This window comes from Somniosus microcephalus, chromosome 17 (assembly GCF_052327205.1).
Source record: "Somniosus microcephalus isolate GS21.2 chromosome 17, FLI_Smic_1.0, whole genome shotgun sequence".
Taxonomy (NCBI): Eukaryota; Metazoa; Chordata; class Chondrichthyes; order Squaliformes; family Somniosidae; genus Somniosus; species Somniosus microcephalus.
The window spans coordinates 36774477-36909670 of record NC_141003.1 but is presented as its reverse complement, the minus strand read 5'-3'; the positions used below and the strand labels follow the sequence as shown (position 1 = coordinate 36909670).

The window sequence follows — 135194 nt, the reverse complement described above, 5'->3', positions numbered from 1 at the left end:
ATATTATGGTCACTCATTCCAAGGGGATCCTTTACTAGGACATTTTTTATTAATCCTGTCTCATTACACAGGACCAGATCTAAGATTGCCTGCCCTCTGGTTGGTTCAGTTACATACTGCTCAAGGAACCCATCCCTAATACACTCTATGAACTCTTCCTCAAGGCTGCCATGCCCAATTTGATTAGTCCAGTCAATATGAAAGTTAAAATCCCCCATGATTATAGCTGTTCCCTTATTACAAGCCCCAACTATTTCCTGATTTATACACCGACCAACAGAGTTTCAACTGTTAGGAGGCCTATAGACTACACCCACTAGTGACTTTTTCCCCTTATTATTCCTTATCTCCACCCAAACTGTTTCACTATCCTGATCCTTTGACCCAATATCATTTCTGACTATTGCAGTGATTCCATCCTTGATTAACATAGCAACCCCACCTCCTTTCCTTCCTGTCTGTCCTTCCTAATTGTCAAATACCCTTGTATGTTTAGTTCCCAGTCATGATCATCTTGCAGCCATGTTTCCGTAATGGCCACCAGATCATACCCATGTGTAGTTATTTGTAGCGTCAACTCGTCTATTTTGTTACGAATGCTGCGTGCATTCAGATAAAGAACTTTCAAATATGTTTTCTGACAATTTATTCCTGCTTTTACCCCCTTTACTACTTTACCATTATACATTCTGTCCCTTCCTGACACGCTCTGGTTTTTAATTCCCCCACTGCTACCTTCCTCTATTGCCTTCTCCGCTGTCATTTTTATTTTTCGCTCTCTTAAAACCTCCCCCCCACTAATTAGTTTAAAGCCCTCTCTACAGCCCAATTATTCAATTCGCCAGGACTCTAGTCCCAGCACTGGCCAAGTGAAGTCTGTCCCAATGGAACAGCTCTCTCCTGTCCCAGTACTGATGCCAGTGTCCCAAGAAGCAAAACCCATTTCTCCCACACCAGTCTTTGAGCCACGCATTTAACTCTCTAATTTTATTTACCCTAGCCAAATTTGCACGTGGCTCAGGTAGTAATCCAGAGATTATTACCCTTGTGGTTCTGCTTTTTAATTTGGCCCCTAGCTGCTCAAACTCCCTCAGCAGAACCTCTTTCCTTGTCCTATCTATGTCGTTGGTACCAACATGGACCACGACAACTGGATCCTCCCCCTCCCACTCCAAGTTTCTCTCCAGCCCAGAGGAGATGTCCTTAACCCTGGCACCGGGCAGGCAACACAGCCTTCGGGACTCTCGCTCTCGGCTGCAAAGTACCCTATCTATCCCCCTAACGATACTATCCCCTACCACTACAACATTTCTTTTAACTCCCCCCACTTGAATGGCCCCCCACTCCACGGTGCTGTGGCCAGGTTGCTCATCCTCCCCGCAGTCCCCGTTCCCATCCTCACAGGGAGTAAGAGCCTCGAACCTGTTGGACAAGAGCAAGGGCTGCGGCTCCTCCAACACTACCTCCTGGATCCCCGTACCTGCCTCACTTCTAGTCACACCATCCTGACCCTGGCCACGGACTACATCTGAATTAATTAATCTAATTGGTGTGACTACTTCCTGGAACACAGAGTCCAGGTAACTCTCCCCCTCCCTGATGTGTCTCAGTGTTTGAAGCTCGGACTGCAGCTCTTCAACACGGAGCCGGAATTCCTCGAGCAGCCAACACTTACTGGCCTCACCATGGCCAGATTTACTTCACTTGATGCTGTGCACCCTGGCTGCCACATGATGCGTCAGTTTAGCTCCACTCCACACCAACACCATAAAGCATCCCTGCAATGCCCAAGCCATTCCTTTCACACTCATCACCATCGCAGGGGTAATGTTATGTCTCACCATTCACTGCAACTCACTAAGCCACTTCCAAAGGTGCACACAAATCTGTCCAAGAACAGAAAGTGTGGAAAATAAAGATTTCAATGTTTGGCAACACATCAACAGAAACTTTACATGAACATTGGTGAAAACACCCAAGTGCCTACCCTTGTGTGTTGTTAGCTGGTATGATTGGGCAAGGATGAGGGTGAGTGTGAGGGGTGGCTAATGGGGGTGATGATGTAGATAGAGAGGGATGGACGGAGGTGCAAGGTAAGTTGGTGTGAGTAAGGATGTGCAGGAGTAGGGTAGGGAAGGCAGAGTGATGAGAGGCACAGCAGGATGAGCTTCAGTGTGGCTTTGCAGAAACATTTCATGATCTACTGAGATCATTGAAAGGTTTGCACCACTGCTATCTACAGCGTCACATCCCCATCTCACTAGCCACCCCTCACACTCACCCTATGTCTTGTCCAATCATACCAACTAACAACACACAAGGCTGCACATACTCTGCATAGTTATTGAAGACTTCTCCGAGATCTATAGATCTCCTCCGCCTTCTCCCAGGTCTACACACTGGCGACGGCTGCTTTGGAGAGGGCGTTAAAAGGAGCAGCAACATCAAAAATCGCTCAATGTGCGTCAATTCGCACGCTCTTCATCATTAAAATATTTGAGGTGAGCGCAGGCAACAACAGCACTGCCAACTCGTCCAATATGTTGGCCCCGCGTTCTGCGCTGGAAGTGGGTGGAAGCAAGAGCGCCTCCATTTTTTCTTCGAAACTGGCCTTAATGGCCGGTGCTGAAGGTTCCAATTTCTATGTTGATGTGCCTCAATAAATCCGAGACTCGATGTTAGCGAAACAAAACAAGGCTTTTATTGACTTAGAAGGTAACACACAGAGGAGAATGTATCTTCCATCCAGAGGTCTGCCGTACTGGATGTGCTGCAGGCTGAGCCAGCTTACATAGGAGCCAGGTATGGGCGGAGCCCTACACACAGTACAATACAATGGAAATGAAACTGAAACCAACCACAGTCACAGGCAGAGAAATACTGATGAGTGATGAATGGAATATTTCATCACATTCACCCCTTCTATAGGTTTAGTCTGTTCGGGGGTTTGATAGTCCTCTGCGACCGACGTGGCTGTTGTGGTGCCGCGGGTGTCGGCTGGGTGTCCCCGGTGGCCTCCTGGGTCTCTGCCAGGGGTGCCGCCAGGGTTGTTGAAGGGGTAGTTGGTGGGGGTACCGTTGGTCGATGTTCTTCCGGGGGTGTTGAAAGAGTAGTGGGTGGGTAAGAGTTGCTGTGGTCGTTGTTGCTGCTGTTGTCGTGGTTGTTGTCGTTACCGGCTGGGGCGACGTCTTTTATGGACACGGTGTCCTCCCTTCCGTCGGCGTGCCGGACATACGCGTATTGGGGGTTGGCGTGGAGTAGGTGCACTGACTCCACGAGAGGGTCCGTCTTGTGGCCCCTCACATGCCTTCGCACGAATACCGGACCTGGGGTGGAGAGCCATGACGGCATGGATACACCTGAGGTGGATTTCCGGGGAAAGACAAACATTCGCTCATGAGGCGTGGCATTAGTGGCAGTACACAATAGCGACCGTATCGAATGGAGCGCATCTGGGAGGACTTCCTGCCAGCGGGAGATAGGGAGGCCTTTGGTCCTTAGAGCTAGAGTGACTGCTTTCCATGCTGTCCCGTTCTCTCGCTCCACTTGACCGTTACCCCGGGGGGTTGTAGCTGGTGGTACGGCTCGTGGCGATCCCCCTGGACAGCATGTACTGGCGTAGCTCTTCACTCATGAAGGACGCCCCCCTATCCGTATGGATGTAGCTCGGCATACCGAACAGGCAGAACAGGCTGTTGAGGCATTTAATGACCGTGGCGCTGGTCATGTCTGGGCAGGGGAAGGCGAATGGGAACCGGGAGTATTCGTCCACAATGTTCAGGAAGTAAACATTGCGGTCGACGGACGGGAGGGGGCCCTTGAAATCTAAGCTGAGCCGCTCAAAGGGCCATGTAGCTTTGATTAAGTGGGCTCTATCTGGGCGGTAGAACTGAGGCTTGCACTCAGCGCAAGTGCGACAGTTCCTGGTCAGGGACCGAACTTCCTCAATCGAGTAGGGTAAGTTGCGGGACTTTATGAAGTGGAACAGCCGCGTGACCCCTGGGTGGCAGAGGTCATTGTGGAGGGTCTGTAGCCGATCCCCGGTGGCGCTGGCACACATCCCTCCTGAGAGGGCGTCGGGGGATTCGTTAAGGGCCCCTGGCCGGTAAATGATGTCATAATCGAAGGTGGAGAGCTCGATCCGCCACCTAAGAATCTTATCATTTTTAATCTTCCCCCTCTGTTTATTATTGAACATAAACGCTACCGACCGCTGGTCGGTAAGTAGGGTGAAGCGTTTGCCGGCTAGGTAGTGGCGCCAGTGGCGCACTGCCTCCACGATGGCTTGGGCCTCCTTTTCTACGGAGGAGTATCTGATCTCGGGCCCTTGGAGGGTCCTCGAGAAGAAAGCTACGGGCCGCCCCGCCTGGTTGAGGGTGGCCGCCAAGGCAAAGTCAGACGCATCACTTTCCACTTGAAAGGGAGTGTTCTCGTCCACTGCCTGTAGCGTGGCCCGCTCAATATCCTGCTTAATGCTTTTGAAGGCGGCATGGGCCTCAGCAGAGAGCGGAAAAGAGGATGCTTTCAAGAGGGGGCGGGCTTTGTCGGAGTAGTTGGGGACCCATTGGAAATAATAAGAAAATAACCCCAGGCACCTTTTCAGGGCTTTGGGAGTGTTGGGCAGGGGCAGCTCCCGTAGGGGGCGCAATCGGTCGGGGTCTGGTCCGATTTCCCCATTCTCCACCACGCTGCCTAGTATGCAGAGGCGCGTGGTGTTGTAAACGCACTTGTCCTCGTTGTAGGTGAGGTTGAGTTTTTGTGCGGTTTTCAGGAACCTCTCGAGGTTCGAGTCGTGATCCTGCTGGTTGTGACCGCAGATGGTGACGTTGTCGAGGTAGGGGAAGGTTGCCTGCAAGTGGTGGTCATCGACCATGCGGTCCATCTCCCTCTGGAAGACCGAGACCCCATTCGTCACCCCAAAGGGGACTCTGAGGAATTGGTAGAGGCGTCCGTTCGCCTCGAAGGCGGTGTACGGGCGGTCCTCTGGTCTGATAGGGAGCTGGTGGTACGCTGACTTGAGGTCGATGGTGGAGAACACCCGGTATTGGGCGATTTGGTTCACCATTTCTGATATGCGGGGTAGCGGGTAGGCGTCTAGTTGGGTGTACCTGTTGATCGTTTGGCTATAGTCGATCACCATCCGTTTCTTCTCGCTACCCCTTACCACCACCACTTGGGCGCGCCACGGGCTATTGCTGCGTTCAATAATGCGCTCTTTCAGGAGCCTGTCTACCTCGGTCGCGATAAACCGCCTGTCCTCCCAGCTGTACCTCCTGCTCTTGGTCGCTATTAGCCGGCAGTTAGGGGTAAGGTTCGCGAATAGCGAAGGCAGCTTTACCTTCAGGGTAGCCAGACTGCACACTGTGAGGGGCGGCTGGGACCCACCGTAATTGAGCGTGATGCTTTGGTGGTAGCACTGGAAATCCAGGCCCAAGATCACGCTCGCACATAGATTCTTCATGATTAATACTTTAAAATTATCGTATACAGTTCCGTTAACGGACAATTGTACCGTGCAGTAACCCATAATGGTCGATGTCTGGGTTTTATCAGCCATGGAGATGGTACCCCGAGTAGGGACCACCTTTAGGGAGAGTTGTTGTACCAGTTCAGGGTGGATAAAACTCTCCGTGCTTCCACTGTCAATTAAACATTTAACCCTGCACCCGTTTACCTCGATGTCCACCATTGATTTGGATAGCGGGTGCGGCCTGGTCTGGTCCACTGTGACCGATGCCACTGTAGGGCCCTGATCGAGACAAGATGGCGTCCACGCTGTCTGCTCACAAGATGGCGGACCCCACGAGGTCGGGCAAGATGGCGTCCAAGATGGCCGCTCCCACGGTGCACACGCGGCGGTGGCGGGTTTTCCGGCGGGGTTCCCTCTGCATACCTTCCCGAAGTGCCCCTTCTTACCGCACTTAAAGCAGGTGGTGCCTTTCGCCGGGCACAGGTTTCTGGTGTGCTTCGGCTGCCCGCAGAAGTAGCAGTTGGGTCCCCGACGCATCGCGGCTGTCGTAGGGCTTCTGGGGGGAGAGCGGGGCCCCGACGGTGTCGGGCTGCCGGGCGGGGAAGATGCCTTCCAAGATGGCGGCGCCCTTGGTGCACACGTGGCGGCGTGGACGGCGCGGGCTGAAGAGTAGGCGTCCGAGTTTCTCTGGGCCACATCCAGGGATCGTGCTGTGTCCGCAGCCTGTTTCAGGTCCAATCCCGTTTTTTCCAGCAGTCTCTGCCGGATGTAAGTGGAGCTGAGGCCTGTGATAAAGGCATCGCGAACAAGCTCGTCAGTGTACACTGCGGCTTTTACATCTTGGCACTTGCAGTCTTTGCCAAGCGTTTTCAGGGTGCCTAGGAACTCCTCCACCGATTCCCCAGGTCGCTGTGCGCGAGTAGCGAGCAGGTGCCTAGCATACACCTCATTCGTAGGCTGCTGGTAATGCGCCTTTAAGATGTCACAGACGGCCGGGTACGTGTCGGCGTCTTGGATGAGGGGGTAAACCCGGTGGCTTACCCAATTCCGCAGAATTCCGAGTTTCATACTCGCAGCGTCCGTAGCGTCTTTGACGGCTGCGGAATTGTCCAGGAAGAATTCCATACACATAAACCAGTGTCCGAAGCGTGCCGATGCGTCCGAAGCATGCTGGTCCAAATCCAAACGTTCGGGTTTCAAGAGTTGATCCATTGTGTTGAAAATTAAGTCAATAAAATTGATGTGCCTCAATAAATCCGAGACTCGATGTTAGCGAAACAAAACAAGGCTTTTATTGACTTAGAAGGTAACACACAGAGGAGAATGTATCTTCCATCCAGAGGTCTGCCGTACTGGATGTGCTGCAGGCTGGGCCAGCTTACATAGGAGCCAGGTATGGGCAGAGCCCTACACACAGTACAATACAATGGAAATGAAACTGAAACCAACCACAGTCACAGGCAGAGAAATACTGATGAGCGATGAATGGAATATTTCATCACATATGTAAATGTAAGTTGTTTTTGGAAGGGACAGTGTGAGATGTGATCTTACAGGAATATATAAGATTGTAAATAGTATGGAAAAGATTAATCTGGAATACTTTGAACAGTGAGAGTAGGGCAAGGGGATACAGCTTCAAACTGGTAAAAGATAACTGATATCAGGAAGTTCTACTTCATGCAGAGTGACCACAATTTGGAATAGACTTCAGAGCAGAGTGATGGAGGCAAAAACCCTGTAATTATTTAAGAAAGAAATGGATGCCGCAATGGGAGGAGTGTAGGTTTGATCTGGGTGAATTACATAGCATTTACAGCATAGAAGCAAGCCCTTCGACCCAACAGGTCTACGCCGGTGTTTACGCTCCACAGGAGCCTCCTCCCACCTTCCCAATGTATTAGAATGGGCCCATTGGCCCTCCTCATCCACAAGTAAAAGAAAGACTTGCAGTTATATAGTGCCTTTCATGACCTCATGACGTCCCAAAGCACTTTACAGTTAATGAAGTACTTTTGAAGTGTAGTCATTGTTGTAATGTAGGAAATGCAGCAGCCAATTTGCACACAGCAAGCTCCCACAAACAACAATGTGATAATGACCAGATAATCTGTTTTATTTATGTTGATTGAGGATTAAATATTGGCCAGGACGTCAGGGATAACTCCTTTGAAATAGTCCCATGGGATCTTTTACGTCCACCTGAGGCGGCAGACGGGGCCTCGGTTTAACATCTCATCCAAAAGACGGCACCTCCGACAGTGCAGCACTCCCTCAGTACTGCACTGGTGTGTCAACCTAGACTTGAACCCACAACCTTATGAATCAGAGGCGAGAGTGCTACCCACTGAGCCACGGCTGACAGCGCCCTATGAGCATGGTGCAGGTTTATTGGCACAAATCCGTGCACGGTGCTTGACCATCGTGAGCCAGTGGGAGCCAAGACCATCAAAGCGCTACCTCATTGGCAGTGCGGCCGTGGGGGCGGGCGAACATGACATCACAATGCGGCGAGCGAGGGGCTTGGTCGGTGGCAGTCCTTTGTGAGAGAGTGCGAAGCGGGGCGGAATCCTGTTTTGGTGCGATCAACTAAAACTGTAACTTAACAAAAAACACAACAAATGAAACGTAACAAATTAAATTAAAATTTGTTTCCGGGGATGATGGTGCACTCCAGTCCCTGAGGTGCCCACCGGTCGCGGAAGGCCTCGAGCATGCCGGCGGACACCGCGTGCTCCATCTCCAGGGCCACCCGGGCGCGAACGTGGCCGTGGAAGAGGGGCAGGCAGTCAGGCCGAACGACCCCCTCGACCGCCCGCTGCCTGGACCAGTTGATGGTCACTTTGGCCAGGCCCAGGAGCAGTCCTATGAGGAGGTTCCTCCACCCTGCCTGCTCCCCGCTGCACCGGGTGACCAAAGATCAGGAGCGTGGGACTGAAGTACAACCGAAAATTGAGGAGCAGCCCCTTCAAATAGTGGAAGAGGGGCTGCAACCTTTCACATTCTACATAGATGTGGAATATGGACTCTTCCAGGCCGCAGAAAAGGCAGGCGGCCTGGGAGTCCATGAACCGACTTAATAATTTATTGGACGGGACTGCTCCATGCAACAGCCTCCAGGCCAAGTCCCCAATAGATAAAGAGAGGATTCCCACATAGAGAGCCCTCCATTGGGGACCCCCGCCTCCGCCGGACGGCAAGATTGTGCGCCAAGGCATGACCGGATGGCAGACGAGGATGACAAAATGAAAGGTGTGCAAGAGCAGCCTGTACAGGAAACCCCTCCATGCAGAGTGAAAAGGCATGGAGGGGAATTCCCAGAGACGGCTCAAGTTGTGAGGCGCCGGCTCCCGTGAGGGGTCTCGGGGCTGGATGCCAATGAGGAATTCCGTCCGGACGGGGATCAGTTTGGACGGGATCGCCCCACGTGCTTGAGCCTCATCGATACACCAAGTGGAGTAAGGGCCCAGTGCCACTATCAGCGAATCGATGACTTTGGCCGCAGGTGCAGGACAGGCACCGCACCAGCTCCATCGGCGCCATCCAGCCCGCTCCTCCGCCATCGAGTGGGTCCCTGACTCTGGTCATCTTGCCAGACACAGCACTGCCCTCCACCAGCCACCTGACCCCGCGTTCATGGAGGTGCAGATTCTTGAGCAGCGGCTCCCAAAGGACAGCCACCAATCCTGACGGGGGAGAACTCCGTCTGCAGGCGACCTTGTTCCAGACCCATAGCATTTCCTGGTAGAAGACAGGCAGCTCCCACAAGCAGGCACGGGTAACCACCAGTTTTACAAACAGGAGCTGCGTGTCGTAGTTGAGGCCATGCAGCTGGCGGAAGAAATGCGTTGCCAGCGCACAACATCGGGGAGGATCATCAACGTACAGGTATCTCTGCAGCATCCGAAGACGTAAAGTCGCAGCCTGGGTGCGAAGGCACACCAGCGCCTGACCGCCCTCCCTAAGTGGGAGACTCAGAACCGCGGCAGAGACCCAGTGATTCCTTTTGTCCCAGAAGAAGTCGATGAGCTTCTTCTGTATCTTGGTGACAAACACAGGAGGAGGGATCAAAGTGACCAACCGGTACCACAGCATAGTGGCCACCAGTTGATTTATGACCAGCGCTCAACCCCTGTAGGACAGCACTTGGAGCAGTTCTGTCCAACGCCCTAGGCGAGCGGTGACTTTGGCCTCCAGCTCTTGCCAGGTCACCTCAGCAAGACTAAGGTAGACTCCTAAGTAGAGGAGATGAGTGGTGCTCCAAGCAAAAGGCCAGAGCTCCTCCGATAGGGAGTCCACCCGCCACTGACCCACCAGGAGTCTGGAACATTTCTCCCAGTTGATCTTGGTGGAGGACGCAGCCGAGTACACCTGCTGGCACTTGTGCATCCTCCGCAAGTCAACGGGATCCATGACCATGAGGAGCACGTCATCGGCGTAAGCCAAGAAGACGACCCCCATGTCCAGCCCTTGCAGAGCCAGTCCCGTCAACCTCTTCCTTCCGCAGGAGGTGCAGGAAAGGCTCTACACAGATGGCATATAACTGACCGGACATGGGGCATCCCTGACACCCCCCCCTCCTGAAGCGAAGCGGCGCTGTCAAAGACCCGCTAACTTTGATCAGACACTCCACGGCGACAAAATGCATCCCGAACCCGAATGCGCGCAGAGTCCCGAAGAGGTACTCGTGATCCACCCTGTCGAACATTTTCTCCTGGTCGAGGGAAAGGAAGGCGACTGACAGACCAGCCTCTGGGAATGGTGGACCAAATGGATGTTGTCGTGGATGGTCCGGCCCGGGACCATGTAGGACTGGTCGGGGTGGATCATGTGGGCCAGCATGGTGCCAAGGCGGGCAGACATAGCCCAGGCAAAGATTTTATAGTCTGTGCTGAGGAGGGAGACCGGGCGCCATTTCTTAAGATGGCGGAGATCGCCCTTCTTGGACAGCAGGATGATGACCGCCCTGCGCCAAAAAAGGAGCATCTCCCCGGTCGCCAGACTTTCCCCCAAGACCCACGCGTAGTCTAAGAACACCCTGTGGAACTCCACGGTCAGCCTGTCCAGCCCCAGGGACTTGCCCCTTGAGAGCTGGCTGAGGGCGACGGTCAGTTCCGCCAGGTTCAGCGGAACATCCAGTTGTTCGGCGCCCTCCGGACCGACCTTCGGCAGGTCCTCCCACAAAACTCTGCGGGTTTCCTCGCTGGACGGATCCGGAGAGAACAGAGCCGCGTAGTAGGCCCAGGCCTCCGCGCTGATGCCCTCCAGATCCCAGACCAGAGATCCGTCGTCGGCCAGCAGCCCCAAGAGCTGCTTACGGAACACCAGTCTTTTTTCCAGCCCCAATGAGCTGCAAGTCCTTCAGCATGCCGTTCTTCTCTTTGTACACCTTCCGCAGGGCTGGGTCTTCAACAACTTGACCAAGACGGGACTCCAAGTCGAGCACCTCCCTCTCCAACCACCCAACCCGAGCCTTCTGCCTCTTGGTCGACCCCCTCGCGTACTCCTGATAGAAGAGATGGATGTGAGCCTTGCCCACGTCCCACCATAGCCTCAAGGAGGGGAAACCCCCCCTGCTTCCTTCTCCAGTCGGCCCAGAACCGACGGAACGAATCCCGGAGCAGCTCGTCCTCCAGCAGCAGGTTGTTAAAATGCCAGTATGCAGACCCCCCGCGCACGCGGAGCGGAACGAGCTCCGCCCTCACCAGGTGGTGGTCCGTGCACGTCACCGGCCACATGCAAGCCGCCGGAACGCAGGAGACGTATGCCCGGGAAATGTAAAGGCAGTCGATTCTGGACCCTCCTCTTCCAGACCTCACCCAAGTGAAGGCGCTGGAGTTGGGATGGAGATTTTGCCAGACATCCACCAAGTCGAGGGACCCGACCAGGTCCCTTAACTTCTCCATCTTCGCCGAGCTGCGCAGGGGACCGGTCCAGTCCCTCGCCTCGAGGGTGCAGTTAAAATCCCCCCCGAGGATGACGCACTCGCCGATGTCGATGGAGCCTAAAAGAGCGGACACTTCTTCAAAGAAGTGCACTTGCTGCGCACCGGTCCGGGGGGTGTACACGTTCACGAGATGGAGCGGCACGTCCCCCAGGCGAACAGTGATCTGGAGCAAGCGGCCCGGCACATGCTCCTTGACCCCCATGATCTCCGGCTGAAAATGTGAAATGTGAGACCAGCAAGATAGCCACCGCACAGTAATTGTTGGCGAGGTGGCTCCTTGCCATCCCAGGAGCCACGTGGCCTCGTCTCCCAGAACGGTGTGGGTTTCCTGCAGGAAGCACACTGCATCCTTCCCTTCCCTAAGGACCGAGAAGTTATTAAATCTGCGGCGTGTCTCTCTGCTGCCATTGATGTTGAGGCTGGCTATGCTTATCTTCATGACAAGACCATAGTGCAACCTCTACCTAACCTAACGGGGGGAGGGAGAGGAGTCAGCTCCAACCACCTGTTGAGGGCCAGCTGGATCCATTTGCGATGACCCAGGCACATTGCCATAAAGTCCTGGAGTTCCTCAACGGGGATAAGGGGAGACTTGTGGGGGGCAGGAGAGCATCCACTACCTCACTGGCGAAGGAGTCCAAATCATTCCCAGTGCCCTCCACCGAGTCCCCGTCCTCCTCCAGGTCGTCACCAGCGGCTGACCCGTCCGTCACACAAGGTGCAGTGAATGGCTCGGCCACACCATGTAGTACCATTATTCAAGAAGGGTAGTAGGGAAAAACCGGGGAACTACAGGCCAGTGAGCCTAACATCAGTGGTAGGAAAATTACTGGAAAAAATCCTGAGGGACAAAATTTGTCTCCACTTGGAGAGGCAAGGATTAATCAGGGATAGTCAACATGGCTTTGTCAAGGGAAGATCATGTCTGACTAATTTGATTGAATTTTTTGAGGGGGTGACTAGGTGTGTGGATGAGGGTAACGCAGTGGATGTGGTATACATGGATTTCAGTAAGGCCTTCGATAAAGTCCCGCACAGGAGACTGGTCAAGAAGGTAAGAGCCCATGGAATCCAGGGTGCCTTGGCACATTGGATACAAAACTGGCTTAGTGGCAGAAGGCAGAGGGTGATGGTCGAAGGTTGTTTTTGTGACTGGAAACCTGTGGCCAGTGGGGTACCACAGGGATCGGTGCTGGGTCCCTTGCTGTTTGTGGTCTACATTAATGACTTGGATATGAATGTAAAGGGTATGATCAGTAAATTCGCGGATGATACTAAAATTGGTAGGGTGGTAAATAGCGAGGAGGGTAGCCTCAGTCTGCAGAACGATATAGATGGGTTGGTCAGATGGGCGGAACAGTGGCAAATGGAATTTAACCCGGAAAAGTGCGAGGTGATGCACTTTGGGGGGTCTAACAAGGCAAGGGAATACACAATGAAGGGAAAGACCCTAGGCAAGACGGAGGGTCAGAGGGATCTGGGTGTGCAGGTACACAGATCCCTGAAGGCGGCGGAACAGGTGGATAAGGTGGTAAAAAAGGCATATGGGATACTTGCCTTCATTAGCCGAGGCATAGAATATAAGAGCAAGGAGGTTATGATGGAGCTGTATAAAACACTGGTTAGGCCACAGCTGGAATACTGTGTGCAGTTCTGGTCGCCACACTACAGGAAAGATGTGATCGCGTTAGAGAGGGTGCAGAGGAGGTTCACCAGGATGTTACCAGGGCTGGAGCGCTTCAGCTATGAAGAGAGACTGGGCAGATTGGGTTTGTTTTCCTTGGAGCAGAGGAGGCTGAGGGGGGACATGATTGAGGTGTACAAAATTGTGAGGGGCATAGATAGGATGGATGCTGAGGAGCTTTTCCCCTTAGTAGAGGGGTCAATAACTAGGGGGCATAGATTCAAGGTAAAGGGCGGGAGGTTTAGAGGGGATTTGAGAAAGAACTTTTTCACCCAGAGGGTGGTTGGAGTCTGGAACTCACTGCCTGAAAGGGTTGTGGAGGCAGAAACCCTCACAACATTTAAGAAGCATTTGGATGAGCATTTGAAATGCCATAGCATACAAGGCTACGGGCCAAATGCTGGAATATGGGATTAGATTAGACAGGGCTTGATGGCCGGCATGGACACGATGGGCCGAAGGGCCTCTATCCGTGCTGTATTACTCTATGACTCTATGACTCTATGACCAGCCGGCCCTACCTCTGTCCCGATCCCACCCCCAGGATTGACGGCAGCGGAGTCCTCCCTGGGCTCCTCCGGGGGAGCTGGGCCAGGAGGCGGCGGCAGTTCGGGGTCCCCCTCCGCCTCAGACGCCGGGCTGCATGGAGAAACCGGGGAGTAAACCATTCCCAGTTCCTCCAAAACACTCGGCACCAGCGACAGTGACAGAGTTAGCGGGTCCTCCCCCTCCCCGCCAGCAGCTACCTACCCAGCGGGCAGGGTGTTTTTATTAAAACCCTCGACCAGGTCGAGCAGTTTCTGGGAGATATCTGGGTGTGCTCAGCCTCATCGGCCTCGGCCACCCCAGTCCCCAGGGTGCTTGACCCGGCGAGGAGTGATGGTTGAAATTCCAAAGTGGGGACAGGTGGTTCCTTGGCCCCCCACATGGGCAGGGCCTCTTCCCCATCCTCGGGAGGCACGGGCTGGACAGACATATCTGTCTCACCCTACCGAGGGACAGGCGACTCCTGCCGACGGCGCGTGTCGGTGACGGATCCACGACGGGTGCTGACTCCTCTTGCACGGAGGGACCTCCCTCCTCCAGGCCCTCCTCCGCTTCTAGGGATTGCACCTCCTTTTTAATCCTGTGGGACACAGAGGCGGCGAGACTTCCATGTCTGCCGAGGCCCCCGCCTCCGCTCCCTCCTTCTGTTTTTCTTTCCCGGGCCCGAGCCCGACCGTGGGTGGTGGAATCTCTGTGGGAGTAGGTGTGGTCATGGGCTCGGGATCCTTTGTGCTCGCCAAAACGGCTCCTGGGTTGAGTGCGGTTATGGGATCGTTGCAGTTTCCAAGGGGTCTTGCTCTCTAGATGCTTCTTTTTCCTCCGCGCCTTCCATCAGCTCGGACGCTCTCCCTCCCCGCCGGAGGCCGTGATGACATTGGCCTCCGACATCGACCGCGCATCCGCGAGTGGCGGTGGCGCAGCCTCGGCCGCTTTAGATGTCGTAGCGGCTTTGGAGGCGGGGCAGTTTTTCCGAATGTGCCTCACCTCCTTACAGGTGTGGCACCGCACACCGTCCGACATCCAGAAGACGCGGTAGGCTGTCCCCTCATGGTGCATGTAAGACGCACCTTCTGTGTCCTCCTCCCGCGCCAGCTGTACGAAAAGCTGGTGCCGGAAGGGGAAGACATGACGGAGACTGACCTCCCTGAATCAGAGCGGGATCCCCGACCTCATCTCCCCCAGTTGTCGTAGGTTGGGGAGGAGGAGCTCACCGGGGACAAAGGGCGGGACGTTGGAAATAACAATTCTCTGTGCGGTGGCCTCAAGAGGGTCCTCTGGCAAGAAGGTCCCACCCACCGTGAGCCCCTTAGTAAAGGCCAGGGACACCACCCGCTCCGATCTCAGGAAGAACACAGCCTTCCCGTACATTTTCAAGGCTGCTACAACGGCCGAGGGGGTGACAACCTCAGTCATTGCTTTGACGCACACATTGATGTGAGTGTAGCTTGTAACCCCATGTTTCTTGTTGATTAGACGAAAGGGTGACGAGGCAGCAGGAGCAGCGGAAGCAGCCATGCCAACATATGACCTCGCTGACCCCGTCACCGGTGAAGATGGAGTCGCCATCGTGGGGTTATTCTTATAAGGGCTATACTCACCCCCAAGTCTCAGGCCTGATGATGTTCATTATGGCCTCGGTTTTATGCTAGTCCCTGGGATGGGAATATGAACCCACAACCTTCTGAATCAGAGGCGAGAGTGCTACCCACTGAGCCGCGGCTGACAGCGCACTATGAGCATGGTGCAGGTTTATTGACTTGGTGAACATAACCTGGCGATCGAAAAAGGTAGACACAGACAGACCCGGCTACCAAGAGAGGACAGGATATGCTCTCACTGCAGTCAGGGAGTGGTGGAGACAGAGATGCACTTCCTCACAGCTTGTAGAAAATATCAGGGCATAAGGGAGAATTTCTACCCAAAATTCACAAAAATATGCCAGGAATTCAGAAATTTGAATGACGACCAAAAACTCCCATACCTACTAGGGGAAGAGAGAAATTGCGTAACACTAGCGGGACACTATGTTACAGCTTGCCATAAACAGAGGGACAACCACTAAATATAAGAAAAGAGTATATATAAATTATATGAAAGTATGTTTATACACTGTATGGATAGATCTGTATTTTTGTGAACAAACATGAATGTTTTCCGATGCTTTGGCAACATAAGATGTAACTTGTCATCATGCCAATAAAGCGATTTGAATTGAATTGAATATTGGCACAGAGACGTGCACGGTGCTTGACCATCGTGAGCCAAGACCATCAAAGCGCTACCTCATTGGCAGTGCGGCCGCCGGGGCGGGGCGAACATGACGTCACAATGCGTGGGGATTGGTCGGTGGCCGTCCTTTGTGACGGAGTGTGAGGTGGCGCGGGGAGCGTGAGGCCTGGTTCGTTCTGTCTCTGTGAGCGGGAGCGAAGCTCGAGCAGTCGGTGAGCAGCGCGCGCGGATTATTTAGCGTGCACGAGCTGTGTCCCGCCAGGGCCCCCAGCGAGCGAATGTGCATCGGGAGCAGTCGGTAAGCCGGGTTCGGGCATCTCTCGGTTGTAGTGGCGCCAGTGCGAGTCATAATAGAGCTTGTAAGGTGTCGGCATAACCCCTGTGGCGATACAGCTTTTGTGTCGAAACTGCCTCAGTCCACCAAATCGATGTCCCTAAGGCGGCTATGACTTAGTCTGAACGTATTCTCCGTCTCCTGCTTTTGGTATTTCCCAGAATTGAGAGAGTTCTGTGTGCACAATCCTGATTCTATCCCCAAAAGAATCTACTAGAAAATGTGGCTTTTTAGTCACCCAAGTGTAAGACAGAGATAGCAAGCCACCAGTCAGCATGCCTGAAACTGGACAACTGGGAAATCCAGACATTGCATTTCCCTGATGCCAATTGCACGCTGCTCCATAGGTCCACATCCCACTTAGCAAAGTCAGAGAACTGAGGTGCAGGTTGGTATGTTCCTTATACAGTACCATGGAAGACTTATTTTATTCCTTATACATATGGAGGGCTTATTCTTGGTTATAATTATCTGGTGTACCCTGGCAATGAGTTTCTTTGCTCTCTAGAAAATTACTCTTTGGATAAATCCCTATCCAGATAAACTTGTACCTGAATTTATAGTAACTATCTAATCTAGCGGAGTTGGTATCCTTGAACATAGCGTAGCATTTGGTCAAAGGATACAGGATTAGAGTAATGTTAAAAATGAATAGCTAAATGCGTAGAGTTAATGCCTGGGGTCTATACCCTTCCGCACCATGTTTCAAGGATTGCATTTAACTGAAAAGTGTGTACAACACTTATACAAAATCATTGTTTAGTATTGCAATTTCAGCATTATTCATAGATAAATTGACTAACCAGTTCATATTTATAGACATTTGTAGAGTCATCTGAAGAACTGAATCATCGAATCAACCTCGAATTACACAAACATGGTGGAAAGTGCGTGTAGTGTCTGGGTGACTTTGATCAAAGCGATTATTGCAGGACAGAGACCAAATTCCAAAATAGTCAAATTATACTTGTTTGGAACATTCTTCACAATTCTTACAGTCTTCCTGGCGCTAATAGAGATGGTGCATTCGACAGTGCAACCTGCAGATGAGGACGATGACTTGGAAACAATGAACAGTATGTTCGTCAAACCGTCAAGATCCACAAGAAGCTATCTTTTAATTAAAAGGAATAACCCGTGCAGATTGCATGCCTCTTAAAGAGACTGAATTTCAGTTAGAGAACGAAGAATGTGAATGATTATTGTATGCATGGTCCATTTGCATTTCTGAGCTAGAGAAAGGATAGCACAGTTTGGTGATTGGAATTTTAAGAAAGCCACAAATTTGTAGAGCGATGATCTAGTCTAGAGAAACCAATGAGGTACTGGTAACCAGTTAGACAATATTTGTTAAATATTGCTATGTTGCAAATTTACTTTATGAGCCACTCACTGGTTATTCAAAGTACTGAAATAAAACTGGTGCTTTGCACTAATTTACAAAGAACTTTTTAAAGAGAAAAATCTACTAGACTTGATATTTGCTACTGCACTTTATGGCTAGTTTAACAAACTGGCTAAATTTACAGAAATTTTCATAAAATTGCTGTTTAAATCTTCACAATGGTAGTTAAAGCTGTACACTACTTTGAATATTCATGGCTGTATTTTGTGTGTGTATATATAACATACATACAGTTTCAAGTGTTGATGCTGACCATAGGTGTCTTGCCATGGATCTAAAAACACACAAGCACCAACGGTCTTTGGTGCAGTGTATGGTCAAGAATAAACACATCTGAATAATGAGCTTTTTTGATGGTGGTTTTATTTCTGGAGTTGCCTACACATTTCAATATCTTTGAACATATTCACACAAAAGGTCAATGCACTTTGCTGTATGCTTAGATTTATTAGTTAATATGCATAAGCTCCTTGTTGAAGAATCAAGTTCTTCTTCTTTCAATTTCCTTTTCTCCTATTGTTGGATAGGGTCAAGTTCAGTGCTGTTGATGAAGTATTGATATTGGATCACAGTTCCTGGATTCAATAAATGATGCATGTGAAAGTTAGATTTTTTTCTTTTTGTTGCTCAGGATTGCAGCTATCAGACTTGTAGGTGTGCATGTAAATTATGGATGTGGGGTTCATTGAAGGTTGTCTATTTATAGAATGGCTGGAGGGAGTAGTACGATATCAGTGTTATATCATGAACAGCGCTACTTTTGACCATCATGAGGTACGGCACATTACCAAAGCATGCACTGCCGGTACCTGCCTTTTCCATTTTGTGACAAAGGCAAAAAGAATTACTCAAAATCAAGCTTTTGACTCACTATTTTTGACTTATCAAAAGCGATCCTTTCCAATCGCACCTACTACTGAGAACCTAAAACCACAAATCTGTGTCAATGGTCTGTCAGTATTCCCTGAAATGTTTGTACCAAGCTCTATGTAGAATATCTTTTATCTATTGTAACAGCTGTGTCCTAAACATCAGGATGGTCAATTTTGGTTGTGTTTAAGTGTATTTTTCTCAATTTTAATTGGTTATTTTCTTTTTTAGCTTTTCTGTAATAAGATGTGACTTTCTCCCCAGTCAAATTCCAGCAAAAAAAAAAGTCCCACGATACAACTGCCATGTGGTTCCTCAATCACCTCCCCACCATAAACTCTCAAAGATAAATGTTATCACGTAACAAACTTAGTTGTTTAATAAAAAATCAGCTTACTAATCAACTTGGCTCCAATAACCTCTTTGCAGGTCATGGCTGTCTTTCACAAACAGCACCGAGAAAAGGGAAAGTGAAAAGTAATGTTGTGGGGTGAGAAGTAAAGGAGTATCAAGGGACAAGGAAAATGATGTACGGGAGTCTATATTTTTTGAATGAACTCTGGACTATTTCAGCTGTGCTGTAGAGAAGGCAAATCGGGACAGACACTGTTTTGAGGAAGGGAGCGAATGAATGACCTTGGAGAAAGCCTTTCTTGGTGACCCAGTTGCCAAGGGCGCAGAGAGAGAGGAGCACTCTGTTGGGGTGGAGGGAGAGAAATAAGGCCCTTATTCAGGATGAGGAGGATGGAGAGGAAAACGTGTTGATTGGATCACACGGGATTTATCTCGGTCATCTTTTTTCTAGTTTTTTTTAAAATTGGTTTAGTCTCTGTCAAAAGTGCCATTGAAACATAGAAACATAGAAGATAGGAGCAGGAGTAGGCCATTCGGCCCTTCGAGCCTGCTCCGCCATTCAACGCGATCATGGCTGATCATCCAAACCCTAGCACCCAGTCCCTACACCGACAGCCATCCCACCCAAGCCGTAACCCCACGTATTTAATCCCCCCTAACACTAAGGGTCAATTTTTATCATGGTCAATCAACCTAACCCGCACATCTTTGGACTGTGGGAGGAAACCGGAGCACCCGGAGAAAACCCACGCAAACACGAGGAGAATGTGCAAACTCCACGCAGACAGTCACCCGAGGCCGGATTTGAACCCGGGTCCCTGGCGCTGTGAGATCATCTGTCTTTTGTAAAATAATGTATTTGCAATATTGTGTTTATAATAATGCAAAAAACATGTCTAGTGCACTTTTAATGTCTCACATTTCACTCTTGTGCTTCAAATGCTGCACTCCAAATTTTTGTTAAGCTTCACAGAAAAAGGTATGAAGAACCAACGTACTGGAACAGAATGTCTGCAGTCTTTTGATTAAGCTCTGATTGAACACTGCTCAATATTTACTCAACATCATTTAGATTTCATATCCTTAAAGGGGGCGAAGCGTTCACAATTAGCATTAGAAGAATTCTTTGATTTTTACATGATGCAATGTTGCTGCCCTTATAAAACATCACGTCATCTGACTTGCTGTGAGGAGTGCCATGGCAGATTTTCTTTTCTAAAAATTTGTTTTTGGAATGTGGGTGACACTGGCAAGGCTGAATTTATTGCCTATTGCTTGTAGCCTTGCGAAGGTGGTGCTGGGTCTCCTTAAACTGCAAGTCCTTGTTCTGATGGTGTCCTCATGATTGTGTTCAGTAGGGAATTCCAGGTTTTTCCCAGCAGCAAGGAAGAAATGTTGATGCATGTCCTAGTCAGGATGGTGTATGACTGGGATGGGAACTTGGAGGTGATGGTGTTCTTATGATATTGTGGCTGTTCTTCTTGGTAGAGCTTGAGAGGCTAGGAGGTGCTACCCAAGTAAGTTTGTTGAGTTGCTTCACTATATGGTGTAAATAGTACATACTGCAGCCACAGTGCTCCAGTGTTGGAGGGGTAGATACTGAGTCCAATGGCAGAGGCGCTGTTCAAGTGGTGTGTTCTGACCTGGATGATGAGCTTTTTGAGTGTTGATCCAGGCGAGTGTTGAGTATTCCATCATACTCCTGACTTGAACTTTGTAGAGGAGTGGCTTTGAAGGGTCATGAGATGAGCCACTCATTGCAGAATACCCAGCTTCCGCCCTGCTCATAGCTATGCTTCCAGTCATAACCCCCAGAATATTGATGGTGGAGGAGTCAGCAACGATGGTTCCATTGGAGGTTGGGGGAGGTGATTTGACCTTTTCCTACTGGAGATTGTCATTGCCTGGCACTTGTGCCATAGATGTTACTTGTCCTGTTATAAAAATGTTATATATACACACTTCCTATCGCACTTCAGTTGCCCATTGCAGTTCAGGTATCACCCACTGGCTAATAAGAATGACTATTACACATAAAGTATAAAGACGCCAAAGTAGTAATTTGGAATGTACCGATAAACTGTCCAGCAACAAAAGTACTGAGGTTACTGTGTCTGCAACTTCTTAATTGACTTGTGTATGGACTCGCCCAGTATTTACTTAATGCAAATCGACTTTTATCTTTAAAGAGGCACACAACTACACTTCAGTAGCAGAATAATACATTGTGTAATTTTCCTGTCCTTATTAAGTCAGAGAATGCACTGTTTTACATGAGCAGTGCCACAGGTGATTTACTAAATATATGTGCATACCTGGACTAGAAACAACCCATAGAAAAACAAACACCCTTTTTGAAAGAAACCTATGTAACTTGCCTTGGAGGCTATGACATAGTTACTATGGGATGGTACAATATCAATAAAAACTGGGCACAGCTGAATCTATCCCCAGTGTCCTGGACAATATTTAAAACTCAACCAACAATGCTAAAACAGATTATCTGGTCATTCATTTCATTGCTGTTTGTGGGAGCTTGCTGTGCATAACTGGCTTCTGTGTTTCCAACATTACAACAGAGACTGCACTTCAAAAATACTTAATTGCAGCGCTTTGGGACATGCTGGAGTTATGAAAGGTGCTATATAAATGTAAGTTCTTTCTTAGTAAACAGCTGTTTCGCTGACCTCTGAGACAGTCTTTTCAATTACCAGGTTGTAATTTAAGCCATTTTTTCCTCCATGGGCTGTGATTTTACGACTTGGATTAATGTGTTTCTTGGTAATTTAAGTAAAAGATGACAAAACACTGCTAAATCACAGGCATTAAGTTACTAGGTAGTAATTCAAATGAGCAGGCTTGAAGCCATCATTAGTACAAAAGAGCAGGTAAAGAGTTTGTGCACATCAGAACGATATGATTGAATTTATATCTGCTAGTTAGATGCCGCTCTTCAGTTTATTTTTATGCTGTTTATTAATTTCATCGTTTTTCTTTTACTGTAATTTGATGAACATGACTAATGTGAAAAAATGGGATGATGCCATTGAATAGACAATCTTGATAGTGATGTAACTTGATGCACTTGTTTCATGCTTAATTATCTATTAACTAAATAAGGTGGAAATACATTTCACAGATTAAGAAAACAATAACAAGGAAGGGGGAGGGTGAACAGGCAGAGGTCGTGGTTCACATTGGGACCAACGCCATGTGTAGGAAGAGGGATGAGGTCCTGCAGCAAGAATTTAGGGAGCTAGGTAGCAGATTAAAGAGTAGGACCTCAAAGGTTGTAATCTCTGGATTACTCCCGGTGCCACGTGCTAGTGAGTATAGGAATAGGAGGATAGAGCAGATGAATGCGTGGCTAAAGAGTTGGTGCAGGAGGGAGGGCTTTAGTTTCCTGGATCACTGGGCCTGCTTCTAGGGAAGGTGGGACTTGTACAAGTCGGATGGGTTGCACCTGAACCAGAGCGGGACAAATATCCTTGCGGGGAGGCTTGCTAGCACTGTTCGGGGGGGGGGGTTTAAACTAAAATGGCAGGGGGTTGGGAACCTGAGCAGGGAGACAGAGGAAAGGAAAATGGGGATAAAAGCAAAAGATAGGAAGGAGAAAAACAAAAGTGGCAGTCAGAGAAATCAACGGTTTAAATCAAACATGGCCATAATAAATAATAATTCTAATAGGTCTAAGAGTGTTTAAAAAAAAAACAAGCCTGAAGGCTTTGTGTCTTAATGCGAGGAGCATTTGTAATAAGGTGGATGAATTGGCTGCGCAAATAGAGGTAAACGAATATGATTTGGTTGGGATTACGGAAACGTGGCTCAAGGATGGCCAAGACTGGGAACTCAACATCCAGGGGTATTTGATATTCAGGAAAGATAGGCAAAAAGGAAAGGGAGGTGGGGTAGCATTACTGGTTAAAGAAGGGATTAATACAATTGTAATGAAGGATATTAGCTCTGATGATGTGGAATCTGTATGGGTAGAATTGAGAAATACCAAGGGGAAAAAAACATTAGTGGGAGTGGTATATAGACCTCCAAACAGTAAGGCGGAGGTTGGGGATGGCATTAAAAGGGAAATTAAAGAAGCGTGCAATAAGGGCACAGCAGTCATCATGGGTGATAATCTACATATAGATTGGGCCAACCAAATTAGTAACAATACTGTGGAGGAGGAATTCCTGGAGTGTTTATGGGATGGCTTCCTGGACCAATATGTCGAGGAACCAACCAGAGATCAGGCCATCTTAGACTGGGTATTATGTAACGAGAAAGGATTAATTAGCATTCTTGTTGTACGAGGCTCCTTGGGTCGGAGAGATCATAACATGATCGAATTCTTCATTAAGATGGAGAATGAAGTATTTGACTCGGAGACTAGGGTCCTGAATTTAAATAAAGGAAACTACGATGGTCTGAGGAGTGAGTTGGGTAGGATTGATTGGGGAATGGCACTCAAAGGTTGACGGTGGATAGGCAATGGCAAACATTCAAAGACCGAATGGATGAGCTACACAATTTGTTCATCCCAGTTTGGCATAAAAATAAAACAAAAAAGGTGACTCAACCGTGGCTAACAAGGGAAATTAGGGATAGCATAAGATCCAAGGAGATGACATATAAATTGGCCAGAAAAAGCAATAATCCTGAGGATTGGGAGCAGTTTAGGAATCAACAAAGGAGGACAAAGGGATTAATTAAGAAGGGGAACATAGAATATGAGAATAAGCTAGCAGGGAACATAAAAACTGACTGTAAAAGCTTTTATAGATATGTGAAGAGAAAAAGATTGGTGAAGTCAAGCGTAGGTCCCTTACAGTCAGAATCAGGGGAATTTATAATGGGAAACAAGGAAATGGCAGACCAACTAAATACATACTTTGGTTCTGTCTTCACAAAGGAGGACACAAATAACCTCCCAGAGATGTCAGGGAACATAGGGTCTAATGAGAGGGAGGAACTGAAAGAAATCAGTATCTGTAGGGAAATGGTGTTAGGAAAATTGATGGGACTGAAGGCCGATAAATCCCCAAGGCCTGATGGTCTACATCCCAGGGTACTTAAGGAAGTGGCCCTAGAGATAGTAGATGCATTGCTGGTCATCTTCCAGAACTCGATGGAATCTGGAACAGTACCCATGGATTGGAGGGTAGCTAATGTTACCCCACTATTCAAAAAAGGTGGTAGAGAAAAAGCAGGGAATTATAGACCGGTAAGCCTGACATCGGTAGTGGGGAAAATGCTAGAGTCTATTATAAAAGATGTAATAGCAGAGCACTTGGAAAGCAGTGACAGGATCGGACAAAGTCAACATGGATTTACAAAAGGTAAATCATGCTTGACTAATCTACTGGAATTTTTTGAGGATGTAACTGGTAAAATAGATAAGGGAGAACGAGTGAATGTGGTGTATTTGGACTTTCAGAAGGCTTTCGATAAGGTCCCACATAAGAGATTAGCGTGCAAAATTAAGGCACAAGGGATTAGGGGCAAGGTATTGACTTGGATAGAGAACTGGTTGGCGGACAGAAAGCAAAGAGTTGGAATAAACGGGTCATTTTCCGAGGGGCAGGCAGTGACTAGTGGGGTACTGCAAGGATCGGTCCTAGGACCCCAGCTGTTCACAATATATATTAATGATCTGGACGAGGGAATTGGATTTAATATCTCCAAATTTGCAGACGACACAAAGCTGGGTGGGAGGGTAAGCTGTGAGGAGGATGTCATGAAACTCCAGTACGATTTGGACAAGTTGGGTGATTGGGCAGAAACATGGCAAATGCACTATAATGTGGATAAATGTGAGGTTATCCACTTTGGTGGCAAAAACAGGAAGGCAGATTATTATTTGAATGGCAATAGATTGGGAGAAGGGGAAGTGCAAAGAGACCTGGGTGTTATTGTGCACCAGTCGCTGAAGGTAAGCATGCAGGTGCAGCAGGTGGTTAAGAAGGCAAATGGTATGTTAGCCTTCGTAGTAAGAGGGTTCGAGTACAAGAACAAAGATGTCTTGCTGCAGTTGTACAGGGCCTTGGTGAGACCACACCTTGAGTATTGTGTGCAGTTTTGGTCACCTTACCTGAGGAAGGACATTCTTGCCATGGAGGGAGTGCAGCGAAGATTCACCAGGCTGATACCTGGGATGGCAGGAATGACGTACGAGGAGAGATTGTGTCGATTGGGCTTATACTCACTGGAGTTTAGAAGATTGAGAGGGGATCTCATTGAAACCTATAAAATTCTGTCAGGTCTGGACAGACTAGATGTAGAAAGGATGTTTCTGATGGCTGGGGAGTCCAGAACCAGGGGTCATAGTCAAAGGATACGCGGTAAGCCATTTAGGACAGAAATGAGGAGGAATTTCTTCACCCAGAGAGTGGTGAACCTGTGGAATTCTCTGCCACAGAGGGCGGTGGAGGCCAGTTCATTAAATATATTCAAGAAAGAGTTGGATATGTTTCTTGAGGCTAAAGGGCTCAAGGGATATGGGGAGAAAGCAGGGACAGGGTACTGAATTTGGATGATCAGCTATGATCTCGTTGAATGGCGGAGCAGGCTCGAGGGGCTGAATGGCCTACTCCTGCTCCTATCTTCCATGTTTCTATGTAATGAATTATCTGCTTGCAACTCCATTAGACATCCCTCTGAGCACTTTGAACATCTAAGTTATGCTATGGAAAGAGGCTCACAGAACCTCCAGCCCTAAATTGCTCTTCTCTAGACTTTCTATACACACATCAATATCCTTTGCTTTTATACTTTTCTTAAAATGTGGACAACACTGGCAAGAAAGTATTTATTGCCCATCTCTAGTTGCCCTGGATTTTTTTCAACAATCTTGGAGCTTCTATGGTCACTATTTCTGGTGCCAGCCCACAATTTACAGATCAATTTCACAACTTGCCATGGTGGAATTTCAACTTGCAACCTTTGGGTTGCTAGTCCAGCACCATAACCACTAAGCTATCATACCTGATACTGGGCACCCACAACCACAAACAATGATACAAACTAGGGGGGCTCCCTTGATGTTGCTTCCAGTCCATGTGGGGGAGTTTTCTGTTTGACAAGGGCAGGTGCATTACACTATGTAACACACACACTGCATTCTACTAGTGTGGTCGACCTGCCTCCGTTTCAAGTTAGTGTCTAATTGCTGTAAACGGCTACATCCAGAGGATAATTCCTTTTGGATGCACCCTGAGGTCAATTGGATCATTGTTTCTCTGTAGATTGACAACTGGTTGTAAATCCCTAGCTCTACCACAAGGTCAAAGACATAACTGGAAATGACTAGCTTTCTGCTTTTAAAAAAAAATGTTTAGCATTTGTATCAACATGTGATAACTTCAAACTGTGATGGCTCAAGTGTAATGGCCTCAAGACCTTTGTATTTACTGGTGAATAGATGTGGCCTTGCCAGTGATCTATCTAAGGTTGGCAGACTTCTAGTCAAACACCTTTGAAATGCATCTCGGGTTTCAGAAAAAGTAAATAGAATTCATTCAGTGAATTTCCCGTGTCTACCAATTAAATACATCCTCAAAGAATTTCTCTGCTTCCCTTCTCTCCTTGTTTGGGTGTATGGTTCCAAGGGCACTAGTCACACTACAACTGTGCCCAAGTACACTTTATTCACATGTAAGTTTTGAGAGTGGATGGGTAAAGTGACTTTTTTTGGTGGACTCTGGGGACCAAAATTGGGTTTGGGGTGTGGTCGCAGCAAAGAAGGTAGAGGACAGTGAGGGAGCTGATGGCACCTGGTCAAGGTGGGGGAAACTGATGCCTGCAGCAGGGAAGGGACAGACAGCATTAGGCCGCAGGCCCAATTCTAGAACCTCCAAGGCAGGTGGAAGCTGTGCACAATGGTGATGGCAATCGTGTGGCAAGCAAGTATTACAGTGAATGTTACACTTACAGGAAGTGTGTGCTGCATGCAAGAGTTAGATAGAGAGATCTACATATATTTCCTCTATATAAGACAATCAAGCAGAAAACTTGTAAATAACACGAAGAAAATATCATTGGAAAGATTTTATTTTGTACTGTTTATAAGCCATTAGATAAAAATGCTGCACTAATGGTATCGCTTGGGATGAGCTGTTTGCATTTGAGTTGGAGGGTTACCTTGATGAGCTCGGTCTTTGCTGCTGGACTCCGGCCCAGGCCCAGGAGAATGACCACTTGTTCAAGGTGCAGATCAGTGGAGACTTGACCTAGGAAAATCCCTGTGCAGCACTAGACTAGCAACAGCTTCAACAAGAACTAGAAGCTATCAGGGAGGGGAAAATGGAAATAATTAAGAAAAAGAACTATGAGGAGGGAAAAGTAAATTGTCTGTATCTTAAGCAAATACTGCAAGTCCACTCTGGGAGGGAAAGAATAAATGTATCATTTATAATGTTAATAACTGAGAGATTTTGAGTAGGAAAAGGTTATTTACATCATAAGCAGGCTTTGTAAAATTATATATTGGTATCACATTCTATCTGTCAGCCTTGTTTCTTTTAGTATCTAAGGTACGTCAATAATGTGATCCAAAAACATTACTGAATTTTTTATACATAGCAATGGGTGTAGGGTTGCAAAATTTCAGGAATTTTTAAAAGTGGAAACTTTCCATGGGAATTTTGAGTTTTTTTGCACACTGATGGTTTTTGTCTCTGACCCTTATGTTATTTTTGTCATTAAAATAGACATACTGTTCCATACAAATAAAAACAGGCTTTCAAAACTTTATTTAGGTTATAATTTTGAACATTATTGAACCCCCACAAAAAAGACCCATCTAAAATAAAATAAAAAGAGCATCAGCTTATTTAGCCTGTAATTTGCCTTATTTTGTCCCTTTTGAGTCTTCTACTCATGAGTCTTCTGAGTCTTCTACTCATCATTGCTCCTCCTGATTCTCTGGCTCTGACGTGTCCATTTCCTCCTCTGTGTCACCATCTAGCTGTGTGGTGGACACTTCTGTATCTGGCTCAATAAGTTGTAGGTTCGCCCGGATAACCACCAGTTTCTCCACTCTTGTTAGTCAGCCTGTTGCGCAGCTTCAGTGTGGTGTTCTTGTTCTTTGTCGTTTGCTTGGAGTTGTAGGTTGCTGCGACTACCTGTTTTCCCCCGACATACTTAACAACTTGCTTGGCTCTCTTGTACAGTGTTTCCATGGTTCTCAAACCCATGATGTCCTTGAGGAGCAGGTTGAGCCCATGAGCTGCGCACCCAATAGACGTAATATGAGGGTAGGCCTCCTCCACTTGAGCCCAAACAGCCTTCATATTCGCAGCATTGTCAGTAACTACTGCAAAGACCTTTTGCGATCCAAGATTGTTGATGACCACTTTCAGCTCATCAGCAATGTATGTGCCTGTGTGTCTGTTGTCCTTCATGTCTGCTCTTGAAGAACACTGGAAGAGGAGTGGAGACAATGGCCCTGATTTTCGGCTTGTGTGGGAAATGGTGGGGTTTTCCCGAATGTGGGGTTTCTGACACACACAAAAAAGTGTCAGCCAGCTCCATGCAATTTTCCCTCAATTGGCCAATTAATTCCCAGCGTGTGGGAAGCCTTGCTAATTGTTCAATTCGAGTCAGAAATCCCCACACTATGATGTCATCATTCGTGGTGCTTTCAAGGCCCACAGCAAGCACTGCATCCTCTGAAGGCATCCAAACGAACCATACAGGATGGCAGAGGAGCCTGCAGCAGCTGTGGCCAGTGCCAGACCCCGAGCTGCCTTCAAATTCGACGAGGCTTCAAAGCGCTGGCCCCTTCTGCCCTGTGCAGCTTCAGGTGAGTGAGCAGCAGCCTGGTGCTCATCATGCTGTTCCTGGTTCTGCTGCTGCCGCCTCTGCTGCTGGAGATCCTCTAATGGCAAGAAGGGAAGGAAAAAAAGGTGTCCCATGCTTCTCGTAGATGCCTCCGCTGAGGAAGCGCTGAGTGAGGGTGGCGAGAGGGGCTTCCCAGGAGATCACATTGGAGAAGTGTGTGAGGCTCCAACCTTCCACAGCTGTGCCTAAGCCTTGAAGTAGCCCCAAGCCTTCAGCAACAAGGTCCTTCAACATACAAGTGCTGTCCCTTTTAAATCGCAGCTTCTCCATTGACCTGCAGCTGACAGCTAGCAAGCCGGCAAGCTTCACGCCAGCTCTCAGCAGCGGGGTTCATGTGGGGAAAGCCCCAAAGTCGCAACGGCCCCGGAAAATCTACCTCAACGAGGTAATTAGTGTGCCGACGACCAGTCCCGCCAGCGGCGGCCGGGACTGAAGCGGGGCGCGGGGAAACGACGGTCTGAAAGTCGGGCGGGGAATCAGGCGGGGGGGCCCTGACCTGCTTTTTCGCCGATTTTCGGCCCCCGGCCACATGAAAAGCCACCCGACGGCGGCCAGAAAATCAGGGCCAATGTCGTTTATGATGCCCTCCCCTCGTACATTTGACCGCCCATCTGAGATAACTGCAACATAGTCTGCCATCTCTATCGTTTCTTTGAGCTTTCCTTGGACTCTGTTATACCCAGCCTCCAGCAAATAAGTAGACAAAGCATGTCTGGTGGGAGGACAGTATGCAGGGCGAATAACATTGAAAAATCTATTCCAGTACACGTTGGCTGTGAGTATGAGGGGTGAGCCTGTCGCATATACAGCTCGAGCAAGGCACTCATCTGTATTCTTCTGTCTATGGTTATCCATTGTATCAAAGAACTTTCCAAGTGGGCCAGGAGTTGCTGCGGATAAGGAGCCTGATGCTGAATGTGAACCATCATCTTCTTGAATGGAAGCAGAGGAACTCTGGGCTGACTGCTGTGAGCTTTGAGTGAAGTTGTTGCATTTGGATAAATGATGCTGCATCTTTGTGGCATTCTTTACATATGGCTTTGTACAGTGTTTGCACATGTACACAGTCTTTCCATCTTTAATGCCTGGGGTAAAATGCTTCCACACATCCGATGGTAAATGTGGCATTGTTCTATGCAGAGAAATAAAGGGCATTCATCTCTGTGTCGAACTGCGGTCGAGCAGCACGATTGCAACAGGGTGAGTACATTTCCCTGATGCTCCATGTGATGGAAGCATGACCTGTGCACGCATGACGCTACATCACCAATAGAGGGAGCTAATTGCTCATCCAACCAATCGGGACACATTTGTTCACAGTCACACACAAAACTTGTAATTATTAAAACAAGCCAAGTAAGAAGATAAACATATATTGATTAAGAAATTCCTTAATAATTAAGATTCCATCTCTGTTGGTAATTTTAAGAGAGGACCTGTGGGGGGGAAAAAAATGAAAGAAATACAAAAAAAAAAACCAAAAAACAATATTATGCTAGCATCTGCTTTTTTGGGTAAAATTCCCAAGCTAAACTTCCCGTGGAAAATTTTCGGAAATTTACCGGAAACTTTCCACTCCGTCGCAACCCTAAATGGGTGTCATCAGAAAATACAGCCCCAAGTCCAGGGCTAAAGGAAATCTACTAGTACGTATTAACAACATTAGTTAGTTGATTACTAAAGTACATTTTCTGATGCATGCAGTAGATATAGTTGCTAATTCGCACACGAGTCAGTTGTTGGAACTCCTGTACTGTGACCATAATTAGGTCACAGAGAGACTATCACTTTATGGCTTTGTTCTCAATAGCCTCACAAGAGCGATAGTACAGTAACAACAGACCAATGCACGGTTGTATGTCACAGGTAGCTTGCAAAATGAGTTATTAGTGATTCCAGTGACTTCAGATGGACAACAAACAGTGGGTGGACAGGAGCTATCTATATGAAGGATGATACCTTAGCCAAACATCTAGGAATCCATCCCAAAAAACAGGACAAGTCACATTTTTCTTATGATTAATTTCAAACAAAATTATGGGAAATACAGTGAACTACAATATCATAACCAAATACATATCTTTTTGTCAATAATGTTATAGATTAGATTTACAAAATCTATCGTCCACCACCCAATTTTATGGCTGAAGGTTTTATTAATGTATTGCAGCATACCACAATACCCTTTTTTCTTCCTTCAGCTGGCAATAAATTGAGCTCGTCTTTTAAAACATTTTGTTTTAAAAATAGGTGGTGCTTATGGATAATGATTGTTCAGGGAGCAAAACGCATATTGTGAAAACTGGATCTACAGCAGACTCTATTTCTATGCCAGCATTTACTGCAAGAGCATGCTGATAATACAAAACATGTCCCTGGGAAGCTTTTAACTCATCTACCTCCCCTTCTACTTTTTATATTAAGTAGTATAACATTTGCTGGAGCAGTGTATATGTTATACCTTTTTAAATTGTAGGTCAATAGTTAATCTTGTTGAGCCAAGTTAAATTTATTACATGCAAACTAATGAGTTTTATCATTTAAATAGCAGAAGTAGCATATTCTCAGTGAGCATTTACCTTGCCAAATCATTATTGATAATGTCTAACAGAATAACAAGAAATTTTAAGCATCAACCATATAAACTCATGATATTATCTACTTTAAAGTTTGCCTACTAATTTTCAGTAAAGACCAGATAACCCAAAGATTTTCTTCAGTTTATTTTCTCTGAACTCAAATGAAATGTTGGTTCCTCTCTTTCTTATGGAAAACATTTTCACTAATCTGAGGTCAAATGTCATTCCTCAAAGTTGGCTTCCTCTCCAAGGTCATAATTCCAGACAGACATATTCAATTGCAAATAACTAAACGGTTTGTTTGCTCAGCTCCATCCCTCCCCCTGGCCTCCCAATCGGGTTCAGCAAAACTGCGTGCAACATTGGCGCCCTATTCAACTCTGAGCTGTGTTTCAAGCCCATGATCAGGACGGCATATTTCCACCTCTGCCTTTGCCCTAGGTACCACTGCCTTTCCCCTCAATGCTGAATCCTTGCTTTTGTCACCTATACCCAGTCAGAGAGTCATAACGGCACAGAAGGAGGCCATTCAGCCCATCGAGTGCATGCCGGCTCTCTGGAGCAATCCAGTCAGTCCCATTCCCCGTAGCCCTGCAAGTTTATTTCCCTCAAGTGCCTATCCAGTCTCCCCTTGAAAACATTGAGTGTCTCCGCTTCCACCACTTCCGTCGGCAGCGAATTCCAGGTCCTCACCATTCGCTGCATAAAAAAGTTTTTCCTCACGTCCCCCTCTGTATCTCTTGCCCAAAACCTTAAATCTGTGCCCTCTGGTCCTTGTACCATCAACTAGTGGGAACAGCCTTTCCCCGTCTAGCCTATCCAAACCTGTCATAATCTTGTACACCTCTATCAAATCACCCCTCAATCTCCTTTGCTCTAATGAAAACAAATCCAGCTTCTCCAACCTGTCCTTGTAGCTAAGATTCCCCATCCCTGGAACCATTCTGGTAAATCTCCTCTGCATCCTCCTCTGCATCCTCTCAAGGGCCTTCACATCCTTCCTAAAGTGTGGTGACCAGAACAGGACGCAATACTCCAGTTGTGGCCTAACCAGTGCTTTATAAAGGTTCCGCAAACAGCGGAAGGAGTGCATGTCAACCCAAGCACCGCACCTCACCCACCCACCCCTTCAACCACCGTCTGCCCCACCTCTGACAGAGACTGTAGGTCCTGCATTGGACTCATCAGTCACCTGAGAACTCATTTTTAGTGTGGAAGCAAGTCATCCTCTGTCTCGAGAGACTGCCTAAGATAAAGGTTCAGCATAACTTCTCTACTTTTGTACTCAATAGCTCTATTTATGAAGCCCAAGATCCCATATGCATTGCAAACCACTCTCAATATGTCCTGCCACCTTCAGGAGCCTATTCACATTAACTCCCAAGTCCCTCTGTCCCTGCACACTCTTTAAAACTATGCCATTAAGTGTATATTGCCTCTCCCTGTTCCTTCTGCCAAAATGAATCACCTCACACTTCTCTGTATTAAATTCCATCTGCCACTTGTCTGTCCATTCTGCTAGCCTTTCTATGTCCTGTTGCAGTAGATTGGTATCATTCTCACTGTTTGCCACACCCCCAAGTTTGCTGTCATTGGTAAATTTAGAAATTCTATTCTGTATTCCAGTATCCAATTCATTTATATTTTTATATATATATATCAAAAAAATGAGTGCTTTCCTTGTTGACCTTCCTTTCTCCACACTACGTACACTCCAACTAGTCCAAAATGCAACAGCTGATATCTAATGCTGCACTAAGCCCTGCTTGTCCATCATTCCCCTCCTTGGACCCATATTGGCTCCCGGTCTACCAGCTTATTAAAATTTAAATCCTTATCCAAGCTCCTCCAAGATTCTGCCAATGCGCTGGTTCGGGAAGGCTCTTCAAAATGACACTCATTTTCTTAGGCGTACAGGCACTAGTAGGCATGTTTTGAAAGTTTTTTCACATCAAAAAAGATTTGATTTACTAAGAAGCTGACGAGTGTGCACCAATGAAACGATTAAATGGTTCAGGGATGGACATCACTCAAATCTGCAAGCTGCTCCATAAAAATCGTTTCATCTCCCTGCACTTTGTTAACAAGTTGTAGATTGCACCACATGATTTCTATGGCTACATTCAGATCTGGTACTGTCTATAGGGGCCTGGTACAGGCTGGTAATTAACTGGTCCATGGACTCTGGCCAAATCGGGTATTCTACAACATATATTGTCATGCCCCTGCCTACTGCTCTTTTGGACAGTGGTTCTGGAGGCCCCTGGAGCCATGATGGGCCTTACCATCCTCCTAGACATAACCCCATGTCTGCATGACCTGCTATAAATAGGATACGGCCCCCTTATTTCTGACTTGCTTAGTTCTCAATATGAGTAAGATCTGGGGAAGCATTAAAAGGAGTGGATCCCCTTTTTGCAGTATTCACTTTACCAATGCTCTGCAGCTGAAGAGAGACTGTAATATCTGTGGGCCCTGGCATACCACTGCCTGCATAAGCACTCTCGGGGCTTGCTTTCATTCATACTCAGTGCCCAACAAGCTAGCCCACCCTATCTGCTTAGTGAAAGCCTCCTGTAGTGGAATGACCTGGATCCTGTCCACGCTCAATGCACAGTCCTGTCTGAGTGTACAGAACTGTATACGGTTCTCTATCTCTGTATCTGCAAATACCAACTAATATGGCATGACCCCTGTGCCAAAAGAAGTGTGAACTTTATTCACTCACTCAGTACTCAAAAAATTGAAAAAAAAATCTATCTGCACTCTCTTTAGACATCAGGTACAATCCTGTACATATAAAGAGGCAGAATTTATAAAATACTGTGACCCTGTTTTGTATCTTCATTGTTACATAATCAAATAAAAGTAAAAGATATGCATTTAACAATTGGAAAAACATACAGACGTCTTTATAAAGTCACATTTTGATTCTCCATGTTGCAAAGAGCACAGGCCACTTATACCAATTGTTCTCTTTTGCTTGCTTTAATTCCCATAGAGATAATGTAAATCTGCCAAATAAACCTGATGCCAAAGGATTGTAGTAATTGGGGAGCTCAGAGTATGGCTGTGTAAGCCAGGTTTAAGGGCAAGGCCTAAAATAATAGTAAAGCAAAATACTGTGGATGCTGGAAATCTGAAAACAGAAAATGCTGGAAATACTCAGCAGGTCAGGCAGCATCTGTGGAGAGAGAAACAGAGTTAACGTTTCAGGTCGATGACCCTTCGTCAGAACTGGAAGAAGTTAGAGATGGAACAGGTTTTAAGCAAGTGTAGGGGCAGGGAAAGGGGGGAGGGGAGGAAAGAACAAAAGGGAAGGTCTGTGATAGGATGGAAGGCAAGAGAGATTTAAATGACAAAAGGTATGATAGTGCAGAGCAAAAGGAAGATGGTAATGGGACAAGTTAAGAAACAAAAGATGAGTCTAGATAAGGTGTAAATGGGAATGGCAGAATCATCAACAGCTGCCATGTGAAAAAATAGAGGCCGAGGTTATGATCTGAAATTGTTGAACTTGATGTTGAGTCCATAAGGCTGTAAAGTGCCTAATCAAAAGATGAGGTGCTGTTCCTCGAGCTTATTAAAATAATAGTGCTTTGCCAAGGGCTGTCAGCCCTGGCTCAGTAGTAGCAGTCTTGCCAGTGAGCCAGAGGTTGTGGGTTTAAGTCCCACTGCTGAGACGTGAGCACAAAATCCAGACTGACACTCCAGCGCAATGCTGAGGGAGTGCTGCATTGTTGGAGGTGCTGTCTTTTGGATGAGACGTTAAACCAAAGCATCCCCACCCCTCCACACACCCCGACTGCCCTCTAAGGTGGACATAAAAGATCCCATGGCACTAGTCTAAGAAGTCCAGAGGAGTTCTCCTTGTGGCCTGGTCAATAATTATCCCTCAATCAACATCACTAAAAAACAAATTATCTGGTCATTATCTCATTGCTGTTTGTGGGACATTGCTATGTACAATTTGGCTGCCATGTTTCCAACATTACAAGAGTGACTATGCTTCAAAAGTACTTCAATGTCTGTAAAACGCATTATATAAATGCAAGTCTTTCTTTATATCAGAGCCTTGCAGTTTCGCCTTGTGATGGATTTTTGACTGCTGTTAAACCTGACCAAATTATTGGAGTTAAAATCGTAGGGGGAGAAATTCAGTTGGTTAGCGCCTGGCGGGGGTGCTGATGCAGTAGTGACGGGGTGAGGTGAATCCAGCAACACACGCCAAATTTGCCCCTCCCCACCGTAGTGCCACCTCGAGACTTCACTGCCAGGCAGATTGTGACATCAACGCTCACTGGGTGCCCGATCTGCCAAATTCATTTTTGCCCCCTGCCTTAGCACCTTGCCCCGACAGCACCAGGGAGAGGAGGCGTCAAGCAGGCGGATGCCGGTTCCAGGGGTGCTACTTAAAGGGATCATGAGTAATGAGTTGCAGCTGCCAGGTTAGTGCTGTTTCACTGCTTCCTTGTCAGTTTGAGATTGAATGAAACTGTTGCACAGTCATTTAAAGGTTCTTTAGTTTCAGGAGGGTTGTGGCTACTAAAAATTAGTTACATTTATTCTGACAACATTTCAAAGTGCTACACATCGTTACATTAATGGGGGCTGCACTGGCAGTCGACCTCACCCTCCAGGATCTACTGCGGAGGGAGCGGAGGCAGCGAGAAAGACTGCGAGAAAGACACGTGTCCAGAGGGAGGAGGAGGAAATCAGGGCTCTCACTAGGAGGCCTTACTCTCTGAGGGTATTCCAACAGCACTTCTCCTACCTTCAATGAAGCGAGGAGCGGTGTATTAGATGGCTCCGCATCACCAAGTTGGTGGTCACAGAACTCTACCACCTCCTTCAAATGGACCTCCAGTCTCACACCAGGATGACTTAAACCCCAGATCCCTTTTGCTCACCACATGCTCATCATGCCATCCCTCTGTCATGCCATATCACAGCGTCCTCCTGGGCGTAAAGTTGAAATGAGAGAGAGCGCAAAATATTGCAAACTCCATGAATAAATTTATGCATAAACATATCACACATATCGCAATCATTCCAACAACTAATGACCCTTGCGCTTGCCATAGTTGAATAGCTGTCGTTGTGTGCAAGGCGTGGGATGTGGGTGTGAGTGTTGGTAGGTAGAGATTGTTGGTGGGTGAGTGCTGGGGGTGTGGTGCTTTGGGCAGCGTGTGAGCTTGTGGTACAGATGGTGGTATTAGCATTTGTTGAAGCATTCAATCACCCTGACCACCCGAGTGAGGTGGATCTGCCATGTGTACAGATGCGTCAGTCCTCCGGCTCCTTCTCCTTGTTTTGCTTCTCCTTGCTGAGGCAGCTGCACAGCCAGCAATGCTGAGAATGAGGAGCTGCAGTATCAATGAACCACCCCTTTAAGTGCTGGGAAAAGCCTGTGGCAATGATGACTTGAGATTAGACTGCACTTGATATTGGTCTTGATTTAGCGCTCCAATCCTTTCTTTCAGCAATGAGACTGAATTTTGCGTGCATTCTGAATCATTAGCACCTGGCGCTAAATCTCAAACTTTTCTAAAGTTAGCGCCCATAGAATTTCTCCCCCACAGAATCATAGAAAGTTCCAGCACAGAAGGAGGATGTGTTTGTATGACATTATTTTGCAGCACCTTGGATTAAGAAGTCACCATATTAGACATGATCTTAAAGAAGTGTTTTGCTGTTAAACAAATGTGGGTTTGCTTTAATATTTTTCAAGTAAAATTAAAGCAAAAACCTGACTTCTTCCTTGCCCCCATCCCCCCAAAACACAATTTATTACAAGAGGTTACTTTGTTACCTAGCTTCAGAGAAACAACCCTCTGTCGCAGCTTGGGTCAGTTGGTAACAGTCTTGCCTCTCAGTCATAAGGTGGTGAGTTTGCACTTTTGATTGAACTCCTTGCTGTTAGTATTTGTACCAACCAGGACATTCTTGGGCTGAACAGACAAGTTGGGTCAGGCTCATTGGGTGACTGAAATTATTGTCAGTGGTTTGTCCCTTCTGTCTTTGCATGTGTGGAACTACATGGCCATTTTCTGGTTACAATATCAAATATTGGCAAGTCTGAGGCCTTACTTCGAGGTGCACCCTTGCCTTTTGCAATCTGTATCTCTTTCATTGGACCTGCTGCGAGGAAGTGAGTGAGAGCCACATAACTGTTGTTTCGACAAATGGGTAAGTGCTGCAGAGCTGCTTAATGTTTACTTGTGCTGCAACTTTCTTTCATTCAAGAGGATGTTGTTGAATGCTTGGATGCAAACCAGAACTGTATGAACATAAAAATATACACTTGGTGAAGCATAAAAACAAACACTTGCTAAACTGCCAGAGAATAATGTACAGAAATTGGAACTGTTACATGCAACAGTTGAGCCAGAGGTTATCCAATAATCCCAGGGGTGGGAACGTCTAATTTTGTTGGGGCAGAATCTTGAAGCTCTGGACCAGCTTCACTCACATGATGTGTCCATGCATGGCAATTACTTAGCATTGCAAGTTGGACTTTAGCTTTGCCTTAGCTGCTTTCTTGTGGTCAGTTACCTTCACATCTTTCCAGGTATGCTGGATTCTGGAGACTGCATTGACCCTGTCTTTGTGTTCCTAAGCCTGTTGCACCAAGCGCTTCTGGAGAGGGTGCCCTTCAGTTCCATATAATTCTGGCCTCTTGTTTCTTCTTGCAGTAATGCTTTCAGCAGCTGGTAATCAGAGTGACTCTTAAAAGCTCTGGATGCTTGTGTTTTACAGCAACGTTGTAAAATCACTGAAGAGACCCCTGACATGCTCTCTCCTGCGCAAATGCAGGTCTTTAAATGTCTCCGTGCAGTCAATAACTGCCCTATCTTGTTCGTAATTCTACCATTCCATTTGTCAGCCAAACATGCAAGGGTTACAGCACAGAATTTACCCCTGCCACAAAACTAGCAACAGGCATGACTGACTGGCAGGTTTTCAATATCCCCCAAAATATCAGTTAACCCCCAAGTAATGGGCCAACACCAATTTCCAGGCCTTTGCCTGCTATACTACTGCGTTGAATGAATGGAAATGAATAAGCATTCATTGTAATTGATCCACCAGCTTTATTGAATGGAATTGTTTTGAAATTCAACAGGTAAAGTATAATCTACATCCTTGGGTACTTAAGGAAGTGACCCTAGAAATAGTAGATGCATTGCTGGTCATCTTCCAAAATTCTATGGGCTCTGGAATAGTTCCCATGGATTGGAGGGTAGCTAATGTAACCCCACTATTTAAAAAAGGTGTTAGAGAGAAAATGGGGAATTATAAACCGGTAAGCCTGACATCGGTAGTGGGAAAAATGCTAGAGTCCATTATAAAAGATGTAATAGCAGAGCACTTGAAAAACAGTGACAGGATCGGACAAAGTCAACATGGATTTACAAAAGGTAAATCGTGCTTGACTAATCTACTGGAATTTTTTGAGGATGTGACTGGTAGAATAGATAAGGGAGAACCAGTGGATGTAATGTATTGAACTTTCAGAAGGCTTCGATAAGGTCCCGCATAAGAGATTAGCGTGCAAAGTTAAAGCACATGGGATTGGGGGTAAGGTACTGACTTGGATAGAGAACTAGTTGGCAGACAGGAAGCAAAGAGTTGGAATGAATGGGTCTTTTTCCAAGTGTCAGGCAGTGACTAGTGGGGTGCCGCAGGGATCGGTGCTAGGACCCCAGCTATTCACAATATATATTAATGATCTAGACGAGGGAACTAGATGTAATATCTCCAAGTTTGCAGACGCCGCAAAGCTGGGTGAGCGTGTGTGCTGTGAGGAGGATGCAGAGAAACTCCAGTATGATTTGGACAGGTTGGGTGATTGGGCAGATGCATGGCAGATGCAGTATAATGTGGATAAATGCGAGTTTATCCACTTTGGTGGCAAAAACAGGAAGACAGATTATTATCTGAACAGCAATAGATTGGGAGAAGGGGAAGTGCAACGAGACCTGGGTGTCCTTGTGCACCAGTCGCTGAAGGTAAGCATGCAGGTGCAGCGGGCAGTTAAGAAGGCAAATGGTATATTGGCCTTCATAGCGAGAGGATTCGAGTACAGGAGCAAGGATGTCTTACTGCAATTGTACAGGGCCTTGGTGAGAGCACACCTTGAGTATTGTGTGCAGTTTTGGTCGCCTTATCTGAGGAAGGATGTTCTTGCCATGGAGGGAGTGCAGCGAAGATTCACCAGACTGATACTTGGGATGGCAGGAATGACGTATGAAGAGAGATTGGGTCGATTAGGCTTATATTCACTGGAGTTTAGAAGAATGGGAGGGGATCTCATTGAAACTTATAAAATTCTAACAGGTCTAGACAGACTAGATGCAGGAAGGATGTTCCCGATGGCGGGGGAGTCCAGAACCAGGGGTCACAGTCTAAGGCTAAGGGGTAAGCCATTTAGGGCAGAGATGAGGAGGAATTTCTTCACCCAGAGAGTGGTGAACCTGTGGAATTCTCTACCACAGAAGGCAGTTGAGGCCAATTCATTAAATACATTGAAGAAGGAGTTAGATATATTTCTTAAGGCTAAAGGGATCAAGGGATACGGGGAGAAAGCAGGGACAGGGTACTGAATTTGGATGATCAGCCATGATCTCATTAAATGGCAGAGCAGGCTCGAGGGGCCGAATGGCCTACTCCTGCTCCTATCTTCTATGATTCTATGTTAACGTAGCAGAATTGCAGGCAAGTGTTTGAATAATATATATATATTTGTCAGCCAAGTGTCTGACGCACAGAAACCCACCAATATGCTTAAAAATGTTGAAGCCAAGCTTTAGACTTGAGGGATACTTTGAACAATAAATGTTGTTTTCTAGCTACAAGATTCTAAGTGTGACCTGGCTGTGTCAATAAATACAAACACCTCCTCCCTCTGATGGAGTAAAAAGTTTAGTATTTATTGCCACCTTACTTGTGTAAACTGCTTCATTTCTCCCTTGCCATGTTTTTAATGGATTTTTAAAATGTAGGTGTACCTAGAGGCAGAAAGTACAAGAGCAGAGCAACCCTGCTGAAAACACTTTTCTACATTACACAATATCCCTATAAACCACAGGTAATAAAGTAATGATGATCAAATCATGCCAGAGAAAGGGTTTATTGCAAATTGAAAAGTTGTGCGCAGCCAAGAAGCAAGTCCATCCATGCTGCTATCATAAGGAAGCTTCGCCGACATTTTTAATGCTGTGATGATTTCTGTGCTTGGAAAATGCAGTATTTTTACATTTCCTTCATTTGGTTTCTTGGTAGCGGGGAGGGAGTGCGAGCATCTTGTACTGGAAGGTCGAGTTCAATGAGCGGATTCCTTATATGTTTTTAAAAAGAAGTCACATTTCAAAATAATTGACTTCACAAGCGACTTCATTGCATGCGTTTATTGATTTTTAATTTCTCAAAAGCTGACGGGTTTATACCATGGTCAAAGAATGTTGCAAAGATCCCACTACTCCTTCATAAAAAGCAGTTTCAAGTAACTTACTCCTAATGAGGCTTTGCTCCTAGCCAAATGTTACATTAAAACAATCATTATAAAGGTAACTGTAAATTAGATTTTAATTTTAGATTTCAAGATCAATAGATGATAGAAATTGTGCTTAATTGAGCAGGTGCATTGTTATATCAGGTGTTACTACTGAAGTCGCACGATGTAATGTAAGTGTAGGTGTACGGCACACTGTCTCCATTTCCACAATCAAGGTTCACGCTCCTATTTTCAGTCTTTGTAGCTCGGCAGCAGCTACACTTGTTAACAATGGTGTTTGTAACAGTGTCAAATCTGGAAAATAAGAGATTGGCAAACTAGGCATCAGCCCAAATGCTGCAAATCAACAGGGACCACATATAATTGTGTTACAGGAAACTTTCGTTTAACCGGAGGTTAAAAGTCCGGAAAGCTCTATCTACCGGCAAAATTCAGGAGCCGTTTTCTATAAGTTTTTTTACTTCTTGTTGCTTTTTTTTCCCCCAGTCAGGCTCTGCAAGGTCTGTAGCTAAGCAACAGCTTCAGCTAGAGACGCTTGCAGCTGCAGCCGACTGTTCTGAAGCTGTTGCTAAGCAACAGGTTTTGTTGATTCACACGGAGCTGAAAAGCTCTGTATGTTTTAACATTAGCGCTGGCTTATACGGCAGTTTTGATCTAACGGCACCAGCTCAGTCCCGTCAGTGCCGGATACCAGAAAGTTTCCTGTAATTATCTTGGGAGTTGTCAGTGTGGAGGAGACATTGAATGAATTAAGGAACATCTCAGCAATGCACATTGAGGACATGGTCAGAAGGACTAAACTGAGTGAACAACCAAACTCTCTTTCTTGGACATTTAGCAGCTACTTTCCTCAATCGCTGCATTACTGGAACCATCAGTGCTTTGATTCAGGTTAGTGCATGCACCACTTTTAGGTACATTGCTGTGTATAATTCCATATTTCATTTAAAGTCAAAAATTATTTTGAAAACTGAGGAGATTCCGACACTCCAAAAACAGGGAAATGTCGTTCCTATATTCAAAAAGGGTGATGCAACTACAGTGTATACCTGGTAACTAAAGATCCAGTTACTCTGATGTGAATAATTGGAAAACTAATGGAATCTATTGCCAGAAACAAAATGGAAGTGCACCTTTATAAAAAATAATGTAATGAATAACAGTCTGCATAGCGTTGGAAGGTTATATCTTGCCTGACCAACCTCATAAATCAAACTGACGAGGGGGTGGGGGGGGGGGGGAGAACCACATTATATGATGTCCTTTGACTTCCTAAGGGCCTTTTGGTAAAGAATCCCATGAGAGACTTAATTTTAAAAAAAGTCAGTGTGTACCAAGGGCAGGTATTACATGTATTGGAAATGCTAACTGGCTAAAGGGAAAGAAGCAGACTATAGTCTTATGGGGAGTTAGATCAAACTGAATGAGATGCTCCAGACCTCTGTGCAGGAACCTTTCTTGTACCTACTATACATAAATGACCTCAAGATAAAGTAAGTTACAGACAATACCAAGCTAAGGGAGAACTGCAGATTGAAAAAGTCACTGAAAATCTTTAGGAAGAGAGCTTAACTGCACCTGGACTGATCACTGGCAAATTAAATTCAAATATTGATAAGGGACTGCATTTGAAAGTAAAAATAGGAGGTACTGTACATGCTCCTCGCTCCTCTGGAGCTAATCTCCTCAGCGGTCTTGATGATAGAGAGGACATGGGGTATGAAGCTCAGCTGATGTTCAAACATGACACTGAAGTTGTGCAGTGAACAAAGCACATACTAGACAGGGTTATGTTGCTACATTAGTTGAGTTCAAGTGCCTAGAGGTCATTCTGAAGGTTTACAGTTCCCCGGTCATGGTAAACCTGGAGTACTGTGTACGGTTCTAGTTGCTGCAACATAAGAGGTCATCCAAACAGAGGACAGTATGAGGGTAACCCCTGCAGTTAGAGAGAAAACTTATGAAGGATGACTTGATAGGGCTCTTCAGCATCAAAAATAGGCTTCTGAGCGATCCTTTACTGGACTGAGAGAGTAAACCAAGATCAGTACTTCCAGATATATCAGGACAACAGAGCAAGGGGGGAAATGTTCAGGGGTGTGATGGGTGAATTTCAGACAGAGCTCAGGAAGTATTTCCTTCCACAGAGGGTGCAAGTGGTTGCCAAAAGTGTGGTTGAGGCCAGGAGACTGGACATATTAAAGGAACAACTAGGTGCAATACTGAGAAAATGGTGAAGTTGGTGTTCTGGAAGGATGAGATTAAATGGGTCTTCTTCATCGTCACCAATCTTAATTTTGTGAATTTCAGTAAATTCTTAATCTTGGTTATTAGTTCATTGATTTATATTATTTATGAGACACGGACAATATTTTATGATTCTTAATTATAATAAAAATATTACAGGAAAGTACTTACTCAGACGATCCGGTACAGTTGCCTTCACATTTTGTCATGTTAACTTCTGCTGAACAGCTTGAATTTTCCTTTGTGACATTTTTTGAAACAATCAACTTCTTACAAGAGCCTATGAAAAAATAATTGATAGCCACTCATTTTAAAAAAAAACTCAGGACAATACAAATGAAATATTCCTTCTTGTACTAGAGCAGCTACTATTGTTGAGCATTGAAAATATATTTTAGAATTTGCTTTGATTAAAAGTCAGATGATTCAGACATCAAGTGGTAGGGTAATTGAGCAGATCCATCTCTAGTGACTGAGTTAAGGTATACTCAGTGTTGTCTCTGCAGATAAGGTTAAATACTTCCTGGTTAAAAACAGCAAAAATTGGTCTCAAAAGGTTTTTATTAATCCAGCAATTCCAAAGAAATGCTTTCATACAGATTGCATTGAACAAATGGTCGATTGTAGCCCAGGATAGTGTGACATCCCCAGCAGGGAGTGTTTGGGGTGTGTGGGGTTGGGTGGGGGGTGCGGGGGTGGAGGAAAGGATAGAGTCACGTAGACTTGGTAAGGAGTGGTTTCTGTGTAACAGCCGATTAAAACGTTGGACAAACCTGAACGTTATAAATGACAAATTGGTCGGGGAAGTGAAGAATGGAATTTCAGAATTAGATGACTAAACTAAAGCGTTGTAATCCCTGCGGACAGCTTAGAGTGGAAAAACTGTCAAAAGAAAAGCAAAATGAGTGAATTTGATCCCAGTGGCGCTCCCAGATAGTTTTGGTGAGTAAATGCACCTTGCACAGTGTGGTACTGTGCTTTACTGAAGAGAAAGACTCCATGATATTTGAGCCAATCAGATGTGTGTGGTATACGCCTTGCATGAGTGGCTATTCAAGTATGATGGATGTACTAGACACATGGGCCCTAAAATTCCAATGGGGGAGAGCAGGAGGATTGACCGCCTGAAAGTGGAATTTGGGGTTGAACCTGGCTCCGTGCCATTCCTTCCACCTAGCCATTATGGGTGGTGGGGAGGGGAGGGGTGGGTGGGGGGCATGGCTGGATCTTGTGCCCGCCTCTCCACTGCATCAAGGGGGTGTGTCTGGGGAGTTCCTGGGCTACCCCAGGAATTACACCCTCAGAAGGCCTCAGGGAAACTCTCACCAGCTGAGAGTTGATGTAAAGCCTTCTTGAGGACCTTATGAAGACCCCAAACCTTGACTAGGGAAAGGTAATTCATCCTAGAAGTGAGTGATCATCTTCCCCAAGACTTTGAAGGCGATTTTTGTTGGACCTTTCAGTGTCTCCTCTCTGTCATTAGAGTGGCACTGTGCCATTCCAACATTCTGGCTACCAGTTTGGAGTGGGCACCACTGAAGCACCCTTACTGGCATGATGTGCCCACCCTCCATATTTCAAATGGCTTGTGGTTTGGGATGAAGCTGGGTTGTGTGCTCAGGTGGAATTGGTGTCCGCTCTGCCACTCTTCCACTAACCCGAAAGGAATTTCGAGTCTTATATAAGTCAGTTTGGGTGAGGGTTACAAAAGCCAGATATTGAAGTAAGCAGAAGGTAGGAAAAGTAGAGGCGCAGGAAATAATGAGGACAAATGCAACTAGATGCAGAAGGATTTATATCCTTTAGACAACCAGGCCAGCAGCTGACAACTAACATTGTTAGTTATACTGTGTACACTTTTTGCTGGCTAATTTTTTTCTCTGCTGTGGCAGGCCTAGTGATGGCACTCCACTACCATCCTGGCTGAGATTAACTAATTTAGCAGAGCCCAGCTTTCAAACATGAGATCTTCCGTACACTGTATGTCAGTGCCATACTGGACAATACAATCAGCCACTGAGCCAATCTAGAGCTTCCCCCCCGCCACCCCCACCCCCTCCCCATTTTCATTTTTTAATATTGTTAATGAAACTTTGCCACAAACACAAAATGGGAAAGAATGATCTATAAGTAACCATGAGTATAAAAGAAGTAGGTGATTACCACATCCTTGAGGAGGACACCAGTAGCAGCAGTGATCATCGTCCCAAAACTTTTCAGTCTAAACACACAGAATTAATAATATATAGTTAATAATGCAAATATTATCTGAATATGAATAACACAAGAATCACGCAAAATCCCAGGAATATTCATAAATGACATGCAGTTATTTAATTTTCTGCTGAAATAGGATAGTTTTCTTTGCGAAAATTGATATACTGTAGTCTGTTTTGCCCCAAATTCCAAGAGTATGTGTTGAAGTATTTTTTCTGCATTGTTATAAACTGAACAGAAAAATCAATTCAATTCTGCATCCTACAATAATCATCATGGTATGCAGGCGGTACCACATCATTATCACAGACCTTTAACTGGTTCCTACTTAATGATTAACAAAATACATTCAACTAGATTTTGCAACAATCAAATATAGACCAAAATCTAAATGGTATCACATATAAGTGATTTTTTTTAGTTTAATACATATTCAAAACAGAATATTATGCCTTTCACCACTGAAACCCTTACGTGCCTTCATCTGACTTGCCTCCTCCCACTGCTCTCCTTGCTGGCTGGGCTCCCTCCACAAACTCAAATTGTGCAAACTCTGCCGCTCATATCCTGTCCCAGTCACCCATCACCCCTATCCTCGCTGACCTACAATGGTTCCTCAACCCCCCCAACCTTTTAAATTTGAGATCCTCATTATTGTCCTCTTAAATCCCTCCATCACCTCATCCCACCCGAAAGCTGCAATCTTCAGTCATCTGGTCCTCCCTAAGCACGCTGCCTCTCCACCTCCCTCTCCTTTCTTTAAAAATGTTCTCAACCCATCTCTTCGATCAAGCCTTTGGTCAGCCCTCCTACTCTTTCCCTTCTTTCCTTGGTGTTGGTTTTCCTTACACCTGCCTTGGGATGTTCTCTACATTAAGCACATTATAAATGCAAGTTGTTGACTATCAATTGTTTTTTTAATAACGTGAAAAATATAATCAGTTCATGTAAGATAGAACATTTTCTGTACTTCAGGTCTTTCTGCATTTTATATGTTTCCGACTATCGGCTGGAATTTTTTTTATGTGAGCGGGTCGGGTGCGGGCAGTTGACGTGGCGGATCACGACCCCATTGTTACTTCCACCCCGCTGCAGAAATCGCCTTTGCGCTAAGAGGGAGAGAACTGGAGGTGGGCCTCCATCATTTGCCACCCTCACAACAGCAGATTCTGGAGACCCAGGCTGGTGCATACTGAAGGATTCCTCCAGATCTGTCAAGGCATCTGAAGCGCATTTTGAGCATGCCTATAGTCTGCTATATGACACATCTGGTGGAATTGTGGCTTTCATTGTATCTCTCCTGGGCCTCTGTACTTGGCCTCCTCAAGGGTGTCATGAGCCACATCTTCAGTGGATAACCCTTGTCTCCAAGCAGCCAGCCAGAAAGTCTATTTGGAGGTGCGAAGAGCTGAGGGAGGGTGGACTGGCGTAGGATGAAAGAGTCATGACAGCTGCCAGGGAATTTGGTGCACATTGAGGGAGTGGAAGCCCTTGCGGTTGCCAAAGACTCCTGAGTGATGATGGGGTTCCCTGATGGCCACATGTGTGCAGTTGATGACGCCCTGCACCTGTGGGAAGTCAGCCAGATTGGCAAAGCCCAGCACCCGCTCAGTAACACTGGCTTCATCAGTAGCAAGTTGATATAATTGGCTGACTTGTCAAAGAGGGCATCGGTGACCTGTGTGATGCATCTGTGGGTGGCAGACTGCAAGATGCCGCAAATGTCTCCTGCAGATCCCTGGAAGGAGCCTGAGGCAAAGAAATTAGGGGCGTTGGTGACTTTGATGGTCATTGGTAAGGCATGTCCACCAGGTCCTCTGGGCTGCAGCTCTTGCTCCAACAATGTGCAAATGTCTATGAAGACCTGGCGCGATAGCCTGAGCCCCCTTTGGCACTGCTGCTCTGTCATGTTGATGAAGCTAATCCTCTGCCTGTATACCCTGTGTTGGGGGTATCGCCTCTGGCACGGAGCTGCCCTGCGCTGATGCCCTCTGTCCTGTGCAGCATCAGGTGGTTGAGGAGAGGGTTGGTGGTGTTGTTGTTGGTGCTGCTTGTGTGCCTGGTGCTACTGGTATTGGGGCTCATCGTGATCCGATTCTGAGGACCAAGGTGAGACAGCATAAACGGCATGCCCCATGCTGGTGGAATAGATGGCAGGTCAAGTAGAGATGCGAGAAGCAATCTGTCAATGGTGTGATAGGTTGTACTAATAAAGTGAGACTAGATGGCAACTTTGCTGCCAACACTTGCAGCCTGTAGAAAGCTAAATGTGTGCTGGAAATGCAGATAGCAACAGCTTCTACCTGAGGAAAGTGACCAGCTGAGAGGTGGGAGCTTTTATAATACATTTCATGCTATCATCTAATCAGCTGGATCAATGGCCACTCAACTCCCGCCTCAGGCTGACAGAGTGATTCCCGAGCTGCTTGAATCCCATGGGCAGCCAGGGAAATTTAAAAGCTAGGCTGAAAAAGGCGCTTTAGGGTCTGACAACAAGGTGGTAATGATTTGAATTAGGTCCCCCGCCTTTGCTGGTCAGGTTGCTGCTACACCGGCAAATGCGCCCGAGGGAAAGGCACGTGGGGGTGGGATGGCGGTGGGTTCCCGACCCACTGCAACTTATTTCAAATTTCCCACCCGACCCGATTCCGATCTGCACAGACCCCAGAATTACAGCCATCATGTTTACAATAGTTTAATTTTAAATATATTTATTGAACCATTTATCTGTACTTGTTAACATCCCTCAAGATTAAGAGACATCTGGTAAATATAAACAAACTGCTACACCAACCGTACAAATGCCCGGATAAGGGCATGTTTTTTCTGATTTCACAACTTGAGATTTAACACACGTGTACGAAATACATTTATCTGTGGGATCAACCCATTTTTCTCCTTCCTAGAAATGAAACATGCAAATAATAATAAATAACCAAACTGATCTTTCACAAACAAATTAAAATAACATTTCTATTTAGCGCCATAGGGATTTCTCTGGTCTACACTTGGGGATCACCTGAGTGCAGAGAATATTGGAAAATCAGAAGCTTTCTTTACAGGTGGATACTCTCACCCTCTCGATTGTCCAATATTCACCAAATCCAGGTGATCCAGGGCCCCTGGGTGCAGATCCAGCAAAATCTCCCGGCATCAGTTCTTCTGGTGAGATGACATAGTGAGAGATTTTCTACCATTAATCTTAGTAAAAATGCTTAAAAATAAGAAGCTGGTTTCACATTAGACAAACCATACCAATGATTTAGGAAGGAATGTACTTTTAAATCTTAAAATGCACTCAATCTAAGTTATGACTGGGACTCAAATAGAAAAGTCTTTACTCGGTTTTACTCTGTGAATAGAAATTTTCAGGGCTGGGTTTTACTCTGTGTCTTACTCTGTCAATAGCTGGATAAGGCAGCCAGTAGAGGTAACTACACACAAATTATTTTTTTGTAAAACAAAACCTGCCAAAAGCAGGAGACTTCCATGACTATCATGGAGGTTAATTTCTTGCACGCAAATGTTCAGCTTTGGGTGATATTTTTGAATGGTTTAGTTGATGTCTGTCCATTTGGAGGAAGAGTATTGCTTTTGAAGGTGAACCATGAGGCACTTTGCAAAAGTCAAAGTTGTTAACCATGTGCAGTTGTAATGCCGACACCTTTGTCTGACAGCGGGAACAAGAGTCAGGTTACTTTGTAATGAATAAACAAATGGACCACATGACCCTATTTAATGATTTAGAAGCCTAATATATATAATAGCTGCTGCAGTGTATGTGTATATATATATATAGTGTCACAGGTAAAAACAGGACTACTTTATCGAGCTCAAATGGGGAAAATGCACAAAATCTTCACCACTGACCCTCATCAAAATACAAACCCCGCTGTCTCAACTCTGACCTTGGCTCACTGCTGTACTGTGTACCTTTCACACACATCCACAGGGAAATAACTAACCATCGGTGTGGAAATGTATATCACTGGTTATCAGAAATGTAAAGCAATTTTAGTTTTCCAAAATAAGGAACTAAATGTTCTTGTACAAAGTCAAGTGATGGTAGTAATGAGAAAATGCCCAGTTTGGAGTATACTTCCGGAAAAGGAAGAACTAATGCACTGACTCGTGGTAGGGGAACCAATAGAGCACGGGAGACCCTCTATCAGTGAGATTCTTGATCAATACCCATGGCAGGGAAGCATGGGCTGAGGGTGCATCTTGCTAGGTTAGGATTTTTTAAGGTTGATTTAGAATTGTCTTTCCTGTATATTGTAGACATCTGACTTAGTACTTTATGTAAAAGTCCAGCCCTGGAAGAGACCATAAAACAGCAATTGTACGTGGTCTATTGTATAGATTGAACTTGATGCGCTGAATGGACTTTTTCTGGTTGTGTACTTCCTTATAGCCTTGTATTGGAGTTCTAGTGGCGATTTGCTGCTATAGAAGTCTATGTAACTGTGTGCAAAGGGTGGTGGGAGCTGGAGCTGTGGTCTTGGTTGCAATTATATTACGAAAGGGTAGGTGAGAAACAGCATGAGTTCAAGGTGCTGTTGTGGTTCCTGGTGTGCTACATGGATGGTAGAAGACAGATTTACCAAGAAATTATAACATGAAAACGGGCCATTCAGCTGGTGGGCCATTTGGATGCAACACAATCGAGGAATAATGTCCTCAACGTTGTAATTGTAAAAATAACTGCAGGTCATAAATTCAAGGTAATAAAATAGCTATGAGAATTTTTTGTGATATGGTGGTCTACAATCTATTAAGCTACTGGCATCATCAGTGTAACAATATGGAAGTGATGTACATGTATCAGTAAATGAACACTTACATCTCTGGGATTTCCTGAATTATCAATGCAACCTGTAAAAATGAGGGATACAACCTTACTATACGTGCATTATATTTCCACAAGTAACAAACTGACTTAATTGTTAATTAAATATGTATTGCATTAATTAAAGGCTTACTATTGATCAGGTAGTTCATGCCGTATTTAACTTAAAAAAAATAAAGCAACTTACATGAACTAACGCATGTAGTCTTGTTTTCAGAAAGCATCATTCCTTCTGGACAAAAGCAGCCTTCTGACAGAGGGTACAATGTCTGGCCATGGGTCAGCGTGCTTAAAATGAAGTTTAATTTAAAAAAAAATGAACCCAGCATATCAACATCCTATTAAACTAACAGATCTCCAATGGCATTGCTCATTGTGGGTCTTGTGTTCTGCTGGTGGGTTGGAGTCAAGGAGGGAGGCACTTCACCACTGAAAGTATTGGGGAGGAAAGTGGTGACATATGCTCAGGCAGTGAAGTAAGTACTTGTAATTGGATCTTCAAAAACATATAAATAATGTTTTCCCTACCCACTATAGGTATATGTGTGTACCCCTCACATGCCATAGTTACATAGCAAAATCTATGCATGCATCATAGGGGAGCAGCTCTTTACCCAGAGTGTCAAATAGGCAGACTGTGTAATTTCACTGCCCTAGTAAAAGTCATATTTGTATGTCGGGTACGTACACCATCGATATATTTCCTCACTGGCAAACACAAATGGTGGCCTAAAGTGTAACCAAATCCAGGGCATTTCCTCTGGCATTTCAGTTTTTTCAAGTTAAATATAAAAGACACAGATTTCTTTTTAAAATGTTTTTCTGAGAAATAGTTTGGGTGCATAATTCCTTAACTGTGCTACTAAAACTGTGATCATACATGTGTATTTTTTTCAAAATGCAATTGAAGACACTTTTTGATCCAAATTTTAAAATTAAAACCTTTACAATGCCTGAGTGCCATCAACTTTTGATCTTTGCCTCATCAGCCAATTCCCTCAGTACATCCCCGACGGTATAAAATACTTACTTATTCTCACAGCGATCATTGTCCTGACGTTCACAAGGCTTATAAATGAATCCTTCAGGGCAGGTATAATCTTGAAAAGCAAACAAAAACGTGAGGTGTGGAAATGTATAGCATTAAAGTATTCCTATAACTATCAGCCAGGAACTAAACAATCACAGCCTGTTAGCATGATCATGAATAAATTCTGAAACACAATAATGGTATTTCTAAACTTTAATTACAGTGTGTGAATGGTAATAAATAAGAACATAATAACATAAGGAATAGGAGCAGGAGTAGGCCAATCGGCCCCTCGAGCCTGCTCCGTCATTCAATAAGATCATGGCTGATCCAATCTTGTCCTCAACATCACTTTCCCGCTTGTAGTTCAAATGTCTGTCAATCATATATTCAATGACTCCGCCTCCACAGCTCACTGGGGTAGAGAATTCCAAAGATTCACAACCCTCTGAGAGAAGAAATTCCTCCTCATCTCCGTCTTAAATGAGCGACCCCTTATTCTGAAACTATGACCCTAGTTCTAGATTCCCCCACGAGGGGAAACATCCTCTCAGCATCCACCCGGTCAATCCCCCTCAGAATCTTAGATGCTTCATTAAGATCACCTCTCATTCTTCTAAACTCCAATGAGTATAGACCCAACCTGCTCAACCTTTCCTCATACTTCAAACCTTTCATCCCAGGAATCAACCTCGTGAACCTTCTCTGCACTGCCTCCAATGCAAGTATTAAATATGGAGACCAAAACTGTACGCAGTACACCAGGTGTGGTCTCACCAGCGCCCTGTAAAGTTGCATCAAAACTTCCCTACTTTTATACTCTATACCCCTTGCAATAAAGGTCAACATTCCATTAGCCTTCCTGATTACTTGCTGTACCTGCATGCTAAGTTTTTGTGTTTCATGTACTAGGACCCCCAGATCCCTTTGTACCGTAGCATTTTGTAGTCTCATCCATTTAAATAATAATTTGCTTTTTCATTCTTCCTTCCAAAGTGGATAACCTCACATTTTCCCACATTATATTCCATCTGCCAAATTCTTGCCCACTCACTGAACCTATCTATATCCCTTTGCAGACTCTTTGGGCTCGATTTTGTCAATGGGGAGCTTTTGGAGGCGGGACTCCCACTTTTTGGGTTGTAGTCCCGCCTCCATCGACTTGTGGCCAACCCATGCTATTTGTTCCTGCCCCCTGATTCTGCAATTTTCCCACCACTCCCGCCTCCAAACCGGCCTCCTCAGGGCTTGGAAAATCGAGTCCTTTGTGTCCTCCTCACAACTTGCTAACCCACCTATCTTTGTATCATCAGCAAATTTGGCTACAGTACACTCGGTCCCTTCATCCAAGTCATTAATATAGATTTTAAATAGTTGAGGCCCCAGCCCCGATCCCTGTGGCACCCCACTAGTTACTGATTGCCAACCGGAAAATAACCCATTTATCCCGACTCTTTGTTTTCTGTTAGTTAGCCACTCCCCTATCCATGCCAATATATTACCCCCAACCCCGTGCGCTCTTATCTTGTGCAGTAACCTTTATGTGGCACCTTATCGAATGCCTTCTGGAAATCCAAATACACCACATCTACTGGTTCCTCTTTATCCACCCTGTTTGTTACATCCTCAAAGAACTCTACAAATTTGTCAAACACGATTTCCCTTTCATAAAACCAAGTTGACTCTACTTGATTGTCCTTTGATTTTATAAATGTCCTGCTATTACCTCCTTAATAATGGATTCCAGCATTTTCCCAATGACAGATGTTAGGCTAACTGGCCTATAGTTTCCTGCTTTCTGTCTCCTTCCTTTCTTGAACAGTGGCGTTACATTTGCAGTTTTCCAATCTGCTGGGACCTCTCCAGAATCTAGGGAATTTTGGTACATTACAACCAACGCATCCACTATCTCTGCAGCCACTTCTTTTAAGACCCTAGGATGCAGGCCATCAGGTCCAGGGGACTGGTCAGTCTTTAGCCCCATTAGTTTGCCTCGTACTTTTTCTCTAGTGATAGTCATTGTTTTAAGTTTCTCCCTCCCTATAGCCCCTTGATTATCTATTATTATTGGGATATGTGAAGACTGATCCAAAATAATTGTTTAGAGTATCTGCCATTTCTCTATTTCCCATTATTAATTCCCCAGTCTCATCCTCTAAGGGACCAATGTTTACTTTAGCTACTCTCTTCCTTTTTATATACCTGTAGAAGCTCTTACTGTCTGTTTTTATATTATTTGCTTGTTTACTCTCATACTCTATCTTCTCCCTCTTCATAATTTTTTAGTCATCCAATATCCTATCATTAATCATAAAATATCCTATCTTGTCATTTGAATATTTTATTTATTATATAATTTAATCTTTAATTATATCATAGGTAACCCTTTCTGGGCTTCTTCTGCTATAGTGCACCAATGTCTGCAAGTTTCTAGCCTTTAGTGGAAGACCTTTAGCTGAAGCACAGAGCTTTGTGTACATGAGGAATTCAGGCATGCGCACCCCATGATTTTCCACCCATTAAAATTAATGGCTGGAAAACTGTGGGAGTTGCGTGTTCAAATTCCAATATGCACTCCTGGTGTAGAAAGTTGTGTGTTGGGAATGTGAGAGATGACAATTTACCCTATGATGCACTCTGGTGTTAAGAGATTCTGCCAGCAATAATAAGCTTAATCACCATAACGCAGATCTGAAATGCTCAACTCCCAACCACCTCGATACAGCAATTTTGGAATGTTTGCGGAGTAGGGCAGATTTATGAAATGCTCATCCAAAATGGGGTTTGTGTTTTCATTTGAAATGTAAATACTGTGAGCACCAGCATCACTTAACATTCTGGAGTTTAAAGAACATCAAGAGTCTCTGCTTATGGCCCTCAATTTTGGTCTCCCCCACAAGTGGAAACACTCTCTCTGTGTCTACCCTAGTAAACCCCTTCATAATCTAAAAGACCTCTATCAGCTCACCCCTCAGTCTTCTGTTTTCTAGAGAAAAGAGCCCCGGCCTGTTCAATCTTTCCTGATAGGTATAACCTCTCGGTTCATGATTATAGATTTATGATACTTACTACAGTATCCATTTGAAAAGTTTCTCCAGTCAACGCAAATGTCACGATCTTTACAAGCAATGGCAAAAGCATTTAGGCTGGAACAGTCAAATTTTGGGGAATTTGTATTGCAATGGTCAAACAGACAAGAGTTGTAATAGTGGTCAAGGTCTTCGTGATTTTGATTCCTGCAATCTTCAAATGGTCTATGTGGTGGAAAATAAAAATATTTAAAGAGACAATTAAAGTACAAGGACATTTGTTCTCCCAGAATGACAATTATAGCAATAAATAAACCCTAAACTACATCACACTGCAGGTTAAATTTCCCTTTTGAACATTGGTAAATATGCTGACCAATTGAATGGTGCATTTCATATGGTTGCTGGCAACCCTCCCAGCTTAAAATATTCAAATGCTGGTATTCCAGTGACCTTCACACCACAAAATATCTCATCTCCGAGTAGTAATTGTGCTATGAATGGGGATGAGATTCAAAAACCTAAGTATATTTTTCATAGTTGTCCTTTTTGTTCTCTGTGTTAAGTACTATTTAAATATATGTCTGGAGTTCTTGCTTGCTGAGAACAAGACTCCCGCTACAGTTTTTCTTTACCAATTTTTCCCCTCCACTATAGGTGCTGATTATAGCCCAAGGTATGGTTCATCAAGTGCGAATCACATGGCAGCACCCCACCCAAATGGGTAATCTTCATGCATGAATCTAGCCAGTGAGAGAATATTTTATCTTGGAGGCATCACAGCCAAATGCGATTCTCTCATCAACAGATATCAACATTACACATTAGCTTGTAGGAGTCACTCCTGATTTGAATGGGAGCAAGACACTTAGTTGGACTATCTCCTCCCAAGTGTAGGGAATCTGAGGCCAAATACAGGACCCCTAATAACAGCCCAGCTGAGGTCAACTACCTTAGCACAGATTGCAAATTGAGCCAAAGACTTTCTGGTTTACATGGCTCAGTTAAATGTTCAAAAGGAGCTGGGCCTTTTTAATCACTGCTGACATTAAAAAATAAAATATAATTTGACTTTAATAACTATATTCTGTCCCTTCAGCAGCAAGGCATTACAATCAATATTATCAGCGGCAAAATATTTTTACCTACCAAATGGACTTTCTAACCCATTTGGGGAAATGATAGCATGGTAAGAAGTATCACAACTTAATATGTATATTTTTGCTGATTCAAATTTTCTGAAAATAATAATTTATGCCCATAATAGACAAACATTATTTAGTATCGTAAACTGGTTATTAATCCTGACCCTGACAATGTATAGGAAATTGAAATTAAAGAACGTCTGTGACCAAAATGATTAAACTTAACATGACCTGGAATTCAGATATACAAAGAACAGGAGCCCGAGATGTAACTTAAAAGGTGGTAAATTTAACAAAATGAGGAAACAATTAAGCAAATGAATTGGAAAAGGATATTTAACAACACTTCAGTAGGGACCCTAATGCAAAGCACGACCTATAGCTAGTAGGAGCATATCAGCTGATTTTTTTGATGTAATACAAATGGACCTGAATCCTGGTACAGCTCATAATTAGAAGCACCTAAAGAGATTTGACATTAAACTGAATTTTGAGCAACAGGATCAGCTGCACTAACAGTTAAAGCTGGAGCATTGAGTGCTCTAGTTAATACTCCAGCTCATCCAGTATTGGAGTTTAACTCTGTCAAGTGTGCCTTGAGGGATAAGTGAGACAGCAGCTTCTGAAGTACAAAATACCCAAGCACAAACCAGTCTGCCTTACACTATATACATTCATGTTTCTAGTGTCGGTTTGGAAACATTTCTTTGCTACAATGCAATAGTTATCCATTCATGTATATTTAGAGTTCTAATTGTTGCTACAACTGCATTAACAGGAATTCATCTGTAAATTACATTTTAATAGTTCATTATAATTTACTTCCTTGTGTTTATTTGGATAGAATTAAAATATGAAAGAAGAAATTCACATACTTTCCCAAAAGTAGGTCACACACTGTGTCTGCTGGATGGCATGTTGGAGGGGGAGAAGGTGGTCCAGGACAAAATAAATTTGTAGGAGTTAATTGGCAATATGGCTTATTAGGGTCATAAACCTTCCAGTCATTTGCAGTAATGTGGCAGCAGTCTGGGGGCATTATTTCCCCATCCCTTTTCATGCACTCATCAACTGCATTATCGAAGCAAAAGCCTTTCAGAAAAAGAAAATCTTTTGTCAGTTAGAAATATCTGTGGTGGTTCTGACAGAAATTGCTTATTATCAACATCCTTACTAATACAGTGAATAATGAAACTTTTAGCGGTTTACAACCGCACAATTCTTATTTAATCTTTCATAATATAAGTAGAATTGAAGCTGTAAATTACACATACCACACTGTCCTTGAGTGTTATTCAGAAAGTATTTTTGTGATAATCTAATTCGAAAGGAATCTCCAAAAGCAATTATGTTTGCTTGAATACTGGGGATAGAAATATGTATATTCTGATGCATGGAGTGTATGTTAATTCCATTCAAACTGTAGGGGACAGTCACACCATCTCCATCAAAAGTTATCTGTAAAGGTGAACAATGTGTTAACATTCTTAAATAACTCGAGAATTTCAGTATAAACAGCACATAATATCTTCTGGTAATTGAAACATGTACTGCTGCATGTATTCTATCTTGCTCTAAGTTCTGCTCACCCATCAACCCTATCCTTGCTGACTTACATTGGCTCGTCATCACCCGGTGCCTTCAATTTAAAATATTCATCTTAGCTTTTAAATCCCTTCATGGCTTTGTCTCATCCTCTCTCTACATTTCCCCAACCCCCACTGCTCCGAAAGCTTCGCTCCTCCATCTCTGCCCTTTTGTGCATCACCCCCTTCCGTCGCCCCCACTGTTGGTGACATAGCCTTCAGCCACCTGGGTCCTACTCTCTTAAAATCCCTCCCTAAACTTCTCCAATTCTCAATCTCCATATACTCCTTTAAAAGCCTCCTCCTTAAAACCCATCTCTTTGACCAAGTTTCTGGTTATTCCTCCTTTCCTGGTTTGGCATCCATTTTCCATATGCCTATTTGTGATGTGTCATGAACCATATTTTACATTAAAGGGTCTATAAATGCTGATTGTTGTTTAGTAGTATTGTACTTACCAGGGGATTGTGCCCAGTTGTAATAGTTACAACACTTCCATTGTAAAACATGATTATCCCTCTTGCACAAGACATGGGCAGGTCAGATACACAAAAATAATTATCTACTAGAACTGAGAAATTGTATTTTGGAACTCGTTCTTCGACAAGAATATAGGTGCAATTATCAAAGAAATCATACTGTGTACCACCAAATGTGAGATAGTGCGGGTCTCCCCATACTTGACATTGACCTGGAAGATAATAAAGTTTGGGGTAAAAACAGACTAGTTAACAATTCAAAAAGTGTATTAAATAACAGTAATCAATTGAAAAGATGAATGATACTTACAGAAACAATCCCACTTCTCACAACCATTTTCACCGAGAATCCTTGAAGATTGCTGACAGGTGGGTTTAGGATCCAGTACACATGGAGTGGTTGTCTGGACTGTGGTACTAGGTGTTGTCTGGACTGTGGTACTTGAGCTGGTTGGTGTTGTCTGGACTGTGGTACTAAATGTTGTCTGGACTGTGGTACTAGGTGTTGTCTGGACTGTGGTACTAGGTGTTGTCTGGACTGTGGTACTAGGTGTTGTCTGGACTGTGGTACTAGGTGTTGTCTGGACTGTGGTACTAGGTGTTGTCTGGACTGTGGTACTAGGTGTTGTCTGGACTGTGGTGCTAGGTGTTGTCTGGACTGTGGTACTTGTGCTGGTTGGTGTTGTCTGGGCTGTGGTACTAGGTGTTGTCTGGGCTGAGGTACTTGTGCTGGTTGGTGTTGTCTGGGCTGTGGTACTAGGTGTTGTCTGGGCTGAGGTACTTGTGGTACTAGGTGTTGTCTGGACTGTGGTACTAGGTGTTGTCTGGGCTGTGGTACTAGGTGTTGTCTGGACTGTGGTACTAGGTGTTGTCTGGACAGTGGTACTAGGTGTTGTCTGGACTGTGGTACTAGGTGTTGTCTGGACTGTGGTACTTGTGCTGGTTGGTGTTGTCTGGGCTGTGGTACTAGGTGTTGTCTGGGCTGAGGTACTTGTGGTACTAGGTGTTGTCTGGACTGTGGTACTAGGTGTTGTCTGGGCTGTGGTACTAGGTGTTGTCTGGACTGTGGTACTAGGTGTTGTCTGGACTGTGGTACTAGGTGTTGTCTGGGCTGTGGTACTAGGTGTTGTCTCGGCTGTGGTACTAGGTGTTGTCTGGACTGTGGTAGTAAGTGTTGTCTGGGCTGTGGTACTAGGTGTTGTCTGGACTGTGGTACTAGGTGTTGTCTGGACTGTGGTACTAGGTGTTGTCTGGGCTGTGGTACTAGGTGTTGTCTGGGCTGTGGTAGTAAGTGTTGTCTGGGTTGTGGTACTTGTGCTTGTAGGTGTTGACTGGAGTGTGGTACGTGTTCTGGTAGGTATTGTCTGGACTGTGGTACTTGTGTTTGTAGATGTTGTCTGGGCTGTGGTACTAGGTGTTGTCTGGGCTGTGGTACTAGGTATTGTCTGGACTGTGGTACTAGGTGTTGTCTGGACTGTGGTACTAGATGTTGTCTGGGCTGTGGAACTAGGTGTTGTCTGGGCTGTGGTACTAGATGTTGTCTGGGCTGTGGTAGTAAGTGTTGTCTGGGTTGTGGTACTTGTGCTTGTAGGTGTTGACTGGAGTGTGGTACGTGTTCTGGTAGGTATTGTCTGGACTGTGGTACTTGTGTTTGTAGATGTTGTCTGGGCTGTGGTACTAGGTGTTGTCTGGGCTGTGGTACTAGGTATTGTCTGGACTGTGGTACTAGGTGTTGTCTGGACTGTGGTACTAGATGTTGTCTGGGCTGTGGAACTAGGTGTTGTCTGGGCTGTGGTACTAGATGTTGTCTGGACTGTGGTACTAGGTGTTGTCTGGACTGTGGTACTAGGTGTTGTCTGGACTGTGGTACTAGATGTTGTCTGGACTGTGGTACTAGGTGTTGTCTGGACTGTGGTACTAGGTGTTGTCTGGGCTGTGGTACTAGGTGTTGTCTGGGCTGTGGAACTAGGTGTTGTCTGGGCTGTGGTACTAGGTGTTGTCTGGACTGTGGTAGTAAGTGTTGTCTGGGCTGTGGTACTAGGTGTTGTCTGGACTGTGGTACTTGTGGTACTTGGTGTTGTCTGGGCTGTGGTAGTAAGGGTTGTCTGGGTTGTGGTACTTGTGCTTGTAGGTGTTGACTGGAGTGTGGTACGTGTTCTGGTAGGTATTGTCTGAACTGTGGTACTTGTGCTTGCAGATGTTCTCTGGGCTGTGGTACTAGCTGTTGTCTGGGCTGTGGTACTAGCTGTTGTCTGGGCTGTAGTACTAGGTGTTGTCTGGACTGTGGTACTAGGTGTTGTCTGGGCTGTGGAACTAGGTGTTGTCTGGGCTGTGGTACTAGGTGTTGTCTGGACTGTGGTACTAGGTGTTGTCTGGACTGTGGTACTAGGTGTTGTCTGGACTGTGGTACTAGGTGTTATCTGGACTGTGGTACTAGGTGTTGTCTGGACTGTGGTACTAGGTGTTGTCTGGACTGTGGTACTAGGTGTTGTCTGGACTGTGGTACTAGGTGTTGTCTGGACTGTGGTACTAAGTGTTGTCTGGACTGTGGAACTAGGTGTTGTCTGGACTGTGGTACTAAGTGTTGTCTGGACTGTGGAACTAGGTGTTGTCTGGACTGTGGAACTAGGTGTTGTCTGGGCTGTGGTACTAGGTGTTGTCTGGACTGTGGTACTAGGTGTTGTCTGGACTGTGGTACTAGGTGTTGTCTGGACTGTGGTACTAGGTGTTGTCTGGACTGTGGTACTAAGTGTTGTCTGGACTGTGGTACTAGGTGTTGTCTGGACTGTGGTACTAGGTGTTGTCTGGACTGTGGAACTAGATGTTGTCTGCACTGTGGTACTTGTGGTCATAGCTGTTGTTTGTGGGGTACGACTTGTGCTTGTTAAGGGTGGCTGACAGCAAACTCTTATCCTGTAGTCCAAACACATTAAACCACCTTCGGAAGTCTGCTGGTTATAAGTACAAAGAAGTCCTGTTTCTTTATCACATGTCACATTATCTTTCGTCTCACTTATCGGACGCTGAGGAAATTTGAGAGCTTCACATTGGATAGCACTTATTTGATAAGGAGAGAAAGGACACAGAGGGCTGTGCATTTGGTTCAATAGTTCAGTGTCTGCTCTGTTTTGAAGAGTTGGTGTATTTTCATTAAACCACAGAGACCATTCACTATCGCAATGCCATTCTGTAAGATATGAAAAACAAAGAAAAAAACATGATCAGAAAATAAACAATGATTACAAAATACTTTTCCAGAGTTAACTATGTCAGACAACCCTGCCAATATATTACATATGTGAAATCTATTTTAACAAACAATAGCATGTAACTCTAATTCTGATATTTATAATCGAGAAGAGCTTTGTTTTATGAATGGTTCCATTACTATTTTATAGCCACAATTCTGCGAGGCTACATTCCACTCGGGAGGGGCCTTGCACACAGCCTGCATGCGTTACAAAATTGGGCCCAGGGCACCATGTGTCCGTGTCCTACTACACCCCACCTGGGGGTTGTTGGGGCTCGTGTCACAGACATGTGTCAGCATCCTAATAAAACATCTATTAAGCCGTATGATTTTAGGCACAACTTCACCCACACCCATAAAGAAACGGATATGTAGAAAAACATAAAAGTTACAACTCTTGCGCTTCAGCAACAAAGGGATGCCTCCACTGTGAACAATTAGTCCATTTTCCTGCCATCCCATTTCCCCCTCTATTGTGAGTGACAGCTCATTACGAGCTGCTCATGTGCCACCCAAATGTGCTGGAGATTGTGATATCTTGGGACACAGCCTATATATACACAACAGCACAACATGGCTTCCGGTAAGAACTGTGCTGCGCATGGCTTTATATACATCAGATGTCCACCAGGTGGCTCCATTACACTTCTCCCTCCTTATTGAAGAAGTTAATCATAGCAAATAATCATTGTACATGACTTGCATGTTATACACAACTCTTGGTATATATTTCTCAAATGGAACTCATTTTATATTTCCAATTTCTACTATAGAATTCTGTAACACAAACAAAAGATATGAACTTATTTTCCATATTTACAGATTAAATTTAACTGTTTCAAAGAGGATACCTTCTTTCTTGAACAGAACTTTCAGATCTTGTTGTAGGACTTTGACTCATTCTAGGCTGAGCCTGCAGAGAATTTTTTGCCAAGGGCTGACCTTGATCTACATTTGGACTTTCAACACTTTCAGATTCTTTGTCTGCCTGACTTGGGCTCAGACTTAAATTCTGACTTTGTCTTGGACTTGTTTCTGGTATGTCTGATGTAGGATTTGCTACTGGTACTCGTAACAAGACTATCTGACTCATCAGAATAAATTGAATCATCCCAGCTTTCAACTCCTTCCACATCTGTAGGTAAGATATGATCAATGTGAACAAACCTAACCTTTCCATGATAAAACATCTTGACTGAATATGTGCGAGGGCCACATATCTTCACTACTCTTCCTGGTAACCACTTTAAAGATTTATGGTGATGGTTCTTCACTCTAACCTTCTGGTTCAACTTCACACTTCTCTCTCTGACTCCACCTTTATCATGTCTCTCCTTCTGCCTTGATTGTTTCTCTACTACGGACCGTGCCAAATTTGGCTTTAACAATGAGAACCTGGTTTGTGGCTGTCGTTTGAGAAACAACTCTGCTGGTTTTCTATCAGTAATGGTATGAGGAGTATTCCGATAGGTAATCAGAAAATTTGCCAGTTTGTGGTCCAACAACAACTGATGTTTCTTTGGATTTGGATCCAACATTTGCTTGATGAGGGCACGTTTGACAGTTTGTACTGTGCGTTCTGCTGCACAATTTGAAGCAGGGTAGTACGGTGGAACTTTGGTATGTTTCACACCATTTCTGCTCATGAACTGTGTGAACTCTTCTGAACAAAACTGCGGCCCATTATCAGACACAATTTCTTCTGGGAGGCCGTATGAAGAAAACAATCTTTGCAAATTGTCTAGTGATTTTCTTGTTGTTATTATCCGCATCGGAAATGCCTCTACCCACTTCGAGTGACTATCTATCACTATGAACAATTGCTGTCCTTCTAGCTCAGCAAAATCTACATGTAACCTTTACCACACCCTGGGAGGCCATTTCCATGGCTGTAATGGTACTGATGGTGGTTTCTTGCTCACCAATTGACATGTTGTACACTGACTGACTATGTACTCTATCTCTTTATCTAAACCTGGCCACCATAAGTAACTGTGTGCAAAGCTCTTGGTCAAGCACATTCCCAGGTGCTGGTCATGAAGATCGCCTAACAATTTAGACCTGAACCTATTTGGGATAACCACTCTTGCTCCCCACATGATACAATCTTTATCAATGGACAATTCATTCCTATGAATGAAGTATGGATGGATGTCTTTCTCTGATACCTGGTATGGCCATCCATTTGTTATGTAATCATACACCTTTGACATAATTGGGTCACATTTGGTTGCCCTACCAATCTCTTCAGCTGTGACTGGCAGCTCATCAATGTATGAGAAATAGAACACTTCTTCCTTATTGGGTGTAACTTGTGATGGGGATGGCAACCTGGACATAGCATCAGCATTACTGTGATCAGCTGATCGTCTGTACTCAATGTCATATGTATACGCTGACAAAATCGAAGCCCTTCTCTGCATTCGGGCTGCAGCTAAGGTTGGAACAGAGGACTTTGGATGGAGGATTGCTGCCAGGGGCTTATGGTCAGTAACTATGGTAAACTTATGACGAAACATGTATCTGTGAAACTTCTTGACCCCAAGAATCAATGACAAAGCTCCTCTTTCGATCTGTGCATAATTCCGCTCACTGGCACTGAGAGTGCGTGAAGCAAAAGCAATTGGTCTCTCCTCCCCACTATCTAGTACATGAGAGACCACTGCCCTAAATCCGTATGGAGAGGCGTCACACGCTAGCTTGATCGCCTTAGATCATCATAGTGAACGAACATGGTACTCTCTACTAACTGACTTTTACACTCTTTGAATGCTGTGTCGCATTATTTTGACCACTTCCAAGGGACCTGTTTTCTCAACAGCTCATTCAGTGGATGTAACAATATAGCCAAGTTTGGGAGGAACTTTCCGTAATAATTCAAAAGACCCCAAAATAATCGAAGTTCAGAGACATTCTTGGGAGTGGGTGCATTTCTGATTGCATCCAACTTTCCCTTTCCATCTTTGTCTATTCTGTGCCCTAAATACTCCACTGAGTTTTGAAACAACTCACACTTGTGAGCTGTCACTCGTACTCCGTGCTTCTCTAGCCATTTGAGCACTTCATTCAACACCTCATCATGGATTTGCCTGTTTGGCGCTGAAATTAGTATGGCATGTTAGAAACTAGGGGTGCCTAAAAATGTATATGGTTACATGAATAATACTGTGTGTAAATGATAAGTTTTGTTTTCCTGGAAAGCTTGCATTAGAATTTGAGACAGTCTTTTTAATCAGTTAGATTAGGTGAAACATAAAAGGGCCAGAAATTCCAGAACGGGGCTTGCAGCGCGTGCAAGCCCCGTATTTGCACTTACCCCGCGCTCCTGCCGATCAGCTTCTGGGACGCCTGAACTTGGAGAAATAGAAAGCACATTCCCGGGCAGCATATGACGTCACGCCGCCCAGGAGTGCAGCCAGCGCGGACCCAGGAGCGTGCAGTGTAAGTGAGACACGCCCCTTGAGGTCTCAGTTTCACTGGACACGCCCCCAATGTTCCTGTCAAGCTGCTTTGCTTTTTTACATGCAAAGCAGCAGTTTAAATAGGTTTTTGGAAGTTTTTTGAAGATTTTGGTAACTTTTATAAACTTTTTAAAATGTTTACATTATTTTGAGTAATCTGAAGTAGTTTTAAAGAGAATTAAAGCAATTTAAAGACTTTTAAAAGCCCTAAAAGAATTTTTTAAATTCCATTTATTTATTTAGCAATGTCGTCGTCATACGTGTCTTCACACTGTTCCCTTTGGGGAACTGTATGAAGTGGTGGAAGGATTTATGGCCGTGATTAACGCTCATTCCGTGACCGTAACCATCTTTGAACCAGCCATTAGGGCGGTTAGTCCTATGGCGGGAGGGTTTTACGGGCTCCCACAAGCTATACAAGGAGGGGGGGCCACCCACACCCACGGACGCAAATATCCCACTGGATGTCAACCCAGAATTTAGAGCCGGAGCTCCGACTCCACTTGCCGGGACTGTCTGGAGCGGGGTTCGAAACCCTACCCTGATCTGGCCCAGCGGCGGGGATCCTACCGCTATGACAAACGCCCAATCCGATTAGCAACGTGAAATGGCAGCATAAGGCTCCAGTCACGGGGACGGAAAAGGCGCAGGAAACGTATGGGTGTCACCTTTTGTGCGGAGTGGGCCTTTTGCGTAGCAGTAAGCATCCCCGCCGCTGGGCCAGAAGGAGTAGGGTTTTGAACCCCACTCCAGACAGTCCCGGCAAGTGGAGTCGGAGCTCCAACTTTAAATTCTGGGTGGACATCCAGCGGGATACTTGCGTCCGTGGGTGTTGGTGGCCCCCCCCCCCCTCAGATGGGTTGTGGGAGCCCGTAAAACCCTCCCGCCATAGGACTAACCACCCTAATGGCTGGTTCAAAGATGGTTACGGTCACGGAATGAGCGTTAATCACGGCCATAAATCCTTCCACCACTTCATACAGTTCCCCAAAGGGAACAGTGTGAGGATACGTCCGATGATGACCCCTTGCGCAATGCACCTCCTTGGACCCTCAGTCGCAGATGCGAGGGGGCAAGTCGTGCAAGTGTTAAATTTTTTATTTTATTGACATGTAAAATGTTGGCCCAATAATTCCCTTCCAAATGCACTAGTACGGTCGGGGTACTTACGCATCTGGCCGGATGAAATGCCGGTTTTCAGCATGCACAGTGCATGTGGGGAAAACCGGCATTTCCTGTCCTCTGAACGAAGGGGTTCAGAGGCAGAACGCGTGCGACTGCACAGGCAGCGCGTGCGCAGTATAATTCGCCGCTTTCATTAATGCTTTCAGTGAGGTCCAGTCATTACAACTTACACATGAAAAAAGCATGGGTACAGTTGCTACAGAGGCTGCGGAGGAAGATATTTCTTATCGTGGAGCTTCTGAAAGTATGTATGTCTGTATATATTCCTTTGCGTGTTATGTATATATTCCTTTACTTATGTGTATGAATGTATTATTTAATTATGACTTTCAGAGAAAGTAACTTATTGGAAAATCATAATTAAAAACATACATTCATAGTAAAGGAATATAAAACATACATACATATACGTAAAGGAATATATGTGGACATACATACATAACTCATTCTCACATTCCATTCACACAGCCACAATTGCTCCTTCTACCTACCGTTCTGAAAACCCTTTAAAAAAAAAAAAAATTTTTACTTTAAAACTTACTTAAAATTTCTTAAAATAACTTCCCTCCCTTTCCCAAACAAAAATATTGCATTTCAAAAGCTCCACGATAAAATATATCTTCCTCCGCAGCCAATGAACCACTTTACACTTGCTTTTTTTCAGTGTAACTTCTAAGGACTTAACCTCACGGATTTCATGAATGAAATCCACGAAGTTCACTGCGCAAGCGCTGCCTGTGCAGTCGCACGCGCTCGAGGTCTGGAAATGCCGGCGTTCCCCGCATGCGCTGTTCATGCTGAACGCCGGCATTTCCAACGGCCAGAAGCGTGAGTAAGCCGACCGTACTCACGCTTCTGGCCTGGAATTTCTGGCCCAAACATTCCACATGGGGGCCCATAGGACGGCCCTGCCAGGCTAGTTATCTATTGTTTGTAAGTTAGGGTTTTGACTTTGTTAATGTATCTTTAATTTGGCCAGTGAAGGCCCAACCTATGTTTCTTCCATTATTACTAATAACCATATTATAATCTCTACAGATAGAATTTGAAGTTTGTTTAGCAGAACTGCTTGCGAAGATAATTAAAAGTTAATTGGGAAAAGACATAGAATGAAAGGAACTTGAGGAGGCTAAGGCATCCATCTTAGAATGGGCCATTTGCTAGATGAAGGTGAGATAGCGACTGGCTAATGTACGACAGCTCTGGCTGGGGCCATGATTAAGAGGGACAAGGTCGGGCCTTGTACTTGCTGAGTCAAGGAGGATAGAATCAAGAGAGATAAGCTGAATTCCAATGGAGGAACCTTCAAAATGTAAAAACAAGAAAGATAAGTTGGATGAGATAATGAGACCCCCTTTTGGGGAGGGCTTTCATCCAAGAATTGAGACAAGGAACTCGACGCCCCATTGGTTGATGAGGTTTTAGAGGAACCTCTATAGGTTAAATGGTCTTGTCAATAACTTGGCCTCAGGCCCACCCCTAAAATGAGAATAAAAGTGACACACCAAGGGCTTGCACACACAGACGGTGGAGGGGAGAGCCGAACAGAAATTGCAAAGAGAAGTTGGGCTGGTCAAATGCTCTTTTGAGAGTGATCCCACGCTCACCATCTGAGGTTCTAGAGAGAGAGAAAGAGAGAGAGAGAGAGAGGCCGGAAGCCAGCCGCCTGTCTGATTGGGTCTGGTACCAGCTGCTTGTCACAGTCGTATGTTTTTGCTGTATTACTAGTGTGTTATATTCCATCCTAAACTCCAATTAAACACAATATACCCACCATATTGGTTTGAACTCGATCCTGTTTACTAGAGATAGGTGAATCTCTACAGTCATCCAATTAATACACAACCCCCTTGTGATAAAAATGCTAACTTCCGGGAAGTTATGTCATCACTTCCTGTGAACTATGAACTGTGAACTATGAACTGTGTACATACCTCACTTCCTGTCATATGTCACTTCCTGTTGGACTGGTATAAATACTGGTCTGTTCAGTATTGTAAGAGGCTTCTACCAGAGGCATGGTAAAGACCTCTCTTGTATATAGTGTGTTTATAAGTTACTTAAAGCTTACTTTAAAGTTACTTGATGGTAAGTCTCCTTTTTCTTACATCAATTTAAGTAACTTAGTATTTACACTGACAAATACTAGACCTTCAGACAAACTCGGAAGTTAAGGATCCAGGGAACCACCCATCATGGAGAAAATCCTTAGACCTATTCGTCTGGACTTGGACCCGAATACACCAGCAGCTGGCAGGGTATGGAAGCATTGGTATCGTACTTTTGAGAATTTTCTGGATGAATGTAAAGTGGATGCTCCTGCTAAATTGAAGATACTTGTCAATTATGTGACCCCAAAAGTGTTCGAATATGTTGATGACTGGGATAATTACGAAGAGGTGATTCGGGCACTTAAGAAACTGTATGCGAAGACCCCAAATGAGGTCTATGCTAGACATCTACTGGCCACAGCCCGACAAGGGCCAGGGGAATCAATTGACGAATTCCTGCAAGAACTTCGCAGGCTCAGCGTAGATTGTAACTTTCAGGCAGCCTCAGCTGAGCTGTACCGCCAAGAAATGATTCGTGATGCTTTCATCTGCGGGATTGCCTCTCCATTTATACGCCAGCGTCTACTAGAAAGTAAAACACTTGAGCTACAAAAAGCTTTTGACCTAGCTTGTTCACTGGATTTGGCAAAGAGAAATGCAGACCTCTATCAGCTGCCCAGATCTCGATCTGCTGCTGTAGCTGCAACCAGACAATTCAAGCGGTCTCAGGTGAACCCTATCATGGGGGAATCTAATTCTGATAATTCTGATGAAGAAGAGGAGGACGACCCCACTTTAGCAGCCTCTTGGCAATCTAGGAAGGAATGCTTCTTTTGTGGAGATGCTTTTCACCCTAGGAAAACCTGCCCTGCTCGCAATGCAATCTGCAGTTATTGCGGGAAAAAAGGACACTTTGCTAAAGTTTGCCTATCAAGGGCCTCTACGAGGGCCAATCCAGCTAAGACCTACCGAACTGCCCCAATTAGGGCCTATCAAGATGCTCCAGCTAGGACCTATCAAGCTTCCTCTCGAGCTCTCTCCCGAAGAAGCACACCGAGAGTTTTAGCCACTCTCTGTGCAACGACACCAATTACAGCTGCTTGCCCACAGAACCTGTCTCAGGCAGCCACAAAAATTTCAATTAAAGGGCATACCTTAGATGCCTTAATTGACTCAGGAAGTACTGATAGTTTCATTAAGGAACAGATTGTTGCGAAATTGAAACTACATGTCTTCCCATCGGACCAGGCAATTGCGATGGCCCAGTCATCACTTAATACCAGAATCTCCGGCTTTTGTGTTGTTGATATGACACTTCATGGTCGTATGTATCCCTCCACCCGACTTTCGGTGCTCAAAGACTTATGTAGTGATCTCCTCTTAGGGCTGGACTTCCAAAAACAGCATAAGAAACTCACCATTGAGTTTGGTGGATCCAAACCCGGACTTACTATTTCTAATATACCATCTAAATTACCTTTTTGTGCATTATCAGCAGCTTCACTTGATGAACCCTCATTATTTGCCAGTATTCCGCCTCAATGCCAACCGATAATAACGAAATCGCGGCGCTTTAATCAGGAAGACCAATCTTTTATTGCGGCTGAAATCTCTCGACTTCTAGCAGAGGATATCATTGAACCATGTTCGTCGCCCTGGCGGGCTCAAGTCGTCATTGTCAAGAACCCTCTAAAACCTCACAAACAGCGACTATGCATCGATTATTCGCAAACCATCAATCAATATACCGACTTGGACGCCTACCCATTGCCACGCATTGATGATATGGTTAATAAACTGGCCGAATACAAAGTGTTCTCAACTTACGATTTAAAAAGTGCCTATCATCAGTTACCCTTGAAGGTCTCAGATAAGCAGTACACAGCCTTTGAGGCTAATGGACGGCTGTACCAATTTCGTCGCCTCCCATTCGGGGTTACTAATGGAGTGGCTGCCTTTCAACGGGCAATGGATGGCCTGGTTAAGCAGGAAAACCTAAGGGACACTTTTCCCTATCTTGATAACATTACCATTGCAGGTCACGATCAACAGGAACACGACTCCAACCTCCAAAAATTTCGGGATGCCCTCCATCGCCGTAATTTGACCCTGAATGAATCCAAATCTGTTGAGTCGCAACCGACCATCAACATCCTTGGCTACTGCGTAGGCAATGGTATCATTAAGCCAGACCCAGAAAGACTTCGCCCGCTCCAAGAGCTCCCGTCACCTAAGAATCCGGCTTCTTTACGTCGGGCTCTCGGTCTGTTTGCATACTACGCTAAATGGATTCCTCATTTTTCGGACAAAATCCAACCCTTGCTGCATGCTAGATCATTTCCACTGGGAACAGCGGCTGTTGCAGCCTTTAACCTTCTCAAAAAACAGTTGGAGAAAGCGGCTCTTCACTCCATCGATGAGAATCTCCCTTTCGTGGTTGAATGTGATGCCTCGGAGGTGGCGATCTCGGCTACTCTGAATCAGGAAGGTCGTCCTGTAGCATTTATGTCCAGGACCTTACAAGGTGCCGAGCTACATTATCCTCCGGTTGAGAAAGAAGCCACAGCCATCATAGAGGCAGTACGGAAGTGGAACCATTTTCTAGCTCGCCAGCACTTTACATTGATCACGGACCAACGATCAGTCGCCTTCATGCTCGATAATCGAAAACGAACCAAAATTAAGAATAATAAAATACAACTTTGGAGGATGGAACTGGCCTCTTTTGGTTATACCATTCTCTATCGGCCTGGCAAGGAGAATGTGGCCCCGGACACCCTCACACGGGCATTCTGCTCCACTATGTCATCCTCCACTCTCATGGATGTCCACAATGGTTTGTGTCATCCTGGCGTTACGCGCATGCTACATTTCGTACGATCACGGAATCTCCCTTTTTCCACTGGAGATGTAAAGAAAATATGCTCAGAATGCCGGCTTTGTGCGGAATTAAAACCTCAGTTCTTCCGCCCCTCAGCTGGTATACTCATACATGCAACCCAACCGATGCAACGACTTAGCATCGATTTTAAGGGCCCAGTGCCCTCTTCAACTCGGAACACATATTTGCTCACCATGATCGACGAATATTCACGTTTTCCGTTTGCCTTCCCCTGCTCCAATATGCTGGCGTCCACAGTAATCTGCTGCCTTGAGCAGGTATTTTCTCTCTGTGGCATGCCGGCTTATATTCACTCAGATCGGGGTCCATCCTTTATGTCAAGGGAACTCAAGGACTACCTCTCAGAACGGGGAATTGCTACAAGCAAAACAACACCATACCATCCCATCGGAAATGGGCAGGTAGAGAGGTATAACGGTATCATCTGGAATTCCGTACGTCTCGCTTTAAGATCTCGGGGCCTACCAGACCAGCAATGGGAAACAGTGCTTCCGGATGCATTGCACTCTATACGGTCCCTGCTTTCTACAGCCACAAATACTACACCTCATGAGCGGTTCTTTGGATTCCAGCGTCGCTCATCTCATGGGACATCACTCCCGTCATGGCTAACTACTCCTGGACCTGTATTACTCCGAAGATACGTTCGGACGTCTAAAAATGACCCTCTCGTAGACGAGGTTGAACTAACCGATGCCAACCCCACCTATGCAAACATACGATATTCCGACGGCCGAGAATCTACCGTATCATTACGGGATCTGGCTCCCTGCCCACCAGGACCTAGTGGGACATCGGGTGATGGCATTTCACCAGGAAACTCTTGGGACCTATCGGGTACCCCTCTCCAGGATCCTGATCGGACACCAACTAGCTTGGTGCCGGTAGAACCCCGTGCTCAAGGTTGCGACCCTCCCAGTACCGCGCATGAAAGTACTGATCCGCCACAGACCAGCTCTGCACCTCCCTCTGAACAGAGGCAGTCCGACTTTGAACCTATTGGGGCTCGTACTCGAAGCCATGATCTCCCCGACCCTTCACAGGGCAATCCAGGCCACACAGACTCTGACCAATGGCCAACCGCATGTAAGCGGACCAGCGACCCTCTACGACGGGAATCCAAACGGGTGCGACTCTTCCTTGTTCGGCGGCTGCGGACCAAAAGGTAGACCACAGCCTTCTAATCCTGCAGGAGGGAAGAATGTGATAAAACTGCTAACTTCCGGGAAGTTATGTCATCACTTCCTGTGAACTATGAACTGTGAACTATGAACTGTGTACATACCTCACTTCCTGTCATATGTCACTTCCTGTTGGACTGGTATAAATACTGGTCTGTTCAGTATTGTAAGAGGCTTCTACCAGAGGCATGGTAAAGACCTCTCTTGTATATAGTGTGTTTATAAGTTACTTAAAGCTTACTTTAAAGTTACTTGATGGTAAGTCTCCTTTTTCTTACATCACCCCTCAATCCCTTGCAAAATTTGGCTCCTCACCCCCTGGAATATGTCGGGGGCAGAAGACACTCCAAATGGTAGCCTATTGAACTGATATAGGCCTCGGTGTGTATTTATAGTCAAGCATGACTTGAACTCTTCATCTAGCTCAAGTTGTAGGTAGGCATTTGTTAGGTCTAACTACGAAAAGATCTGGCCACTTGTCAGCGTTGTGAACAAATCTTCCACATTTGGCAACGTATTGGGTAGATTACACTCTACAGCCTGGTTTACAGTTACCTTATAATCACCACACAACCTGACCTTACCATCTGACTTAGGTACAACAACAATGGGTGTAGCCCAATTACTCAGATCTACCTTCAAGATAATGTTCTCAGTTTCTAGTCTTTTGAGTTTTTGCTCAACTTTCTCCTTGAGTGCGTATGGTATGGGACGTGGCTTGCAGTAAACTGGTCTTGCGTCCTTCTGCACTCTGACACTCGCCTTAAAGTCTTGGATCGGACTGCCCGTTTCGCTGAACACCTTTGAATACTGCTTGATAACATCATCTTTCGATGCAAATTTTGCTTCTACACGAAAAATCTAATTTCAATCCAGCGGCAGTGATCCCAACCAATTTCTACCTATCACGGCAGGCTTGTCTCCTGCCACTACTATGAGAGGCAAGCTCCGACGCTGATCCTTGTATTTCACTGGTATGATGACACTTCCTACTACAGGGATTTGCTCTCCTGAGTAGCCTCGCAGCTCTATCTTCGATTTTGCTAGTCGATAGTCACGCAACTTGTCGCGATATAGTGATTCCGGTACTATGCTCACGGACGCACCAGTGTCGATTTCCATGGGTATCCTGGTTTCTGCGACATCTACTTGGATGACGATACCTCGCGAATCGCTGTTAAATACCTTCATGCTCCTGAGGATGTGAATCTCCAGAAACTCTTCGCCTGCTGCTTCTCTTCAAAGGTATGTAGTGTCTGCTGATTTCTCCTTCTAGCATTGCCAGTCAGTTTACTCTTCTGTCGGCACGCCTTCGCAAGATGCCCAGTTTTCTTGCCGTAGAAACACTCTGCCTTCACATATGGACAGCTTTGAGCGATGTGTTGTCCCAGGCACTGATAGCACGACTTCAATGCACTGTTACCTTGGCCAGTTGCTGAGACCTTGGGGCCCAACTGTCTTTTGCTTTTAGCCTGCAGCTGATTCACCTCGGTTGTCTGATGACTGGAAATGGCGCGGAACTCTCGGGAGTATCGGTCGGCCATATCCATCGACATCGGTGTCTGACAAGCTAAGTCAAAAGTCAAGTTGGGATTGTCAACAATTTACTTCTGATACGTTCATTTTTCAACCCACAAACAAAGCGGTCACGCAAAGCTCGGTCCTGAAAGTTTCCAAAATGACAATGAAAGGATAGCTTTTTTAAAGCTACAATGTACCCACTGATACCCTTGTCATTTAATTGATCATGTGTTCCAAAATGATAACTTTCAGCAATTTCCAGGGGCTCAGGACTGTAGTGCTGTTCTAACTTGGTTAGGATCTACTTCAGTGGTGTGTCCTTCAGCTTGGTGGGAACACGCAAATTTTTCAGGGTTTCATCCACCTCGGGGCTTGCTTCAGTCAAAAAAAAAGCCCGTTTCATTACTAAAACCACCCAGTTATAGTTTGCATCATCGGGGATTTCGACGATACTATTCACAATGAAAAACATTTCTAGCCACTCGACATACGCTCCGAAAGTCTCTCGATCGCAATGGAACTCACCCAAGCGCCCTATTATTCCCATAGGCACAGCCATCTGGACTCCGGCAAGGTCGACAGTTCAGCTATGTATGCTTGAAATTTACCTCGGATTTTTAAGTTTTTCTGCAAAACGAAGAACCTCTAACAGTCCCGCCGTTGGTTGGCAGGATTATCCTCCAACAAAAATTTCAGCTAGGGAATCCGCAATCACATCCTCATTGCCAATTCTGTGATATCTTGGGACACAGCATATATATAAAACAGCACAACATGGCTTCCAGTAAGAACTGTGCTGCATGTGTCTTTATTATTATATACATTAGTAGTCCACCAGGTGGCTCTATTACAGAGACCATACTCTCTGGGCAAGCTTTTTCTTTGCATTTGGCTGAATCAAAGTAAGGTTTATTACCTTAAGTGAAGTTTATAACCCGAGATGCAGTGTGTCCCACCCTCTGCTATCTGCACACGTGCGTCCGTGAGCTGGGCCAGGACAATCCTAATTTTGCCCCAAAATTGAGATTCTACCTCAATAGTTGGTAGTGGACACAACCCTTATCTTCACTCATAAGAAAGCTTTTCCCTAAAGACTAGAAACATTCTTCCAGGGTTAGAAAAGTTACACCAGTATTTTTTTCTTTTGAAACTGCAGGACAGCAGTTCTTTGATGCTCTGGGCTCGATAATTCCGCTCCCCACTGAGGTGACCTTGCCCAATAATGTGAGATCAGTTTATTATATTTAGAGGACATGTTGTGGAGGAAATATTTTGGGCTGTGCAAGGTTACCAAGGTAAGTGTGCAAACATACTACAATATTACAAAGCACCTTTATTGATCTTCACTATAACCTTGGTACACCGTCACAGAGAGAGAATGTGTGAGCTTTCTAAATGAACTGGCCTGCTCATTCACCTTCTCTCACAATCCTCTTTCCAGCATGTGTTCTTTTACATCTGCTCCCAGGGGAAAGCTGCACAATAGCAGGAGGCAGCACATGCGGACAGGAGGGTGGTTGCCAAAGCAGCACTGAATGACTTCTTATGAAGGGAGGTGATTGAGATCATCGGCAAAGCGGCAACAGAGCGACTGGGGGCAAGTGAAGTCTGAGGCTTTTCCCAAGCTTGTGGCTGGTATTCTCTGCTTTTTATTCCTTATCTTCCGATTCAGTCACTCATCCACTCTCTCACACACCAGCAAACATTATTCAGGCTCAACTATGCAAATTTGATATCTTTTTTGACCCAGAACTGAGCACAAACCCCAGATTTTGCAGATTTGTTGAGTTCAGTTTTTCAAGCTGCTGGAATTGGAACTCTCAAACCTCTGGGTTGCCAGTCCAGTACCATAACTACTAGGCCATCATACCCTCTGCTCATTTCTAGGAACACTGTCATATAAAATATGAATTGGGTACATAGAGTTTGCAGATAAACAGAAAAACTGTCTTCTGCAGAAAATATGAAATAACAACAAAAATAAAAAGGTGTCTGCCAGCATCTGAAAAGAGTAAATCCAATGACTCTACAGCATTATTATTAACTCTTGTATTTTTCCTTTTAAATGTTGAAGAACCTGGTTTGTAACTCCAACGTGTTCTGTTGTTATTGGATGGACGTAGACTATGGGAATGATTTTATATATTGGGGTTCTGATGGAGGAGCACATATTGGGAATTCAGGCATTGGAGTCAGTACATCCTGCAGGGTTTTCCACCCGTGAAAGTTAATTGTGAGCGGTGCACTGATCGCCGTGCCTAAGTTTCAGGCATGCATGCCTGTCGCGCGAAGCTTGGTATCGGAAACTTCAATCCCTAAAACCTACTCCTTCCTTTCCCTTAGTCTAAATCAGTTACTAACCTGTAGTGCTGCTGGTGGGCATACTTGTAGTTGTTGTTCTGTTTGGTGTACCTGAAATAAAATTTTAAAAAGCATTAACTTTCTATAATAAGGTCTGCTGTTTTATCTTGAGGAGAAAGGAGATTAACTTTGATGTACCAATACTGGTGCTGGGATAAGTTGTAGTTTCTGTCTCTACTGCAGTTTGATTCTACAGATAAAGAAAATTAAAATATGAATCCGCCTTTTCAATTAAAAAAAATGAAGCAGCAAAGAGGATAAATAAAAATTATTTCTGCACTCGCCAGCCTGCGATTTTCCACCCATGAGCGTGAATGTCGGGGACGGAGCGTAGAAGTGGAAATTTTACCCCACTGTTTATTTTAGGAGCCACAAGACTGGTTTGGATGAAGCAGGTCCTACAGCCCACTTCATCTCAACCTTCCACAATAACAACCCTATCATCTTCTCATTTGCAGCTGCAACACGCAGGCAAGACTTCAATTTAACATCTAAACTGAAGGACAGTACTTCCAACGATGCAGCACTCTCTCAGAACCGCACTTCAGCCTCAGCCCAGATTATGCACTCAAACCCTGATTTGTGGCTTAAATCCACAACTGTCACCCCCTAGGAGTGAGCATAATTGTCTAGTCCCAGGGGTGAGCGCAGTTGTCTAGTCCCAGGGGTGAGTACAATTGTCTAGTCCCAGGGGTGAGCGCAGTTCTCTAGTCCCAGGGGTGAGTAGAATTGTCTAGTCCCAGGGGTGAGCGGAATTGTCTAGTCCCAGGGGTGAGCAGAATTGTCTAGTCCCAGGAGTGAGCGGAATTGTCTAGTCCCAGGAGTGAGCGGAATTGTCTAGTCCCTGGGGTAAGTATGCTACTACCTAGCCAACCTGACATTTATTTAGAAGTTCAAAAAGGGAGAAATGGAATATAGCCGTGTACGGAACAAGCAGTCAGTTAACAATTACGGCACTCATTGCCTTTATAATTTTACCATTGTCCTTAACTGAAGGAAATAGGATTCTCCTGGAAATTCTATCTCTGCTTTCTATCTGGTTCATGTTAGATTAAAGGCCTGTCAGCACATGGATGGCCCTTTCAAACTTGGCCACCGGCACCATGTCCTCCTCTCTAGGTCAGGTGTTATGGGTCTTGAACTTTCCATGTACAGTATAAGTATTCAGAGGTGACCAAAGCAATAGCAGCCAAGACACAACCCTTCCTTCCAGGTACTTTGTTTCTCTAACACGAAATAAAACTAGTGATGGACGGAAATAAAATGATCATTTTTCATCAGTTGCTGGTGAGTAGCTGACCCTTTTTCACAGGTACACACACAATATCTAGAAGCCAGTGTCAAGGGCTCCAGAATGCCCCATCATTGTACACCTTTCTTGCTGTATTAGTACTAAAGTCTAGTCAAAGATATTACCATTCTTTTTATGGATTTTTATTTTCCTAGCTTTTGAATGAAGAAATGTTGGAAAATTAATTAATGAGAGAAAGATTGTGGCTGAAGGATTAAATTGATTACCACAATTCCATTCCTTGAGGTGGGGATTAAAACTTTAAAAGCCCTCTACTGGTCCTTAGCAACTTTGGAAGCCATGCTGGTGTTACTAGTGTCCACTGTTGCTAAGGTAGTAACAACATAAAATGTGATGGTTGATGTTACTTCATCACTACCACCTACTCAGAAGTGATGTGGAGCTGGTCTAATGGCTTTCTGGGCAATTTTATACTCCAGACTTCCCTATCATTGCCACCTAAGTGCTATAATTAAAGTAAAAAATCCTGTCCAATGTGTTGGGCTTTCAATAATTGCAAGAGTTGGGTTCATTGCCTAAGCATATGTTTTAAACTTGGGGTGTTACCTTGAGGAAGAGCGCTTATGAAAGGCCTTGTGATGCTTTACGTACCAATGCCAGAAATTAATATGCAGTATAAAAGATAATTCTGCCATTTGTTAAGACTCCTGACATCAGTTAAAGCTCAAGTTTGTAGATTGCCTACTCCCAGCCTTCCTCACTGCACATGGTTCAGTTGAGGGGCTTGCATACTGAAACTCTTGCCACATCTAATACATCTAATTCCAGCATCCATTGATCTATAATGTTACATTTATACAATGAAAATTAATTACTTACCTTTCCTACTTTTTGATGCCAAGACAATGCTCCCCTAATTCTCTGTAATTGATTAATGACATACTGAAATTGTCTTACTTGCTTTTACCAATAGGCCCAGTCAAGATGGCCACTATTTGAACATTTATCCACAACTGAAAGGTTAACTCAAATACGTTGTACATTAATATACTGTACTGAAAGCTAGGACTAGTGTAACTTCCCTTTGATTTAATTTTGCTTTGAAGGTACAACATAATAACATCATCACTGTAGACCTTATGAATCAGATTAAGCTACATGCCAACTTTTCCCCAAAGAATTATATTAAAATGAATTTCTATTACAAGGATTGTAATAGCTGCCTCAAAGGTTGCTTGTTGAATGGAAACAGTTCAACAGTAAAAATGCAACTCTTTAATTAAAGACATTAACCTAATGTTTATTTGCTGATCCTGAAGATTATTTTAACAGTATTTAAGCGCTTGTTGCTTGTGCTTTTGGTAATAGTTTGTAGTCTACTCTTTGGACAGACACAATGTAAATTTTGTGGGCAACAGTAAGTTCAATAATTCAACAAATATTAACTCCTAATGTTTTTGCAGTGCCTCCAAGTGTAAATAGAGAAAAGTAAACACAAAGTCAATTTTATTGAATAGAGTTTGAAGGTAAAAGAATGTCAAGTTCGAATTATTGCAATGTTATATTTGTGATTAAGAATTAAACTTTAAGTTGAAACTTGATAATCCATGGTTTTAGACAGTGACTGTAGATTTTAGTAAGGAGTCCCTTAGACTCTGCAGAAGGCTCAATGTGTCGTGGCACCAGTTGGCACGACCCAGAGCAATACAGACCAGAAATGCCAAGAGCTCAGTCTCCAGCTGGGCACAATGATTGGACTCGGTGCCCCTGGGAGAGGGGAGAGGAGAAATCGACCACTTACAGGAGAAAATTGTCTGTCCTTTGTCACAATATCACCTGAAAATATAACGGCCCAGTAATTCCGGTCCCAACGCGTGAGTACAGACGGGGTACTCACGCGTGGGCCCGTTGGAAGTGCCGGATTTCAGCATGCACAGCGCATGCATGGAAAACCGGCATTTCCTCTCCTCTGAACCAAGGGGTTAAGAGGCGGTTCCCTTGCGATGTTTGAGGCAGCGCGTACGCATTGAACTTCGTTTTTTTTGACAGGTTTGTCCGTGCGTGAAGGCCTCCAATGTAAAAAGCAGACGTAAGGACTTAGTTTTGTAAGGTATGTGGTCTAATAATTAAAGTTAGAACATTTTTTTCCACAGGTTTATTATTTTTAAAGAATTTACAGTAAGGTAAGTGTATTTTTGGACCCGATTTCTTGAAAAAAAATTTTGGCAGAAATTTGAATAATTGTTTAAATTAGTTTTTTAAAGTTAATAATAGTTAATTTAATTATTGGAATTTTTTTTAACTTTTATTTAAAGTTTAAGTAGTGTTTTAGGCGCCTGTACTTTTCATGAGTTTGACAGGTCTTATGTCTAACTCATGAATGGACTTTTGTAAACTCCCATTGGTTGCCCAGTGCTCACGTGATCCCAGCTGGCTCATCGCACTAAGTATGCCGCTGGATCACGCACGCACTGTGCGCCGGGAGCTGAACCGGGCCACAGACCAGAAATCCAAGCAGGCCCAGTCTTCAAATGTCAGCGCGATATGTAAGTGTAGGTCGGGGGCTTGCACCCGCGGGAAGCCCCCAACCCGAATTTCTGGGCCAACATTTTCTAAATGGACGCGACTGCTGCCAACGACATAAAGTAGTTGCGCATGCGCAGTTCCAGTGGTTTTTTGGTTCATTCTCGCCGGACTTCCAACAGATTAAAGAGAAAGGTGAGGGGTGGAAATTTCAGGTATTGTCAGGTCTGTAATGTGACTTGAAGGTGATATTAGGATGTTGTCAGCTTGTGAGAGTTTATTGCATTCTCACGGAGTGTGGTTATCGCTATCAGGGCCTCTGTCTGTTGTGATTTGAACACACGGCTGGCGCAGGATGTTAGGATTTAATCGGCTGGGAAAAGGATAATTGAGAAAGAGAGTAGAGATAGTGCGGAGAGATAGAGGGAGGAGTGCTAGACAAAGAGACTGGGGAGGAAAATGAAAGGGAGGGCGGAGAAGGAACGCGAGAAGAGAGAGTGGCAGCGATGTGACTAATTCATCAGAATGAACTGCTAAAACTTCCAGTACAATTTAACGAGGAAATACGAGGAAATGTGACTTGAAGGTGATATTAGGATGTTGTCAGCTTGTGAGAGTTTTATTGTGCTCTCGCCGGGTGTGTTTATCACCATCAGCTCCTCTGTCTGTTGTGGTGAGTGTTACTTTTTCATATTTGGGGCCTGACATTTATGCGCAGAATGCTTCTGCACAGCTTCTGGTAGCTTTCGGTTTGTTGGCAGCAGTCAGTCCATTTCTAAATATGGATGTCCATGGCACATCAGACAAGTAGGGTGCCAAAGTTACCTTCTTTATTTATGTGCTTTCCTTTAATAGTTGTCTGGGGAATTTTAAACCTTAGAAAAAGTAGAATTGCTCATTCCCCTCCATGGAATACCCTTTCTCACCACAATTTGTAAACCTGGTCAGTAAGTGTCCTCGCTTGGTATAACCACACATGCACGTCCAGCAATGCTTGTTGGTGGATAGCAATGAGGAGCTAGGTTCCCCTGCCTATGGTGCAGCAGCCAAATCCAGTGCCCCTGTTGTCGGCATTCAGTTCATTCAGCATGGGTCAGGAATTGACCTGGCAGCCTCCCTATCTGTATGGCTTAGTTATTCACTGTTTAAATCTGCTGAGCCATCAGTGGTTACACCGTACAGTACTGCTTAGATTGACAATTTGCCATCCAGATTAAACCATGTGCAATATCAACAGTGCTGTAACCTCTATCTCCTTGTGTGGTTTCGAACATCAAAAGGTTGTGCTAAAGAAAGAGACTGAAAGATTAGTAACAATAATATAATTGTGTAACTATTCACATATTACGCTGCAGACTTACTTAAAAAGATAATTACCTGTACAGTTCATATTTCCATCAATGCAGACACTGTAACAAAAACAGTTCTTAAGTACCATAGTTTCAGAATCAGCAAGTTATCAGCAGGATAATTAAATTCAAGCGACAGTATTTCTTTAAATAGGAGTTTGTCTTGCTTGACTCCTATTGAGAAAAGCTGCTGGAGCCAAATATAACGGCTCATTGTCTTTTTTTTAAATTCCTTGGAGAAGAAGAGAGAAACGTCTTTAAAATAATAAAATACCCTGCCGCCCCTGTGATGACACTGCAGGATATTTTTGCTGGTAAGTATATGTCAGTAATAGGTGTTGATAGGTCAGTGCCCACAGGCAGGACCTTTATGTGAGGAGATGGCAATAATTAGGACTACTGACATTTCTGTACGATCACCCATATTTAATGGTGTCTCTTATAACCAGGCTGGGGTGGATTTAAACCAACTTATGTTCAAATTACTGTAGTGAAGAGCATCTTTTCAATTATTTCCCATACTTTTCATTTTATAAAGTTCAGGCAGCTTTTACAATTGAATTGTTCTGTCTATCTATCCGTCAGTCAGCTTCATTCAATTTCCAATATTGTAACAAGAAACATCAATGTATTGTCCAAAATATATCTGGATGGTTACCGTACCAATTTCTGCAGTCATTGCTTTGTTCACCGGGTTCCAGTATTTTCCCGTTATAATAACAAGTGCATTCAGACAAGTTCACACATTTCATTTTGTTTTCGTCCAGATATAGAGCACTCTCTGGGCACTTTGCATAACAACCTATATTTAATAGAAAGTAACAAGATCAATGTGAGGCACTAACACTCCCGCTATATAGTCCCAACTGAATCATATCAGAAATCAAAAGAAAACCCGCGAATGTTGGCAATCTGAAACAAAACTGATGAAAGTATCCCATCTGAAACATGAAACATTTTCTGATTCAGATGTCAACTGATCCGCTGTACTTTTCCAATATTTTCTATTTTCTTCTTTGAATTATATCCAAGTTTGCTGGTTGTCATATATGCTATTCAAAAGATTTCAAGCTTTCTAAAATGCTATGTTTTGCCCACTTAATCTTTTCCAGCATCATTGGATTATTTGAAAAATGATGCAGAACGCATTGGGCTGCTTGAAATATGTGCCACTGACCGCCATTGAGTGTGATTAAAAACTGAATAGACTCTTTCACAATCGTTGAGCATAAATTAGCGTATCACATCCTAAAATAAAAATACCTTTTGGTTATTTTGTAACCTGACGCTGTTGTTTCACCAGTTCTCCAGCATCTACATTTGATGTCTGAATGGATGTTTGATTGTTCTGTCTGCTCCGTGATAGCAGGATCCGAATATTGTGCAAGGTAGCTAACTTGTACTAAATAAGAAGCATAGTGCTCAGGGTATGTCAACTACTAGGGGGATTTATGATTTTTGTAAAAAGACAAATTGGAAATATTTTGCACTGCTAAAAGTTCCATCAGTCAACAGCTTATTCATGGATATAGCGACAGTTAAGAATCCTGGCATAAAATACACGCTGCTATGTAAAAGAAAGAACTTTCAAAGCTGAGGTCCTGTTCATCTTTCCATAAAGGAACCATCTTCTTGTCACGGGTGTTATAAGTGCTTATTAATTCAGGACTTAAAGGTAGAGAATAGGATTTTCAAAATATAATGTGCTAGTAATTCGTTATACCCAAGAAATGGGCAGTGTTTAGACTAAAAAAGGTTAAGCTGCGCCACCTGAAAAGCTTCTAGGATGCTCACTCCTCATTAAAATGATTGCAGTCATGATTCTAGTCTAAAAACTCAACCACATTGGCGTTGCACTGAAAAGATGGACCAATATCGGGGACAGTCTAATTGGAAGTCATGATTGCCACAGGACTTTTTAACTACTTAAAGGGGAGGTTCGTTGCAGCACCTCATTCTCAGCATTGTTGGGTGTGCAGCTGCCCCAACAACCATAAGAAGGTGGTCAAGGAGAAGGAAGAGCTCTTTACAAGTCCCAATGGCAGATCGTCACCCCAGGGAGAGAGCCCGGAGGTTCTCGGATGAAGCTCTGGAGGCATTGGTTTTTGCAGTGGAGAGAAGGCGGGTGGTCCTGTACCCACCAACTGGCAGGAGGCCTTCACCACAAGTCTGCCGCACCATGTGGAGGGAGGTGGCACACCACGTCACGGGCAGCAATGTGGTCCCCAGGACCCCCACAGTGCAGGAAGAAGTTTAACGAGCTGACACGGGTGGTCAGGGTGAGTGAAGGCTTCAACAAATGCTACATACCATCATCTGTACCACAAGCTTCACACATTGCTCAATGCACCACAACCCCAGCACTCACTCACCAGCAATCTCTACCTACCAACACTCACACCCACATCTCACAACTTGCACACAATGACAGCTACTCAACTATGGCAGACACATCACCCAAACACATTGCTCCGCACTCACTGACCCACTTCCCTTTCTCTTGCAGGCCACGGTCACTCACAATCGCCGGGAGCAGGAGCGGACAGGCAGGGGCCAAGCCGACATTGAAGAGCTGAGCCAGCTGGAGACGAGAGTGCTGAAGATCATTGGGTGCCAGGTCATTGGCACTATGGCCACCAGCGACATTGACCTCCTTGGGGACAACAATGGTATGTTCATTCCTAATCCTTCTGCCACCCCCCTCAACATAACCAGATTCTTCTGCCTTTCTGCTATCAGATAATCAGCAAGCACCAGAGCAGCCTGTCTCCGAGGGCACCGATGAGAGTGAGGGCGGAGAAGAGGAGGAAGAAGAAGACACTGTGCCATTACATCTGTCACTCGCAGACACCAGCTCAGATACGAGCACTGCGTGCTCTTTAGAGGCTAGTGTGATAGCGGGATCAGCACAGGGTGAGGCACCGGGCATGAGTGGGCAGCAGCAAGGCCAGGGGCAAAGGGTAGCTCGAGGGCCAGCTCCCTGGAGGGCAAGTTCGAGCACAGGTTCTGCTGCACAGGACTCATATGAGGACCTCAATAGGGAGGCCTTCAGAAGAAGGGTGATGGGCATGCACACGGAAATGATAGGTGCAATGGCAAGGCTGCCATAGAGCCTCTCGGCAATGTCAAGGAGTGTGGAGGAGTCCGCCTCCAACATTGCACGGGACTCTGTGCAGAGCATGGAGCCCAGGATTTCCAGTCTGGAAATTCTGGTGCACTCCCAGAGAGACCGTGGCTACCCAGACATGATGGCATGCATGATGAGCGATGTCGCAGCTTCCATTGCAGCACAGGCGGAAGTGACCCAACGTCTTAGTGCTGTAATGCAGTCTATGCTTGGTGGCATCCAAGCTCTGACTGCTGCCATCATAGCTGGGTCTAAGACTCAAAGTTAACTGAATAAAACAAGGCTTTTATTAGCAAAGAAAGATGCCTGTGTCTTCACCTAGCTTCACCTAGCATTCTGCTATTCTGCTGCAAGACAAGCCTGGGCTTGTCTTAAGTAGGGCCAGGTATGGGCGGAGCCGACACATCCAATGGGGAGAAAGGGGGCGGTGCACTATATACAATACAAGGTAAAACACCGGAGCAGGCAATACAATATATGTAGTTAAGTACAGAGTCTGATGAATGACATATTTCATCACATTCACCGGGGGTGTGATAGTCCTCTGTGACCGACGTAACAGTTGCGGTGCTGCGGGTGCCGGCTGGGTGTCCCGGGTGACCTCCTGGGTCTCTGCCGGGGGCGCCACCGGGGTTGTTGAAGGAGTAGGTGGTGGGGGTACCGTTGGCTGGTGTTCTTCCGGGGGTGATGAAAGAATAGTGGGTGGAGTGGGTGGGTAATAGTTGTTGTGGTTGTTGTCGTTGTTGCTGTTGTTGTTGTAGTCATTGTCGTTGTTGCTGTTGTTACCGGCTGGGGCGAGGTCTTTTATGGACACAGTGTCCTCCCGTCCGTCGGCGTGCCAGACATACGCATATTGTGGGTTGGCGTGGAGCGGGTGCACTGGCTCCACGAGAGGGTCCGTCTTGTGGCCCCTCACATGCTTCCGCAAAAGTACCGGACCTGGGGTGGAGAGCCATGATGGTATGGATACGCCTGAGGTGGATTTCCGGGGAAACACAAACATTAGCTCATGAGGCGTGGCATTAGTGGCGGTACACAATAGTGACCGTATTGAGTGGAGCACATCTGGGAGGACTTCCTGCCAGCAGGAGAGTTAGGGTGACTGCCCTCCATACTGTCCCGTTCTCTCGCTCCACCTGACCGTTACCCCGGGGGTTGTAGCTGGTGGTACGGCTCGTGGCAATCCCCTTGGACAGCATGTACTGGCGTAGCTCTTCACTCATGAAGGACGCCCCCCTATCCATGTGGATATAGCTTGGCATACCGAACAGGCAGAACAGGCTGTTGAGGCATTTAATGACCGTGGCGCTGGTCATGTCTGGGCAGGGGAAGGCGAATGGGAAATGGGAGTATTCGTCCACAATGTTCAGGAAGTAAACATTGCGGTCGACGGACGGGAGGGGGCCCTTGAAATCTAAGCTAAGCTGCTCAAAGGGCCGTGTAGCTTTGATTAGGTGGGCTCTATCTGGGCGGTAGAACCGAGGCTTGCACTCAGCGCAAGTGCGGCAGTTCCTGGTCAGGGACCGAACTTCCTCAATCGAGTAGGGTAAGTTGCGGGACTTTATGAAGTGGAACAGCCGTGTGACCCCTGGGTGGCAGAGGTCGTTGTGGAGGGTCTGTAGCCTATCCCCGGTGGCGTTGGCACACATCCCTCGTGAGAGGGCGTCGGGGGATTCGTTAAGGGCCCCCGGCCGGTATATGATGTCATACTTGAAGGTGGAGAGCTCGATCCGCCACCTAAGAATCTTATCATTTTTAATCTTCCCCCTCTGTTTATTATTGAACATAAACGCTACCGACCGCTGGTCGGTAAGTAGGGTGAAGCGTTTGCCGGCTAGGTAGTGCCGCCAGTGGCGCACTGCCTCCACGATGGCTTGGGCCTCCTTTTCCACGGAGGAGTGTCTGATCTCGGGCCCCTGGAGGGTCCTCGAGAAGAAAGCTACAGGCCGCCCCGCCTGGTTGAGGGTGGCCGCCAAGGCAAAGTCAGACGCATCACTTTCCACTTGAAAGGGAGTGTTCTCGTCTACTGCCTGTAGCGTGGCCCGCTCAATATCCTGCTTAATGCTTTTGAAGGCGGCGTGGGCCTCAGCAGAGAGCGGGAAAGAGGATGCTTTCAAGAGGGGGCGGGCTTTATCGGAGTAGTTGGGGACCCATTGGGCATAATACGAGAATAACCCCAGGCACCTTTTCAGGGCTTTGGGAGTGTTGGGTAGGGGCAGCTCCCGTAGGGGGCGCAATCGGTCGGGGTCTGGTCCAATTTCCCCATTCTCCACCACGCTGCCTAGTATGCAGAGGCGCGTGGTGTTGAAAACGCACTTGTCCTCATTGTAGGTGAGGTTGAGTTTTTGTGCGGTTTTCAGCAACCTCGCGAGGTTTGAGTCGTGGTCCTGTTGGTTGTGGCCGCAGATGGTGACGTTGTCGAGATAGGGGAAGGTTGCCTGCAAGTGGTGGTCATCGACCATGCGGTCCATCTCCCTCTGAAAGACCGAGACCCCATTCGTCACCCCAAAGGGGACTCTGAGGAACTGGTAGAGGCGTCCGTTTGCCTCGAAGGTGGTGTACGAATGGTCCTCTGGTCTGATAGGGAGCTGGTGGTACGCTGACTTGAGGTCGATGGTGGAGAACACCCGGTATTGGGCGATTTGGTTCACCATCTCGGATATGCGGGGTAGCGGGTAGGCGTCTAGTTGGGTATAGATGTTGACTGTTTGACTATAGTCAATCACCATCCGCTTCTTATCGCTACCCCTCACCACCACCACTTGGGCGCGCCACGGGCTGTTGCTGCGTTCAATAATGCGCTCCTTCAGGAGCCTGTCTACCTCGGTCGCGATAAACCGCCTGTCCTCCCAGCTGTACCTCCTGCTTTTGGTCGCTATTGGCCGGCAGTTAGGGGTAAGGTTCGCGAATAGCGAAGGCGGCTTTACCTTCAGGGTAGCCAGACCGCACACTGTGAGGGGCGGCTGGGTCCCACCGAAATTGAGCGTGATGCTTTGGTGGTGGCACTGAAAATCCAGGCCCAAGATCACGCTCACACATAAATCCTTCATAATTAACAGTTTAAAATTATTATATACAGTGCCTTTAACGGACAATTGTACCGCGCAGTAACCCGCAATAGTCGATATCTGGGTTTTGTCGGCCATAGAGATCGTGCACTGAGTAGGGACTATAGTTAGAGAGAGTCGTTGTACCAGATCAGGGTGAATGAAGCTCTCCGTGCTCCCGCTGTCAATTAAACATTTAACCTTGCACCCGTTTACCTCGATGTCCACCATCGATTTGGATAGTGGGTGCAGTCTGGACTGGTCCACTGTGATCGACGCCACTGTAGGGCCCTGATCGGGACAAGATGGTGGGCCACACGGGGCCGGGTAAGATGGCGTCCACGATGTCTGCTCGTGAGATGGCGGACCCCACGAGGTCGGACAAGATGGCATCCAAGATGGCTGCTCCCACAGCGCGCACGCGGCGGTGGCGGTTTTGCTTGCGGGGTTCCCTCTGCACACCTTCCCAAAGTGCCCCTTCTTACCGCACTTACAGCAGGTGGTGCCTTTCGCCGGGCACAGGTTCCTGGTGTGCTTCGGCTGCCCGCAGAAGTAGCATTTGGGGCCCCGATGCGTCGCGGCGGTCGTAGGGCTTCTGGGGGGAGAGCAGGGCCCCGACAGTGTTGGGCTACCGGGCGGGGAAGCAGAGGCGGCGTGGGCCGCGCGGCCTGATGAGTAGGAGTCAGAGTTCTTCTGAGCCACATCCAGCGATCGCGCTGTGTCCACAGCCTGTGTCAGATCTAGGCCCGTTTTCTCTAGCAGTCTCTGCCGGATGTACTTAGAGCTAAGGCCTGCGATAAAGGCATCCCGAATAAGCTTGTCTGTGTATACCGTGGCTTTCACGTCTTTGCATTTGCAGTCTTTGCCAAGCACTTTTAGGGTGACTAGAAAGTCCTCTAGAGACTCTCCGGGTCGCTGTGTGCAGGTAGCAAGCAGGTGCCTGGCATACACCTCGTTGGTAGGCCGCTGATAGTGGGCCTTTAGAATGTTGCAGGCATCCAGGTAGGTGGCGGCGTCTTGGATGAGTGGAAAAACCCGGTGGCTTACCCGATTCTGCAGGATCCCGAGTTTCACATCTCCGGTGGCTTTAGAGGCTGTGACGGCTTCGGAGTTGGCCATAAAAAATTCCAAGCACTGGAACCAGTGTCCAAACCGTGCCGATGCATCCGAAGCATGCGGGTCCAAATCCAAGCATTCCGGTTTCAAAAGTTGATCCATCGTTAAAAGTTTGCTAATAAAATTGATGCGCCTCAATAACTTCAAGACTCAAAGTTAACTGAATAAAACAAGGCTTTTATTAGCAAAGAAAGATGCCTGTGTCTTCACCTAGCTTCACCTAGCATTCTGCTGTTCTGCTGCAAGACAAGCCTGGGCTTGTCTTAAGTAGGGCCAGGTATGGGCGGAGCCGACACACCCAATGGGGAGAAAGGGGGCGGTGCACTATATACAATACAAGGTAAAACACAGGAGCAGGCAATACAATATATGTAGTTAAGTACAGAGTCTGATGAATGACATATTTCATCATAACCAGATTCTTCTGCCTTTCTGCTATCAGATAATCAGCAAGCACCAGAGCAGCCTGTCTCCGAGGGCACCGATGAGAGTGAGGGCGGAGATGAGGAGGAAGAAGAAGACACTGTGCCACTACATCTGTCACTCGCAGACACCAGCTCAGATACGAGCACTGTGTGCTCTTTAGAGGCTAGTGTGATAGCGGGATCAGCACAGGGTGAGGCACCGGGCATGAGTGGGCAGCAGCAAGGCCAGGGGCAAAGGGTAGCTCGAGGGCCAGCTCCCTGGAGGGCAAGTTCGAGCACAGGTTCTGCTGCACAGGACTCATATGAGGACCTCAATAGGGAGGCCTTCAGAAGAAAGGTGATGGGCATGCACACGGAAATGATAGGTGCAATGGCAAGGCTGCCATAGAGCCTCTCGGCAATGTCAAGGAGTGTGGAGGAGTCCGCCTCCAACATTGCACGGGACTCTGTGCAGAGCATGGAGCCCAGGATTTCCAGTCTGGAAATTCTGGTGCACTCCCAGAGAGACCGTGGCTACCCAGACATGATGGCGCACATGATGAGTGATGTCGCAGCTTCCATTGCAGCACAGGCGGAAGTGACCCAACGTCTTAGTGCTGTAATGCAGTCTATGCTTGGTGGCATCCAAGCTCTGACTGCTGCCATCATAGCTGGATCTATCACCATTGACCGGGGCTTTCACGGTGTTTCTAAGCAATCTGTACTCCAGCAGATTGCTTAGAATGCTGAGGTGCTGCCCCGGGGGAGTGGCAGTGGGTCTGTGGAGCAGGAACCATCTGTCCTCTCTCAGGATGACAGCATTCCTGCTCCCACCACTGCCACTCCGCGATTGCCCTTGTCGCTGCCTGTCATACAGCCAGCCCAGACTGCTGCTGCCTATGCTGAGGTGATGCAGTCTAGAGCCGGGCCTTGCAGGTCCACAGCTGGTCGAGGGCCTCCTGCAAGGCCATCTGACGTCTCCCACATGGAAACGCAGCAGCCTTCCACCTGACGTGCTGCACCCACTGAGGGCGCACTGCGTAGGGGCACTAGAGTAGGAAAAGGCACACGAATGACAGGCACTAAGGGAATGCACAAGGGTGATTAGTTAATAGTATTCATGTAATATGTGTGATATGTGACGTAAGAAAACTACTAGGCACTCAGTGTGAGTATTAAACAAGGCTTTAATCAAATGTTTTTCAACATGGAGATCTGGTTGTGTCCTTCACTAGTTCCTGTTAAAGAATGTCCTGAGCAAGCTGGGCCCATACTCTCCCTGGACAGCACCACCAGCAGGCCGCCCAGTATCATTTCATAAGTCATTTCCACATGAATGACAAGATTCATGTCACTATATTTATAGATAAATTTATTAATTGTGTTTGGAATCTTTTGTGGTGTCTCTCATTTCAGCTTTGTGCCCAGAATGCTGTGCTATGGCCTGTGACAGGGATGGTATGATGGGGATGTGGTGAGCTATGGGGATCTTGGGTTTCATTCATGCGAATCGGAGTCTGATGAGCCGGTCATGGACAGCCCATCTGGAAGGCCGATTGTCTGGCTGCCTCCTCCCTCCCTCCTGTTCCTCCTCCTGCTCCTCATCCTCTTCCTCCTCATCCTCTTCCTGCTCATCCTCCTCTCCCTCGTCCTCCTTCTGAGGTGGTCCTGCAATCCTTGGTGGCAAGGGCTGAGCCCTCTTGATGGCCAAGTTATGGAGCATACAACAGACCACCACGAAATGAGACACCCGCTCAGCTGAGTACTGGAGGGCTTCTCCCAAGCGGTCAAGACAGCGGAACCATTGCTTCAGTAGGCCTATGGTCTGCTCGATGAAATTCCTGGTGGCAGCATGGCTCTCATTATATGAGTGCTGGGCACGAGTGTTGGGGTTGCAGAGGGGAGTCATGAGCCAGGTGGAGAGCGGATAACCCTTGTCTCCAAGCAACCAGCCTCGAGCTTGACGTGGTGGCTGGAAGAGTGCTGGCACACTGGTCTGGTGCTTAATTAAGGCATCGTGGCTGCTGCCAGGATAGCAGCCATTGACATTGAGGATTCACTGTGTGTGGTCGCACACCAACTGCACATTAAGTGAGTGGTAGCCTTTGCGGTTAAGGAAGATCTCAGGATTGTTATACGGTGCCCGCAAAGCCACATGGGTGCAGTCGATGGTGCCCTGCACCATGGGGAAGCCCACTATCCTGGCAAAGACACATGCATGCTCGTCCTGCTTCTCTCTGGTGATCGGGAAACCAATGTAGTCCCTTCTCCTGGTGTACAGAGCCTCAGTGACCTCCCGGATGTAGCGATGGATAGTGAACTGTGAAATGTTAACTATGTCTCCTGCTGCAGACTGAAAGGATCCGCTGGTGAAGAAATTGAACGGTGACCTTGACAGCCACTGAGAGAGCTGTGGTCGAAGGCTGGAGGTCTGGCTGCAGGAGGTGGCAGAGTTCTGTAATCACCTCCTTGGTGAAGCGGAGCCTCCTAATACACTGCTCCTCGCTTAACTGAAGGCAGGCGGAGTGATGTTGAAGACTCTAGGAGGGTAAAGCCTCCTGTTGAGAGCCCTGATGGCCCTCCTCCTCCCTCTGTGCGCATGTTCCCGTCTTTCTTTCTGCCTCCTCTCCCTCCCCCGTAGATCCTGGAGGGCGAGGTCGACTGCCAGTACAGCCCCCATGACTGTGAGCAAGTGTTGTAGTTTGAAGCATCTCAAAATTAATGAGAGAGTTTTCTACTTGCCAGAACATTCCAATACCAAATAACCTTGAAGTAACTAAAGAAAACTCTTGCAGTTGCAGGATGTAGCACGCAGCCACTCAAACTGCAAAACCCTGACAGGTGTGACGGATTGGTGATAATCCCTTTAAATATCGTCATTGGAGCCGGCTTCCTGCTGCTGCACACCACCGCTACCTGTCGTCGCTTTCTCCAGCCGGTAACCTGGGCCAAAACGAAGCTGGGAGATCAGGCGTCAAGTGAGCGTTGTACACTCACTGATGTCATGATCTCTGTGATTGCGATGTCCACAGCGATTGAGGTTAGCGGCAGTGCTACCAGCAAGATGGATATGGTGTGTGCCGCTGGAACCACCATCAGCTGGCAGTAGAGCTCTGAATGGCGTTTTAGCACCATCTTGTGGCGCTAAAGACACGAATTTCTCCCCCAAAGATTTTTATAAATATTTTACACCCATGAAGTGGTGTAGAATAGGTATGTTGCCAAATAGCAAGATACACAGATCTGACCATTTGAGCATTACACTCAGATGGACAGAGGGGGTCTCGGCAGTCTGTGGAAGCTTGTTAACTGAGTGATTTATCTGTAACTTTTTTATTTCTATGCAAAAGACTTTTAAACTAAATTATAGGGGACTGAAAATCCTCTGCCTTCGGGCAAACTCCTGCCACAATTCCGTACCCAGGTTCTGGGTAAGGTCAGAATTCCCTGATGGCCTTGTAAGGGGCGGAGTATCTGCTCACTCCACACAAAGCCATTAATGGAGAAGTGGGTGGGAGGGGCAGAGGGGCGGCAAGGTTGAGGACTCTCAAGGCAAAGAGTAACTCTGCCCTTGGTCTCTCAAAGACCTGGCGGATCCATGAAGCCCAGTGAAAAGTGGTGTATTGGCCACTCCATTGACAGTTGTGGGGTTCGCCTCAGCGTTCCAAACTGGAATCAAGGCCTGGACCCTCAGGAGGTTTCTAGAGTATGCCCGACAGCCCTCTTGGCCTGGGTACGTATGCCACAATTTATAGCTTGCTGCACAAGGCAGGCACCTCCTGAGGGCATATAAGTTAGGTGACCTCTCCCTGACCCTGCTCACTTTGGTGCGGTCAGCAGCAAAGGTCACTGGTGGTCAAGTCGCCGGCGTAATTACAGGGATTGCTGGTCCATGGGTTTTCTGGACCTAGGTTTTTTCATTGGGAGCTGTGTTGTGTACTGTTAATAGAGACTAATGCCGCGATTTTGTCCGCGGTGTCGGGATGGGTGCGGGACAGCTGGTTTCCGGCTTCCAGTCCCGCCCCCAGCAGCCTCCGCTCCACAGACGTGATTTTCCCTTGATTGGCCTTGTTAAGCCTGCCCGGTGGGCTTGCTGGCCAATTAACAGGAAGCGGGCCTGATGATGCCATTTGATGACGCGTCATCTGCCGGTTTCCTTAAAGGGACCATGCACAATTTTATTTTGACAGTTGATTTCTCAGTGTTTGACAGCACTGAGGTGCTGAAAACACTGACAGTCACTGCACAAAGTTGACTCTTGCGTCCAGACTCTCCAATGACTCCCTCCATATGCTGGAATAGGTAGCAGCTGCAGGTGAGGTGACAGAAGCGATCTGTCACTGGTGAGAGAGGTTCTTCCAATGAGGTGGCACTGGACATATAGTTGGATTTCAAAACTTGTAAGCTAAAGAAATCTGTAAATGTTTTAAAAATGCAGTAACCAACATTTTCTTTGCTTTGAAACTCACCATTCGCAAATCGGGGACCCGACACTTGGGAAAGCTGTTTGGAGGCGGGTTGACGGCGGATTCGGAACCCGCCGTCAATCAAATCAATTTTAACCTCTGACCCGCCTCCAAACCCGCCCTCTGAACACTGGCAAAATCGTGGCCTAAGGGTTCCGAACATTAGCTAGTTTTAAACTATTTTAGGGAAACATAACTTCAGGAAATGTCTTAATACAGTCATTGAACAACATGTAAAATATAAGTTAATTGTTCAAACAGCACCTTCAAGAACTGCAGAGTACTTCTTTCCAATGTAATGGTCCGAGCATGTTTTTGTTGTTAATGTTCCACATGGCTGATAGTGCCAGCTGCAGTCACCAGGAGCATTGTAATAGTCACAATACACAGCTGCAATGTAAAATGGAATCAGTAATAGAGATTCAATTTCAAATATAAATGCAATTCATGTAACAAAGTCATCACTATGCATTATTTTAAACTGGAGCAGATCGTAAGCAATCACTATTTGTTACTCAGCTTTCACTCAGATATTCTCTCCTTTATCTTAAAGCACATCTGCTGCAACACACTCGCCCATAACGCTATTAAATAATACATGTGGCAGATGGCCCTCCATTATTTAGACTTACGGCATCGTTCGGGGGTTCTCCAGTCAATACAAACATCAGCTTTATTACAAGCTTCTGCATACACTGCTACAGCGGTACAGAAACCCAGATATTTCCCTTCCAAGTCACAGGCACAAGCTTCTTGGACACAAGCGTCGTAGAATGGGGTTGGGTCAACCTGATAAACATAGTGTTAGATTATATATAAACAGGAGCAACAGGCAAATGAGCAAAATAATTGTAATGTAGGAATGACTAGTTCCTATCAAGAGACTGAGGTCTACTCAGGCGATCAAACAAACGAGGTTTAATGAAAAACTAACAGTTTAACAACAAAATGCAAGAGAACTACGTATACAGGTCTAGTCAGTTCGGAGGCTCCACGAGGACTGCTAGGGTGGTCCCGTGGTTGGCGTCATGATGTCATCACTTTTTTCCCGCCGGTGGGGGATCACGTGATGAACGATGTGACGTCATCACGTTTGCCCGCGCTCTTAAAGGGACCGCGCTGTACATACACAGTAAAAACAAAGATACAGACTCAGGCTGTAGCTAACATATTGTTAAAGGGAATTATATACAGTTGGTCTGAGTCCCTTAGTGGCTCCGCCACAGTAATATTTACAGGAATTGGGAGGTAAAATCCAAAGGAATACTGTTGGATTTTTTTTAAAGATAAAATACAAAAGATGTTGCAGTAAACATGGATAAGCTTATTTGTGTGGCTCATTGGTAGTACTCTTGCCTCTGAATAAGGAGGTTATGGGTTCAAAACCCACTCCAACGATGTGAGTACATAAGCTAGGCTGACACTCCAGTGCAGCACTGCTGGGAGTGCTGCACTGCTGGGAGTGCTACCTTCTGGATGAGATGTTAAACCGAGACCCTGTATTCCCTCTCAGGTGGACATAAAAGATCCCACAGCACTATTCGAAGAGCAGGGGAGTTCTCATGGTGTCTCAGCCATTATTTATCCCTGAACCAACATCACTGGAGAAAAACAGAATATCTGGTAGTTTATCTTATTTCTGTTTGTAGGATCTTGCTGAGCATTTCCCTACATTACAACAGTGACTACACTTCAAAAGTACTTCAGTGGCTGCGAAGCTCTTTAAGATGTTCAAAGAACTATAGATGCAAGTTCTTTCTTTCTTTATGGAAAAGCCCAATTTTAAAGGAGCTTGGCTTAAGTGTTTGAATCAATACTTGAGCTGGCAGGGGCTGAGGTCATTGTGTTGGATCCCAATCTCAAATAATGTGGGCTCTTTCAGGAGAGTTACCTTTTTATGGCATGATTGAAACATGACATGTTTAATTATGCCACACTTCCTCAGTGCCCATGCTAAACAATATGGGTTTCTATCACATGGTGATGTTTGATTGACGGTATCCGAGCAGGTCATAGACTTCCAGCTGTTTCCAAATTCCACTGTACTCGACACCAAGGAGTTCCCTTTAGTTGTTAGATCATCTGAAACATCATCATTGAAATTTCCACACAGCCCACATACATTGTTCTGTAATAAAAATATTAAATTATGAAAATAAACCTGGAGCATTATCATATTTGTATGGAAAAGATGTGCATTTTCCTCAGAGCTCTATGTTATTACAAATCCACCATTGTAGACAAATTTATTTAAAGATTTAGAAACAGCCAGCATGTACAGTTGGTATTTTGCAATAATTTTGAGTACTCATAATGGCTTTGCAAGTTTATGGTTGGAAATAGATAATCATTGGAAATAAATAACCATTGTGAATACATTAAACTTCCGGAGTGAAATATGGTCTTCCTCAGGGCAGTGTCCTAGGCCCAACCATCTTCAGCTGTTTCATCAATGATCTTCCCTCCATCATAAGGTCAGAAGTGGGGATGTTCGCTGATGATTGCACACTGTTCAGCACCATTCGAGACTCGTCAGATACTGACGCAGTCCGTGTCCATATGCAGCAAGACCTGGACAACATTCAGACTTGGGCTGACAAGTGGCAAGTAACATTCGCACCACACAAGTGCCAGGCAATGACCATCTCCAACAAGCGAGACTCTAACCATCTCCCCTTGACATTCAATGGCATTACCATCGCTGAATCCCCCACTATCAACATCCTGGGGGTTACCATTGATCAGAAACTGAACTGGACCAGCCATATAAATACTGTGGCTACAAGAGCAGGCCAGAGGCTGGAAATTCTGCAGCGAGTGTCTCACCTCCTGACTCCTCAAAGCCTTTCCACCATCTACAAGGCACAAGTCAGGAGTGTGATGGAATACTCTCCACTTGCCTGGATGAGTGCAGCTCCAACAACACTCAAGAAGCTCGACACCATTCAGGATAAAGCAGCCCGCTTGATTGGCACCCCATCCACCACCTCCAACATTCACTCCCTCCACCACCGGCGCACTGTGGCTGCAGTGTGTACCATCTACAAGATGCACTGCAGCAACTGGCCAAAGCTCCTTCAACAGCACCTTCCAAACCCGTGACCTCTACCACTTAGAAGGACAAGGGCAGCAGACGCATGGGAACATCACCACCTACAAGTTCCCCTCCAAGCCACACACCATCCTGACTTGGACCTGTATCGCCGTTCCTTCACTGTCGCCGGGCCAAAATCCTGGAACTCCCTTCCTAACAGCATTGTGGGTGTACCTACACCATATGGACTGCAGCGGTTCAAGAAGGTGGCTCACCACCATCTTCTCAAGGGCAATTAGGGATGGGCACTAAATGCAGGCCTAGCCAGCGACGCCCACATCCCAGCAATGAATAAAAAAAAAAAATTTTGAGGGTGAGAGCAGCTTGGCTGACCCATATCCAAATACAGAGCAATTAGAATTTTCTGTTTCTCTGACCGTATTGCAAACACAAACATGCATTTACGTAGCTTATACAGTGCTTCATGATAGTCTTTACTAGAATGTTCCACAGTATTGTTCTAAGTACATAGGATTATATAGGATATACGGCACTGAAACAGGCCATTCGGCCCAACCAGTCCATGCCGGCGTTTATGCTCCACTCGAGCCTCCTCCCGTCTTTCCTCATCTAAATCTATCAGCATAACCCTTTATTCCCTTCTCCCTCATATGCTTGTCTAGCCTCCCCTTAAATGTATCTATACTATTCACTTCAACCACTCCCTGTGGCAGCGAGTTCCACATTCTCACCACTCTTTGGGTAAAGAAGTTTCTTCTGAATTCCCTATTGGATTTCTAACCATTGGTAAAAAGTAGGCTTGTGAAGAAGCCCTTTGTTGATTAAATGACTCATTTGTATCCTCAATGTGTTTTCTGCCATGATCAATAAGGACAAATATGAATACTTTGATTTCTAACCATACTTACTTTCCATCTTGAATCCAGTGTGATTGATAGTCTTGTACTTTTATCCCATATCACAGTGATCCCATTGGAAAATGTAAGGATTAAATAGAGCCCAACAGTGTGGAGTGAATAGGAATTATCTGTGCACTGGGTTTGATTTGTAGACTTCTCAACTGTTTTCACTTGGTTGTCAGTTAGAATGAGTTCCTTGCCCTATAAGAATACATGTTAAAATAGAATGCTGTTGAAGGTGTACAGTAATATACGCTTCCAGTTTAGGGGGGAGAAATTCAGTGGGCTGCGCCACCAGTTAGCGCCTAAAGAGGGCACTCAGTGGCTTTAACGCCACGGGCCACGCCTCCCGCGATATTTAGCTGGGGCGCTAATGGCGGCGTTAGCCTGTTGCGCTGCGTCACCACCGATGATGTCATCGGTGTGCGCAGCGCCCCGCTACCGCCCCGATCGCGATATTTGGCAGCAACCGCCTCTGTAGCGCCGCTCGCTAATCGCGCCTGGTTCACGGGGCCTACCTGTGGTGGCAGTGGCGCAAATTAAGGTGGAGATGCGGGGCGGCTGTTTTTTTCGGTGGCCGCTTGCCAGCACCTCCATCCCCAGCCTCCTGTTCTCCCCCCGCAGCATTGCCGGCTGCTTTCCGAGAGCCCGGCACTTCACCTCGGTGCCGGGCTCTTTTGCCGGCACTCGCGATTGCTCATCGCGCTGGTGCAGGCCCCTCCCCCTTAAGAATGGGAGGAAGGCCTGCAGTACCGCAGCACGCCGTGCCGCAGCGTGTGGCGCTGTGGCACGTTGCGCTGCGATATTCAGTTTCAGCGCCCTAAGAGGGATGCGGAGCACCTCGAGCCTCGCCCCGTCTCCCTCTTGGGGCGCTCAAGCTGAATTTCCGGCGATCGCTGCTGCTCCGATCGCAGCGCAAAATCTGGCGCCCAGGCGAGCTTGGCGCCCCGTTTGTGGCTCCACCCAATTTCTCCCCCTAGGTGTTGTAAATATATATTTAAAATCTCATTCCAAAACAGAAAAAAGTACAATTATAATTAGAGGAAAAAAACACCTTGAGTAAAATTCTGATATTTCTTGAACACGTCATTCCCCTTTCACAGCAGGGAACACTTTCTGTGAGTATTTGGAGTGTGCCTTCTCGACGATTACATTGGTCCTAAGAATGAATTCAAAATAGGAATTAAATAGCACAAAACCCATGATCTGATCTGATAGTCATTCAGTTTGCTTCCAGCACAGTAATGTAGCCAGAAACACAGCCGCTGATGTAACTATGTCCATAAGTCACCTACTGAGCCTATTGACCAGCAACCATCTCAACAATCAAAAACTGCTGAGACACATACCTTTATTTACTGACCTGATTCAACAGTAATCATATTTTTAGCATCAAACTACAGTTTGGGGTATTACATTGCTAACGAGCAGTGAATCACCCTTGGCTCGGATATTTGCTTTATCTTCACCAGGTGATTCATCACATATGCTTCTCAAACACTGTTGATAAGTTTCCTTATAAAAGGCAACTACATTGTAACTATTGATTAACCAAATGTTTGCCTATCTGCTTTCCAATCATTTGGCTTGTATAACATTTTTTATGTAGCCAAACAATATAAATGAGTGGCGCGCACATGTCATGTGCAGTGTGGCCTCATAGAAATAGGCCACAAATCACCTGGATTATTTTACGCTCTCTAATGCCTGAGGAAAACATTTTTGTATTTCAGTGCAAATTTATTTCTGCATCCACACTATTAGTGCATGAGTAGCGCTTGAGTAACTGGACTGATTTTGATGATGTTTACAATGGTAATTACATTGATGGGTATAAAATCATGACCACAGTTAAGTATGAAAATAACATTTTGAACCTATACACACCTCAACAAAAATATATTCACAGTTTCCATCATAGACATATCTTTTCCCGTCGAAGGTTAGGTAATGGCCATCGCCATACACCTCACAAGTCTTTGGGCATGTCTTCTTAGTGCAATTCCATGACCCTCCCTGACACGTGCTGCAATATGAAGGGCACAGTGCAATGATGTTGTTTAGCACCACACAGAAAGTGACATGGTTTTCAATATATAATTGTACTTCTGTTGATGTTTGTTTAATCTTACCATTTATTGCAATCCCTCTGGATTATTCTTCCTTCAGTATAAACCTCACCACTAAATAAACAAGGGCAGTTTTCACGAGCAATGCAGTTTCCATCGTCATCTTCTACCAGACCACGGGGACAGACACAGCCAGGGACACACGCACGCTGCTTTTATAAAAGATTAAAAGGTCACTGTTTGCGTCCAAGAGTTTTCTCTGAGGTGTCAGCTAATAGGATTTTTAATATCTGCTTAAATCTTTGCCGCATACCATGATTGGCTCACACAGATTTTAACCACAAGCCTCCTCGATGAATCTAGAATTCATGGGACATCAGGACAAAATGGCATGACAACCATATTTTTTTTTAATGAGTGATTTAGGTATTTGTATTTATTAATATGAAACTAATTTTGTGTAATTGTTCAATTCACTATTCTATAAATTGAAACAAAAGTGAGTCTTGTAAATTGATGGAACCGTGAAAGTCACTCACACATGGTATGTTTAGAGTTCGACACGTCTTCTCACACAAGTATTCGGATGAAGAAACAGCTTCATTTGTACAGATGAAGAATACTTTCCCATTATGGCAAGCTAAAGAAAACAATATGCAAAAAGAACTTGGAAAATGGCCTTTCATTCATTTACTGTAGTATGAAGCTTAATCCATGCACTGATGTTATGGGGAGAGGTTGTAACATTCGTTACCTGGAGGCCAGGGTTCTGCTGTTATTTGGAAGCAATGAAATTTTCCATCTTGACAAATGCTGAGTATAAAATAATAATAAAAATATGTTTTACATGTATTTAATAGTTATTTTTCTCATTTGTCAAATTATTAGAAAATACTTACCAGGGTCTGCCATTCATGTAAACACTCTGCCCTTTTTCTATAAGCCGCCCTTTAGTATGACACGAGCAGTCTGATCTGTCCACACAGACTCCATTTTCATCCATGTACTTTCCCTCAGGACAGCCACAGCCATAAACTGGAACATCCTTAACTCCACAGGTGTAATCGTACTCTGACAGCGATCTACAGGTACGGTTACAGGCTCTCATGTCATTCTCAAAGACCTGAGAGCTACTGCACAATTTATCTAGGAACAGATAATAACCAAGCAATCAGATAACTAAAGATCTTTGAAAAGAAATAATGCATGTAAGGTTTGACTTTACGAGGCTGTGATTGTTGAGGCCATCCCATTAGGGCTCTCCACTGAAGTCTCTCCAGACACAGTATGACCTTTTATGTGGTTACTTGTTTTCTGTATGTGAATCTTTGACAATACTTTATAGAAACATGTTTATGATGTTGTTACAAATAGTGCAGCATAGGAAATCTTCCCCTGTGGCTTTTAAAAGTATTTTCACACACTTAGTTTAAGGACTTGTTTTTAAGCCAGATGTTCTGTTTCAAAATCATTACAAATCAATTTTAAAAGGAATAATCAACAAGATATGCTATTTCTTTTATTACTTGTGCGCAATGTAGATCTGAGGCACAATAGAGGTAGGGCTAAATAGATTGAAAATAGGGACAAGTAGGCTTCTGTTTAAATCCAGCCATTGCACGTGCTGAAAAGTTTAACGTTAATTTTAATTTTAAAAGACGTAATGAGGATGGTCCCTTCGTGCAGAGAATGTCCTCAACATCATATTACAACATATAGAATATTCAAATCATCTCATTAACTGTTTTCACTATTTCCAAGGGCAAAATGTTCCAGAGAAAGCCTGTGACTTTTGTTTGCTAACAGAGTCTTTTTGTACATGGTGGGTGTTATAGAAATGGAATAAACCTGAGGGAAAGCACTACAATATCTTTATGTTAATATATTTTACTGCAGTCAGATTAAGTTTAAGACCATTAAGACTGCAGAACAATTCTATAAAAACAGAAGCATCGTTGTAACGTACTGCAAATGTCTCTTCTCCAGTTCCTCACGATGACACCATTAGCCGCACACTCATGAACATACGCTCCCAATCCTGCACACAGACAGTCCTCAATATTCTCACAGGCACAGGTAGCAGCTACACACATCTGGAAAAATGGAGTTAAGGAAGTTAGTCTAACAAACCACAAATAGTTCACACTGATACAAAATCCATTTTTAAATGAATAAATAAAGCCGCTAAATAAATAAATTACTGCGGCTCCCTGTTGCCGTAACAGCTGCTCAATAGGCAATAAATAAATACAGCAATCAGTTCCTGCAATCTCAACTATAAAACTAATATTGATAAAGGAGCATATCTTCTGACTCACTGTAAACAATGTTACACGAGATGTGTTTGTGTTTTAAAAACGTTTTAAATTTTTTTGCTTGAATGCTCAAATAAGATTATTAAAACCTTATTTGAATATTCCTATTACCTGTATCTAGGACCTCAGCTCGATTAAAACCTCACTAAGATTTACTCTATTCTCCCTACTAATAGCGCCAGCACAACAGCTTTAGCCATCTACCTAATAGTGTATGCCCTACTAATACTAACCCATTTTATTAACTGTTCATCTACGTGTTTACTATCTGAGATCCAGTTACCTACCCAAAAGCTACAGACCACACATTCAGTTGGTCATCTGTTTTATTCCTTCAATTCATCAGTTTCCTCAAGGTCATGAATCCCCATAAGGTTTGTCATGTTCTTTGCTCCAGCCCCCCACAGGAACCTATCTCTGATTTATCTTCAGCTTTTCTACATCCCTAAATAACAGTCGCTAGCTGCCCCAAGTACTCTGTGTGTGCTTGTAGGTTTGGAAAGGACTGTTTTCAGTATTATTGCCTGATTGGTGGATAAATCCTAAATTATTATCAGCAGCTTGAAATAACTGCAAATTCATGAAACAGAGTTTGAATCCATCAAAAACTGTTTGAATAAAAGTCTAATCTCTTTGATAACCTTAAATATTCTCAGTGAATTTAGTGCAGGTGGTGTGACTGTAGTTCCAAGTAGCCATGAGTTCACCATATGAATTATAATTTGACACAAATGGTTGGTATGAGAAATGGGATTATAGACTTAAACATTACCTGTGGCTCCTGAGATTCCATGATATATAACTATGAAAGCCACAGTGTATTGCATCACCAAGCCCTGTCACAGATGTAATGCCGATTATTTGATATTCTGTTCATTAGCTGTTTGTAGAACCTTGCCATGTACAATTAGATTCTCAGTTTGCCTACATGAACCCTCTTCAAATTAATTAACTGGTTACAAAGCACTTTGGGATTTCCCAAGGATGTGATGAGGCGCTATATAAATATGAGTTCTTTTACTTTTTTTAATAGTTTTTACAAGCCAGACAAAAGCACTTTGTATATTAAATCTTACAACAGAAAAGGGAAGGAAAAAGTAAGATTATTAAATAAATGTTCACATACAAAAGCTATATTGTTCAGGGTGATGAGAAGTTTTAGTATCATGCCCTCCCAAATACAAAATTAGGGTTTGTAGCCTGCCTACCTCTCTGGAAAAGACAAAAACTTCAAACATCTTACTTTAAAATAATCTCCTTTCACCCCTTGAACCAGAGTTTGAATCTGGCAAAAACTGCTTCAATAAAAGTCTAGCCTATTTGATAACCTTAACCCTTCTCAGTGAACTTAGTGCAGGGGGGGTCTGACTACAGTTCCAAGTAGCCATGAATTCACCAGACAAATCATAATTTGACAGAAATGGTTGGTATGAGAAATGGGGTAAAATACAGGCGTATTTCAATACATCAGAAACAGCTAAAACACATCTCAATAAAATCATCTTCGGTTGTGTATTTAACCTTGCAGGAATAGTCTGTATGTTGAATTCCTAATATATTGCTTTTAACTCTTAAAGGGTGGGTGCATTAATAAAGGCTAATAAGATGTTAATTATTCTTGTTTGTTTTTGATGAGTTTTGGTTTAGTAATGGAATGAATGGAATATTCCCTCTGGTTAAACCCTTGATTTAAATTGATATTATTTAAGTGTACTGCTTTTAGCTATTTGTGATGTATAGAAATATTTCTTTATTGTACTGTTATACTAATTTAAAAGTTATTAGGTCACATTTAATCTAAAAGTTACAGACATTTTATGAATTAAATACCACATTATTAATGCATCTATTAACAGTTTCTGACTTTACATTGTTTTGAAGACTTTCGTTCTTACAGAGGATTCTTACTTGATAATATTTCATGTAATCCACTGTCGAGTGACACACGGAGAAAGCACCTGTCGGATCTTTTAAGTAGGAGCAATGTTGTTTGGCATAGTGTTCTGCAAACCAAATTTAATAACAAGTTATTTTTATTAGTATATGATTTGAATACCTAATTCAAATGTAATGAATGCAATAAAATAAAATAATATATTAAAAACCTTGGGGGGCGCTATCGGGCTTTGCGTTCGGGCACGGCACTGACATCAACTCTCGCCATACTCGGCAGGAGTTTAGCAGCGGTGCTACGGTGTTGCGCCTGATCTCCTTCGCCCGGAGATCATGATGCCATCGCCGTGCGCATCGCCCCGGTAGCGCCCCAGACCTGAAATTGACTTCCACCCCCTGCAGCAGCGCCGGTTGAAAACACTGCCAGCTGCTGGAGGCGTGCATCGTGCGGCCGGCCACTTCGGGGGTGATGACTAATGGCAAGGTGGCCGAGGTAAGTGGAAAAAAACTTGCCTTTCCTCTTCTAGTTTTTTTCGCAGGTTCCTGCCCGCGATCAATCAGCCCAGCACTCTGCTTGAGAGCCGGGCTGATCACATGGGTTCATGGCTGCCTTGGTGGTCCAGGTAGGTACTTATTAAATTATAGTGCCTGCAGTGATGGCCCTTCTCTTTAAGGGAGGGAAGGAGCCTTTGAACGTGGCAGTGCTGCCTGGCCCAGTGTGCAGCGCTGCTGAAGTCTCTGCCCCGCTCTCCGACATTAGCGCCCTAAGAAGGAAGTGGAGTGCTTGATTTAGTGCTCCACTTCCCTCTTGGGGCGCTGAAACTCAATTCTGTGGTCATTAGCTCTGGGCGCTAAAGTTAGCACCCAGGCAATGTTAGCGCCCCAAAATGGTCGATACCGATTTTTTCCCCCCCTTTAGTCTACATGCACTTCCTGTCTGCACCACTTGACTTCCTCATCATTTTTTGGTCATACTTTTTGCGTCAACTTTTTCCCCATTATAAATTCTTACATTCATATTTCTAACAGGATTCACTCAGGTAAACTTGTCATACTGTAGTTTCACCCTCCCTGCAGGATGTCTTCAGTTCTGTCTCCCGGCTCCAGCAACATTTATGATGCTGTAGAGCTTTTTCCCTCAACAGAAACATGGTGAAGAAATGTTTGCTACGATTATTGGGATTAGGGAGCGATAGGACAGATGCAGAAAGAAACCGATATAGTGGAGAGAGAAGCACTGGGCGATAGTGCAGAGAGTTTGGGAGGACAGAGTCCCAGAGAGTTTGGGAAACACAGGAAGAAAGGGACTACTCACTCACACACACACACTCACACTCACACGGGGAACAGACATCGGTTTAAATAGACAAAGAAAAATCAGGGAGAAACCACAAGCTAGAGAAAGAAGGATTGAGGCATTTACAAACCGTGCACAACCCTGTCCCTACTACGCCCACTTCCAAAATCTCAGCTCCCATACACCCACTCTGTTTTCCACATCCCAACACTAACTTCCTACCAATACGTCACACCACTCCCACAACCACGTTCTCTCCCAAAGCTCACTACCTCCTGCTCCAGCACCAGAATCGCCTATTCCCACACTATTTTACTGCAATTTGCTACTCCATTCTGAATGCCAATGCTTCCTTTTCCTTCCCACTTCCCACTTCCTACTATCACCTCTTGGCTACACACCAATTCATTCTCCCATCCCCTCTCTCTCCTATCTCTTTTTTCCAGCTTTCATCCTGCATACCCAATTGTATTGCCATACCTTTCACTCACTCCAACTATCTCCTGCACTAATCACCCTTATTTCCCTCATTCCTACGCTCTCCTACCACATATTGCTTCTTTTGCCCTGAACAGCCATTACTCCCCTCCACTCCACAGTACTTCCTGGCTCCAACACTACCTCTCAGTTTTACCAAATCCAACAGCATCCCTCCCAGGTCTACTAAACTGAACACCAATTCTACCACACTCAGCAACACCTGCTCCATGAATAGGTAGACACAAAAACCCCTCACTACTGCAAAATCTCAAAAGCCCCATTATTACTTACCACTTCTACCTACCTAAGACAGTCAACATCTTCATACCATTTTTATGTATCTTCATTTTTAAACAATGTAAGAGACAAACATTGAGGGCCCAAAATTTCAGTAGGGTCTCTCCAGCAGCAGAAGAGTGGTGGGCTGGAGTCTAAATCCAACTGAATGGCAAAGCTCAGACCATGTCCAAGTTTCAGAGATGGACTCACCTACATATGCCAGGGGACGGGTCATATGTCAGTGACACCTGCCCCAGTGAGGCCACATCACCAAGCAGGCATGGATTTCGGAGTGATGCCATGCTGCTTTGATAGTGGCGAGAAGGCCCTGGATGGGGGCCAACAAAATGTCAATTCTTCTGTCTTGTGCTTCCAATGGAGCGTGTGGGACTCTTGCAGAAATGAATCGGTCCACCCTGGGATCAATTACTTTTCCATGGTAAAGTGTTGGGGTGTCAGCTGGTAAGATTTTCCCTGAGGGCAGCATGCAGTGAATTCCCAGGGTAGCCTAGGAATTCCTACAAAAATTCCCCTCGACACAAGTGGAGAATGTGCTATGTAACTCCACCCACCCCCCACCCACCACCTTCCCCAGACCAGAGGATGGCAGGACTTAAGAAATTGGGTGAAATCCTGGCAGAACCAGGCTCTGCTCAGTTTTCCCCAATCCAGAGACCTACTGCATTTCATCCTTGGTCGAAACCGGAATTTCGAGCACTTATAAATATTTTGCTTCATAATATTGAGGCCATTGTTTAGGATTTTCATGGAAATATAATCAAACTTCCTCATTTTCATATGCAAAATATTGCTATAAGTCACAAAATACCATTCACTTTAATTCCATTTCACAAATTTCATCACTGAATCAGTGGCCCTGATAATACGTTATCCAATAGGTGACCACAGCACTCAGTTATTATATAACATATTGTCTGACTCGCCAGGAGCAACACCACGGGAGAGCTACCAGTGTATATATTGGTCAATTTCCTGTGGCCTGGCACACGGGGAGTCAAGACCAAGTGCATTCTTCAGGTGACATCAGGTTCGAGGGCGGCGGATAGTTAGATCAGGGCACATAGACTGAATTCAGTCCCCATTTTAAAGTCTTACATTCGGTCCTTATTTATATTATAAATTCCTATGTTCACACTAATAATGGAAACTACCTGTGTAAACTTGTCACGCTATAATTACAGCCCCTTTTTTTTTCCTCATGGCTTTTTCTCCAATTTTGGCATCAAGATATTCAATTTGAATACAGTTACTAAAGAGAAGCCAGAGCAGCCTGTTTGAACACCAATATGCAGTGTTGCAGAATGATGAGATCAAACAGAATCCCTCACTTTGCTGAAATTATAATGAGGAGGTTTTGGGTGGAGGCCAAGTTCTTTTCCCCATGGAGGGAGAATCGGCATGCGGTGGTTCTTGTGGGCTTCCAAGCAATTGACCCAGAGTGGTGTTCATAGTAGGTTGCCCACACCCAAACTCTGGTATATCCATGGAAACACGTAAACAGAGGAAAATATATCCTGTGGGATGTAAAGAAATAAACTACAAGCAAGTTATTTTAAAGTCATTTTCAATCGACCTATTTATATGATTGTTTTGCAAAATAAATTTTGTTATGTTGGATTGGTTGACACTTAATTTGCAAATTTTATTTGACTAATTTGCAGATATTGGAAATAAATCTGGCAAGAGTATTTGCATATTTTGTGACAAAATGATGTAATACAACTTTAGCCAATGATGTCTTGAAATTCCTTATGTGGAATAAGTCACGAATAATAACGTCACCTTTAAAAAACACTCTGTTTGACCAGTCAATTTCTATGTTACATTATTTTCCCAGAATAATGCGCCAAAATACAGAGCACCAGGCATATTCCCAATGCTGATCGTCTTTTGAGTCAACTTGATCTGACAGAAAACATTTTGACTGAAAAACGTGTAAATGACGATGTATGCAAACAGGATAGTTTGTGAGAGAATTTTATGAAATGAATAGTAAAGACTGACTTATCCATTTAAGGAAGGCCATTGGGTAGGCTTGTCACTACTTAGTCAGACCTCAAGGTGGAACAGTTTGTGACAGTAGAATGGTTTACTTCAAGGAGGAAGAGAAATTGGCTAAGTCCACTCGAGATTTCTTTTCAACAACACGACAGAGTAAAACCATTTCTGTTATAGTTGAGAGGGGATGTACTTTGTTGTATTACCATTTTCTGAACTAACACATGGAACAGGTATGGTTGTTTCAGGGCAATTGTTTTCAGCTGCCCAGGAATTAGCAAAAGTAAGAGGTGCATCTTCCACCATGTTATATGCAGATAGGAAGTCGTCATTTGCATTGTCATTGAAGGTGCCGCATAATCCTGTGAAACAGAAAATATACATCATCACAAGAAAGCACCAATCTGCCTTTTTTTAATCCTGTTCCATGCTAATGTGACCTCGTCATTAATTCATACCACTCTCTATTTGCACTGAAGGTGTCAGCCGTGGCTTAGTTGGTAGCACTCTAGCCTCTAAATCAGGGGGGTTGTGGGTTCAAGTCCCATCCCAGAAATTTAAACCTATAATCTAGGCTGATGCTTCAGGGCAGTACTGAGGGAGTGCTGCACTGTCAGAGGTGCTGTGTTTCAGATGAGATGTTAAATCAAGGCTCTGTTTGCCCTCTCAGATGGATGTAAAAGATCCCATGACATTATTTCAAAGACAACCAGGGCAGTTCTTCTCAGTGTCCTGACCAATATTTATCCCTCAACCATTTAACAAAAAAAAATGATCATCTTCTCATTGCTGTTTGTTCAAATTGACTGCCATGTTTCCTACATTACAACAGTGACTATGCTTAAAAAAAGTAAAGGGCTTTGGGATGTCTTGCGGTCATGAAATGCGCTATATAAAATCCAAGCCTTTTTTCTTTTTAATACCTTCAGGCTTCTGTCGGTTTGTTTACAATTCAAATTTGTAATATACAATGGATTGAAACACACCAATTTACCATTCATAAAATACAGCACAATAAATGATCACCCATAAAGCCACACTAAAAACCAATAAAACTTGACATTTATTGCGGTGCACCTTATGAATGATAGATTGGTGTGCTTTACGCATTGTACAAGCCAATCCAAATTTGAATTATAAAAGAACTGACAGATGCCTGAGGGTATTAAGAGAGCGAGAATGATGTGATAACCACTTCCACTGTAAATGTTCGTGCTGCGTAAATCCACAAATGAAAGTGAAATGTGAATGGCATAAATCTGGAGCGTAGCCCAGTGCTCTTTCTAGTAGTTTTACAGCCACTAGTTTAATGCATTAGTAAAGCAGTTAATTAAGTACATCTTGAAGGCATTAAATACACCACCTTTTGTGCTTCCCTGGGCATCTTCAGGCAGGGAGATGTAAAGCTGCATGATGGGAGATATCTGTACTTGCATTTTCAGTCCAGATTCCGCTGCTACTTGAAGGAACATTGAAGACTGTCGGAATATTATTATATCACCTGCAAAAAGAAAAAAAAATTCAGGTTAACTTCATTGTTATTTATTTATTTACTAAGTAGAATGAGATTATTTCTTTTACCTCTTAGTAGGGGAAGTCCAACTTTATCCCCTTCCGAATAAACATTACCATCGTTAGTGAATTGGTACCAGGTCTAAACAAGAGATGAATAAAGAATATTTCTTTGCATCGTTGCTGGCTGAAACATACCACTGAAAGAAAAGGGTATGAATAAAGAGTGTTACAAATTCTCACCTGATTGTTGGTGAACACCACACGCTGTAAACATGTCTGTTTAAATGCGATTTGACATGGCCGCAGCTCAATCTTTACCGTCCATTCTTTTGTCTGTGGATAAAACGTTACAAAATACAAGAGTCTGAACTCTGTCAAATAGGCATGTGGGAGTTAGCACCTCACTGAAATTCAAATCAGAACTAACCGGAATTTCAGTAGCTCAGTCAAATTGATATAAACCTATGCCTTAACAACTTTCACTCGGTCTTATCTCCAGAGTTATAAAATGTGGTATAGAACAACAATCATTAGCATAGGAACAATTGCACTTTATAGATTTAGTCAAAATATTAATTAAATAGAAATTACAGCATAGAAACAGGCCATTCGGCCCAACTGGTCAGTGCTGGTCCATTCGAGCCTCCTCCGCCCTACTTCATCTAACCCTGTCACCATATCCTTCTATTCCTTTCTCCCTCATGTACTTATCTAGCTTCTCCTTAAAGGCATCTATGCGATTTGCCCCAACTACTCCATGTGGCAGCACGTTCCACATTCTCACCACTCTCTGGGTAAAGAAGTTACTCCTGAATTCCTTACTGGATTTATTAGTGACTATCTTATATTTATGACCTAGTTTTGCATTCCCTTAATTAATTGTTTTCTCCCAATGAGGTTTTCTCCAGATTATTTATGTATGAAAACACGTATACACTAAAGGGTACATTTTCTGCTGCTTAGTCCCTGGCACATGCTGGGAATTTTGCAGATCAATCACAAAATTGTGTAACCCTAGTTTGTGATTTTCTAACAGTTAAACTGAATGGGCTGGAGGTGTGCAACTTTGTGATATGTGCTCCCAGTATGCACCGGAAGTGCAAAAGTGCCAAATTTATCCCTTTTTTGTTGTTTAAAGGATATGCCAAGCTCTACCCAAAATGATCCAAATTGGGCAAAATACCATATTTACAAATAAACCCAATTTTGGCCACTTCATAGTCTCAATTTATTTTCAGTCTCTCTCCAGTAGTAAATGTAATGAAACCTCACTTACAACAACAGCGTAGTAAGAGCAATCTCCTTTCAATGTGTAATATTTATTATCGAATGTTGTAAAATGGGTTCCTTCTTCAATTTTGCATCTTCCAGGGCAGCTGATATCCGAGCATTCCCACATTCCACTCCGACACACACTAGCAAGAAAATGCAATCATTAGACAGGCAACTGAATAACTCAATAAGGTTTGACAGCTGAGTTGTTGAAAGGTGCGTGATCTGAATTGATATCATTACCATGAATGACAGGAAGTGTTTCTTATTTGTGCAGGTTCATAAATCTTTCCACCGTATTCACAAGGACATGCTGTTTTGGTGATACACTTGTCCGTGCCTCTTATGTCATCAAGGACAGTACCTGAAGCACAATAACATAAATAACAAAATGCATCTCCTCTGTTGTCCTGGCGTCATTACAACAAAGGGCAAATTTGAATGAGTTTACAATTCATCAAACCTACAAACAGATCTCTTTAAAAGAGTATTGTAGTATAAATACATCTATGGCACAAATATATAGTTTCCGAAAAGTTGGTTTTCAATAGTGTTCTTTGTAATGATATGCAGTAACATGTCATTCTAGAATGGTACACTAGGTGTAGCTGTATGTTTTAGTAGTGGGCTACATCTATATGGGTTGTCTTGTTTAACACAAGGCACTGGTTGAGAGAGTCAACATGGCTACTGTATACAAGTCAACATGGCTGAATAAATGACTAGCACAAGCTAGCTGTTCATAATAAAAACGTCTATTTATTTATGAACATAACATTCTTGTGCTAAAGTTAAATAATATTGTGCAAAGTAAAAACCTGGATTCAGGACCCTGACCCCGACACTGGATTCACTGAAATGGTTTAGTTTGAAAATACAGATTATATCCTCTTGTCCTGAGCTGTTTCCTATCAATTTCCATGGGCTTCCTTGGTTACAGTGTCCACCATGTATAATGGGCAAATCGTGTTGACACCAGCGCGCTCACTATAAGTGGTGGGGGCTGTACTTTGAAGTACGTTGTTGTTATTTAGTCAAATATGGTCTATATTTTGCACAAAAACAGTAATAGCAACAGCTTAATCTGTTTTGAGTGAGGTTGCTCTTCTACCAAACCTTAACACCCACCAGAACAGACAAATGGGCCAGAGTTTAAATCAAAGCACTCCCTCAGCACCGCACCTGACTCATACATAAGAGTACCACCAAACGAATGACTGAATGTCTGTGTCTCCCATATAATTACCTTCTGGACATTCGCAGGCATTCACGCACTGATCACATTGTTGTTGTGTTTCTGGATCAGAGCAGGCTGGAACACACATAGCACCACATTCCTTGTAGAACTGATTTTCAGGGCAATCAGGACTTACTGAAATATAGGTTACACAGCTGTGTAAATCTCAGATTTATTCAAGAACGGAACTACAGGTTTCAGTAATTTGATTAAATTTGTTCTTGTTATTTCTTACCACAACTAACTTTTGATCTCCATTCGTTCCAATGTATTCCAAAGACTTCCTCCTCGTCATCACTGCAGAGAATAAAGATTTTCAATAAAATGAGTTGCAGAGAAAGAGTGAAGTATTTATCTTTAAGAATTCATTACATTTCTATCATTTGTACACGATAATACTATGGGGTTGATTCAAGGGTTGTGAAAAAGGAAAATAGAATCTGCACTGATATTTTTTTTAAATAATGACCTTATTGCACAGCTACTAGAGCTGATCCATACCACATCCAGCTTTAAGATTTCTGTGTGCCTCTGCTTGTCTGCATACCCTAGGAACACCACGCTAGGTATTCTGCACAGTGGGACAGACATTTTTCCACACTATGTTATTCAAAAGGCTCTTGTTCATATTCCTCTGACAATTCCAATTCAGGGAAGCCTTTAGCTGTTTATCTAGATTATCAGAACTCAGGGCTGTAACTAACTGGAGCTTATAGTAAGTGAAGGAAATCACTGCACAATTTAAGAGATCAGCAGCTAGTGGTACCCATCAACACATGTCTATGAATTGCAAAAACAGGTGGAGAGACGAGAGACGCTGGGATTGTTCTCCTTGGAGCAGAGAAGGTTAAAGGGAAATTTAATAGAGGTGTTCAAATTTGAGAGGTTTTGACGGAGTAAATAAAGAAAAATTGTTCCCACTGGCAGGCGGGTCGGTAATCAGAGGGCACAGATTTAAGGTAATTGGTAAAAGAACCAGGGGGGAGATGAGGAGAAATTTTTTTTACGCAGTGAGTTGTTATGATCTGGAATGCATTGCCTGAAAGGGTGCTGGAAGCAGATTCAATAGTAACTTGGATATATACCTGAAAGGAAACATTTGCAGGGCAATGGGGAAAGAGTGGGAGAATTGGATATCCCTTTCAAAGAGCTGGCACTGGCACGATGGGCCGAATGGCATACTGCAGCGCTGAGAGATTCTGTGGGGGTGAAATTCCCGACCTTAGCGCCACCCATTAGCGCAGCGTTAAGGGAAGAAAGCGGTGATCGCCACTCTTCCGCAAGCTGGTGGCGGGTCCCGTGGCGTCCTCCATTTTGGAAGTCCCTGTAGCGCTGGCATTCTTAGGTAGCGCCCTGCAAATAAAAATGAGGATTGGTGTCATCAGTCGGCATGCAACGCCAACTTAACGTTACCACTGTGAACTTCGACACTAGCGCTGGGTCCTAAGCCTGCCAGGGATACCTATCATGCAAGCAGATCGACAGAGGCGATGTCAGCACCTCTTAAAGGGACACACACATCTTACAGGTAAGTTTGCATTTAAACTTTTGGACTGGGTATTTTTTTGTTTTTATTGAAGCAGTGGCTTGCTGCAGTAGATGTTAAAAGTTTTTTAAGTGTGTAGAGAGTGCTGCTGGACGCCTGCAAGGCCTTGAGTGGTAAAGGAAGGCCTCTGAGAAGACAGAAAATGCTGGAAATACTCAGCAGGTCAGGCAACATCCGTGGAGAGAGAAACACAATTAATTTCTCAGGTTGAGATGCTGCCTGACCAGCTGAGTATTTCCAGTATTTTATGCTGTCATTTCAAATTTACCGCATCCACACGCAGAGGGAAGGGGAAGACACAGAAGAGGAAGAAGCAGAAGAGGAAGAAGCCAAGGAGGAGGAAGCTGAAGAGGAGGAGGCAGAAGGAAGGCTGCATCCCACACATCCCCTTTCTGGCCGAGATATCCGGGATGGAATGACCCGTCTGCGGTACCAGTGACCACAACCCCAATTCCCCTTTCAACATTAGCCCCACACCTTACCTTCCCTCTGTTACTGACCATCACAGCGTCCTCTTGGCCACAATGCTGAAATAAAAGCCACCACAAAGCAAACTTTCCAATCCAACTTTATACATCTATTCATCCAATATGACATCAGGAAATCAACTCATCACCCTTACGCATTCCCTGAGTGACTGTCTTGTGTGTGCCTTTGCCTGTCCTAGTGATGCCGCACAGTGCTACTGCAGCAGCTGCAGCATGGCTGGTGGAAGGCTGCTGACTTTCAGTGGGGGACACTGCAAATGGCCTTGCTGGTTGACTTTGAGGAGCTGGTGGCTGGGAGTGTCAAATCAATCTTCTTCTTCACTCTCCTTCCCCTCTTCTTGGCCAACCATTGGCTGGGCAGGCTGGATTTCTTGGGTGTGAAATGAGGGAGGCACAAGGGTGGAGTTGTGGTGAGGGGAGGGCGGGAAAGTAAGAGGTGCATGTGAGAAGGAGGATAACATATGAGGATACTGGCATCTTGTATACTTTCAGCCCCGCCACTGGTCAAGGGCTCAGCCATGCCCCTGCCAAGAATGGCCGACACCGTCTTCTCCAAGGGGGTGAAGTGAGGCTAGGAATGGGAGATGTTCCTCGTGATTGGTACAGGTTGTTGGTAGGAGAGTGATTGTGGGGGTGAAGGTGCATTAAACAGTATGTGAGGCTAGTGGTGCAGTTGGTAGAAGACAGCTTTTGAAGGTGCATTCACTGACCTTGACCAGTGGTTTGGGCACTGGAGCCAGGTGGTGGGGCCGACACTGCTGGCAGTGACTGCCTCGGTGATATGGTCCCACATTGTTCTTTCTGGAGGGCTTCCTGGCCCCTGTGGGTAGAGGATCTCTCTTGCAGTGTTGACCCCCTGAACAAAGCTGGGGTGCAGTGTGCGAGACCCTGGGTGCCCCTTCCCTGGTTTGCTGAGTCATTTGTTTTAGTGCTGAAGCATTTTTACCATCTTTTTTAGGTGCAGAAGGCAATTCAGCTTTAAGAGCTGAAAACTGTCATTTGGGACTTATTTTTAATGTTATTTTTGGAGGCAGTAATGGCTGAAAAATGCATTTTGCCACTTGATTTTAATTTTAATTTGTTGGGAACGCAGTGCCCCTTTAATTCATAGCCCTTTAAATTGCCCACAATTCATTGCGAACTCCACAGCCTCACTCCCAGAGGCTGTAAGAAGCTGCAACGCCGCTCCTGGACGGGAACTTCAGGTCGCAGGCCTCCACTATCGCCACCAGGAGGGCATTACACAGTAAGTTAGCACTGCGCTACAATTCTGAATTTTTGCCCAGTAGTGCTGCGTCCATTTTCAGCGGCCGTAAACCCGATGCCGCGGTGACATCGGCAGGTTTCTGTCGAAGTCCAATTTTTTCCCCTATGATTCTAATAGCCTAGAAATTACTGTCGCCGATGTTATCACAAGAACATTTCGGCCCTATCGGCCTCCTCCTGAGGTCCCCACCATCACAGAAGCCAGTCTTCAGCCAATTCGATTCACTCCACATGATATCAAGAAACGGCTGAGCGCACTGGATACAACAAAGGCTGTGGGACGCGACAACACCCGGCTATCGTGCTGAAGACTTGGGCTCCAGAACTAACTGCGCCTCTAGCAAAGCTGTTCCAGTACAGCTACAACACTGGCATCTACCCGACAAAGTGGAAAACTGCCCAGGTATGTCCTGTCCACAAAAAGCAGGACAAATCCAACCCGGCCAATTACTGCCCCATCAGTCTATTCTCAATCATCATTAAAGTGATGGAAGGTGTCATCAACAGTGCTATCGAGCACTTACTCACCAATAACCTGCTTACCGATGCTCAGTTTCGGTTCCCCCAGGACCACTCGGCTCCCGACCTCATTGCAGCCTTGGTCCAAACATGGACAAAAGATCTGAACTCCAGAGGCGAGGTAAGAGTGACTACCCTTGACATCAAGGCAACATTTGACCGAGTGTGGCATCAAGGATCCCTACTGAAGTCAATGGGAATCAGGGGGTAAACTCTCTGCTGGCTGGAGTCATACCTAGCACAAAGGAAGGTGGTTGTGGCTGTTGGAGGCCAATCATCTCGGCCCCAGGACATTGCAACAGGAGTTCCTTAGGGCAGTGTCCTAGGCCCAACCATCTTCAGTTGCTTCATCAATGACCTTCACTCCGTCATAAGGTCAGAAAAGGGGCTGTTCCCTGATGGTGGCACAGTGTTCAGCTTAATTCGCAACTCCTCAGATAATGAAGCAGTTTGTGCCCGGATGCAGCAAGACCTGGACGACATTCAAATTTGGGCTGATAAGTGGCAAGTAACATTCGCGTCACACAAGTGCCAGGCAATGGCCATCTCCAACAAGAGAGAGTTTAACCACCACCCCTTGACATTCAACGGCATTACCATCACCTAATCCCCCACCATCAATATCCTGGGGTTCACCATTGACCAGAAACTTAACTGGACCAGCCACATAAATACTGTGGCTACAAGAGCAGGTCAGAGGCTGAGTATTCTGTGGTGAGTTACTCATCTCCTGACTTCCCAAAGCCTTTCCACCATCTACAAGGCACAAATTAGGAGTGTGATGGAATACTCGCCACTTGCCTGGATGAGTGCAGCTCCAATAACACGCAAGAAGCTTGACACCATCCAGGACAAAGCAGCCCGCTTGATTGGCACCCCAACCACTGCCTTAAACATTCACTCCCTCCACCACCGGCGTACCGTGGCTGCAGTGTGTACCATCTACAAGATGCACTGCAGCAACTCACCAAGGTTTCTTCGACAGCACCTCCCAAACCGGCGACCTCTACCACCTAGAAGGACAAGGGCAGCAGGTGCATGGGAACACCACCACCTGCAAGGCCCCCTCCTAATCACACACGATCCTGACTTGGAAATCTATCGCCGTTCCTTCATCGCAGGGGATCAAAATCGTGGAACACCCTCCCTAACAGTACTTTCACCACACGGACTGCAATGGTTCAAGAAGGCAGCTCACCACCACCTTCTCAAGGGTAATTAGGAATGGGCAGTAAATGCTGGCCTTGCCAGTGATGCCCACATCCCATTACTAAATCAAAAAAGTACTTCTAACACACTCGAATCAAAAAAGTACTTTTAACACACTCGAATCAAATGCCTCTCTACACTATTTTAATACATTTCAGGTTAACATCTTCATCAAAATATAGAGGGATACAATAAGAGTGCATTATTTATATGCTCACATTACTGACATTAATTTGCAGTTTCCGATGATTTTTGTTAAAGAAACCAATTAGAGAGGTAGTGTTTATATTATTGTTGAACTAATTTTCTTCTTCTAAAAATGACTCCCTCAAGTTTACATTGAAAAAGCCTATTTCTGGGTTCAGTGGGTAATTGCGGCAGGGAGTCAGGTCTCCGTGTCCTGGCCAACACTCATCCCTCAACCAAAACACAGTAACTGTCAAACATCTGACTGCTGTTTGCGGAACCTGGCTGTGCGCGAATTGGCTGCTGTGTTTGCCGAGCGACTGAGACTGACCAAAAATAATGAATTGTCTGTGACGCACCAGGGAGACCCTGAGGATGTGAGGGGAGCTGTATAAATGCATGAGTCACCACCTTCAGAAAAGAAGGGGGGGAAAAAAAGATTCGCTTTCTCGTAACACTGCTGTCAAAAATCATAACAATAGAGGCAACTGTAACAACACTCTTCCAGACGTACAGCGACGCCTGTTATAACCTGTTACCACGGGTACCACTGGCACTTATTTGCCTGGCTGTCTTACTAACAGAATATTGTTTTCCTTGTTGACTGCCTTTCAACAATTGTTATTTTAATTGTTTATTCACACCACCAATGAAATAATTACCTTATCACAGGTAGATTTGTACATTGCCGTGATAGTTCTTCAAATGTGGCACACGCGCACTCTTCCCTGTTTCCACAAGCACAGACATCCTTTTGGCATAATTTTAAGTACTTACTATAAAAGGTAGGGTTCTCAAAACACATGGAAAAATACATCGATATGGGGAAGTTGCAGCTCTGAAAGCAGAAAAACACAAGAGAGAATGAGAAATCGGTGTCACGTCCTTCATTCTGCGGCTCCAACACTTAGTGGCAATAAAATACCGATGTCAGGCTTACCGGTCTGTAATTCCCCGTTTTCTCTCTACCACCTTTTTTGAATAGTGGGGTAACATTAGCTACCCTCCAATCCATGGGTACTGTTCCAGATTCCATCGAATGTTGGAAGATGATCAGCAATGCATCTACTATTTCTAGGGCCACTTTCTTAAGTACCCTAGGATGTAGATTATCAGGCCCTGGGGATTTATCGGCCTTCAATCCCGTCAATTTCCCTAACACCATTTCCCTACAAATACTGATTTCTTTCAGTTCCTCCCTTTCATCAGATGCTATGTTCCCCGACATCTCTGGGAGGTTATTTGTGTCCTCCTTTGTGAAGACAGAACCAAAATATGTATTTAATTGGTCTGCCATTTCTTTGTTCCCCATTATAAATTCCCCTGATTCTGACTGCAAGGGACCTACGCTTGACTTCACCAATCTTTTTTTCTTCACATATCTATAAAAGCTTTTACAGTCAGTTTTTATGTTCCCTGAAAGCTTACTCTCATACTCTATTTTCCCCTCCTTAATTAATCCCTTTGTCCTCCTTTGTTGAATCCTAAACTGCTCCCAATCCTCAGGCTTACTGCTTTTTCTGGCCAATTTATACGTCCTCTCCTTGGATCTTATGCTATCCCTAATTTCCCTTGTTAGCCACGGTTGAGTCACCTTTTTTGTTTTATTCTTATGCCAAACTCATAGAGACCAGCCAATAGCAGTCAATGTAACGTTGAATGGAGGTTCTACTGATTTCACCAACACGTGTTCACGTATCTTTAATAGCAATGTAAAAGTATTTCACTAAATTGCAGGGTACTACATTATTATATTTTAAATACTCATATAGACCAGCCAATAGCAGTACTAGTACCCTGAAATTCAGGATGTTGATAACTCCTCCAATAGCTGAGTGCCCTCTGAGAACATTTGTTGCATAGGATTTGAAAACTAATTATCAAACATAGATGATCTCCTGCGACAGGTTAAAAAACAGTGAAGGGCTCAGTTGTCAGCGATTAAATATCTTTATGTGCATTTTTCTTTTGATGGTCTAATGTGTTCTGATGTTTGTTTTACCTGATTGAAATTGGTCAGGAGACTAGGGCCTAGAAATTCAGTTGCGTTCGCCAGCCGTTAGCGCCATAAGAGGGGTAGATTTCGAGCGCTAGGCACTTAGCGCCTGGGCGCAGGCCGATCTGCGCCTACGCCCAACTTCAGTTGACATTTAGCGCCGGCGCAAAGTGTTTGCGCCCGCTCAGCTGCGCGCACAACTTGTGATGTCATTTCGTCGTGCAACGCTGTTTGTGCGCCCCAAACCGGAAATTCAGTGGCGCCCGCCCAATGTGGGCGTGGCGCTGTTAAGAGCTGTGAAGTGGAACGCAGCAGAGGCCCTGCGGGCCTCGGGGAGCGCTAATTAAAGGGCACTTAGACTGAACTATAAAGGCCAGCCATTTTGCTGCAATGACTTTAGTGCTTTGGATTTCTGGACAGAGACCAAGGAACAGACCTTACTGATTTGGGACAACATAGGAGAGGTATTTTTGGCTTCTGGCCAGAGCTTGGAAATTTGATTCATTGTGATTTCACTGTTTGCAAGTATATTATGGGGGCTGCATGGGGTTGCAACCCTCAGTTCCAGCATTATGTGCGAAGAGCTCGCAGACGCTGTGTGAGAGGGGCAGCCATGCCTAGACGCAGAGGGGCCATCAGGCGTCGGCAACGTAGGCCTTACCCACTCAGGGAATACCGGCAGCAGGTGTCCTATCTCACCATGACTGCCGCGCATTGTGTTAAGAGGCTGCGCTTCAGAAGGGAGGTGGTTGCAGAGATCTGCCAGCTGCTTCACAGAGATCTGCGTCCACAGCTGATGTGCAGGACGTCTCTGTCGGTGGAAGTGAAGGTCACGGTGGCTCTGAACTTTTATGCAAGCGGATCCTTCCAAGCCGCTGCTGGGGACATAGCGAACATCTCCCAGTTCGCCGTGCATCGCTGCATCCGGCAGGTCACCGATGACCTTTTCGCAAGGAGACACCAATTCATCTCCTTCCCCATGACCCTAGAGAGGCAGGAGCAGCGTGCAGTCGGATTTGCCAGGATCGCCGACTTCCCCATGGTGCAGGGCGCCATTGACTGCACGCATGTGGCTATGCGGGCACCTATCGACAATGCCGAGGATTACCGCAACCGGAAGGGCTACCATTCCCTCAATGTACAGCTGGTGTGTGACCACAGGCAGCGCATCCTAGCTGTCAATGCCCGCTTTCCAGGAAGCAGCCACGATGCATTTATCCTGCGCCAGACTACTGTGGCTGACATGTTCGAGGCACAGCCTCCACCAAGGGGATGGCTTATTGGGGACAAGGGCTACCCTTTGTGTACATGGCTCATGACCCCGCTCCGCGCGCCCAGGACCCCTGCTGAGGAGGCATACAACGAAAGCCATCAAGCCACAAGGAACATCATAGAGCAAACGATTGGCGTCCTCAAGCAACGGTTCCGCTGCCTGGATCGTTCCGGCGGATCTCTACAGTATTCGCCGGATAGAGTCTCCCAGTTCGTCGTCGTTTGCTGCATGCTGCACAACCTGACTATCCGCAGGACTCAGGCACTGCCACCTCACGTTGGACCACCACCTCAGGAGGACGAGCAGGAGGACCATGAGGAGGAGGAGGAGGAGGAGGAGTACCAGCCCAGGAGGGAGCCACAAGGTCCAAGGGCCGTCCGCCGGCGGCTTATTGAACGACACTTCTCGGCCCCCTGTCAGGGAATGGCTTGTGGCAATGAACGCACCTGAATGCAGCCGCTGCGCAAGCCCTCAGCCGGTTAACGCAACAACCACTTGAAACATGACACCTGGACAAGCTGAATAAATAAAAAGCTTTATTTAACAAACTCAGGGCCCTTCCCACATGAAACAGAAAAACAGACAAGACCCCCAAAAAACAGTCAAAAACATATCTCACTCCCACAACCTGGGGAGGAATAACAAAACTTGTCCATCCAATTGGCCTTCATCCTCGGCCTAACCAAGACAAACCCCCCCATACAGAACACAAACACCCCCATATAAAAAAACAGTTGGCAACACACTCTACTTGGTGTGCCGAGAGGGCGAGTCCTTGTGCAGGCTTCTCCGGCCCCTGCCCGACCTGTTGCTCCGCCTCAACCTGGGCCCTGTGGGTGTTGCAAGGCTGGGGGAAGGCTCCTGAGGGGCACAATGCGTGATGGCAGATGCCCTTGGGGGTCGGCCTAGACGAGCTCCGGCCCTGGAGGGGCCGGCTGCTGACTGCTGCAGCTGTGGCTGGGCAGCATCAGTCTCACCAGCAGCTCATCGCAGCTTGGCTGGGGGAGTGGCAGTGGCGGTTGCAGCAATGGGGGCAAGCTGGCTGATGCCAGGCGCTCGCTGGTCGCCAGAGACACTGGCACTCGGCCGGGCTGGCACTGCAGCAAGCGCAGCAATCTGGTGAAGGCCAGACCGCTGTGCTGCAGCAGGGCGGCGGGTGCCCTGGCGATGCGTCCGTGACACAGCGAGTGTGGCAGAAGTGAGTGCCCTAACTGCCCTGGTCTGTGCCCGCATCAGACCAGCCAGTGTCTGCACGGCACCACTCAGGAACTCTCGACTCGCGTCCTGTGCTGCCGCGAGTTGGTCGACACCCCTGGCCTGTGAGTCCCCGAAATCAGCCACACTATGAGCCAGGGACTCAATGGCCTGAGGCAACTGTCCCACAACCCCCATGAACTCGGTGTGGCGCCGCTCCGAGTCCGCGGACATTTCATCAAGGAGGCGCACCTCCTGGGCGAGGACCGTCTCCGGACTGGAGGCCGGACTCTCCCTCTGGGGAGAAGGCCGCCGAGCTGCCCGACCCTTCCCGCGTGCCTGGACGCCACTGGGCCCAGCAACTGCCCTCCCCTGCAACACTTCCCCCCTCTGGGGAGAAGGCAGCCGTGCTGCCCGACCCTTCCCGCGTGCCTGGACGCCACTGGGCCCAGGAGCTACACCCCCCTGCAACGCTTCCCCCTGGCTCTCCTCCAGGCAAGACGTGTCCCCTCCATTGCCATTCCCTGGCGCGGATGAGGGTTCCCCCGATGTGCCGCCTTCCTCTTGGTCCTCGTCGTCCTCCTCTTCCGAGGGACTGGCACTCTCAGCTTCAGGGACCTCCTCCTCACCAGCTGAAAGCAGGAAGGCACAAGAGTAGCTTTAGAGCGAGGACAGGGCGTCAGCGAGGGAGGCATGAGTGTTGGCATTATGCGCATTGGTGGGACAGTGGCAAAGGATGTAGATCTGAAGCGCAAGGGGAATGAGAGAGGTCCAAACGGTCATGTCCTTACCATTGGGGCCCAGCACAGGGTCGGCATCTCCAATAGCTACGGGGCCAACCACCCGGGCACGCATGAGTCGAGCCACGTGCTCCTCCAGGTCACTGAGCTCCTGGAACTGGACACGGCCTCCCCCGGTGACAGTCCGGCTCTTCAGATTCTGCGCCAGCTTGGCCTGCAGGAGAAAGGACGGCCTCTAAGTACAGTGTGGTGCCCTGTTGTTGTGTGCACTGCCTCCCATGGTCGAATAGCTTGGCCAGTGTGGTGCCCTGTTGTTGTGTGCACTGCCTCCCATGGTCGAATAGCTTGGCCAGTGTGGTGCCCTGTTGTTGTGTGCACTGCCTCCCATGGCCGAATAGCTTGGCCAGTGTGTAAAGTGCAGAAAGTGCTATTGATGATCATGCCAGTGCCATAGCTGCAGGAGGAGGGCTGGCCATTAGGCCTTTGAGGTCCCTTTGCCCATAATGTGAGGTGCACATGCAAGGATGAGGAGGACACTGGAATGGGTACTCACCCTGACCAACCGAGTGAGGTCGTTGTACTTCTTGCGGCATTGGTCACCAGTCCTGGGGACATCGCTGTTGGCTGAGACCCTCTGGGCGATTTCCCTCCAGGCTCTCCTGTACTGCCTCCTGGGAGCCTTCTTGCCACTGTCCGGGCACAAGATCTCTCTTTTCTTTTCCAAACCCCTAAGCAGCACCCTCAAAGCATGCTCTGAGAAGCGCTGCGCTCGTTCACGGGCCTTCTGCATGGCTTCAGGCGCTATTTGGGTCCACCAGCAGTGTTCAGGCCTAGCTGCAGGGCTCCACTATCCAGGGCGTGGCAGCAGACAAAGTCGACCCTTCCCCCTTTAAGAGCTGGCCGGCGTCAGGGTGTCTGCTGTCAATCAAAACATGACCGCACCTGCGCTGCGCCCGGCCTCGGCGTTATCAGTCTGCACCGCCGGCTTAGCGCCTAAAGATAGGAGTGCAACGCCAGTTTCAGCGCTCGCCCAAACTCCTTGGCCAAAGCTACTGAATATCGGCGAAGTGGCCTCCACTTTCCGGCGGGCGCTAACTTTAGCGCCCGCCCGACTTTACCGCCCCAAAAGTGGCTACACTGAATTTCTAGGCCTAGATGTCTGGCCACTACAGAATGAGCTGAATGACATTAAAGAGCAGGGAAGCACTCAGATTAACATCTGGCTGACAGCTGCATAGTGCAACTCTAAACACAAAGGCCAGAAATGTCCTCAGATATGCCACCATAATTTCACAGTATGCAGGGTTTCTGCTAAACCTCTGGCAGAGTTATGGCAGAGGAGGGAGAACAGCTGTGAGAACATTCCCAGCCAAGTGTTGGGTGGGGTGTGCAGTTGGTGTTGGTGTATGGGGTGGAGGGTTGGGCTGAGAGGTAATGAATGTGTTGGCTTTGGGGCAGGGCTTTGGGAATGAATGAGGATCATTAGGGTTTTTCTGGTAGACCTGGGGTTGGGGAATACTTGGATAGGGTATCTTGGGACCTGGGAGCATTCTTTGAGAGAATGAAGAGCCATTTGTGGGGAGCTTGGTTCTGAGAGAACAAAGATTGCTGGATCTTCCTGGGGCCAGTAAATGTGTTGCTCTGGCTGCGGCAGCACACTTTGGAGGCAACGTCATGGTGTTGACACATGTTATAATGTTGCCATTTCATGCATGTGCTGTGGCCAAAATATCATGTTTGATCTGCCTGTGTGTGAAATGTTGGGCCCCTACAGGGCAGTCAGTTTACAGGAGGACAGGTTACACAAATGCAAATACAGGAAAGTGCTGCAGTTAGCTGGCTCTTCCAAGACATGGGTTGCAATATCAAACCTGCCCAGTACAGTAGCATAGTGGCTGTGGTGCTTGACTGGTAACCCAGAGGTTGTGAGTTCAAATCTCACCTTGGCAAGTTGTGAAATTTAATTTAAAAAATCTGGTAATTTGTGGACGAGCATAAGATAAAATGACCATGGATGTTGCTGGAGTGTCATTAAACCCCAATTAGTTCACTAATGTCCTGTCATCTCCTATATGGCCAACACGTGACTCTAGGACCACGTAACACTTAGTGTTCTCAGGAAACTGACAATTGAGCAGTATATAGTTCCTTTACAGTGTAACCCACAAATAAACATTAAATTAAATTCTTTGGATGCTCCCACTGTTCTGGGCCTCACTTTAGGCCATACAATAACACACATGAAAGCATTCAAGGTGAGGGCCAAATATGTTGTAGATCATCAACTCTATTACATTCATATTCATAACTGGAAATAGAATCAGAAAGGAAAGATGGCACATGTTTACCATATCTGTGAAGGAATTGTTTTACAAGTAATCTGATTGTAAATAACTTACATTAGCTGCTGTGCATGTTGAACGTGTAGGTTGATCATTAACACATACATGACCCAGAACATCCAGCTGATTTGCAACCATAATGTAATATAAAGCATCATTAGAATCTGCACAAACCAAGGAGGAAATATGCCGTGAGATGACAGGTGCTGCAAATTTGTGAAACGCTAACAGCAATGTTATATTTCTTAGAAATGTTAAATAATCATCTATATCTATCTATTTATAATATATTTAAAATATGGGACCTGAAATAGCGGTCAGAGGCTTCCCGCAGGCGAATGCCTCCGATCCGCAAAAAAAGTACGCACCCATCTGGTGCCTCCGTATCTTCAGACTCTTGCAGCCCTGGGCCTTCAGGCCTACGTATTACGGCCCACATATCCTGGGGGGCGCAGGCGGTTCACAAGTATCCCTGGGATCACGTGGGCCGGCCCAAACCAATCAATAAGTGGGATTCCTATTATGCTTACGGCGATTCCATTTACGTTACGGAATCCCCATAAGCATAATAGGAATGACATAAAAAACACACTTCCACACAACCTAAATAAAAATGTTTAAAATGAATAAAAATACAATTTAATTCAACATTTAAAACAAAAATTTAGTTTTTTGAAAAATAAATTTAAACATTTTTAAAGGGGCCAAAATTAACCTAAACTAATTTTTTAAATGATTTAAACATTTTTATTTCAATATTTATTTTCACCCGTTGGTAAAAGAAGACCCCTACGCCTGCCGTTACCAGGCATAAGGGTTTCGTGGGCATTTGCTGGGCAGTAGTTGGGCAAACAGCACAACTCTCTGCCAGCGAATGTCCATTTCCTGCGCATGCGGATGATCTGTCGAGCTGAAACTTGACAGATCGCAAGTAACCTGGTTTCGCGCATGCGGAAACCCGGAACTTACGGGGCACTTAGGACAGCGTACGCGGTCATAGACCCCGGAAAATCCGGCCATGGTATCTGCACACACTTCCTATCTATACAACCTGATTTTCTATTGTCACTTTATCACACTGTTGTGAAAACGTTTTCCCATTATGAATTCTATATCCACATTCATTATGGAATTTGACCTCTTTGACCAAAGCTTTTGGTCACCTGCCCTAATTTCTCCTTATGTTGGATCAGTGTCAACATTTTTGTCTTATAATACTCCTGTGAAGTGCCTTGGGACGTTTTTCTATGTTAAAGGCGCTATATAAATACAAGTTGTTGTTATTGTTGTTATGGGCTTTGGCTATGTAAACTTGTCAGGCTGCAATTACACAATGTGACCCCTGGATGGTCAATGCACAGTTTTTCAATGTACAGACTCCATTTCTGAAAAGGTTCACTGTGTCAGCTTGCTTTTTCTTTGGTTGAGTTCTTAAGGCAAGTTTTAGCTTTAAATTATCTTCTTTTTCCACACTGGAATCGACTTTACATTTATTGATTGATTATATTTCTAGCTTACTCACAGAATAATACGTTCTGCAATACATTATTCTTTGTCCTTTAAAGCAGCTTAAACTCCCGCTCACTGTGAATAAAATCACAGGAGATCTGCGAGTACAATATTTAAATTCGGTTTGATTCTTTTATATCATGGTGGATTTAATTACCAGGGTTGATTCCAGTTCCTTCTTGAAAAGTCCCACAAAGGCCACATGTTTGATTTTTGTATTTAGTATCAAGAGTTATCTGTGAATAAAAGATAAGAAATTCCAGATAGCTAATGAACATTTATACATGTTTTGGTAACTGAAATCCTTTTAGAAATATTTCTATGAGCTACAATTTATAATTACCAAAGTAATGTATCTTGTGGACCGATTGTCTGGGTGTGACATCAAGAATTACGTGGTGATAGGGTTAGTGATAAAAATAAAATCACTGCACCACCAATCTGAATGTGTCAACTGTGGCTCAGTGGGTAGCACTTCACTTCTGAGTCAGAAGGCTGTGGGTTCAAGTCCCACTCCAGAGACTTGAGCACAAAATCCAGGCTGACACTCCAATGGAATGCTGAGTGAGTGCTGCACTGTTTGAGGTCCCGTCTTTCGGACGAGATATTAAACCAAGACCCATAAAAGATCCCATGGCACTAGTTTGAAGAAGAGCAGGGGAAATCTCCCCACTGAGTCAGAAGGTTATGGGTTCATGTCCCACTCCAGGAACTTGTGCACATAAAGCTAGGCTGACACTCCAGTGCAGTACTGAGGGAGTGCTGCACTGGCGGAGGGGTCGTCTTTCAGATGAGATGTTAAACCGAGGCCCTGTCTGCTCTCTCAAGTGGACGTAAAAGATCCCATGGCACTATTTCGAAGAAGCGCTGGGGAGTTATCCCCAGTGTCCTGGCCAAGATTGATCCCTCAAACAACGTAACAAAAACAGATTATCTGGTCATTTTCACATTGATGTTTGTGGGAGCTTGCTGTGCGTAAATTGGCTGCTGCATTTCCCACATTACCTCAGTGACTACACTTCAAAAGTACTTAATTGGCTGTAAGGTGCTTTGAGACGTCCGGTGGTCGTGAAAGGCGCTATATAAATGTAAGTCTTCCTTTCTTTCTTTCTCTCTCTCTATCCTGGCCAATATTTATTTCTCAATTAAGACCTAACAACAGATTATCTGGCTATTATCTCATTGCTTTTTGGGGGACCTTGATGTGCGCAAATCAGCTGCCTTTTTTCCTACATTACAACAGTGTTGACATTTCAAAAATACTTAATTGGCTGTAAACTGCTTTGGGACGTCCCAAGGTCATGGAAGCTGCTATAGAAATGCAGGTCTTTATTTTACTTAGATACATTTCTAAACATTAATTTAAAGTCAGTGAGAATCACCCCTCACTCTACGTGAAAAATATAATTGTGATCAGGTGTGCCGGTAAGTATATTTTCTGCTGCAGCACCATGATTCTTGACTGTAGTAAAACATGCCTGTTTTCTGGCAATCGGTAGCTGTGTCAGGTCATATTAGATCAGATCTAAACCTAGCTACTGTGATCACAGGAAAACTGAGCTGCTGTTGAAGATCATCTTGGCTTTTATTTCATCATGTGCCGCTTTAAAGGCAAACAAATGTTTTGATGACAAAATCACACACGGTGGGCAGAGATTTGTGATGGGAAGTAGCGCAAAATGTGTGGTCTCGCATCAGCTGCCCAAGACTAATATCCACCCCGGAACCTTCTAATGCTCATGTAAACAGTTTTGATCTTGCCAGAATGCAGTCTGAAAGCGCCCTTTGCTTCACTTGGTGGGGGAGGGGCGGGCTCCTTGCCAGAACTTGCCACAAGCAGAATATAAAAGAAGAAAATGACTTTTAAATGAAGGGGCAAATAAAGTATTTGCAGCATAGAGCATTGCGCAAACCAGTTTTACGGTGGCTGTTAACATTATGCTCACAGGGCACGTCTCGAGCTAGACAAGTCAGCCCAGACTGGAGTTGTATTCTATCCCGATTATTAACATTGTAGATGCAATTGTTCCCCTCAACTCAGCACCTTCTGCTCACTTCAAAAACATGGCATCATTTTTATGAGGAAAAGTAACATAGTTTGGTAGAGGTCCACTTTTAAGAAATACATGCACACAGTCAAGAGAAAACTTATGTTTCCTTCTCCAAGAAGTGTACAATAAAGCATAAATGGTCTATATTACCTCAGCAATGAATTCCGTGTATGGAAACATATTGCCACCAATTATCCCCCTAAGGTAGGCAGCCGCACACCAATTGGACGGTCCCACCTGGGCCGCTCACCAGCTGCAGCCGCTGGGAGAGATACCGCGCACCAATCCGGCGGTCCCTCCCGGGCCGCTGGGAGAGATACTGCGCACCAATCGGGTGGTCCCACCCGGGCCGCTCACCAGCTGCAGCCGCTGGGAGAGATACCGCGCACCAATCGGGCGGTCCCTCCCGGGCCGCTGGGAGAGATACCGCGCACCAATCGGGTGGTCCCACCCGGGCCATTCACCAGCTGCAGGTGCTGGGAGAGATACCGCGCAGCAGCCGTGCGGCAAATTTAAAGGGACCGGGCACCAAAAAAAAAATTAGAGGGAACATTTATTGCCACTATTAATAATTGCTGACTGTTAACTTGGCTCAGTTGGTAACCCTCTTGCCTGTGAGTCAGAAGGTTGTGGCTTCCATCGTCACTTCACAACTTGAACACATAAATTGACTTTCCAGCGCGATACTGAGGGTGCTCTCCCTGAGATATCTGTGCTCCTCCAATTCTGACCTCTTGCGCATCGCCGATTTTACTCACTCCACCATTGGTGATGGTGCCTTCAGCTGCCTCAGCCCTAAGCTTTGGAATTCCCTCCCTAAACCTCTTTGCCTCTCTACCGCTCTCTCCTCCTTTAAGAGGCTCTTTAAAACCTAAATTCTGTGACCAAGATCTGTCCCAATATCTCCTTATGCATCTCGGTGTCAAATTTTGTTTGATAACACTCCTGTGCAGCACCTTGCGACATTTTACTACATTAAAGGTGCTATATAATTACAAGTATGTTGTTGTTTGTTGTTGCTCTATTGTTGTTCTTTGGGTGAGAAGTTAAGCTCAGGCCCTCCATCCTCAAGTACCCTGCTAAGCTTCGTTGTTTACATTCAAATATGAAAAATAGACATTTGATTGAGATAATAGAGGACAGCATCCGTGGAACCGTGCAAGACACAGTGCTTCAGATAAGGGAAGGTAGACATATGAAGGGCAGAAAGTCGCTATTAAATAAGTTGTTTATCAAACCTTTACTTGAAGTGTCAATATAAACCACAATAAAAATGCATATTTGCATTATCTTACCGACAATGAATCGCGATGATTCCAGATCAGTGATATCGTATGCTTCCTGTTTGAAATGCGTGTGTAAATGCCATATTTCTGGATAGCAATGATTTTATCATCATATGGCAATTTTATTCTGCAAAACAAAAGTGTGGAATCAATAACTTATTAGAAGCTAAAAGAGAGTCTGACCTATTAAAAATGTCCCTAAAGGCATTCTCTGCAATAAACAGGGATATACATGCAACTGGTAATCTGTTTGAAGTGTTTGGTTTAGTTCTATGGATTTAGTATTATGTAATAAAAACTCTCCTGAATTTGAGTAGCTTTGTATTACTAGTATCTACTTCAATGAAAGATTAGAAACCCATCTAGCCCAGGATGATAGTAATTTCCCAGGCTTTGATGTTCATATGAAAGACTATCACAACCTTATAGAAATATATTGAAGAATAAAAAATTTGGAATTAAAGTCTTGTAATCAAACCCACAACCGATCATGTGAATATAACTTACATCATATCTTTAACTGTAACTGTTTCATTCTCCATAATAACAGAGACGCCTTCGATTTGCACATGTATGCGTTCCAGATTGCCATTTGACCCTCTGCGGATCTGTATGTTAAAATCCTCTGCGGGACCCTTGCACTGGCGGCTCAGTATGAAGTTGCACTTTGACGTGAAATAGAAAAAATGATCCTGGAACGTCCTGAATGCTCCTCTCCCCCATGTGTAACAGCTTCCTGAAAGCAAAGGAGAAATAAGAATCTCTGATACTACTGGGGCAATGATTTCTACTTTAATGAGGTTTAGTCAGTAACACAGATATTTTAATCAGAAGAATAATAGCCACTAACCAATGCTGCCATGTGGTGTTGAATCCTCCAAAGACCTGGGGACAAGTGAATGCACAGAGCCATCCAAGCCTAATTTAAAATGAGACATTTAAACTTGTGAATGTAAAGTACAAAAATACATCTCAGTTTGAAAATTAATGACATCTGTCTGAAGCGATCCAAGTGTTAACTATTTCTTTGGTGAAATCTCATTGCCCCTCACTCAATAGTTCCCGTTAGGATCAAGCATACTTTGGAGTCTTTTGATTATGAAAGCCACAAGACTGGATTTTGCTATTCCTTCCACACTGAATCAGCAAGTGTGGACTCAATCCAATAGGAAATGTAAACCAACCAGCACAAATGACTCTGTTGAAGTCAATGCATTCAAAATGTGAATATCCAAAGTAAATAACTGAAGGAGATGGCCTGGTTGTTGTATCTCTAACATAATAATCTTAATGTTCCATTTGAGGTCCAATCTCTATGTAAATCCTTGACCAAACAAGAGTGTAAGAGTGGCCTTCAGAATATAATTAAACTAGATAGGAGAGACAATGCTGAATTTTTTACTTTGGTCAAATATCTTTTATAATATTTTTTGGATCTGTGTCTGAACCACAGAGTAGCTGTTCTTCTCTCCCTTCTAATTGATTATTTTTTACTTCCATTATTCATCAATCTTATTGTGCACAACCTCTCCAATTTAAATTTTCGCCCTAATCCCATTGCAGCAAAAATAAAATGGAGTTCATGAGCAAAATCCCATGATCCTCGCCCTTCAATGCCAAGGCCAATCGCAAAGCTCCAGCTGCTGTTCTGGCAGTTAGTCATTCCCTTGGTTATGCTGGCTGTCTAAGAGTTAAATCTGTTTTGTATTTTCTTGAATGGGACCTGCCAAATAAGTGCCATGTCCCTGGTGGGGTGGGGTGTGGGGGTTACACTGAGCTGACTCCAGAATAACAGAGGAAGCTATCAATGCTTCAGAGGCCAGTGCACAGCACAATGTCACAGTGCTTTAGCACATATTGAGACTGCCTTATCTACATTGTAGCATAAACCTGCCCCCACCTTAGGCTGATAGATTGAGGCCAGTGCATTTAACTTTGTGCACTGCCCACTAACACAGTGAAAATGCTCTCCATTATATTAATGTAATAGCATCAAGAAATAAAAGGTATAAATCTGCACTGGTGATGGACATTCTGATTAATTTTGGAGCTTTGACCCAAGCTCAGATGTAAAGAGTCCTAAATTTGGATTTTTTAATCGTTCATGTGATGTGGGTATCACTGGCAAGGCCAGCATTTATTGTCTATCCCTAATTACCTTTGCAAAGGTGATGGTAAGCTGCCTTTTGGTCACGCAAATCTCCTAGTGCCCGGGCGCGGCGCCGCTAACGCCTCCTGTGAAATTCAGCGGGAGGTTAGCGGCGGTGGTAGCTGGTAGTGCCCCGCGCCGCTGTGCCGCCAGCGATGAGGTCATCACCATGTGCAGCGCCCCAGCCGCAAACTTCCCTTGCGCCCCATACCTATCGCTGCATGATATGTACGACAGGATCAGGAGGTGGTTTGGCAGCGGCGGCGGCGCAAGTTAAAGGGCAGGTATCGGGCGGCCATTTTTATTTTGGCCGACGGCCAGCACCTGCCCCCTTTTGCTTTTGTATGCGAATGTCGGCCGCAATCACTCAGCCCGGCACTCCTCTAGCGTGCCGGGCAGTTTTCACAGCACCCTGCTCCCTGGTGGTCTGGTAGGGCCCTGGTGCACACAGCGCTAGGCCCCTCCCCTTTAATCAGGGGAGGAGGTCTGCAATGACGCTGTGCTGTTGCACATAGTGCCGCGAACTTCAGTAGTAGCACCCCAAGAAGGAGGTGGAGCGCTTCCAGCAAGGCCGGCATTTATTTCCCATCCCTTATTGCCCTTGAGAAGGTGGTGGTGAGCCACCTTCTTGAATTGCTGCAGTCCTTGTGGTGAAGGTTCTCCCACAGTGACTTTGCCGTAGCAGTTTGTTACAACTGACTGTCTTGCTAGACCATTTCAGAGGGCAGTTAAGAGTCAAGTGGGTCTGGAGCCAGACTGGGTAAGGACGGCAGGTTTCCTTCCCTAAAGGACATTAGTGAACCAGATGGGTTTTTACGACAGTCCGATAGTTTCATGGTCACTATTACTGATACTAGCTTTTTAATTCCAGATTTATTTAATTAATTGAATTTAAATTCCCCAGCTGTCGTGGTGGGATATGAACTCGCATCTCTGGATCATTAGTCCAGTAACATAACCACTATGCTACCGTACCGAATGTCAGAACAATATTTATGACAACAGCAGTCATATAAGGTTTCTGGAACTTTTTAGCTGAGAAATCAATTCGACTTACCATGGTGCACTACCTTTGTGACTTTTCAATGTTTCCTCTTCTAAGGGCTCAGCCATGTTCTTGCCAAGAATGGCCAGCACCGTCTCCTCCAAGGGGGTGAGGTGAAGCTAGGAATGTGAGGTGTGTCTTGTGTTTGGCAGAGATTGTTGGCAGGTGAGTGATGATGGGGGTGGGGGGTGGGTTGTGCATTGAGACATGTATGAGGCTAGTGGTGCAGTTAGTAGGAGATGGCTTTTGGAGATGCATTCACTGACCTTGACCACTGGTCTGAGGTCATGATGCTTCTTTGGGCACTGGAGCCAAGTACTGGGGGTGACACTGCTGGCAGTGATGGCCTCAGTGATGTGGTCCCACATCCTTCTTTCTGGATGACCTCCTAGCCCCCTGTGGGTAGAGGATCTCTCTTCCAGTGTTGATCCCCTGCACAAAGCTGGAGTGCTGTGTGCGAGACCCTGGGTGTCCCTTCCCTGGTTTGCTGAGTCATTCGCATTAGCGCTGAAACACTTGTACCATTTTTTTAACCTGCAGAAGGCAGTTCAGCTTTAAGAGCTGAAGACTGCCATTTTGGAATTATTTTTAATGTTTTTTTTCCCAGAAGGCAGTTGAGCTCTAAGGGCTAAAGACTATTTTTAAATATCCCGTGTTATCAGATTTCTAAGCCTATGGGTCTTGTCTTAGATATCCTCTCAGGTACAACAGTGCTTAGTACTCCTGTAAGCATCTTGCATTCAGAGGGGTGCCTGTACAGACAATGATCTAACTATGTGATGGCATAGCCTCAGGGTAGAACAATAGTATGCCACTGTGATCTGAACTGGACAGTCACATCTTTCACATGTACACTTCTTCAATTTCCTTGAAGGTGAACTGAGAAAATACTTTGTGAGACAAGGTCAGACATGCATTGTTAAGCTGCTTTATTTCACACTGAGTCAACATACAGAATAGCAGTCATAATCAGATTCACTTAGTTTAATCAGTATTGCATGTCTTTGTTTAATAATACAAAATAATGAATATGCTATGTTTCCCCACAGTAGTGGCCCATCTTACTTGAGCTAAACAAAATAGCTCCTAACTACCCTTCTGCATGCTAAATATCAGAGCCTGGCTAAAGCTTGTCCTCACTGCGTTCTGTTTAAAAAATTGCTTTGCAGCCTTTGCTGAACCTGACACTGCCTAGCTAGATCTTCAGGGGTTCAGCCCAGAATCTGGGTCCAGAACCTCCGGATTGGGCCCTAAATCCACCCCTTGGTAGCTGGCCTGCTGGTTCCTGCAGGTGTACCAACACCAACCAGATGCTAGGTCCCGAAGAAAGCCTGGGGCACAGAAAGTCTGACACTTGAAATCCCTGCCCCACCTCCCTTATGTCGTGGATCTTGTCAGGGGCAGGCTACTGCTCCTCCCCACAAGGCCATTGCAGAAAACTTTAGTGCAGGCCGGGACTTGCTGTAATAGGATCCAGCCTTGTTTCTCTCCGTTCTGGCAGACTCCAGCTGAAGTTATGACAGGAGCCTGCTGGCAATGCAGTGGATTTCCAGAGCCAGTATTGCATTGTGTGGGTCTCACATTAGTTGCAGTCTGTTGAAAACCCAAGCCAAAATCCAGCAAAAAATGATACTTAAACTTGGGGGGTGTAGCAAACAGTGATGATGATATCAATCGACTGCAACAGGACATAGAAAGGCTAGCAGAATGGGCAGACAAGTGGCAGATGGAATTTAATACAGAGAAGTGTGAGGTGATGGATTTTGGCAGAAGGAAGAGTGAGAGGCAATATACACTTAATGGCACAGTTTTAAAGAGTGTGCAGGGACAGAGGGACTTGGGAGTTACTGTGCATAGGTCCCTGAAGGTGGCAGGACATATTGAGAGACTGGTTAACAAAGCATATAGAGGTATTGAGTACAAAAGTAGAGAAGTTATGCTGAACCTTTATAAAGCGCTGGTTAGGCCACAACTGGAGTATTGCATCCATTTCTGGTCGCCACACTTTAGGAAGGATGTGAAGGCCTATGAGAGGGTGCAGAGGAGATTTACCAGAATGCTTCCGGGGATGGGGGATCTTAGCTACGAGGACAGGTTGGAGAAGCTGAATTTGTTTTCATTAGAGCAAAGGAGGTTGAGGGGTGATTTGATAGAGGTGTACAAGATTATGACGGGTTTGGATAGGCTAGATGGGGAAAGGCTGTTCCCACTAGTTGATGGTACAAGGACTAGGGGACACAGATTTAAGGTTTTGGGCAAGAGATACAGAGGGGATGTGAGTGGTGATGACCTGGAATTCACTGCCAACGGAAGTGGTGGAAGCAGAAACACTCAATGTTTTCAAGGGGAGACTGGGCACTTGAGGGAAATAAACTTGCAGGCCTACGGGGATAGAGTGGGGCAATGGGACTGACTGGATTGCTCTACAGAAAGCTGGCATGGACTCGATGGGCTTAATGGCCTCCTTCTGTGCCGTTATGACTCTATGGGGGAAAAATTGGGTGAGTAGCGCCACCTGTTAGCGCCTAAAGAGGCAGTCAGTGGCTGTAGCGCCACTGGCTGCGCCTCCTGCGATATTCAGCAGGGGCGCTAATGGTGGCATTAGCCTTTTGCGCTGTGCCGCCACCGATGACGTCATCGGCGTGCGCAGCGCCCCATTCGCGCCCCGATCGTGATATTTGGTAGCGAACGCCGCTGTAGCGTCGTTCGCTACCCACGCCTGGTTCACAGGGCCTTGCTGCGCCGGCAGAGGCACAAGTTAAGGTGGAGGTGCGGGGCGGCCGCTTTTTCGGCGGCCGCCTGCCAGCACCTCCGTCCCCGGCCTCCTGGTCCCCCCCCCGCCCCCGCGGCATTGCCAGCTGTTTCCCGAGAGCCCGGCACTTCTCCTTGGTGCCGGGCTCTTTTGCCGGCACTCGCAATCGGGGCTCGCACTGTTGCAGGCCCCTCCCCCTTAACAGTGGGAGGAAGGCCTGCAGTACCGCAGCGTGCCGTGCCGCAGCGTGTGGCGCTGCGGCACGTAGCGCTGCGAAATTCACTTTCAGCGCCCTAAGAGGGACGCGGAGCGCCTCGAGCCGCGCCCCGTCTCCCTCTAGGGGCACTTCAACTGAATTTGCGGCGATCGCTAATGCGGCGATCGCGGCGCAAATTCCAGCGCCCAGGCGAACTTTGCACCGCTTGGGCGCCTCAGGCCAATTTCTAGGCCTATGACTCTATATGTAACTTTTAAACAAACCATATGTCACTTCTAGTTCAGATCAATAGGAATTCCAGTTTTGAAATGTAATTTATTTATAAATGTAATCGAAAATTTAAAGGATTTTAATATAAAAATGCAACCCAACCTCTAACTTTTTAATCTTAACTTGAATTTACCATCTTAATGTTTATTTTTCTCTTTAAATTGTCCAAGAATAGGATCTTAAAAGTCATGCCTCAGCAGCCTCCCTGATCAACTAAAATAGTCAATCATTCAGTGAACCCAGCTGAAATTCTTTTACATGTAAAATTTCACAGTCTTT

At 45.4% G+C, this 135194-nt stretch overlaps 2 protein-coding genes and 1 long non-coding RNA gene across 3 annotated transcripts; 1 reads left to right on the top strand and 2 right to left on the bottom strand.

Annotated features, from left to right (window-relative positions):
- Positions 1–15894: 15894 nt before the first annotated feature.
- LOC147105644 (uncharacterized) lies at positions 15895–17959 on the top strand. Its single transcript, XR_015081544.1, has 2 exons — positions 15895–16174; positions 17030–17959. It is a non-coding gene; the product is annotated as an uncharacterized LOC147105644 (long non-coding RNA).
- Positions 17960–40651: 22692 nt separating this feature from the next.
- On the bottom strand, positions 40652–108521 carry LOC147105643 (uncharacterized). The gene is made up of 30 exons (XM_086010183.1): positions 108435–108521; positions 108217–108354; positions 107060–107215; positions 102794–102888; positions 100537–100663; positions 99470–99716; positions 99325–99383; positions 99110–99210; positions 98634–98779; positions 98389–98527; positions 97556–97660; positions 96511–96702; positions 94439–94675; positions 93180–93336; positions 92812–92937; positions 81051–81189; positions 80416–80447; positions 75264–75314; positions 57662–60538; positions 57331–57563; positions 56561–56744; positions 56162–56378; positions 54182–54366; positions 51113–51182; positions 50270–50370; positions 50077–50108; positions 48028–48135; positions 45180–45237; positions 43188–43296; positions 40652–41063 (listed from the first exon to the last, which is right to left on the bottom strand). Exons 2-30 carry the CDS (start codon positions 108323–108325, stop codon positions 40907–40909), a joined length of 6549 nt encoding a protein of 2182 aa, XP_085866309.1. The 5' UTR covers positions 108326–108354; positions 108435–108521; the 3' UTR covers positions 40652–40906.
- Positions 108346–123743, bottom strand: LOC147105642 (mucin-6-like). The gene is made up of 8 exons (XM_086010934.1): positions 123694–123743; positions 111113–111174; positions 110887–111012; positions 109884–110004; positions 109645–109783; positions 108609–108701; positions 108503–108565; positions 108346–108354 (listed from the first exon to the last, which is right to left on the bottom strand). Exons 1-8 carry the CDS (start codon positions 123741–123743, stop codon positions 108346–108348), a joined length of 663 nt encoding a protein of 220 aa, XP_085867060.1.
- Between the last annotated feature and the right edge of the window lie 11451 nt (positions 123744–135194).

Bases quoted from the DNA above. Each gene is read 5' to 3' on its own strand.
- LOC147105643 (XM_086010183.1), bottom strand. From the start codon at position 108,325: ATGTTCCTTCAAGTAGCAGCGGAATCTGGACTGAAAATGCAAGTACAG. The intron at 80,448-81,050 runs GTACGGTAACCA...TTTTTGTTACAG, and splicing joins AGCAATGACTGCAGAAATTG to TGTCTGCATTGATGGAAATA. The intron at 50,109-50,269 runs GTAAGTTGCTTT...TCATTTTTACAG, and splicing joins GACTACATGCGTTAGTTCAT to GTTGCATTGATAATTCAGGA.
- LOC147105642 (XM_086010934.1), bottom strand. From the start codon at position 123,743: ATGTATGTGTTAATGATCAACCTACACGTTCAACATGCACAGCAGCTA. The intron at 111,175-123,693 runs GTAAGTTATTTA...TATTCTCTGCAG, and splicing joins CAACATGCACAGCAGCTAAT to TGATGACGAGGAGGAAGTCT. The intron at 109,784-109,883 runs GTAATGATATCA...TTTTCTTGCTAG, and splicing joins AACACTTCCTGTCATTCATG to TGTGTGTCGGAGTGGAATGT.